General features: G+C 37.6%; 5 protein-coding genes across 8 annotated transcripts in view; 2 read left to right on the top strand and 3 right to left on the bottom strand.

Annotated features, from left to right (window-relative positions):
* Positions 1-818: 818 nt before the first annotated feature.
* On the bottom strand, positions 819-52,452 carry pak5 (p21 protein (Cdc42/Rac)-activated kinase 5). Of its 3 annotated transcripts, none has more exons than XM_060866477.1 (10): positions 52,149-52,452; positions 29,837-30,060; positions 28,128-28,172; positions 12,156-12,986; positions 8,557-9,042; positions 7,552-7,685; positions 4,352-4,478; positions 3,319-3,444; positions 3,003-3,137; positions 819-2,264 (listed from the first exon to the last, which is right to left on the bottom strand). In XM_060866477.1, exons 2-10 carry the CDS (start codon positions 30,038-30,040, stop codon positions 2,109-2,111), a joined length of 2,244 nt encoding a protein of 747 aa, XP_060722460.1. In that variant the 5' UTR covers positions 30,041-30,060; positions 52,149-52,452; the 3' UTR covers positions 819-2,108. The 3 variants fall into 3 exon arrangements, with proteins under 3 accessions (XP_060722460.1, XP_060722461.1, XP_060722462.1); XM_060866478.1 differs by lacking the exon at positions 52,149-52,452 and adding an exon at positions 38,013-38,103; XM_060866479.1 differs by lacking the exon at positions 28,128-28,172.
* A 6,616-nt stretch (positions 52,453-59,068) lies between these two features.
* Positions 59,069-61,430, top strand: LOC132842332 (galectin-3). Its single transcript, XM_060865018.1, has 5 exons — positions 59,069-59,110; positions 59,788-60,289; positions 60,462-60,550; positions 60,672-60,843; positions 61,046-61,430. Exons 2-5 carry the CDS (start codon positions 59,801-59,803, stop codon positions 61,202-61,204), a joined length of 909 nt encoding a protein of 302 aa, XP_060721001.1. The 5' UTR covers positions 59,069-59,110; positions 59,788-59,800; the 3' UTR covers positions 61,205-61,430.
* Positions 61,431-61,935: 505 nt separating this feature from the next.
* On the bottom strand, positions 61,936-78,247 carry LOC132842331 (mitogen-activated protein kinase-binding protein 1-like). The gene is made up of 29 exons (XM_060865017.1): positions 78,140-78,247; positions 76,437-76,528; positions 75,069-75,131; positions 74,901-74,958; positions 74,323-74,493; positions 74,089-74,226; positions 73,017-73,202; positions 72,373-72,533; positions 71,305-71,494; positions 70,285-70,425; positions 69,876-70,060; positions 69,559-69,650; positions 69,325-69,450; positions 68,940-69,010; positions 68,537-68,658; positions 68,340-68,415; positions 68,129-68,240; positions 67,693-67,756; positions 67,503-67,610; positions 67,273-67,427; positions 67,152-67,189; positions 66,678-66,908; positions 65,510-65,687; positions 64,612-64,755; positions 64,427-64,499; positions 64,071-64,342; positions 63,269-63,976; positions 62,431-62,516; positions 61,936-62,210 (listed from the first exon to the last, which is right to left on the bottom strand). Exons 1-29 carry the CDS (start codon positions 78,245-78,247, stop codon positions 61,983-61,985), a joined length of 4,377 nt encoding a protein of 1,458 aa, XP_060721000.1. The 3' UTR covers positions 61,936-61,982.
* A 1,962-nt stretch (positions 78,248-80,209) lies between these two features.
* On the bottom strand, positions 80,210-96,544 carry magl (MAX dimerization protein MGA-like). 2 transcript variants are annotated; one of them, XM_060866475.1, is made up of 23 exons: positions 96,181-96,544; positions 94,645-95,626; positions 93,823-94,429; positions 93,593-93,692; positions 93,264-93,371; positions 93,048-93,182; positions 92,727-92,834; positions 92,057-92,634; positions 91,710-91,953; positions 91,298-91,470; positions 90,941-91,084; positions 90,781-90,829; positions 89,795-90,163; positions 89,541-89,692; positions 89,133-89,445; positions 88,472-88,726; positions 86,002-88,070; positions 85,777-85,877; positions 85,542-85,575; positions 83,862-84,047; positions 83,621-83,732; positions 83,140-83,361; positions 80,210-81,294 (listed from the first exon to the last, which is right to left on the bottom strand). In XM_060866475.1, the coding sequence occupies exons 2-23, from the start codon at positions 95,565-95,567 to the stop codon at positions 80,813-80,815; spliced, it is 7,464 nt and encodes a 2,487-aa protein (XP_060722458.1). In that variant the 5' UTR covers positions 95,568-95,626; positions 96,181-96,544; the 3' UTR covers positions 80,210-80,812. The 2 variants fall into 2 exon arrangements, with proteins under 2 accessions (XP_060722458.1, XP_060722459.1); XM_060866476.1 differs by having other exon boundaries at positions 96,231-96,544.
* Positions 96,545-115,392: 18,848 nt separating this feature from the next.
* LOC132843278 (bromo adjacent homology domain-containing 1 protein) overlaps positions 115,393-121,896 on the top strand; it is an 11,401-nt gene continuing 4,897 nt past the window's right edge. The window contains exons 1-2 of the mRNA XM_060866474.1: positions 115,393-115,547; positions 120,140-121,840. Of these exons, the coding sequence (XP_060722457.1) occupies positions 120,160-121,840 (1,681 nt within the window). The 5' untranslated portion in view covers positions 115,393-115,547; positions 120,140-120,159. The remainder of the gene's footprint in view (positions 115,548-120,139; positions 121,841-121,896) is intronic.

The following is a 121,896-nucleotide window of genomic DNA, read 5'->3' as shown; positions in this document are numbered from 1 at the left end:
AAAAAAGTAGGGCGGAATGAAAGGAGGGAGCAGTGCTGGCTAGCAGAAATGGAGTATTGATCTAACTCTTTTAGATCCTCCAGCTTGTATTAGAAATGTCATATGAAGAAAATTAAAGAAAATAGATGGATGATCACACCTGTGTTTGCCTCTAGAACTACAACACTATCGTTCATCTTAACTCCGCCTCATGTATTACAAGCTTCATTATCCACTAAAAAATCAAACCTGAATTGTAGTGTTTACTGTAAATAAACAAATCTCTTTTCATAGTTCATTCCTTTCAGTAGTTTCTTATGTTAAGTACTGTTGAGTACAAAAGAGACTAAATTGAAGATGTATCCTTTCATTTATCATGAAGAGTTTCCTGTGTTCATCCTAGAACTCCTAATCACAATATGCTCATACAAAATATCCTTACAACATGTGTAGCGCAGGATTTTACTCTTCTACTGTATACAGTGATGATTTATAATCCCACTAGAAGAGGATGGGTACTGTATTCTCTTCTACTCGAATACTGTCATCATTTACAATCATTTACAATCAGCACAAATAAAATTGTATAGAATTCACACTCTCTAATCTCCACGTTTATATTATTTTATGGCTATTTAAAGCTCATTTTAATTACGTCTCTTACATTTTTAATTGGCTCACTGTGTATAATAGGTTGACATGCTAGACCCAATTTTAAATAAACATGTCGCTTAAATTGTGCACTAAAGAACGCTGCAGATATTTCTGTTTTTCTTTTTTTATTGAAACCAGCTTTACTTTTGACACACATGCAAGATCACTGTACAAAGCGACACGACAGTTAGATATACTCATTCATATCTGACCATTCATCAGGTTTTGCCAGAAGCAGACACACTGTTCATATTTACAGATCACAGTGAGTAATGGGAATAGAAACAGGATCGCAGGCTGAGTCACAGACACCGTGTGCCACTTACAGGAAAGATCAGCACTGAAATGTAAATAAGTCAAGCATGTAAGTATTGCTAGGATTTTATGTGACTGCTTCCTGGATGAGCATAAATTCTTAAAGGTAGTAGAATTTTGTCAGTGCTTTAAAAAAAAAAAAAGAATAAGAATGATCTTAATGTGTTGTTTTTGAACTAAGAAACAGATGCGAATGTAACTGTGGTTCTTATTGCTTGTCTGATTCAGCCTGCTTGCATGATATAACCAACATCGCTCTTTATATGTATTCAAAATGAGAACAAAAAAACGCAAAAAAGGCCACACTACTGAAAAATAAAGCTTCAGTTCAAAAATAAATAATACTTTAAAACAGCATACAAAATTCTGGCAACACCTCTCTCCACACTCACTGCAATTTCTGTCTATAAATGTAGGATAAATAAATATATTCAGGTTTCTTTGACAGCTAAGGATGTGTTTAGTGAGGATATCTTAGTCAAAAATGGATTATAAACAGTAGGAAAGATCTTTTGCAGAAACTCTTTAATTCTATTCAATACTGCCCATATCACAATGGTTACATCACCACAAAATACTGAAGATTATCAAAACTGTACAGAGAAATCTTACAAGTCCTCTAAAATACATTTTCATTGTTAGTGTGAAGAGATGTGAAAAAGGAGATGCTCTTCCCTCAGTAGTGTAACAGTCCTATTTGTTTTCTACTAATCTGCCGTATAGCCCCTCTTATCTCCTGAAAAACCATCATTAGTTAATTTTGCATTCAGGGCCAGAGCCCGTGGATCGGCTGTCGCTCATCAGTTGCGCAGCTTTACTGAGCTTTATCAGGATTACTGAGGCTTCCCACTGCCTGAACTCAAGACTGCAGCTACTACAGTACAATTCTCACCAGGGAGTCAGAACACACGGCACACACATAACTCCCACAGCCTGGTCACTAGCTGTCTAATAAAGATCCAGACACCAGCGGTGAAACCAGCGGCACTACTAATGGCCATGGAATTCACTGCAGTGTGGTGTTTCGTTTATTTATTTTGTATTAATAGATAGCTTTATCATTTGTGTTATCTAAACTACGTATGGTTACAAGTGTCAGTGTGGGTTTTTTCCACAGGTTACATATGACTGGGTAAGTAGTAGTGTACTGCATGTATTGGTCAGCGATGGCGATAGTGCCTCATAAGAGGAACGATGCACGAGGGAGGGCCTGAGAGCTTGAGGAAGGGGTGCTGTAAGAGCTCCTGTGCTGTGGCCCGCTGTGAAGGTTCCCTCACCAGCATCAGGTCCAAAAATGCTCTAAGCACCGATGACACCTGAGGAACAGGGACAGACATCATAATCTTCTTATATGTGTTATATTTGTAAATTTCATACCTGTTGCCTTAAGGTCTTTATTAAAAAGCTGCACATACAATACATTTAAATCAAATATGCATAAAAATATGATTATGTTCTGGCTATGTCTAAGATTGACATTGTAAAATAAAGGTGTTATGAAATGAGAAACACCAACACTATTTCCTGTCACATTTTCCAAAATCATTTACTTACACACGGGTGCATATTAAAAAAAATCCCCAAACATAGAAATGACACACTGTTTTTTAAAATACACCACAACATGCCATTTTATACCACTAAAATAATCTAGTGGTATAAAAAATAATTTACTAATGTTTTTCTAAATGTCCAAGAAAATATATCTAAATCCTTGACGCTCATTCAAAATAGCAGGATATATTATATAGGAATATATTCAAACATGCATGTCTTTGGACCGGGGGAGGAAACCGGAGTACCCGGAGGAAACCCCCGAGGCACAGGGAGAACATGCAAACTCCACACACAAGGCGGAGGCAGGAATCGAACCCCCAACCCTGGAGGTGTGAGGCGAACGTGCTAACCACTAAGCCACCGTGCCCCCTTATATTCATTTTCAAAAAAATAAAAACCACATAATTCTCTCCAACTTTTAGACTGTATATACTGGGAAAGCACCTTTAGTGTTTTCCTTATTATGATATCCGGTATTAAGGGTGCCATGTGCTCACCTTGTGTGTTTCCTTTAGCCGAGGGGGAAGGTTGTCTCGGATTCTCCTCATGGCCTGCAGCGGAGGTTCATTGAAATATGGTGGTTCCCCGTCCACCATCTCAATCACCATGATCCCTAGAGACCAAATATCAACCTAGAACACCAAAGCAAATATTAGTTTGTGAACCTTTTTTTTCCCGTTTGTTCTGGACATGTACTCTCATTATGAACCAGTCTATTATACACAGCTATTGTAGCTTTGTACATTAATGGGAAGTAGAAATGTAGCACAGAATTTTAAGAAACAGACTGTAAAATTTTTCATTATTAATTACCTCAGTGCCATATGGCAGCCTGGAGATGACCTCGGGTGCCATCCAGTACGGTGTTCCAACCAAGGACTTTCGCTTTGGCACATCTTTTGAGACTTGAGCACAAAAGCCAAAGTCAGAGAGCTTTATCTATAAAGTGGTAAGGAGAGAAACCGGCTTTAACTGACGCTAATAACTGATAACTGAATTTTAAATAATAAAATTTGTGTTAGGAATATAACTGAATGCAAACACATACAAATAGCATTTGTTTTTTTTGTTTGTTTGTTTTTTTGTTGTTTTTTTCCCCAGAAAGCTACAAAGGCTCATAGGGCATCATGGGACAAAAAAGCAGCACCAAAAATTCACAAGAGTGGAAGAATTCTGCACATTAACACTCATTAATTTGCATCCTTTCACCTAATTAGGAGCTACAGTAGGTGACAAGATTTAATTACTCAGTTACATAAGTTGGTAATTAGTCTTGATTACTTTCCCTGTCTCAAAAAGCAGGGTGTAAGTTTAGAGTGTATATTTACTTGTTTGACAATGAGTCTCCCTTAAAATATGTAATACTACACTCTTGTAGGGGTTGTATAAGAGGTCTTATAGGGTTCTATATGTCCATGATCTATAAGCCCTCTTGGGGAAACCTTAAGGTTCTGTGTAGGTCCCTACAACAAAAGCATGCTGTTCCAAAGGGTGCCGTTGCCCTAATGCCATCATCTTCCCACATAACCCACAGTTAGTGTAGGGATGGTTAGTTAGTTAGATAGATAGATAGATAGATAGATAGATAGATAGATAGATAGATAGATAGATAGATGGATAGATGGATAGATAGATTCTTGAATTGATTATTTAAGCCTTCAATTAACTGATTGATTATTTCTATACATTTTTTGTTTCATTATAAAACTAATAATAATAATAGTAATAATAATAATAAACAACAGTTTTATTAGTAGCAGTAGTAGTATTTGTATTATTATCAGCAGTATGAAACTGAAGATCACAGTGCTCACTATGAGAGGTGCTGCTGAAAACATGAACTCACCCTGCCATCACTAGTGAGGAGGATGGAGTCACTCTTTATGTCTCTGTGGATGACACCTTGCGTGTGGAGATATGAGAGGGCTTTCAACACTGACAGACACACTGTGGCAATCTGCTCCTCATTCATCCTGTCAGGAAAATACAGTAAACACCATGAGATTCCATTTAATACACATTTTTACAGCAGCCAAAAAAAAAAACCAAGCCGATAAGAGTCGGAATGACAGTGTATGAAATTCAGTATATATATATATATATATATATTATATATATATATATATATATATATATATATATATATATATATATATATATATATATATATGCAAATACATAATAAAAATGCTCATGAATATTATAGTGTCAATAACTACACATTATGACAACTGACAAGTACGGAAAATATAATATAGAATTTTTTTACAGAAATACATTTGATATGGGTGGTAATGATATGATGTAAATGTTCAGGTGGCTGATAGCTACTGCTAAAACTGTACTGCTAAACTCCTTTGGTGTTCTGTATTAAATCCTAAAAGTTTATTGTTGTTGTGTGTTGTTGAAAATGCAGTTAAAACATAGTTAAATCATAACCACAAATCACTGCAGATTGGCTTGCTAACTAGCATCAAGCTCACTAGAATAGCATTCCGCTAAGCATACCTAGCATCCAGCTTACTCACTGGTGAAATGTCTGATGAATAATAAAGGCCATTACCATTTTTTAAACATCAAATATCCAGCATCAGAAATAAAAACGAGTTAATAATCTTGATATTATTTCCATTTAAAACCCAGGCATTAGAAAGCTTCATGAACGGTTCACAAACAGAAGCTTTTGCTAAGAATTTGAATGCTACAGAGAATTTAAATCTTAGAGCCACTTTGAAATCTGTCATTCAACATAAAACACAATGTCTGAAAAAATATTGTGCACAAAAGCCTTTTATACAAAATACCTGCTTATTAAACCTACAACAATGAAAAAAACCTACTTTGTAATTTTAATACACGTATCAGAAATACTGCCCAGTCCTGAACACACAAACACGCACATACACACACACACACACACACACACCCCTGCAGAAAGCAGTGTGATTTCAAACCTTATCATTAACAGCACATGTACAGTAATGCAAAGACAATAGCAGTGCTGTTGAGGCAGCAGTTGTTCAGAGGCAGCACGTCTGATTGAGCAGCACATCGGCTGTAAGAGCACGAACATGAGGGCCAGCTGTCGGGGCGGCTCCCTTGTTCCCTTCTTCTCCCTGCCTGCAGCCTTCACAATGCACTCAAGGGGAACCCTTTGTTGTACCATTTGTTTATTGACGCCCCCACACTTTGAAAAAACCTGCTCCCCCTTACAGACAAGAGGTTTAATGATCTACACACGCAGTGTATATGCCCATAATTACATTTCTTGCACGGACGATGGTCATGCAGATGTATCTGTAGGCAAACCTCTTGTCAAGAACAAACCATAATCATTACTTTGTAAATGTGCAAAAGAAACAAAAGATTAAAAAAAAAAACTCCAATTCTCCGTTCTCTGGCTCAGACACACATACAAATGCATTACAATCTATCGCCCACCTGTGTAAAATCTACTGCTGTCACGAGTTTCATTTCAGCCTGGGTTTAATTGGTATCTGGGTGCTGTTTGAACATCCTACACAGTCACGCCGTTTGGCAATGTGCACTCTGTCTTGGCAGCTCCAGTAAATTGAGTAGAAAACAGCTGGAAAGAGCAACACACCTCCAGACATGAGGAAAAACTCAGCACGCTTCCCTGTTGTCATAGCCATCACATGTAAAATGTGCTTCCATTTCCATTTAAATGCCACTTTTTCCTATAAACCCATAATGTAATGTAATAGCACTGTGAACCCTGAATGCAACCAGCATAAGTGTAAAAAGCTCACTTCTTTTCTTAAAAAGCACAGAACTAAGCCTGTATGCCATGGAACTGCCAATGTAAAGAGCTTGATGTGTTCCACGCTGCTCATTGTAATAATGATTTAATCCCTGTCTATTGTTCACCTACTCTGAATGCTCGTATCTCTTTCTCTGTAGTCGCTTTGTTAACACAGCCTCTATCACTCAGAGTGTGTAGGAGTACATATTAACATTACACTCGCAGCAACAACAGGCTTTTTTCTACACAGCTTTCCATTACCAAGTCAAACAGAACATGATACATCGAAAACAAAGAGAATTTAAAGTGAAAGCAGCTGAGCTCACACCTCCTCTATGACTAATGAAGAGTCTGCTAGTGATCTCAGGACTTCACACAGACGAGGCTGCCCACCCTTCTGAAAGCATGCAATTAGATCCAACACCGTGCCACATGAGGCTGATGTACACTGCCAATGACTGTAATTATAAATACACTCTAAGTGGGCGTAAACACACAAGCTGTTTAAAACCCAAACTCAGCAAAAGCAGATTTTGGAGATATTCAGCTTACATGTGAAAATGAACACATTACATTCACAAACTAAGTGCTATACTTGTGTGTCTCCATGACTTGGGGTAATTTAACAAAGCCAAGCCACCTTCTGGCATGTTTTGGGAAGGTAGGAAGAAAGTGGAGAACATGTGTGGAGGAACCCAACATGGACATGGGGAGAACCTGCACACAGGCAGGAACCAGAGGTTAGGATTGATCCTTGGAGCTGTGAGACATTAACACTTCCTGATACTCCACTCTGTCACCCAGCTTCATTTAAGCAAAAATACAATGAAACTATTGTTATACCTTTATCATTTAAATAACAATCTGCTGTCAATTAAGCATGTGAACGCAATCAAGTGGGACAAGATCTTGTATGATTCCTCACGTGTAAACAAAAGCCAATACATTTCCTTGTGAGATGGTTGATGATAAAGTGTAAGTACATGAAATGTCAGGAAATTGAAGCAACTGAGAAACAAACGTTTGGTTTGGTCAAACGTTGGTCAAACGTGCTGAACATGAAATTATTTGACAGATAAATTACGCAGCCTGGCATAAATAATTTGAGTCAATCAGCAGCAGGCTCTTAGAATACAGTGTGTACAGAAGAAATAACTTGTGTAAACAACTCGAAGTACTTGAATTGAAATACATTGATTTTAATGATGGTACTTTCCTAGCAAGTGTGAACACGTGCTTGTCCACTTTTGTTAGACCACGGCTTAACCATCATGCACCTTTACCTTGTGTGTGTGACAATATCTGTTAAAGCCCCTCCTTCCAGGAACTCCATCACCACCCAGAGCTCATCTCCAACCAGATAGCTGTTATACATGTCCACCACGTTTTCATGATGGTAGTCCCTCATAATCACCACCTAAAGCAAACAGACAAGTTAGAAAATTCAAGAAAAAGAAGCTCAACCAGAAAGTACTGTTCAAAACAAGACGTGGCTTTGTCTACACAGTTCAATAATACACATTCTACAAAGAAGTGATTGAAGTATTGGTATTAACAGGACGGTTTCAAAATATATTGCTGTAGGACTGATTATTGCTTCTATCTGATATAACTATAGCGATGAAAGTAAAGATCTCTCTCTGTTGTGCTCTCTGAAACACAGGGTTTTCACTACAATCATATTTATTCAATAATAACAGTGGAGTAATTAAGATTAGCAAAAAACTTTAAGAACATCGGAAACATGTTCTCAAATGAAACCACCAGATCTTAGTGCCACTTCCTAGGAAGCGTGTAAGTGGGGACAAATGAAGCATTTCTGAATTTTCACTAGAGGCTCATAAAATAGAAAAGGAACACAAGCACATATACTTTGTAAAGCGTTTTTATAATGGTTTAATCATTTTCATTCTGATTAAGAAGGAGTATATACTGTAGTAGAAGAGGAAAACTTGAGAGACCATTCACTAAGATTACAAAGATATACAGTTTATGCATTTAATAAATATTTTCACTTATATTCCCTTAATGCGGAATCTTTTTATCTAATTCTTGGTGTATAGAGAGGCAGAAATTTTAGCCCCAGATGAATGTTTTTGCAGTTGTTTGGGCTTGCTCTTGTTTTCTAACTTTCATTATTAGTTAGCTAAAGTCTGCCTTGTATAAAATATTAACTGTTTTGTTTACTAGCATAGCCATCAGCTTAATGCCAAACAGGTCCAGATTCCCAGATGAACCAATAATCAATGAATCAATAATAACAGCCATTTTTGTTCACTCTCCCTCACCTCATTAAAGAGCAGCTCACGCCGCTGTTGTTTTCTCAGGTCCATCTTTTTGACAGCCACCTGCTTACCGCTGTGCTTCTCTGTAGCTATGCACACAATGCCTGTGGAGCCCTCGCCAATCTTCAGGAAGTTGTCCAGATATTCACGTGGGTCGCCTGGGTTCACTACAAGCTGCAGTGCAGCACGGAACTGCTCATGAGAGACACGTGAGGGTGGTGGAGGCTCACAGGAGGAGCCCCAGTATCCAGGGGGGATGTAGGGTGAGGAGGGCTGGGAGTGGGCACCCTGAGGGGTGTATGGAGGACTAGGCTGAGATGGAGGGTGGTGGTATGGTGATGGCTTGTAGTGGAAAGGAGGTGGGTACTGAAAGCTCGGTGGATAGCCCATCTTGGCATGGCTCTGAGGTAGTTTGAAGGGGCCACGTGGATACGTCTCAGCTCCTGGCACCTGCGGGCTCCCGTCCCGTGACATTCTGTCATATTCACCCTGTTCATGAGAGCACAGACAAAATTTTTAATACTACAACAAAGAAAACAACCATATTTAGGCAATATGACAGACCTAATGCTTTGTTGATATTTAGCACATAACTGAAAATTAAGTACTTACATAATCATTAAAAGTTATAATTTTAATATTGCAAAGACAAATGCAACAATAATGCAATGCAATACATCACGAAACAGTAAGTTGGTTTGAAGACCAGAGAAAGCAAAAACAACTTTAATACAGTGTTACTGTTCTGTCCTCTACCTACAGTATATGCAGTTAGATTTTAAATAATCGGCGTGTTAATAAAAATCTTGAATAAAAAAATGTCCTGAGACTTTCTGATGAAATTTTAATATAATATATATCAATATAATCAGAATCATAAATTGTTCCCAGAACCTTGTGTGAAACTACTTCAGATTTTATGCAGGAGCACAGTGATTATATCATTTATCACACACGCACGAGTCTCAGCAGGGTCAGGATGGGCGAGAAATTAAATTACATTAAATGTGTTAAGCCTGTTCCTCAAAAGATATTCAGTCGACATGACGGGGAGACTCCTTTAAGATGCCTGACGAGAATCCTGTTACGATGTGTAATTATGGCCATTTAGCCAATCACATTCTGCTGATGGAGGAATCGCACTCATGGGATGGAGGAGCCCCGAGACCCCCTCATGCTGCAATCATTCCCTGACTGGCTGTCAGCCGGGGCTCTCCTCACCCATGTTCGTTAAACGCACATTAATCTGAATTTGGCAGTATAATCAACAGCCCAACTGGACTGTGAAATTGAATTCTGTAGTGGAACATCGCGCGGGCCGTTTTTATGCAAAGCCTGCAGAAAACGACTGTGCCACAACGTCAGTCTGTCACATTGAGCCCCCCAGTGTGTGCATTTGTGTGCATGTGTGTGTGCGTATGAGTGCATTTCCCCAAGCACTCTACACTTAAACAGTGGTCCACAACAGCAGGAAAAAACTGCATTGCCTGAAATTTCTATGCTGAGTGAGAAGAACAAAGTAGCTTTTTCCTTAGCATCTGATTAAATCAGAAAAAGGCTCTGTTACAAACAATGAAATGCAGTGTGGTGAATCCTTTTAATACTAATAACAAATCCTTTATAGCACTTATAGTTCATTCATCATAAATAACTACTTTATCTGGTCAGGGTTATGATGGATCTAAAGCATTTGACTGAAACACTATGCATAAGACAGTAATACACGCTGAATGTATATACACCAGTGGATATGTGAGGTAGCAACACTACCTGCTGGACCACCGTACCACCTCACAGTGCCATGGTCATTTACAACAAAGTTGGCACAGTTCAAAGTCAAAGTATTGGTCTGTTATCTAGATTCAAAAACATATATAAATATCTAAATATTCTTAATCTCTTAGTGTATTTTGAAACATTATTCTGGAGTCTAGAACCACAATAGATAAATCTCTACCACAAACTGTATTTCAGCCTCTGCAGAGGAAACTGGGTGGCCTGTAATGTTTTAGGAGCTCAGCAAGATGAGGTCAAAAATATGCAGCTTATTCTTCTGTAAGAGACAAAGCAATTACAGAGATTCACTAAAGCAAGCACAGTTATATGTGTATAAAGCCTACCGAGCTTTGTGTAGCCTTTCCTCCAGTGTCCTAGATGAATTGCTGTTATCTGTAAAGCTACCTGTGTTCCATTAATTGATTTCTGCACCACTCTCCTAAAAGTAATTGTGTGTCTATGGCAAGTAGATTAAGTGGTGACATGAAATCCATCACCAGGCCAGCATGATAAAGTACATGGGCATCATGGACATGATTTGGCTATCTACAGTGTTTGGGTACAAGTGAGAATGAAAGCCTCATGTTTAGTGTTTCATGTAATTAGAATCATACTTAACAAATACCAATAGATTCAATACTGGATTTTTTCATCACAAAATACTGTGAAAATGTCAACACTGGGTGGAGAAGAAGAAACTTGAAACTTCCAAAAACGCCACACTCCTGTGACACACAGTATTAATACCATGGTGTTTAAACATTAAAGTCAGAAGAGAATAAACACTTGTTTGATATTTTTCCACAGAAGCTTTATGGACTTTCCTGATGCTCTACTTCGATGCGGAACATTCTGCACTTTCTACTGCTGTGATTGGTCCATTAAATATAACAAAGTTTAAACTTTCCCCTAAATTCAACCTAATTTCAGATCAGTTCTCACATAAATAGTACAGATGTGTAACTTCTACAAACTGCTGCAGCAAAAATAAACTGCTGTTCTCATGCCAGGATATACTGCCCCTTATTTTCAATATGATGGATTCACTTCCGAGTCCTCTTAAGGGTTCCTCCTGAATTTTCAGGTAGTTTTTCTGTTCGACTATCACCCAGCCCCATTCAAAACCCTATCCCTTACTCTTTAAGAATCTAAATCTACATCCAGCCTTCTTTACAGATGCTTTGTAAAAAAAAAAAAAAAAAAACGTGCAATGAGTTACTTCAAGTAATATTTAATACCACATGGATTTCCACAAGATTCGGTATTATCATTTGTAACAATTATCCATTGTTATTAGTTTATATCCAGCTATTTTCATGTGTCCTCCACAAACATAATGATTTTTTTTATCAGTGCTTATGATGTATAATTAAACTTAGTAGCTTATAAGCCTCAAAAACACACCTACTGTATGCACAATAAAAGACAGTAACCTACAAGCTTAAATGAATAGAATCGTGATTCTTTTCATTTCTATGAAAACTGAAATGTAAACGTTGGCCACTTTGTCCGTCTGCCAAGAGTTTGCTGATGTAATCTGATTGTAATTCTATAAAACCATAGGCTACAGTTAATACCAAGCCTGTAATCTTTAACTTATTAATTTACATTTGAGTCCCATTTAAGTAACATCTATGGAAATAACACATGCTAATTCCACATGAAGCTAAGCCCTTTTGTCTTGTTAAATAAGCCTCAGTTCGTCCTGTGTCTTTAATTATTATTTATACTTATCTTGATCAAGATGATTGAATTTGAATGGCAAAACCTGTACTTGTACAATCTGAGATATATAAGGATGACATAGAGATGACTGAACGGATTACCTTGCCAATGATCTGGGAGGCAGAAGTGTTTTCAGAAAGACGAGGGTAGGTGTAAGAGCTGTATGGCCCATGTGGTGCAGCCTTGAAGGTAGTGATGCCGTAGGGCAGACTGGGCTCCTGTAAGCCAGAGCCTGATCTGGAGCGCTGCCGTATGGCTGGCTGGGGGCTTGTCTGACAAATGTATGATGACTTTGGCCTCTTTTCGTAGTCATCCCTTAATGCTGCAGGATAGATTCCTCCACCCCAGTCACCATCCGGGTAATTGATCTGCTCGCTGTGTAAGGAGGCCCGTGATGGCGTTCCCAATGGCTGCTCACGGTAATCCTGACTGGATCCTCCCAGAGAGGCCCTGTAATAGTTCCTAGTGACACCTGCCGCCATCTCATCTGTGGACAGACGCACCTTGCTCTCTAAGTAGGCGTGGTAATCTGGTGGCATCTTGGCATACTCTGAGGACTTCTGTGGCATGGCATCTGGGTAGAAATGGCTGCGAATGGTGTGGCCATTCTGTTTGAAGGAGAAGCGGTAATGGCGCCCCACCGCCCACTCTCCATCGTATGCACCTTTGTCCCGCTCCAGTGGGAAGTCTCTGCTACTGTCCAGATCACAGGAGTATCGGGCAAAGTAGTGACTAAAGCCGTTCTCCTCTGGTCCGCTGCTGCTGGCGTTTGCCGAAGCTATGGACAACTGCTTGACTGAACTGGCCTGGTGGGCTCCTGGTGGGCTCTCTTTGCGCAGAGAATTGGAGCGTGTCACTGATATGTTGTCAAACTCTTCAAGTAATCCATTGATGGACGCATCCTTGGGTGGTTTGCTGCCCCGAACAATGGTCTAAAGAAAGAAAGTTACAAAGAGTAAGTGACCTGCTTGATTAAGCCCTGGGCTTAGATGATGCAATGACCACTACCAGAAGAACATATGCTTCTGTTTTGAAACAGTGAAAAATATTTCACCAAACAAGCAATACAAGGTGCTTGTTGCAATTTGACCCAGAAAATGATTACCATAAATATCAGTGGGAGTCTGACAAGAACACGCTATAGTAATCTTGAAATTTGGCACACTGTGGCTTTGAGCAGAACAGCTTTCATCCTAAACAAACAGAGCCTCGGCACATCCCATTCCACCCCTACCTAAGAGCATTTCACAGCTATGCTATGACTCATACTAAGCTCTTTTACTCACAAGTGTAGTAAAATAAAGAGGTGGAATATTTATTATTTTACCCTCTCTCGAGCCAAATGTGCTCCTCAAATGCTAAAGACACAGGACAGATATAAGAGATTTTATGTGTGTGTGTGTGTCCCTTTGTAAAATGTGAAAATGTGTAACAACACTGCAAGCTTGAGATCACATAATGATGTTAGCACATGAGTCAACAAAGATGTTGTGGAAACCAATCAGCTCTATGCTGCACCCTTCCTCTGTTTAAGTGATATTATTTAGACACTTTTTTTTTAAATAGTACTAACCAGCTGTCCATGAACCTGTCATCAGGTCCAGATGTGCATTTCTCACCTTTATAACGACAGCATTATGTACTTTTGATATTAAAAATGTCTTGAAAATACATTTTTCATTTAGGTATAACATACTGCAAAAAGCAACAAAGCTCTTCTGTGCTGCAAGCCGCAGGGCTTTAAGAACACTGGTGTCAGTCGTTGGTCAAGTGGAACCGATGGTGTATCAACCCACCGAACACACATAATTTAAGTTCAGGAGGAAATGCCATTGAGACCAGCAAAGTTAAACTGCCTTCAGGAATCATATTCAACAATATCACCACGCTGACAAATAGTGTAAGGTGTGTTTTTAATTTACAATATAAAAGATAAAATTGTATGCAACACAACATATCTGATGCTGTTCACAGAAGTTCACAAAGCACTGTAATAACAATCCATACTTTAGAAACGTTCAGACAGCCAAATCATTGAAACAGGGGATCCATTAAATGTTTATTGACAGCTGTAACTCAACCTGCATGGCTGATATGCTTCAAGTGTTAAGTTTAAGGCAGGAGTTTATAAATCTCCAGGACAGGCCAGTCACATCACAGCAGTGTCATTAAACCAAGTCCTATCCATCTCTATAATGTAGTTGTCACTAAAAGATGGGGTCACACACCAACCTGAGCCTAAGGCTTCTGATCAACACACAGCTCACATTATAAGAACGCTGTCAGTGGACTACTGCAACAAAGCACAACAGAATGTCTCGAACAGACCAGACCTATCAGCTTATCAGCATATCTATCTAATCTGCCTGCATCCATCACTGACTTTATATGAATTTCTATACTAATAACATCGATAGGAGGATTTGTTCTTGCAAGTATGTCACACTTAGAAATTTACTATTAAATGTGAATTTAATAGTACAGAAAAATCGCTGACTTAAATTTGTCAAAACATGTTTTGTTTGTTGTTGTTAAGTGTTCTCCCGTGCCTCGGGGGTTTCCTCCGGGTACTCCGGTTTCCTCCCCCGGTCCAAAGACATGCATGGTAGGTTGATTGGCATCTCTGGAAAAATTGTCCGTAGTGTATGATTGCATGAGTGAATGAGAGTGTGTGTGTGTGCCCTGCGATGGGTTGGCACTCCGTCCAGGGTGTATCCTGCCTTGATGCCCGATGACGCCTGAGGCTCCCCGTGACCCGAGGTAGTTCGGATAAGTGGTAGAAAATGAATGCATGAATGAATGTTTTGTTAAGCAATTTAAGAGTCTTCTTGATAGAATAATTGATAAACTATAGCCATCTTTTGTAAGGCAGCAATATACTGTGCTTTTTCCCCTCGAGAAAGCCCAGCAGGTTCTATAAAAGCCATTAAGAATTATGTCAAACAAGTATGAACATGAATTGCACATTTTCTGCTTAATTCATCTGATGCCAAGCAGGAGATGGAGTGTTTATTACTGGAGAGAAAAGAAACTAGGTCTAGAGTGAAAATCAATAAGCACGGAGAAGCACAAAAGGGGAGAAAAAAGAGGGAGAGAGAGAGGAAGGCAAAGGGAGGAGGTGAAGTGAGGTTAATTGTGTGCCAAATCAATGTCAAGCTCCAGAATCCAACTCAGTTTTGGAAAACTGCCCATTGGTTTGAATTAGGTGTCTGATAATGCCGGAGTGCCAAGTACTACTTCCACATTCTCTCTCTCTCTCTCTCTCTCTCTCTCTCACTCCTTGTTTTGTGAGAGTGGTAAATTCAGCACTGTACTCTCCTCCTCTCTGCTGGCTTCTGTGACAGGAGCCATATTTCACCTGGGCTCTGTCTCTGGCCTGTCCTGCTGTGATAAGGTGTAATAGATCCACTCACGGCCCCGACAACGCTGTCGTCTGAAGGTAAGTGAGGAAACGAAATGAGGGAACATGAGAGTAGTGAACAGGAGGAGGAGGAGTGTGGGAAAGAATGGGCTCACCAGAAGATAAGCAAGGGATTAACCTTGAATGTAATGAAGTGTGTGTGTGTGTTGGGGGGGGTAATTAATGACCCTGCCTCTAGCCGAGCTCAACACCACTACCTTTCCTCAAAACACTCGGATGAGGCTCATAGATGACGACGGTGTGTAGGTCAAAAGCGGTGCATGCTAACAATGTCATGCTATTTAAATGAGGGGATTCACACTGGGGTTCACAAAAATAATCTTCGCAGAATGCTGTTTCGAAATAAATTGCCAACTACTGATGAGGAGCCCAGTCCCAATAAACTTGTTAACTCCAGAAAAGTTAGTGAGATGATAAAAGAACAAACTAAATGTGTATAATTAAAGGCAAATGTCATATAAACATCATGTAATAGCAGTGAGACTAGGGTCACTATATTGACACCTCATACACTTATGTCATCAAATGGTACTGTGAATTACAAATTCCTAAAGAAAATTTAAATAACTAGGGGGCACGGTGGCTTAGTGGTTAGCACGTTCGCCTCACACCTCCAGGGTTGGGGGTTCGATTCCTGCCTCCGCCTTGTGTGTGTGGAGTTTGCATGTTCTCCCCGTGCCTCGGGGGTTTCCTCCGGGTACTCAGGTTTTCTCCCTCTGTCCAAAGACATGCATGGTAGGTTGATTGGCATCTCTGGAAAATTGTCCGTAGTGTGTGAGTGAATAAGAGTGTATGTGTGCCCTGCGATGGGTTGACACTCCGTCCAGGGTTTGAATGAATTTAAATAACCAGCTGTGCATCACAGGTAAATAACAGATCTTCTGTAATCTTCCAGAACATCCTATTACCATGGTATATTTGTATCATTATCTGCCTGGGACATGCAGAACACAAAAGGAGGGCAAACTACACACAGATCTAATCTCACAGATTATATACTTATAAATTTGGCTCATGTTCTCTCTCTGACACCATAAATTACAAAGGCAAGCGTCAGGAAAATTGACTTTGCTAACCTTGAAGTCGTTGTCTGTTGTACTCAATAATTAACAAATTGAGACCAGGGTTGCCAGGTCTGTGCCACGTCTTTGCCAGTCCAATGGACAAACAAAATCGTCCCGGAAATAAGCCTGACTCAAAACCTAAACACTCAGAAAGCAGGATTAAAAACATCACTCACTTCAAAAGCTCTTTCATTGAGGTTCTGAAATGCTCTTTTATTATTACTAAAACATACTAGCATACATTCACATAGAAACATATAACGCTAATATGAACGATAGGAAGAAGCATTACATCTATCACAAAACACATTTGGTATCTGCCATAAATGTAGACACCAACTGACATGGTCACTAGTGTATGCTGAGAAGTTACACTGAGGTATAGGTATAGGATTTGGCCACAATGTTGATTTTTACAATATTTACACATACACACACACACACACACACATATATATATATATATGTGTGTGTGTAAATATATATAAAAAAAAATGTGTGTGTAAATATTGCAAAAATCAACATATATATATATATATATATATATATATATATATATATATATATATATATATATATATAAAATATTAACCTCCAAACTAACCTCCAACCCGGTTAATAAAGAATTCCCAGAAAATATTTTTGACCTATATTTACTCTGACTCTGGCTACACTGAAGTATTTACTCAGAACTCTGGCGCCACCTTCTGGTGAAAAACTCTCATTGCTTGATGATTAAGAGATTTTTCCATTTCTCAGAAGAATTAGCCGAGCTAATTCTTTTAAATAAATTCCACACACTTATGAATTGGGTGAATCAAGCTTTGACATTTGCATGATGAGTTTATTAGATTTAACCTTAATGATGTGTTTAAATAACCTTTAAAGGTCAGTCACAATGGCCTTAACAAACCGCTGAAGTGTGACGTGTGAGATGGCACAAGATCTTCTGAGCAATACTTCAAAAGCTCGTCTTGGCAAGCGCTGAATTGCAGTACAAGAGGAGAAGAATTACTCATGCAGCACATATGCACTTTGGAGTTTATGGCATACAACAAATGCTATAGCTCCAGAAGCACAGTGATGTTTCTGACCCATACAGCAGTGGGAGGACTGGTTGACGCTTACACAGCAGTAATGATAACAGAACCAATGGCTTATTGTCAGGTTTTAGGGTGCAGTGTCACCAATATTGAAGATTGAAATAAGGGCACATTATTTTTTATTTTTTTAACTGTTTCAGTTAAGATTTAGTGAGCCTGATCCTACAATGTCCTCAGATTAATGTTGTTATATGACAGAAGTGGAAGTTAATGTGGTTTCCTGCTACTGAAAAGTTATTTGAATTACTCCAGCCTTTCTGTCAGTACCAGTCTGGCCATTCTCCTCTGACTGCTCTTATCAACACTGTATTTCCAAGCACAGAATGCTTGAGGGTGTTTATTCCTTCAGCATAAATGCTAGAATGTTGTGTGATAATTCAAGCTCATCACCAACACCCATGCCATGGACAAAGTCAGTAAGATGACATTTTTCTCTTTCATGATTTTAGCAACTTTCCACTGCCACAAGCTTGGCTGATTGTGTCGGTGCTCACGTCTCCTCATTCACCTTCCAGCTCCTTTGTATGCATGCAATTCACAGCATCTTACAGCCCTTACACTTAGATCAGATACCAGTTGAAGTGATAAGATGATCTTAAGGTTATCTGTATTTGAGGAAGATTCTGTAGTTCCTCCTCCTGTAGTTCCACCTCTTGCTGTACTGACACAGAGCACAGTATGCTGTCTACTTTATTTAGATAATTAATCATGAAGTACATCTAGATAGATGTCTTCTGTTCATTAGTACAGCAGCACAGTGCTGTCACACAGCATCATGTGTTATCAGATCACTAATACAAGAAAAAGTACAATAAATGAGCACAGCACAGAACCCATCTGACCAGTACTGCATGTGGTAGCCTAGTGGTTAAGGTGTTGGGCTACCAATTGGAAGGTTGTGAGTTCGATCCCAAGTCCACCAAGCTGCCACTGTTGGGCCCCTGAGAAAGGCCCTTAAGGCTCGATTGCTCAGCTGTTTTTAAAAAAAATGAGATAATGTAAGTCGCTCTGGATAAGGGCGTCTCCCAAATGCTGTAAATGTAAATGTATTGTTGTGATGCAACAAGAACAATCAGGACTTTTATGACAGTAGGTGTGTGTGTAGACGGAAAAGTGGGTGTATAATTAAGACTAAGAGTAATAAAGAGAAATTAAGAATAAGAGTAATTAAAAGTACAGCCACCTTATCACCCTCAGTTCATGTTCAGTTCAGGAATTTATTCACGCAAATGAAATCTTCTGAAAAAAGTAAAATCAGCTATCTGGATGATGCCTAAACTGGTAGAAATACAGTGAGGAAAATAAGTATTTGAACACCCTGCTATTTTGCAAGTTCTCCCACTTGGAAATCATGGAGGGGTCTGAAATTGTCATCGTAGGTGCATGTCCACTGTGAGAGACATAATCTAAAAAAAAAAATCCAGAAATCACAATATATGATTTTTTAACTATTTATTTGTATGATACAGCTGCAAATAAGTATTTGAACACCTGTCTATCAGCTAGAATTCTGACCCTCAAAGACCTGTTAGTCTGCCTTTAAAATGTCCACCTCCACTCCATTTATTATCCTAAATTAGATGCACCTGTTTGAGGTCGTTAGCTGCATAAAGACACCTGTCCACACCATACAATCAGTAAGAATCCAACTACTAACATGGCCAAGACCAAAGAGCTGTCCAAAGACACTAGAGACAAAATTGTACACCTCCACAAGGCTGGAAAGGGCTACGGGGAAATTGCCAAGCAGCTTGGTGAAAAAAGGTCCACTGTTGGAGCAATCATTAGAAAATGGAAGAAGCTAAACATGACTGTCAATCTCCCTCAGACTGGGGCTCCATGCAAGATCTCACCTCGTGGGGTCTCAATGATCCTAAGAAAGGTGAGAAATCAGCCCAGAACTACACGGGAGGAGCTGGTCAATGACCTGAAAAGAGCTGGGACCACCGTTTCTAAGGTTACTGTTGGTAATACACTAAGACGTCATGGTTTGAAATCATGCATGGCACGGAAGGTTCCCCTGCTTAAACCAGCACATGTCCAGGCCCGTCTTAAGTTTGCCCATGACCATTTGGATGATCCAGAGGAGTCATGGGAGAAAGTCATGTGGTCAGATGAGACCAAAATAGAACCTTTTGGTCATAATTCCACTAAACGTGTTTGGAGGAAGAAGGATGATGAGTACCATCCCAAGAACACCATCCCTACTGTGAAGCATGGGGGTGGTAGCATCATGCATTCATCATAGCCAAAATCCAGCATAGCCAGCATCATCATAGCCAAAATCCCTCCTGCAGTGTGTGCAAACCTGGTGAAAAACTACAGGAAACGTTTGACCTCTGTAATTGCAAACAAAGGCTACTGTACCAAATATTAACATTGATTTTCTCAGGGGTTCAAATACTTATTTGCAGCTGTATCATACAAATAAATAGTTAAAAAAAATCATACATTGTGATTTATGGATTTTTTTTTTTTTTTTAGATTATGTCTCTCACAGTGGACATGCACCTATGATGATAATTTCAGACCCCTCCATGATTTCTAAGTGGGAGAACTTGCAAAATAGCAGGGTGTTCAAGTACTTATTTTCCTCACTGTAACTCCAATTACATGCTAAGTATTGTGTTGTTAAGATAGTGTCAGCATATCATCATATCAACCACCAAGTATATCTCTTTTATTTATAGCATTGCCTTTATGTATCTTCTTTCAGTAAAACAGACAAACATATCATTTCTGGAGAGAAATGTATGACAGGCCTCATGGACAATTTGCTTTTTGTGTTCTCTGCTCTGTTAATTCAAACAGAATTAACCCACAAACAGACCATGAGGTAAGTATGTCAGCAACATGGCAATGGGCTTTTGCCAGCATAAACAATTATTATCTATACAATACCAAATAGAAACACCAAATAGAAGGACTACAGTGAATCATATACTGGCCAGTAGATGGCATCTTTCTACTAATCAGATTTTATCATACAAATATATATATATAAAATCAGAAAATAATAACAATGAAGACAAACATGCTTTTAATACAAGGCAATGTAGCTATATACATATGGTGATGTTATTTCCATGTGCATTTAATTCATCTTATTTATCATTGATATAGCAATTTAATAGAAACAGTAATGTTAAACAGTAAAATGTGAGAGCTGTACATGCTTTGTAGTAAATATATTGGTATAATTCTGGGAACATACTGCAAAGTTAGCACTGTAATAGTCTGTTCGGTTTAAACAGAAGCAGTATTACAAATTTGTCTGAACATAGGCTATCGTTTTCTGCTTTGAACTAATCCACTGCACTAACTAATTGCACTGGAGTAGAGTGGCAGCACAAAGGGTTGTGACTTTCACATAATGTGATTTTCAAGCACACCTTTGGCCTTACGTTGCCGTCTTAACAGACCCAATCTTTAACACAGATGAAAGGCCAAGACATTACATTACTGCCTTGAAGAATGTAGGCGTAACAGTCCTGTCCGTTGTGTCACTCCCCAGCTTTGTGGATTTTAATATTATGTCAGTATAAATAAGAAGTACAAAAACTTCATCCCAACATGACAGATACTGACTGAATGATTTCATCAGATAATCAAAGTGATTTCATTATGTGACTTGAGGAACATAATACACTGCTGATTGATGGTTGCATGAATGACACATAAATGTACCCATCTGTCCTGGCTTTTATTGCTATTGAATCATAAGCAAGCTAGATTTTATTGAGCATTTGCAGGTATTTAGTTAGAAGGATACTACATAGGTTAGACCCATAACACTACTCCTGCTCAGCACTTGGGGATGCTCAAGTCCCATTAATGATGTAATGAGTAGCTTGAACGTGAATTGTTGTTTTCTCCTGAGTCATGGTGCTTGTGTTGCTGCGTGTATGCATGCACACACACACACACACACACACACACACACACACACACGCACACGCACACACACACACACACACTGCACAGATTTCAAAGACACCAGCATATCAATCAAGTGCAGCACAAGGCTGAATGATTCCACAAAGGTTATGTGATGCAAGAGAGGATATGATGAATGTATGTGATTCTATTTATCATGCCACTTGAATGAAAATGTTATGCCTTATCTGGCTGTCTTTGGAAGATCTGTTCCAATCAGAGATAGCTGAGAGACAGTTATTTGGAGATTTAGAGCCAGTACCCTGAGGCACAAAAATAGATGACAAGGGGTGAGAGAGAGAGAGAGAGAGAGAGAGAGAGAGAGAGAGAGAGAGAGAGAGAGAGAGAGAGCTGACTTAAATTGCAGTCTCTAATGACCTTGACTCCAGCAGGCACCATTTATTCCTTAAACTCAAACATAGGGTAATATTTCAAGTATGTGTCTGTGTGAAGTGTTTTTGTGTGAGTGACAAGTAGCACGAATGTGAATGGAAATTTAAACCAATGTTTAATTTTTTAACAAATAAAGCTAAGTTGACTGGAAAAAAGGCTCAGAAAAGTAAGGCTCAGAATCGTGGATCATGTGTCTGAGACACTCTTAAAACAGCACAAGTACAAACTGGATTTTAAATAATTGCAATTTTTTTATTCATTAAAGGACATTTTAAAAATCAATTTATAGCTATGTTGAATGTCGCAGGGTATCCATGAAAGAAGTTAGGTTCTGTTTAATCTAACAGCGATTAACAGTACTTCTATCACTTCGTCTTGTAGTTATTAAGACAAAGAAATGCAGTTTGTTAGTGGAGAAAACACCCATAAAACATCTCTTTAAAGAAAGCTTTATCATATCAACAATCAGATGCTGCACTGTCTGCTAATCAAGTCACTGTCAATCAGCTGTTGCTATAGAAACCATAACAGACATATCAGTCACATTGAAATAAATGCTGAGAATTCTGAATTCTGTTGTGGTTTAAATAGTAGGAACATTGCAAGTGTGGTAATGACTAGGTATAATTCAGTGTTTAAGTGGCACTTAACAGTTAAATGTAAATGCTGCTATATAAGGCAAGATATACACTCTGTGCCAGTCAGCAAAGCCAAGGAACACTAACCCAGTGACCAGAAGATGAATGTCACACTCTGCTTCCAGAATTGAGCTCTCTCTCTCTCTCTCTCTCTCTCTCTCTCGTACGTGCTCTCTCTCTTGCACACACATAGACACACAGACCGACTAAAATAAGCCTATCCTCTATGGAGACAGAGCTCAAACATTGCCACTGGTGGAACCTGCAACTTGAGCATTTAACAGCTACAGCCTTCACAATAATATCACTGTAATTACATGCAAACTTGAACAAGAACAAGCCACATGATCACCTGTAAACTCTGCACTTGCTCTAATTGTGAGTGTGTGAGTGTGTGTGTATATGTGTGAGTAATGTGTGAGGAAACACTGATCTCTGTGAATAACACACCTGTGTGGCTTTGGCTTCCCTTCCCCGTCCCCTGGATTCAGCCTCAGCTGGATCAAGTAAATAGGCTTGCTCCGTCTGCTGGCCCAGGCCAAGAGACTCTGCACCTGCTTCTTTTCACCACCCCTCTCTCTCTCTCTCTCTCTTTGGCCCTCCTTCTTGCGCCTGCATTAGCTCCATCTGCTCACATCATATGTAACCTCATGCAGCTGCCATCCCGTCCATACTGTGCTAGCAACAGAGGCCTACTATCAGATTTCCCTCCACTCACGTGACATGTGCTTTGGCTCAGCTATTACTGAATCACTGACTGTGAGTGCTCATCTGTCAACAGTGTAGTACAAAGAGGCTAGCCTTGATGTAAGGCTAATCATGCTGGCTACTCTAAATTACTACCATGAGCTGCAATGGACCGTTGTCCCATTTAAAGTGTGTTCCTGCCTCACATCCGGTGTTCCTGAAAGATGCATCCACCGTGAGGATAAAGTGCTTTCTGAAAATGAATAAATATTCTAGTTTTAAGTTTGAAGTTTAGTAATTTAAGTTCTCTATAGTAGAAGGTAAAGAATCAAGATAGTGCAATTTTCCCTACTTATAATAGCACCATGTTATTATTAAAATACAGTGCTGGTACAGTATGTATAAACCCGCTATACCCTTGGGCATAAGTTGTAAAGCTACTCTATTTTTAGGTTTAATAATTGGAGCAATGTATAAAATCTCTTCAGCATAAATGGATCAGTATTTAGGAGGCAAAAAAATTATGATCATAAAAATTTACTGGATTTGACTGATCATACAGAGCTCATGAAGATGTTCTACTTATTTAGCTACACTAATAACACAATTCTAGCATGATGATGCACAGCCATTATCCACATGCAGAATGCAGCATGTGGAAATCTGAGTGCTCTGTTCATTTGATCTCAGAAGTAAAACAGAAAAGTGCAATGGACCATGTTCATAGTGGAGCTGCACACAGAATGAAGATTTAATACTAAAATTGTGCACAATAGTCTACAGACCTCAGAATTAACTACACATATAAGCTCCACTCATATGAGAGGTGGTGGCAGCATATACATTCGAGACACTGCTTATTTCATCTCAAACAGTTAAGGCTATGGATTGCTGAAAGGAAGGTTGTGGTTTAAGCCCCAGCACTGACTAGCTGCCACTGCTGGGCCTGTGAGCAAGGCCCTTACCCCTCTCTGCTCCAGGGATGTTGTATAATGGCTGGCCCTGTACTCTGTCTCCAAACTTCATAACAAGCTGGGATATGTGAAAAAATAGATATACAAATAAACAAAGGCTTCTTCTTCTATAACGTTATGAGCCATAAATGTAACTGATAATGGTTTGGTCAGCTTATCCTTCTACATTCACAAAGCATTATCACCTTTACATACCATCACTGTTTTTACACTGACTTGTCAGCTTGAACCCAACTGTTCTCTTTATGTTGTCTTTTCTTTAACCATCTCAGCTGTAGTTGGGTTTGTGTTTAAAAAAAAAACAAAAGCTAAATCTCAAACACATCCCTTTATAAATATGTATTTTCTTTTCTAAAATATGAGATTTGAGCATATGCCATGAAGCATGACTAGTCTGCATACATCTATCTCTCTCTCATTCATATATATGACGGTATGGCCTACTTTTCACTTATGTAAGATGATAGTACAAGATAAGGTTTACTTCTAGGATGAACGTACTCCTTACTAAGGAAATCTCATTTTTCCTCCCAACATTAAACTAATATATTTAGATAGTCTTATAGTTAACTTTTTAGACTTTTTATTCAGAGCAGTTCTCTTAAGCGTTAAAGCATAGTTTTCTTACCTTGCTTGTGAAGATGGGCAGCAAACAGTCAAATCAAATCAGTATGTAAACTTCTCCAGATTTCAGGTACAAATGATCCAAATGTTACTCAATTCGTGAAAGTAGCCCCAAGCAGAACCTACATTTCTTTATCTATACTTATCAATAATCCTGTTCAAAACAGATATAGAGGTTAAACATAGTTAACACAGTAAACTGGTGAACTGGTGCATGTTGCCTGAGATGGCAGTTAAACACACTGCATTCACTCTTCCTGCAAGCCACCCTTTCAAAACAATAAACTAGAATTAAAAAGAAAACTTTATACCATACTTTATATGAGGAGCATCACCGTTAGTTCGACAAGAGGAGGTACAGTGTAGAATCTCACAACACATAATAGCAAGGCAACTAAAATGCAGGGTATCTCTCGATTAATTACGTTCCTGAAACTGTTTTAAAAAGCTGACACCGCATATCCTGTATGAAGGTAGTGATCTAGCAATAATCTGGTTTAGAATGAGTTAGAGAGCCTCAGAATGTCTGCTGAGTGCATACACTGACGCACACTCACCTTAGCACTCACGTGACATGGAAAAATGACTTATGCACTATATCATCTGTTGCACAAAAAAAGGAAAACATATGCAACTAAACAAGTTGTTCTGACAAAGTTGAAACCAAAAGGCCACGTGCGTTGTTTTTTAGATAAGGTGAACAAAAACCAGTCATTGCGTAAGTCAGCGGCGATACGCAGGTAGGATTTAACTTTCCAAGGGAACAGGATGAACTCTCACGAGATAGACATTGTTTTCGTTCTCATTCTCTGTACTCCCTTATTACCGCAGGAACGGTGCACAGACAAGTCTGCCAACTGCAGGAATGAGCACATCATTCATGTGTCACAGCAGTGAGTGGAAAAAGATGGGCGGGGGTGGAGGGTTAGCTGAGCCTTTCTAATATTATACCCAGCTTAAACCCAGAGACTTACTCCATGCTCCTGATAAGTGCTACATAATTATGGCATTAATGTTGATGTATGCCATGTATGCTCTTTCTTCCTGAAAGGTAGAATTTAAAAATATGTCATGCAGAGCCATTCTAATGTCATGTGTTAAAAGCTACAACAGCAGGTTTCTGTTTTAGAAATAAAGCTCCCAGATAAAACAAACAAACATAACTAAAGGAACACTTTTAAGAACATATAGTTGACACCATAGATCAATTATTCCTTTGAAAAATTTAAACACGTGCAAAGCTTTTGAGGTAATATTTAGGGGCTTATGTCAATGGGCTTGAGGGTTTCAGCCCTCCCTCTTTTTTTAAAGATAAAAAATTAATCAATATGCCATTACATTTTTTATATTATGGCTAACAAACATTACACATAGGATTATTTTGGACTTTTGTGAAACCAAGAGCAGCAGCACTGCGTCAACTCTGGTCATAATAAAAACGCACAGAATGGCATGAAGCAATGATGTGAGCTAGACTAATGAGCCCAGCGCTGTATATTCACACCACCGATCAGTGATAGTCATATCATGTGATTACACAGAGAGACACAACCCCATTACATTTAGCATCATTTGGTCTAATGTCCCTTTTGGTGATGTTTATGTCATTAGAAGTTGTATTATGGACTTCTAAGGGTGTTCTAAACATAAAGGTGAAGTAGATTATTTAAGTTTCTGTCCGTGTGCTTGGAGAAGAATCTAAAAGCTGACAGACTAAGCACACTTTGGCTAATTCAATTACAAATTACACAAAAGATGATAAAATGGTTACAGCTTTTCTGGGTCTATGTTTACCATCCAGATCTTTTTTAAGTGTGTGTGTGTGTGTGTGTGTGTGTGTGTGTGTGTGTGTTTGCAGTAATTTGCTCCATTATTAATATTTACATTTACATTTACAGCATTTGGCAGACGCCCTTATCTAGAGTGACGTACATAAGTGCTTAAATCTCTAACATATTTACAGAATATTTAACAAATACCCTACTCCTGAGCTGAGATATTATTATTATTATTATTATTATTATTATTATTATTATTATTATTACTACCTTGTACCAGGTCACAAATTCCACAGAGAGTGATTGATGTATCATGTATTTGGATGTTTTCAAGAAAATAAGCATGAATGTCTTAATTACAAACCCATGTAAGCTTGTAATTCCCGATTTCAAGCCACATACAAATGACCTTCTTCTCATTCTTCCAGTGTTAGTAGTGTTCACAAAGGCAAATGAGGTTAGACATACTAGTAAAACACTGATATTGTACTAAAATCACAAAACAGACACTGTTACACTGTTGATGATTCAGTAGAGTGGCAGATTGCTTCAGCTAGCAGAAGTAGAGGAACGTGTCTTGCTAATGTACAGAGAAAGAAAGCAATAAAGTTTAAACTAGGCATGGGGATTCAAACCATTGGATGTTCCTCTGAAAGCTGTTCTGGAAGGGGTAATGACATCATATGCATACGCTTTCATTTCCATGTATTAAAACAGTAGGGTACTATTTAAAACATTACTAACTTACACAAATCAAATTCTACATTCTAAATAACATGGTGTATAGTCTATAGGTCATGGTACACCATTTGAGAGAGCGGTGGTCCTGGAGTGACCCTGTCCTGCATATTTGCTTGCTTTTCTCCAGTTCTAACACTTCAGTGTACAAGCAGGGGATCTCCAGGACCAGGGTTACTCTAGGTAACCATTTTGATTTTTAAAATCTTTCATTTTAAAGTCCATTCTTCTAAGTAATACGGCTTGCTATAGCAAAGCATGCACAATAAAACAAGCTTCAAAACTTAAAATAGTAACGGCTCATGCCACAAGATGAACTTTTGCATGTCGTGATGTTTAACATCATCAAATGACAATGTTTCATCATGTGACATGCTTATAGCAAGCCATATAATACCATGAAGCATTCATATAAAGGTTTTTATAGTTACATAATAAGATACAATACATAAAATGTTGCTAGACATTTCATGACTTTGAATATGCGACTATGTAAACAGAAGAGCATGCAGTTTAGGTTCCGCTAGTGTATGAAGTTGTTTCCTCAGGCCTGTCTGGTTACATATATTTTAACAGTTCATCACAATTATTTAGAAACTAGAACTACCCAAAATGCAAGTGGCCAAGCAGTGAAAAATAACAAAGGTTAAAATAATTGGAGGAATAGTGTAGCCAAAGGAGAAAAAAGGATCAAAAAGGGTAGGAAAAAGGGCATACTTTTCGCAACGGTGATTCAGATGACCGGACATTCTTGGGAGATGTCTGTGAAGAGATCAAGAGAATTAATGTCTTGTTGACCGCTCTTCAGAGATATCTCCTATCGTACTGTACTCGACTACAAGTGTCAATTCATTCTCATTAAATTTTTTCCCCAGTCTATAATCTCCTGGGTTCCTGACAGCCTCAAAGCCATGTGTAGCCATCCTCATCCTCACGCTTTGCCTTACATCCTGTGACCTAATTAGCACACATTTAGCCACTTTAAAATGCAACACTTTCAACTTATAGGCTATGATGAAAGTTCACCTGCTTCTTGCTTCTAATCTGGCTTCTAATTTTACATGAAATTGTGGTGTACCACATTGATTGCTAAGAATATGGCACAACTGTAATTCTGTCCACAAAACAGGCAGTAACAGGGTTACAACAAAGAGGCTATGATCATGGCTAATGTTGCTACCACCACCATGCATCATTGTGGAGATGATGATCTCAGCATTGGGTTTTTCCTTAAATATATCACACTATCTCAGAGGCCAAGGCAAGAGAAATACATTTAGGACTAATTCAAACAGCTCACAACTTTTCCATAAGGTCCAGCTATGGTTGTCTTGTTAACAGCTTTTCCTATCTGAGCTGTGGCTCTATCTATCTCCGTCAGTTAACATATGCTTTATGGTTGCTTCTCTGACTGATGCATCCCTGACCTAGTAATTCAATTTTGGCAGACAGTCTACTCAAAACAGAGCTGCAGTTGTGTCATATTCAATAAATTATATCAAGTGAATTAAAAGAATACTCTTCGTGCTGATTTTTAGAGACAATCCTTGATTAATACTTTTTTCTAGAACTTTGTCCTTGGTCTTCATGTATGTTCTCTATCATGTGTCACTTTAAATGCACACAGGAGATTTCCAAGCAACTGATGGCAACCACTTGGACCAGAAGTAATTATTTAGGGTTTTCAGAACAATGGGGCTGAATACTAAATGGGTAATAATTTTTCCCTCCATCTACACTTACTTCAATATCCAGAGTTGTTCTGTTTAAATTCATGACATATAATCCTGATTAAAATCCTTTAATCCGGGTTTTCTATAACTACTATATGTGGAAATATTAAAGAGGGTCAATATTTATGGTACACTAAACAGCCTTATTTAATATTCTATATAAAATGTAGTAAATGTATAGATAATACAGAGTTCATAAAAATGCGTGTTACTTTTGCTATCTGAACATTGACAGTAAAACAAAAAAATGTGTACAGGCACAGGACAAAAGGCAAAGCTACAGGACAGACTACATAGACAGACATTAGAGACAGAGGAAAGGAGGCAGTAGACGATGGCTACACTGACACTGTTTATGAAAACATAGTAACAGTGACAATATGTATGTAATGTAATTCTATACACCCCTTTGCAAAAATTCAGGACAAGCATAAACCCCGACATTTAATATACAAGAGAAGAAGGAAGGAAGACATTAGAAGGGAGAGAAATTCTCCCTGTGGAAATTCACACAAGCCCATTCTGAACTTCATATTATCTGATCATTTCAAATATTACAATTCTTTTTGTTCTCTAGCCCAGAATGATTCCTTCTGCAAGAAAAAAATGTTATAATAAAGCATGTGCACATACAGGAGATAAAGAGAACAGGGAAAAAAAACAATAAAGACTTGACAAAGAGTTGTTGTGTACCTTCATCGGGGCCAGCTGAATAGGCGTGATGTAGGACGGGTCTACCATGGGTTTGGGCCGGTTGGCCGTGTCTGCTAGGAGACTCTGCCATTGCTGAGGCAGCCCGGTGAACTTCTGCTCGCGGGGGTCAAACCCTGTGTGCACACGATGCTCAAAGTTCGAGGGGGCCGAGATTTCCAGCCTTTTCTTCTTCTTTCCAAACATGTTGGAAAAGGTGGATAGACCTAGAAGCACAGAAAGCAGAACAGTTAAATATAAAATGCATTACCTGCTTTAAGGCTTTGAAGTGCAATCAGTATAACTAACATTTACAGCATTTGGCAGACACCCTTATCCAGAGTGACTTACATTATTTCATTTTTATACAATCGATGGTTAAGGTACAACAGCAGCAGCTTGGTGGACCTGGGATCAAACTCACAACCTTCCGATTGGTAGCCCTACACCTTAACCACTAGGCTACCACATGCCCACATAAATTCAAACAAAAAAGTAAAAGGTCCTCATGGAATAAGGATCATTGTCTTTCAAATGCAGCCTCAAACCATATAAACACAATTAAAATATTCGTATAAAGCTTTATATGTTCATGTTATAAGCATTCTGTTTGTTCATACCATGGGTGTAACATTAAGCTGTTAAAACTAATCGCAACGACAAGAAATGAACTATAATTAAATCAAAGATCTTGTATCTCTGAAAAGACATGCACTATAAATAAACAGCACAGGAAAAGCTAAGTTCTATCGTATCTCTGAATATCTAACATGATTCCTAACAACCTGAATGTAAACTGTAACACAAATCACTCAGTTTATGGGGATATATGTATGGGATAAATATAGGCAGGATTTCACGCCTGTGTCTATTCATAATTATTTCTCAAGAAAGAAGTGTACTTTATGTTTCTTTAATTAACATTAAATAGAATGGAAATCTATTAATTCGTATGAAAATAAATTTGTAAACGAGATGTTGCTCATAGACCTTTGAAACAGAAGAGAGTGCGCAGGCCACTTATCAATCCCTTTTGTGCTAAACAAATCTCAGTTTTTCACCATTATGCCTCACTTTTGTTGGTCGCTGTCATTCAGGAAAACAATGGTGTCCTTCAGCTGTGAGCCATACACCGTGCCTGGCTGACCTACACACTGCCAGTTGGGCTGCCAACATGTGCACACGGACAAAGGGACAGCCGGCGTGTGTGTGTGTCTCTGAATGAGTGTGAAAAAGAAGGACAGAAAGAGTGTTGTGAATAAAACAGGCTAGGTGTTTAGCAGTACATTGTACATAAATCCGGCATGGACAGAGCTGTTCTCGTTAAATAGCTTAATGTGTAAAGAAAAATCAGTTTGCACAGGCTTCTAAATCTGGACTGATCTGAGAAGCGGCAGAGATTCGGATGATGTACTTAAACCAACAGTGTTATTTGCATGAATGAAGAGCTCTGTCTCCTGGCAACACCCAAGAGCATGCATCGAATGAAAAATAACATGGAAGATCATAGCACTGATTAATGGGATCAGTCTCACTGAAGTTCCTTATTTTAGCTCCAGAAGAGAGAGAGGGCTAGTAAGAGGGATGGGCTTACTAAAGAGTAACAAGCTATAATCCAGAGACAGGACAACAGAATGATCAAGCACAGCATGTTCATTCTTACACAATCAACATTAGAATTAATGGCAATGAAACAAAATAAATATAATATACTGCAGTAGTACAGAGTACCAACAGTGTTTAGAGGAGGTTCCTCCACAAACAAGTTTAGTCCTTTCAGATACTTGCCTGTGCAGTGACCTTGAAGCTCTTTGGATCAATTCTTAAATCGGATCAAATCAACTAATTACATATTATTTACATATTTACACACATATTTAGAGATATCAAGCTCACAAGAATCTTGGACAATCCAAAATACCTCTTCCACCTAGTGGCCTTCTGGATAATGATAATTGGATGTCAATAAAGACTTTGTAACAAAAACATTTGCCCTCACACCTTCATCTGAATCTAACGCATTGTTACAACAACAGAAAAGAAGAAATGATGCAGTCTGAAAGACGGCATGGAGACCCTGCTGGCATTAGACCCCATATGTAGAAAGTGGAAAAACAGAGAGAACAGTTCAAACACACCAGTGTATTTAAACCTCTCAGAGGTTTTAACCAGCTCTAGCCAAATGACCACGAGCCATGAATCTGTGTATTAGAGCGCCATTTTGGTGCCTTGCCCCATGAGGCAGAGCCTCCATCCCTGAGAAAAGATAGATAGAGGCGTTGGCGTATATTAGAAAGGCCATATACGGTGGTGTGAAAAAGTGTTGGCCCCCTTCCTGATTTTTTTTTTTTTGCATGTTTGTCATACTTTACTGTTTCAGATCATCAAACAAAATTTAAATATTAGTCAAAGACAACACAAGTAAACACAACATGCAGTTTTTAAATGAAGGTTTATCACACCTGAGTTCAATTTCTCTAGCCACACCCAGGCCTGATTACTCCACACCTGTAAATAAGGCCTGTCTGGCAAAGTGAAGTAGACCAAAAGATCCTAAAAAGTTACACATCATGCCGATATCCAAAGAAATTCAGGAACAAACAAGAAAGAAAGTAATTGATTAGTAATCTATTAGTCTGGAAAAGGTTATAATGCCATTTCTAAAGCTTTGGGACTCCAGCGAACCACAGTTAGAGCCATTATCCACAAATGGCGAAAACATGGAACAGTGGTGAACCTTCCCAGGAGTGACCAGCTGACCAAAATTACCCCAAGAGTGCAGTGACGACTTATCCAAGATGTCACAAAAGACCCCACAACAACATCCAAAGAACTGCAGGACTCACTTGCCTCAGTTAAGGTCAGTGTTCATAAGAACCATAAGAAAGAGACTGGGCAATAATGGCCTGCATGGCAGAGTTCCAAGACAAAAACTGCTGCTGAGCAAAAAGAACATAAAGGCTCGTCTCAGATTTGCCAGAAAACATTTTGATGATCCCCAAGACTTTTGGAAAAATACTCTGTGGACTGACTAGACAAAAGTTGAACATTTTTGGAGATGTGTGTCTCATTATATCTGCCGTAAAAGTAACACTGCATTTCAGAACAAGAACATCATACCAACAGTAAAATATGGTGGTGGTAGGTTCATGGTCTGGGGCTGTTTTGCTGTGATAAATGGAAACATGAATTCTGCTTTCTACCAAAAAATCCTGAAGGACAATGTGCGGCCATCTGTTCGTGACCTCAAGCTGAAGTGAACTTGGGTTCTGCAGCAGGACAATGATCCAAAACACACCAGCAAGTCCACCTCTGAACAGCTGAAGCAAAACAAAATGAAGACTTTGGAGTGGCCTAGACATAGTCCTGACCTGAATCCTATTCAGATGCTTGACCTGGCATGACCTTAAAAAGTGCTCGAAAACCCTCCAATGTGGCTGAATTACAACAATTCTGCAAAGATGAGTGGACCAAAATTCCTCCCCAGCTCTGTAACAGACTCATTGCAAGTTATCGCAAACGATTTCCCTTAATAATACAAACCTTTATTTAAAAACTGCATGTTGTGTTTACTTGTGTTATCTTTGACTAATATTTAAATTTGTTTGATGATCTGAAACATTAAAGTGTGACAAACGTGCAAAAAAATAAAAAATCAGAAAGGGGACCAACACTTTTTCACAACACTGTATATACTGTAGACTACGAGGGACATAAGGCAAGTATAAATATCCCTTTCCCCTTGGTTCCCTACAACCCATTTGTGCCCCTATAATAATGTCAAAGCACAACAAATATCTAGTGATGTTTTATCGATTGTTCGACAGCCTTTTTGTTGCCCAGGTTTTTGCTAGTAACACACTTTCCAAACATTCCTGAAATGTTCTGTTGTATTTTATATTGTATGTACTCATCGTTTCAGCCACAAGAACACATTAAACATGTTCATCAAGTTTGGCTCTATGCTCCTTAAGATCAAATTCAATGTCAAACTGGAAAAATGTTCAAGCAGCCTTCTATAGCCTTACTGGGACACATTCTGTATCATTAGGGACTTAAGATGAATGACACCAAGCTTAAGGCAGTTGCAGAATGCCCACAATCCTGCTTCAAAGATTTCAACAATGGCAGGCTGTACAGTTTGAAGCCACGCTAAAACCTTCCCTTCTTTATGAGCGATTAGGTAAAGTGACCAGCAGTGTGATTATGAACATGGGTGTGACGTATCATAACTGTTTAAGAGTATGAGCTGCTGAATCTCTTGCTTCTTTATGGACATCCTTTAAAGTATGCATACATATTTTTGATCCCTTTGTTCAAGTACCGTCTGCTCAAAATAATCTGTCTGTGCACAACACTGCATTCCTACATCTATATCATCTTACTTATTCCTTTTCTGCTGACTTGTCAATGAGCTCATAATATCACCTACGCAATGCAGGCATGCCAACACTCCTTCTCAATCCTGGCTTCATGCCCACTATCACTGGTTTATTGGCTGAATGTGTCGATGTGTGTCGCTGTTGCTATTGGGAGATGTAGCCAAACACAAAATAGCACAACACAAAACACAAAAGACAAACAAAACGAAGAATGTGAATAAATGTCTACTTGATTGTCAGCGATTTTGACGTTGTAAACAGTATTCTGTGAAGGTGCACTCTTCAGAGGCTTGAAATTCTCTTTAATCCAAGGTTATAAAGTAGATTATCAGACATGACTATCCCTCTCCTGCTGTAATTTCGTTAATGGACAGATGAAAGAGTGAATGGGCACTGGATGAGTGGTCTATTAGCTGATCTGTCAGGACAGGAACAAGCTATTTTTGATTTATTATTATCGAACAGAGCTTAATAATATAATCTCTGTAATATACAATAGGCAGGCAGACTTTTAGTTCTCCTCCCATTCAGGACTCTATCAATAAAATGTCTTCACTAAAGGTTGTGGACGATGTTGTGGTTTGAAGAGATGTGTGTGTTTGAGGGTTTGCATTTATCTCTTCCTTGTCAAGCACTAAACAATCACATGTGCCCATGTGTTTATGCATACAGGAGAGGACATTAGCATTCGAGTACAATGAGCTCAGCTGTAATGTTTTATGAGCAGCAGATTGAAGTGAGACAAGGCAGAGCTGCAGATGTTTTGGACGAAGCACACCTCCCATACTGGTAGCTGATACGTTATGGGGGAAAGTAGCTATTAAGTGGGGAATATGGGAAGAAAATTGAGTAATACGTCCACTAACATCCAACCAATCTGGACAAGAAGCCCTGTGATCTCTCCTGTCAATCACGCCTACCACCACCCCCAATGGATTTATCTCAACAACGACAAATATCTACACAGTACAGACTGCACTCGAATATCATGGTTTAATTTTTGGCCTTGCACTGTTCTACCTGTGCCTCTTAAACATCTCACAACTGAGCAATTGGGCTGGATAACAGGCAGTCAGTGAAGGGGCTGCTGGCAGTCATGCTCCAGTTGAAACCTTTGACCTAGATGAGTGGAGATATCAGTTAAATAAGATTACGTAGACTGCTGAGAGCTTAAAGGCATTCTTGGCAAAGATGAAAAAAGTCAATGTGGGCACAGAGAGAGTGCAGCTGTGGCCTTTTCATGACATCACCAAAAAACATACAGAGAATATAATTACTTGTGAGCAATCTGTAGTGACGTAAAATGAAAAAGTTTGGGAAGGTTTTGCATGAAAGCCCTGGACAATAAACATGTGGAGATTTTATGGACGCTACATTGAAGTCAAAAAAGTAAGCAATGTTGAGAAAATTCCTGAAAAGTTAACAATTCATTCATATTAGAATTGTATCATTAAGGTCTTAAAATGAAACTATATTAAGATCACAAAGGTAGCTGTAGGTGAAAAAAGATTTACACAGCTTGCATAGTGGGTATTAAATGTGCTTATCTCTAAACCCAGGACAAAAATCTGTACTTGTCATGGATAATTTATAATGCCAGTTTACATATGCAGTGTACACCAGTTTGTGCCAACACTCGAGACCACAGATTTGTACTTGCAATTCACACTTCAAGTTACGCAAACAGATTTCATGTAATAATGTGAAAAATTCAGTTCCACTTATGACATGCATAATCAGAGAAATGATTAAATGCATACATTAAAAGCCCCAGGGACTGAGGCACTCAGGGGCCATGGCAGTGAAAGGAGAAGACTTGCACTCGACCTGAAGCTCTGTTTGTCCCTGAACCATCTGTCACCATCTGAGGGACGGCAGGCATTTCCCGCCCGGAGCAGTGCAGAGGCATCATGGGGCAGAGCATGGCCTGGCCTTTCCCCAGAAGCCCTGCTAACAAAACAGAGCCCAGTGCTATTTTAGGCCCTTGTACACATGTGCTGTTAAGTTACTCTTTGCAAGGCCAACTGGCTGCAGACCCCCTGCTGCCTATGGCTTATGGGGCATTTGGTACACATATCACAATTAACTGATTTAGGACAAGCATGTTGTACACGCAGGTTGTTCTTCACATTAGTAAAACTGTAAGAAAGAGAATAAGGAGAAACAGTATGTTTTCTATATTTCTGGAGCAGAATTCTTAGTTCTTTCTCACTACAGCAATGCTGACTGTATATCACATGTTTTTAGACAACTGGACAAACTGGGCTTTGTATGGTCACTTATTGTTAGTTCGCATTCACTAAGAGACAGAAAATAATGACCCAGACAAGTATCCATCTAAATGGTCTCCAGAGGTGTACAGACATATGGACATACTCATTCAAGTAAAATAAAAGTTTAACCTAAAGCCTAAATCCAAACCCTTAAATTACCCCTTTTGGAAAACTGGCTTGCTTGGATTGCTTTAACATATCAAGTATTTAGTCCTGTTCTTCTTCTCTTGGAGCGATTCTTAAAGGCAGGTGAGAAGACAGAAATTTTACCCAAGCACAGGCTAAAACAACCAAACATGGATATCTGGACCAAAGGAATGCAATGTAAGGGACAAGCAGAAAGGGGAAGGCAAAACAAAACAAGGAAAGACAATCAAAGGAAAGGAAAAAAAATAAGAAGAGGATTTTGGCCTAATGAACCAAAGATTCCCTTTTATAAGTGATTCCAAACCAAACCAATTAAAAGAGTAAAAACCATTAACTATACAAATATCCAGCAGCTTTCCTGGTTGGGAATTTCCCATAATGAACATATAATGAACATTCTAACTGAGCAAGTTACTCTAATCTGAATCAAAATAATGCTCTGACTTTCCAGAAAATTAGGAAAAAGAAAAAAGAAACTTGATAAACAAAAATCTTTGAAATTTTATTTTATATATATATATATATATATATATATATATATATATATATATATATATATATATATATTCTACAACAAACAAACAACACACAAATAAATAAACCATTTTATGGTTTCATTCTGAAAAAACCCCATTGAAACAGTAATAATTTAAATTGTTTTGCTCCATGTAAACATTAAATATAAATCAATAAAAGCACTCTGGAAAAATTATGCCACCTTACCTGGTATCAGATTCATTCGTCCTCTTTCATTATACAAAATTTCAAGAATTTCATATTATTTATATACACAAAAATGTCCATAAGGGTATGTAATGTTGGAAACACATTCCCCGGCTCTTCAACTGTGGGTGTAGTAGAGGCCTCGCCTTGGGCTCACCCATTCACGCTCCTGTAATGACCAAAGAAACACTGTGCCAAAAAAAAATGCCAACGACAGCAGCCTAATGCAGACAAGCTAAGCCTAGGGCATTGGGATGCAGGACAGCAGAGACTGTCCCAGGCTGACACCATCCTCCTGTGTGTCCTGAATTCCTACTCCAGCACTTCCTCTCATCTCCATGGACACTGTGTCACCTTCTGTAGTCTCTCAAACATGCAGAACGGCACGCATAACATCCGGAGTGACCACTGACTGCCACCGTCTATCACATTATGTGAGTGAGAGTGAGAGTATGAGCCACCCCATAGAAAAGAAAAAATGAGAGAGATAGAGATAAAGAGAGAAAGACAGCTGCTACAAACAGTGAGCATATAATGTCACACACACACACGCACGCACACACACACACACAAACACACACACACACACACACACACACACACACACACACACACACACACACACACACACTAGACAGCACTAAAAGAGGATACCTAGTTTGGAGGTTATTTATTTCATCCCACTCATCCCCCCAAGGGTCAGAAGTATTTCTCAATGAAAGAAGACGCATATACTGTAGCGCACTACAAACTCGTAGACTTTCAGGAGGAAGTAGAGAAACTGCCAAAGCTTCTAAAGCTGAGTGTGAAGCCTACAGCAGCACCACACCCCTTTCCCTCCACACGCTATTTTTACCCAGGTCCCCACAGCCCGACTGTGGCATGCTTATTAGGGTGAGGGCTGCAGGGGCATCTGGTCTACCGGTGCAGATAACACTGTGCTTCACAGCTCCAACATAGAAACATGCCAGATCAGCCAGGAACATGAGAAAAGCCATCTTAAACATCCAAAGATTTTTCAATAGGCATGTTTCACTTGTTCCACAGCTAATGCTTCACTCTGTAGGGTTTCTGCCTTTAATCACCATTATACTTTGATTTTTAGTTTCAATGTCAAACATAGCATGCACAAAGATTTCATTTATATTTTATTTTTTATTATTATTCATTACTTGGGATCTTAGTAAACTGAGCCTGAATTAGATGTAGACATAAAGACCTTTTAATAATGAGAACATACTTTCAGACTCTCAGATCCAAACACATCCACACAGCACAGCCAGCAGTGGTAGAAAGCTATCTTTATAGAAACTCTAAAAAAGCTTTCACATTTCTTTTGTCAAAGCCCATATGGAGTGTGTTAGTGTGCCTAGAGCGAGGCATCTGTACACTGTCACTGAGACTGACGGATAGAAAAGCAGGACTTTGCTCTGAATCAGCATATTCTTTTCAAGAATAAGAACTGAACATCTCTGGCCGTGTCTGACCTCTGAACAGCTGAGTCATGGCCCAAGGATACAGCCATGCTGTAATGCTGCACGTGACATCGGATAGAATTTCCGGTACGTGAAGGCTGATAATGACAACACGTGCAGGACAATCAATCTAAAAAAAACCCACAAGAAATAAATATATATGATTCTGAGAGGTCAATTCCTTTTGTCTCAAGCCAATCCTTGTAGGCTGACATTTTTACTACTAGACCATGTCAGTGAGTTACAGCACTAAATCAGCAAATGTACCAATCAAACACACTGGTTTCAGTGCAGGGTCTCAAGGAAAAGTCAATAAAGCCGGTCTGTAGTTCAGGTACAAGGTTAGGAACAGTGAAAAAACCATCAACAGGGTCAATCATCACAACCATTTTCTATACCATCACACATATTATTCTGAGACCTGCAACACCTTTCACCATTTCAATCATCACACACTGCACCTTTAATAGAAGAACAATATTTTATGGAACAAGGACATCTAGCACCTCATCATGCCATGTAGGCACACACATGCAATATAAAAGATCACTGAGCACTAATCATGAGCTACAGAGCTGTAGTTTAAGGTTTAATCATAGCCTGTCAGTCCATTATTAAGCTTTCAGCATGAGACAGAGGTGTTCTGGGCAGTGAAGTTAAATTACAGTCTATCAGACTGCTGAGCAGCAGTGCACACTTGCGTACACATACACACACACACACCTCCAATACCCAGATAGGTTATTCACTCAAATATGTAGACATTTCCGAGCACACATCTTACACATACACACACACAGCAGCAGCACAAACAGCATAGATTAACATACTGCAGTAGCTTTCTAGTTTAAAAGTGCACTCCTGCATCTCTCCTCTGTGACCCTGTTTAAATTGTCTTGTGAGAGAGAGCACTTTGCTGAATCCCGTGAGATTCTTGACAAAATCACTCTACATGAATCATTTAGCAGACACAACACACTGCACAGGTATGCTGCATGCACGAATTAGCCGAACATGCGTATATACGACTGCGTGTGTGAACGAGACTTTCTTTTAATTACGCTGAATGTGACAACCCTATGCAATAAAATTCACTGGAACTTAAAATTTTGCACAATATAATAGAGCTAGTTTTATTTCATTTGGATTTGCTCTCACCAAAAACATCAACACTCGCCGGCAACTTTATTGGGAACAGTTCAACAGCTTCAGTTCATGTTCACATCAACCTTCAGGAAAATGGATGGGAGGAAATGGGATCTTGGTGATTCTGACTGCGACATGTTTGTTAAAGCAACGTGGCTGGTTTGAGTATTTCAGATACTTTAAAAGAAATATTAAAGTATTGTTAATTCTTAAAAATTGTTTTCACTCTTTGTATCTGAGACCATTTATAAAAACAAAAACGATGTTTCAAAGTTGCTGAGTTCTAGGAACATCTACTGTATGCTCAAACTAGCTGATCTGACATATAATGATCTTATTATAAATAAATAAATGTTTTATGTCTTTTAATAAATACAGACCACCTAGAAGCTGCTAATTAGTTTTTAAAACTGTCTACAAATTCTAAGAATGTTTGTAGAATAAAAATTGTATTCGTATAAATAATGTCTGAGCTTCTGCATACTGTATATGTGAGTTTATACTTTGCATGTGTGTTTTTTTCAACAAATATATTTGCAGTCTCTGCCTCTGCATTTCTGACAGGGACCGGATCTTAATGACAGCTTCCCAAAGGCATTATGCAACTTAAAAACAAGGTTCAGTATAGCAGCAGGTCAGCAGCCTACACACAACAGACAGAGAGAGAGAGACTGCTGAGGTGCAGAGATGACACACTGACATCATCCTCTGCAGACTGGAAAGTACATGATTTGACTGGTGATAATTAGAGGTGTCCAAGTCCATGAGCTCAGCTTTGGAGGATGTAAACTGATCTAACTGGTAAGCAAAAGAAAAGCTGTGAATGTCCAAACAGTGAAATAAGAAGTAAGTAAACAGACTGAGGTGAAAGTTAAACAGTGGTACAGCGGGCAGCGTTGTCGCCTCACACTCTTGAGCTGTCTGTGTGTGACCGTTGCATATTCCCTGGTTATGATAAACTGCCTCAAGTTATGAATGAGTTTGTGAATGTGATTAACTGGGTGTATCCTGCATCAAGCCAAGACCAGCATAAAACATTTACCAATGAATGAATGAATAAATAAATGAAGAATAAGATTGACTACAGTTCTGCTTTTATTCCCTCACTGTGACATTTGCACTGACATTTCCATCTGCACTGTTAGATCACTGAGATATGATGCTTTGGTATCGAAGTCCATGAGCCAACATCAGAAAGATGGACAAATATATCCATACATTTAATCAACATTCATGTAATAATTTACTACAGACTAGAAAGAGTAAATGTGCTACACACAGGCTAAAAGCAATTTGCAAAGAAGACGACAACAGAGGAGTGATCTATGCACGAGATAAAGGTTTACGACATGGTTTTAAAGATCGTGCTGAACAAGAACAAAGCAACTGTTAACTTTTGTGGTCTGTAGTCATACAATAGTGAAAAAAAAACCTTACTATTATTCAAAATCCTAGTGTTTCTTATCTGTACTTAATATTAACACAGAAACATATTAGCCATATGGTCGGATCTTAATCAGAGATCATTTAAAGACTTTGACAGGAAGGAATTAGTGTTGGGTCTGTGGTGAAGGTAGAGTTTGCGATGACCCATGAATTCATCAGGAGCTCTTGGTTGCTTGACTACAAACTGTTGTAGAAATTACATTATTTAATTTACATTATTTACTGTCCAGTGTCACCCAAATGATGATGGGTTCCCTTCTGAGCCTGGTTCCTTTCAAGGTTTCTTCCTCATATCATCTCAGGGTGTTTTTCCTTGCCGCCATCGTCTCCGGCATGCACATTAGGGATAGATTTTAGAGATAATATAGTAACTTAATTTTAAACTTAAAAATTTTTATTCTGTTTCTGTACTTCTGTAAAACTGCTTTGAGACAATGTGAATTGTTAAAAGTACTATACAAATAAACTGAATTAAAATTAAAAGTGAATTAAATGGTGGGGCATGGTGGCTTAGTGGTTAGCATGTTCGCCTCACACCTCAAGGGTTGAGGGTTCGATTCCCGCCTCCGCCTTGTGTGTGTGGAGTTTGCATGTTCTCCCCGTGCCTCTGGGGTTTCCTCCGGGTACTCCGGTTTCCTCCCCCAGTCCAAAGACATGCATGGTAGGTTGATTTGCATCTCTGGAAAATTGTCCATTGTGTGTGATTGCGTGAGTGAATGAGAGTGTGTGTGCCCTGCGATGGGTTGGCACTCCTGCCTTGATGCCCAATGACGCCTGAGATAAGCACAGGCTCCCCGTGACCCGAGGTAGTTCGGATAAGCGGTAGAAGGTGAGTGAGTGAGTGAGTGAATTAAATGCAAACAACAAAAATTCCAAAAACACAGTGCTTCTGGGAAAAATAAGTTTTATTTTCATACAGAAATTATTGAAAAAATTTTTGCAAAAGATTTTGACTGTGTATTAGCTAAATATGTTTTAAAACAAGTGTATTTCCCAGACAAGACAATTTTTTATTGGATCAAACCAGCGACCCCGGAGCTGTAGGGCAGCAACTCAACCCATTCTATTCCTTTAATTTTACAGAACCAAAAATGATTACAATACTGCTCTAAAGCACCTTTTTGGCACTAGCTCAAATTTCAACAGACATCCTCTATAAAACATTCACGATTTTGAGTCCAACAAAGTTATACATATTTCAATTACACCTAAGAGCCAAAAAGTCACTTTCTTCCCAGAAGATGTTGAAAATGTTCTGATAGTCTGTTGTCCTACTTTTCTGTGTTCTGTGTTGTTACATGATCTGCTGTTTGCACCAAATTGTAACGCAACCCTGAGTTTGAAAATGTCCTCTACATGAATGAAATCTACAAGTAGCTCAGTTACATTTAATCAAACCTGTTCACCACACACCACTGGGTAGAAACAGACAACAAAAAAAGACAAATATACGTGAGGTTATTATTATTATGATGATGATGATGTCAGGATCATAGAGCATACATGCTAACACACTAACACTTATTCATGAAGAACAGCAGTTTATAACTAAACCTCTCACTGAGATGCAAAATATTATCAGTGAAAAGTCATACAGAGGCTTTGTGTAGTATGCAGATAATTCATCTTCTCTCCTATTTTTCCAATACAATGATATGTCTGAGCTTGATACAGAATATTTCACAGCAACTCCCTAAACCACTGCTGACATTAAATTTAGCCTTCACTGATTATGTGTGTTTTAAAAGGAATAAAACACGACAGGCATGCTGTTATAGCTGAGTTACTGTTTCTGTCCCTACAGAGAGCATCTTTTACCGCTGCTTCTTCTCTCTCTCTCTCTCTCTCTCTCTCTCTCTGTCTCTCTCTCTCTCTCTGTCTCTCTCTGTGTCTCTGTCTGTCTGTCTGTCTCTCTCTCTCTCTCTCTCTCTGTCTCTCTCTCTTTGTCTCTCTCTCTCTCTCTCTGTCTCTCTCTCTCTGTCTGTCTCTCTCTCTCTCTCTCTCTCTCTCTCTGTCTCTCTCGCTTTGTCTCTCTCTCTCTCTCTCTCTCTCTCTCTCTCTCTCTCTCTCTCTCTCCCCCTCTCTGTATCTTACACGCTCTCTTTCTCTAAGTTACAGAAAAAAACACAAAATACAAACACCTTCTGTTCTGAAGACTTTCCTGTGAAGGAAAACTTAAAGGAACAGTTTTACCTCTATCACTATTACAAGTGCTGCCTTTTGAGATTCTTTACATATATTAAATAACCAAAGTATATCTTTTTCTTTGATAAATAACATGTTTTTAATCTGTTTATTATTAGCTATAATTTATGTGTCACATCTCCTACATAAGTCCATGTGAATATCTATTCTATAGAATAGAGTATTCTATATCTAGAAATTGCTTTGCAGCCTAACTGTCTGGGCTACTCTTATATAAAAAATGAAAAGCTTTTGACTAATTAAATTCAAGATACCTTTAAACTGCATTATTCAGGTGTGAATGCATTCGATGGTCAGCTTTTAAGCTTTTTCATCCTAGTCTCCTGTATAGCCTTACAAAGCTTCCAGCTGTAGAGTGTCTGAAGCGTGAATCCATGTATTTACTTTTCAGAATGAATTCATGCACTTTCATGCCTCGTTTCTCCATCACAGACCCCTAGATTACAGACTCGCATGAATCCAGGCCTGACTGACAACCTGACAGGAAACACACTAATACTATGCCAACACTACAGTTATGTTATGGTTGGAGCACAGTGCAGTGATGATGGTAATGACCCTCCTCCATGCACGTCTATGCTTTCTGCTCTAACGCATCACTCATCAGAAGGACTAATCTAGCTGATGGTAAAGTATGAAGAATGTTACTGAATTAGGCCAGTGGTGTTTTTTTTATCCGAGATATCTAGCCAAGCATTAAATAGACCACCTCAGAGCAGAATGTGGATGTTCCAATAACTTGTACTGTATATAGAGCTTAACAGTGTGCTCGGAATTACAGGTGTTTGAAAATGAATAAAACCACTGGGTCTGTGTCCAAAAGCTAGGGTAAAATACAAAAAGATTGCTTTAAATACTGTCCTTTTACATGATATTTTTGCTGCATAAATCATGATTATTATTAAAGATAGACTTGGGCAATATGATAGACACTATGTCATAAATGTCATAGACATGTCATATAGACACGTCATAGATATGACCTAGATATGTCATACAGCTACATCATAGATATATGGCACGTATATAGATATGTCACAAGTCACACTATGTCATAGACTTGTGACATATCTATGACATATATCTATGAAATAAATTCAATTCAATTCAAGTTTATTTGTATAGCGCTTTTTACAATGGACATTGTCTTAAAGCAGCTTTACAGAACAGAAGATAAACATAAGGATAAAATAAATAAAATAAACCTTTCTGAAAAATAATCTGCTGTCTATGACAAATGTTTGGCCAAAATTGTATGCTGAAATTACAGTATATGTAAACTCGGTCTGGGAATGTAATATAATGTAATATAATGTAATGTAATGTAATATAATGTAATATAATCAGAGTGAACATCATGTGGTTTTGTAGTAATGTGTAGGGATGAGCACAAGCCTAATTATGAGATTAGTGAATAAACCTGAGACAGTGTAAGGTCTGCAGAGATGAATAAGTTGCACCTGTAGTGATTAAAGCTCAGGGTTGGTGACGGGGAGGCTGGGGTTCAAGCTCCAGCACCATTGCAACTACCCTCTCTGTTCTAGGGGTGCTGTATCATACTGTAGCTGTGCTTCTCTCTGAGATGTAAGAAAAGATATGTTTCATATTCTGAATACAGCCAAATCCCTGTGAAATACTGACCAGCTGCTGGACAGCGCTGCTATATAACATATATATATAGGCTATAGAGATGTTCGATCAGCGATGCATTAATTAGAACTATACTGGTAAAGCTGTAAAATCTAACATTAATCCCAGGCCTTGTCCTTGAATCACAACAGGAGCACAACTATACTGATGAACAGCAAAAATATAAAATATATATCTTTAAATGTTATAAATCTTTAAAGACAGAGTTTGGTCATAGTTAAGTTACAAACTGCAAAAAAAACCACAAATCATAATACATGTTTCTACAGCAGTGTGACATTTTTCCAAATGAAGCAGGCTCAGCTCTTTCCCTCAGGATAGCTGGGAAGAGGGGGAGGTAAAACATGACATGATATTATTGGTATTATTTCTCCTTGGCAGTCTCTTATGTCTCATCTTTGTTTTAACCTTTACAACTTTTAAAGTTTAAACATTGTTAATGTTTGTACTTTTTGTACTAATTTACTAAGGTTGTAAATGCTTGTCTCTATTATGAAGACATTTTATGAAATACCTTTACTTACAAATGTGGCATATGTCATATTTTCAATGGATATTTGTTAAATAAACCTTATACAGTATATGTTCATATTACTACAGCCTTCTCTACTGCATATGATCAAAGGCTTCTATAACGACAACGTTCATAAGATATGATCGGCTTAAATAGCTGTGACAGGACTGGCATTATACATGACTGTAAGAAGTTATCTTTAGATTTAAATCACATAAATGTTTATTAATGTCTACATATTTTGTCTTTGCCTCATCTTTAATGAGTAGCCTTTAATTTTTTTAGAAATGACATTTTTGCTGTACCATATAATCAGTGATGGTAGGTAACAATAAAATCTAGTGCGAATCAATATCATGACAGAGGAACTATTACGGTTGAGTAACGCGTTATATAACAAGAAGACACTGATGATATAATAAGAATGATTTGGAGCAAAATCACACACACACACATTCTTCTCTTCTCTCTCTTTCTCTCTCTCTTTTAAAGGCAGATAGGCAGCTGCATTTATAATTTACATTTTATGACTGTGTACTTTTGTGTGGTCCTTAATGAACTGACTAATTTTCCTCTGAAACCCAAGCAAAAGTTGTGACCATTCATTCAAAATAAAAAATCAATAAACCTATAGTTCTGTCTAGTTCTTGTAATGTGATTAAACATTATTCTGCTTTTTTTCCAAAGGCATTTTTTAAAGAAAAGATGATGGAGTAAATGATCCACTGCATTCACATTCATTACCCCATAACTGTACTCCATGTGCTATTTGTCTTGTCCTGATTGCATGATACAGACATATCAGCAAAGCACAGTGAAAATATTAGCTCAAATTGAGGGGGCTTTTCACACTGTGTAGTCTCCTGGCACAATTATCAACACATGAAACTGTTGCTTCTTCATACCATTTTGTTTAATTTATTCACCATTTGTATTGCTGTTAATTATTGCAGCTGTCCTTCTTACAGTATAACCACACTGGTACACCTTCCTAGTAGGAAGGAAGTAGGAAGGTCTATCTTCCTACATCCCAGATGTTAATATACACAGGCAATGATAACATTCAACATACAAAACACAATTACAAGTAGTGAAAAATAAGATAGGCAGGGTACATTACACAGTGACACGAAACAACGTTCCTCCAGATTCCTCCACAGTGCTACATAAAACAACACAAAACCAAATAAGTCTATGCAGACCTAAACAGGACTATATATATAGTGTACATGTGCAAGACAGTACCATAATTACTAAAAATGAGACAACAGAGACAGTGAATCTGTACGGTATTTAGTTTACTGTGTTTTATCAGCAATTTTAGAAAGAACTGTGTGAAAATTGCAAAGGGAAATGGATGGCAGAATGGTGTTCAGTTGAGAAGAACATCAGTTCATGAGCACCAGGTTCAATCTGTCACCTATGGCAGTGCATTAGTTATTAGGAAAAATCTGTTGGTGTGATGGAGAGCTTTCTTACACACTCCATTCCCCTCACTGGTGCTGGAGAAAGATTACCAAAGCATGATGAGTGGCATGGCCCTGATGCTATGGCTGACTCATAGCTTCTAGGGCTTTTATTGGATAAAGATGAGCAGGAAAATTTAATGAAATAGGGCAGAAGGGCTAAACAAGATTTGGAAGACCAAGTGGTGCAAGATGTTTCCCCAAGATGAATATCCATGCCAAACACTGATTCAGTTACTCTTTGCAAACCTAATTTTTCTTAACAGTATATTTCGGACAACCAGCTTCAAAATGAGACACGTTATCAAATTTAACCTTTTGTTTATAGTGTGCTTGAGGTGCCAGACCCTGAAGCATATGAGGAGAGACAGCTAGGATCAGGGAATTTAGGTCTCTAAGATCTAAATCTGTCCTTTGAGTAGGAATGTTAGCGACACGTGCACAACCTTCTGAAAAAAAACTTTAAAACAAATTTCAAAATTGAGGGTCCAACGACCCTAATGTGCAACCTGTCATAGCAATTGTCTTCATAGTTTACACCTTTAGTTTCATATTGGGAAAAAATGTGGGATTTGCATTACAGCAAATAATAAAACTATCTTGACCATACTGAGGAAAATGGCTGTAATTTTACAGGCGTTTTAATAGTAAAGAACTAACAGTTAATAATAGCCAACAGCATTCAACATGTGCAACACTCCCAAGCTGAACTAAACATAACTGACAGAAACCTAGAGATGCAAAGCTTCACTCATGCACAAAATACTTATGAGCAAAGACTGTAATGTGAGCTAATCCACTGCTGCTGCTGGATTAAAAAATAACCACTACTGTAGAGCAAGTCCAGCCCTGGAGATAGAATATACACATTTCTAGAGAAAATTTAATTGAACCAACAAAAGGATTTGCATAAATATACATGATCAAAAAAACAATTTTCCTTGAAGTGATGAACTATAAAAATTCAAACCAGAACATTTCCAAGACTACTTTTGGACTTTCTTTTTGTTGTTGTATTTATGATATTTTATTGCTTAAGGTACAAAAGTACAAAAAAGCTCTAAAACACCCATAAATCACACATTCAAACAATGGGCTTTCAGAGAACATTTGTAGTAAATTACTGGAAAATGCACTGCATCTGATAATTAGCTGCAAAGATCTGCAAAGATCTTAAGTATCTTGTGTTATTGTAAATATTGTAAGTATCACTTTTTTTTATCTTTGCTTTAATAATTAAAAATTAGCTGATATCTTGTAAAAAAAAAGTCTTAGAAAATGTGAAAGTTGAAAAAATGATTAAATATTTTGATTTCTTCTCATACCATTTCTCGTACCATTTCATTTCAACTAGAATGAGTTGAATCATGTAAATGTTGTGTACATTCAAAAGGTTTTGTCATTAAGCAAACTGTTTAAACTAACTGGCTGTTTCAACATGCTGTTAATAGAAGTGAATGTTATTTCCACAATAGCAAAAGAAATGGATAGAGGAGCTAATATTTTGTTGCATTATTTAGCTCAGCTCTCGGGTTGCTGTTAGGAAGCTAGTTAGATAAACGGAAGCTTGAAGGTCCTGTTAGTTCACTCTTGCATAAAAACCTTTTGAGTAAACACTAGCTCTCAAATACTCTGTGTACATTTTTACCAAAACAGTGAGTTTCAACTTCTATTTAAGTAAAGAAAAAACAGATGAAAAGTGCATGAGCCCTTTACTGAGCTTTTGCTTTTCTGTTGAAAATATACAGTTCAATAAATTTAATATTGACAAAGTCAGTTAATTCATAAATTGCCATTTCTGAGAATTTGTGATTGTAAATTACAATTGAAAAATGTAATGTAAATTGCACAGTAAATGGCAATATACATTTGGATTCAGCTGCCATTAAAGTGCTCAATATTAACAACAGCACAGTAAAAAATCATATTTAAACACTTGCAGTAAATTACTGTTATTTCACCATACAGCAAGCACCACCTGCAATTTACTGTGAGATTTACAGGTAATATATTTAGTGCTTGCTTAAGTACTGAATTAGTGAAAACAGAGAAAACCAAGGATTCCACTACATGAGTTTATTAGTAGCATGGAACTCATTTTATTTATAAGTTTGTTCATCTTCAGTAAGAATTTATCCTGGTCAAGGTCACAAAGGATCTGAAGCGGTGCTGAGTAATATGACAGTATTAAATCAATATCATCAGAAATTGTGTTATTTAAATATTGTAAGTATCACTTTTTTTTAATATTTGCTTTAATAATTAAAAATTAGCTGATATGTTGTAAAAAAAAGTCTTAGAAAATGTGAAAGTTGAAAAAATGATTAAATATTTTGATTTCTTCTCATAAATAGAACCGAATTATAAAATGAACATTTTAGCTAATTAATTGCTGCCCATTTAAAGACAAACCAAGAAGTTACATATCATGTATCACAGAAATGTCCTTAAAAATTGTAATGTGATATTAATGTCACATTGCCCTACCATAATATGGAGCCTTATCCAGGTAACATCTAGGGACAATTCAGAATCATTAATTCATATATCATAATATGAAAGTAAACAGGAGAAACCAGAGCAAACCCACATGCAAACTCGACACAATATTATTATGCAATATTAGGTTTCAGTTTATGCTATATGTAATAGTAAGAGTGCAGTAATATTCAGATATAAATGCATATGTTTATCCTCAAACTTTTACTAACATTTAGGATTTACTAAAACTTCAGAAACACTCAGTAATTATTAACCACCTGCATGAACAGGTCAACATGAGTGCAGGCTGTAACTGTTACACAGAAATCACACACTCTGAACATGTGTGATGCTAAACTGATGCATAATCTGCTTTGTTTTCAACATCGTCACATCAGCAGCTGGAGTTGGTAAGGAGTTGGTATTTATTACAGAAATGCACTACAAATATCTAAATTAGCTTAGGTCCTGAGCAAGTTCTAATTAAATAGTGTCTTTGTAAGGAATTTATTTGTACCCTAAACACAGCACCTCGATGGAATCCTCTTCACCATCATACTGTGGTCTGCACCCTCTTGATATTTACAAACCTCCACCACCACCAGCACCACCACAAGCACCCCTTTTATGCATATTATTCAGTGAGCTCGCAATTTTAATCACAAAATAAACACACCACAGTCAGTGGCCGGAAACAAATCACTGACCAACCAAGCCTGTCTATCCCTGCTGTTATTCTAAAGCATCCTTCATTTGTACTGATGCACCACCATAGTTCATAATGAATCTGCCTACTTGCTTTTTGCTCTTTCTAACACTCCCAGGCTCCTGGTGGATTCCCCCCCTCATTAATATGTGTTTGTTGGCTTATCCAAGGGTCACCCTGATCGATTTTTCAGAGTCTGGTGTACTTAAAGTGCTGGGTTCAATATGCAACAAATTTTAAGCATAGTTCAGTCGCTGTTGAAATATTCGTAAAATAATTGCATGTATTAAAATGTTTGCAATTCTAGCATTTGACACTATCTTGACGAAGCTAGAATTCATACATGTCTATGCAGATATGGGCTTTTGAAAAACATTTCATTTGTAACATTAGTAGAAAAATGTCATTACAAGACGAAAAAGCTTAAACACTATCGACCCTGAAGCATTTTAAACTATTACATTATAATATCATCCTCTTTTCATCTCTCTCTCTCTCTCTCTCTCTCTCTTCTGATTGGTTGCTGGCTCTTGCCTGGCACAGTGAAGTCAGACAGTGTATTTCATTCCAGCATGTCAAGACATGAGGACTTTCACTGTTTAAGAGACGGTGTACAACGAATAGATAGAAATTTCCAACCAACTCCAAACCAATAGATTTGAAATAGTTCAGACTGTGGTTTACTATTAGACTGCATGATTGTCAGGATTAATAAAAAAAGCTAAGGAGCGTCATAATAAAAACGCCTTGTCTCTGCTTACAACAATTTTCCACACTGTACCAAATAGATCTTTCTTTTTTTCTTTTTACAAGAGTTTATAATTCGGTTTATATATGCACATATTTCTCACTGCATGTCAGCTGTAGTTTTGCTCCTATTGCACTGCATGTATTTTCCAGAAGTGACATTAATATAAAAATTGGAGACAGAAGTCCTGCCACAGAAATCTAGTTATTCAGTCATGTCCTTCCACAGTGCCCAGCTAACATGACACCAGAACGTCATCATGTGAGGTGAAAACGCTTCCAACTCAAAGTCATCCAGACAGACTAACAATGATAGTAAGTTATTAGTAACATTCTCATGACTGATATTATTAAGATGTTATCGATGCTATTCCTTTGCCTTATTGCACTTGAACAATAAAACTGCAGACTACAGCTACAAACCATGATGCATGGGCCAATGACATGCCTAAGTGCATGCAAGGAAACAGTGTTTACTTCCCATGAAAGGCAACAGTGCTTCTCTTCGGTCGATACTGACTGCCAGCCAGCCATGATGACACTCTATTTCTCTTCTTAACGCTTTGTAATCATGCAGGTTTCACTACAAGCACTCGGGACAACCTGCAGCAGCACCAAATCAGAGAAGAATCCATCTAAATGTATGTAATATAACGGCTGTGACATCCTCGGCCTTGTCGGTGATGATCTTTCTCTTAATTGATCCGTTCAGCTCGCGCTCACGCTACTGTTACAGCATCCTGCCCTGACAACGTCTAGGATGATAGACAATAAAGACACATATCCGAGGTCAGAAACACGGGTTCATTGTGCATTGTGTCATGTGTGCAGTTTTACGGATGAAGCTCTGTGAGAGAGGATGGTTTCTGGGTTACAGTGTAATTTCCGCACAAAACATCACGTCACGAGACGTCTGTCGCTAGGCAGAAACTACAATACACACATTTCTCTTACCTGCAGCCTTTCGACAGACTTCTCACATTTCTTGTGCTCCTGCGCTGTGATTGACCGGGATTGATGCACCGTTACGTTTTCGCCAGCGCCATATTCCCGCTCTCCGGTCCGGTCCTGATGCGAAGACGCTGAAGCTCACATCCGGGCTGTTGCTACGCAGCGCGAGCGCACGGGGAAAGCAGAGCACCTGAGACGGGCGGCGCGAGGCACGCCGGGATAAACGGCAAATCACGGCTCGTCACGACAACACGCGAGATCCAACCTATAGCGACTGGAAGGGATTTGGCTGCCTCACTTCTGCTAAGTCACGGTCACGGCCGGAACTAACGCGCGAGACACTGACAGCCGTAACCACGGCATCATGGATGGGCAGGTGTGGCTCTGTGACTAGGACACGCCCCTCGGTCGTTAAAGCCACGCCCAGAACCGTACACTATCGTAGCCTATAGAATCAGACTCAGAATAAGGTTTATTGACCGAATGTGTTTACACACACAAGGGATTTGGTTCCAGCTGTTTGTGACTGAAAAGTACAGACATAAATAACATTATACTATACATTTAGCTTGGACAAGACAATACAAGACAATACAGATTATACAAGACAATACAGACATAAATAGCACTATACTATACAAGACTAGACAATACAGACTATAAGATACAGTATAGACTATACAAGATAATACAGACTATACAAGACAATACAGACATAACACTATACCATACAAGACAAGACAATACAGACTATACAAGACAATACAGATTATACAAGACAATACAGACTATACAAGACAATACAGGTTATACAAGACAAAACAGACTGTACAAGACAATACAGACATAAATAACACTATACTGTACAAGTCAAGACAATACAGATGATAAGATACAATATAGACTACAAGATAATACAGACTATACAAGACAATACAGACATAAATAACACTATACAAGACAAGACAATACAGATTATACAAGACAAAACAGACTGTACAAGACAATACAGACATAAATAACACTATACTGTACAAGTCAAGACAATACAGACAATAAGATACAATATAGACTACAAGATAATACAGACTATACAAGACAATACAGATATACAGTAAATAACACTCTACTATGCAAGTCAAGATAATACAGACGATAAGATACAATATAGACTATACAAGATAATACAGACTATACAAGACAATACAGACATAAATAACACTATACTATACAAGACAAGACAATACAGATTATAAAAGACAATACAGACTATACAAGACAATACAGATTATACAAGACAATACAGACTATACAAGACAATACAGATTATACAAAACAAAACAGACTGTACAAGACAATACAGACATAAATAACACTATACTGTACAAGACAATACAGACTATACAAGGCAAGACAGACTATAAAAAGACAAGACAATACAGACGATGAGATACAATATAGACTATACAAGACAAGACAATACAGACGATGAGATACAATATAGACTATACAAGACAAGACAATACAGACGATGAGATACAATATAGACTATACAAGACAAGACAATACAGACGATGAGATACAATACAGAGTAGACAATACAGACAATGAGATACAATATAGACTATACAAGACAATACAGACTATACAAGACAATACAAACAATGTGATACAATATAGACAGTATGAGTATTACATTTGAATACAGAATATATGACAGATCAGTTATGTACATAAAGTGTGAGAGTGCATGGAAATGCAAATAATTTTTGTTGTATTGTGTAAAATGTATTGTGCAATATTATGCTTTTTGAACAATATACAGCAGCAGTAGTGTGTAATGTATACTGATGATGTGATAACTGACAGTTCTTATAATGCAGTAATTAGATATGAAGCAGAGAATATAATTATGGTCAGTTGTTAATCAGGGTGATTAGGGGCATGCGGAAAGAAACTGTTCCTGTGTCTGGAAAACAAAGCTCGGGAAAGAGGTGTCCAGCGTGCAAAGGGTCAGTAGTGATTTTTTCTGCTTGCTTTCTGCTAGTATGTCAATGAATAGTATATGAATCGTATTCTATATATCTACTAAGAATAGTAGTCTTTACTATGGTACTCTATTCTTTCAATTATTGTATGCAAATTGTAGCAAATACTTCAACATAGTATATGAAGTTTGAAATGTAGTTATACAATAGACCGGTGATTCTGGCTGGTCTATACTGTGAGTATCTAGTAGTAGCTCATATGTATTATTTAGTACAGTAGCATGTACAATTAACCTAATTACCAGCAGACTGACAGATAATGAGTACAACAAATAAGTAGCTAAGACTACTGCTTAATCCAAAAAATATTTTAAGACACTTCCTTTTTACATGGATGAAGTGAATGTAACCACTGTGGGGCAGTACACACAAATCTGTCAAAAGCAGATCTTAGTTGTGATCCTAAACCTTAAGAATACCTGCTCGTTTCTAAGAACTGGGCAGATGGGTAATAACGTTTATAAATAGCCTATGTATGTTAATTTAATGGAAAACAACCATTTTATTATAGTAATGTGTCCTTCAAGAGAATATATATATATGTGCATTATTAAAATAAATAATATACATATGAATTTACCAACTCTGCAGATCAGTGTAAGAAAAGTGATAAGAAAAGCGTAACATGGATGGACCTATTTTTGAAATGAAGCAGCACTTCAAATCTTTGCCACACTTTTTTCTTTCTACAGAAAGAGTGTGTTTTTTTTAGCATAAGACTAATGCAGAAGCTTTGTAGTTGACAGCCTAGTTGACAACCCCCACAATCCTCTCCATCCTATCGTCCTCCTTCTGTGCCTGACAGGCTCCCTTCCAATGCTGCTCTGTAAGGAGCTTAAATTGGCTAGACATGTTTTACTACTTTAATATTATTTAAAAAAGTGTCTAAGTGTTAAATATCTCTCATTTCATTCTTTACAATGTCATACACTACATGGCTATAAGAAGGTATTCAAGGTTTATATTTTTAAGTTTTTACACTTTATGTTGTAGTATTTCAAGTATTACTCACAAATAGGTCATGAACATTTGACAGGTTTAAAAAGGCTTCAGTCATACTTTACACTTAGAGGTGTTTTGTGAGATTTGCTTCTCTATAATGTAGATCTATTTTTTTCTCTGCAGGATAATTCCCACAGTGGCTGATTACTTAATATAGATATTTAGTGCATGTATTTTAAGTGTCAATGTACAGCCTAGAATTACTGTCTTAAAGGAATACCGTACCAATGTTACCAGTATATCAACTTAATTCCCAACTTAAATTCCAAATTAAATTCCAAACACCAATGTTTTTTCACTTTACTTGTGCTTTTCCTAAGCTATTCTGGTATCTATGTGCCATCAGGTTGAACTTTTACTGTGAGCTACATCAGTACATACTATAACATGGTTTGGAACCTATTAAAAGACAAAAGACAGATTTAAATTTAAATTTGTGAAACTGCAAAAACATGTTTCACATAAACATTTATGATGTGGGTTTATTGCTCACTACTAGAAAATGTACTAGAAATTGTACTGCCTATACACTGTTGATGTAACGGATAGAGATTAGTTCATTAGTTCAACGAGTATTCATTATTGTTTATTTGTTTGCAAATACCTGCGATGGGTTGGCACTCCGTCCAGGGTGTATCCTGCCTTAATGCCCGATGACGCCTGAGATAGACACAGGCTCCCCGTGACCCGAGGTAGTTCGGATAAGCGGTAGAAAATGGATGGATGGATGGATGGATGGATGGATGTTTGCAAATATCCATGCATTACTTATGCTATTACATTTTCCAAAATTGTTATAAATGCTGTCTGAAGTTGAAATATAAGAAAGAGGCATTAAATAAAATAACAACAACAACAACAACAACAACAACAACAACAATAATAATAATAATAATAATAATAATAATAATAATAATAATAATAATAATAATACTTTGTATGATGTTTCATGTATAAAGTCTATCGATCTGGTCTATTTTACCCCATGTGGTTTGTTTTTCAGGTTTCTTAAATGAGTGAAATGAAAAAAGGCTATATAACAGATATTAGATAGTGTTTAACAAAACTGTTTAATTCATAACAGATGTTCTTTCTGTTGGTCAAGATGAAACTCTGTGTAGTCTGGGCTCAGTTTCTGCCTCACCGCATGCCGTGTGGCTTTACTATTGCCAGCTGGGAATGCTGCAGGAGAGACACAAGGCCTGTCAAACCACCCAACATCAGCCGACACAGATAAGGCTCAAAATAGAAGCTCACCTTCTCACAGTTCCATACCACACAACACACATACCTCAGAGAATCGAATAGCTAGGATAGACATAACAGATAATATCAATTCCATGTTTGTTGAAGAGTATAAATCCAACATTTTAACATAAAAGTGATTTTTTTTTATTGAATTACCAAATAACCTTTTTATAATCATACATTTGAACTCATGAAAGTTAGTGCACAGAGAATTAGTAGTCATGAGCAGATGGGAGCAGATACAAATGCTTTTAAAGCTACTGTATAACCATAACTATATACAGTAACGATAATCCTATACAATTCTGTATAAATTCAAGAGACTCTTGTGCATGAAAACCCCTGGCAATCAATTTCTGATATACTTAAAACATCTGGCACCAACAGCCATGCAAACGAGATCTGCTTTCACATGATTGACTGGATATTTGTGAACAATAAAGTGAGTAAATACTTAGTAAGTTGTTAGACCACTACAAACTACCAGAACAGCCAGAACGATACACATTGACACAGATTCTACAAATCTCTAGACCTTTACTGGGAAAAGATCACCATTCTTCCAATCCTTCAGCTGGTGTTTTGATGATGGTGGTGGTTCATATCTGTTCATATCATATATGACTGAAGGCCATCACATTAGATTTTTATGATTTTCATAGTCAATTAAATGTAGATCAAACTAAATGGTTTACGTTTCATCTCTCACTTATCTCATTTTTCATTTATTACCACTATTGTTGCCTGGGTGGTGGAATTAACTCATTACTCTATTCAGTACTAGAAAAAATGAAAATGTTGTATATGAGGAAGACAGGAGTGTAGGAAAATGATTATGTAAATCACACTGATCAGTCATACTTAGAAATATAGTATTGCAATTCAATATAAAGTAGCAATAGTGTCAATATTCAAACTCTAATATTTTTGTTCAGTGATATCCAGTGTAGTAAATAACAGCTTTGATGGAGATGCCCAGATTTTACCCAGGTCTTATTGTGGTCACAGGAATTCAGACACACAAACAGTGACATACATACAGTCATACATTCTTAATAATAGCACAGATTGCCAGGTCACAGTTGGTGCTGTGTTCATGTACAGGGTGTCTTTGTTTGATAATAGAGCTGTGAGTGATACGCATCCACATTCTGCACTGTCCACTCACTGCAATTATCACTTTCTCAATTAGGTTGCATTTTTAAGTCTAAACTATTTGAAGGATTTTTTTCCTAAAAAAAGTCCCATTTTTGTTTATCCACATCATATTATGTAATAAACAATGCAGGAGAGTGGGTAGCATTGTCGCATTACAGCTCCAGGGTTCTCTGGACTTGCATCCTATACTGGGTGAATTCTGTCTCTCTCAATTTGCACCCAGTGCTCCCTGGATAGACTCCAGTCCACCATCATGACCTGGAAAAAAAGGAGTGAAAAAGAAAAACAAAGATGATATTATGCATGTTTAATTATATGCTATCATTTATGCATTCATTAATTTACTGCATACAGCGAAATTATATAATGCATTATGATCTTTTGTGTATTGTTCATAGCAAATGTATGTATGGTATGTCATTTGTGGCTACGATTCTTTCTTATTGCACCAAAATGAGCAAGAACATCAATATACTACGATTTAAAATATACCAACTTAAGAAAAGAATCAGTAAAAAGTAAAAGCAGGATTTTGTTCCATTTCAGGTTTAGCCACAAGTTTTCAAGGTCAACACCCAAAAACATACAAACTCCAGCTGCCACTAATCAGTGCATTGCTTATTGGTGAAGCTCAAACTTTCTAATCACTTATGAAAGCTGAAATAAATGTATAAAATATATGTCTACTTAATGAATATTCTCAGTATGTCTGGACATTTTCCAGGTATGTGGCCAAAACCAATGGACAAAATGATATTGACCCAGTAAGTGGCTGATTTTGTCCCAGTGATGGCAAGGTGGCTATTTAAAGGTGACTGAATGTCTGGAAAGCTATTCTTATAGTGCTCTTTATCCTATAATTAGCTTTCATCTAAATGATGCACATACCTTAGCTAATGTATTGCCTATAAGGTAAAGTTAATGCTTAAAGTACCAGCTAACCTGCTTGCTAGTGTTTTTGCTAGTTCATATTGTAAAATTGTACTGGTTTTGACTTGACCTGACTGCTATGTCAGAAGAAGAACATTAATTTAACCAACAAACTGCACTGCTTTTAATGTTATAGCATTGTGAGATTTGGTCTATGCTGTGTTTCTGTCCATTTCCAATCTAAACACTGGGGCTTTATCATTGGCCAGTGTTAAACAGCTAAGTTGTGTCACTGTTATTGCATTATTGCACTCCTGACTAGTCAAGTGAGTTTTCAGCAGTTAGCAGGAGTCTCATGACTGCTCACAATAATGCAGTATCATACACTCAGATACTCCAATGTATCACCCTGGATTATTCTGCCCAGATTTTTAACAAAGCCTTGTTTATTGTCTATAGAATAATGAAGTGGAATGTGACTTTACGTCACTGAGTGTGATTTTCCCTAAAGTTTGGCAAAGAGGGAGTGGCAAGAGCACAAAGTATATATATACATATGTTTATGTAGTTATGGCAGGTTTCTTTCAGTCTCCCAGAGATCTTTTGTATTTGTGTTTCCCAGTTTTTGCACTTTAACAGGTATGTTAATGATTTCTTTATTTATTGATTTTTGTGAGTGTTTATGGGATAAACCATCATTTTAAGTAAAATGCATTGTGTCTGCTCATATAATTATTTATTTTGGAATATGACATTTTCTTTTGTCCCTATATCCTGCCTACATTTTAATGATAGATAGATAGATAGATAGATAGATAGATAGATAGATAGATAGATAGATAGTAGCAATTGTGCAAATAGACAAGTGCAGATAAATGTGTGGCATATGTACAGTATGTAATATATAGATATATACATGTAAACATGTACAGTGAATAATAAAAAAGATAAATGCACAATAACAATACAGTTCAATTATATGCTTTAATTTCTCTGGTACAAAGCATTCACTTAAATCATATTTTCATTCATTCATTAATTTTTCTTACTATTCGATTTATCATAAACGATTATAACGACATGATTATAATATGCAGATAGTATTCTACCCTGTAGCATGTGGAATATTATATTGAACAAAACATCTTAAACTGAAAAGATGCATGGACTAAAATGAACATGTATAAGGGCTGCTTATAATTTAATGTCACAGCTTGCATTTCATGTGTAGATGTGTCTGTGTCAGTTTGTCCATGTCTATTTTCACTACAAACAAAACCAACAACCCATGTGTATTATTTGTTCCTGATCTGTAGCTTCCAGATAACGATGAACTGCCCATCATCTGGATCCCAGGGCAACTGTACATGGCCTTGCCAGAGCACTCAGCAACCTGGGGCACCAGTGTGGCCCAGTCAACCATACCAGCCTTTCTGGCCCTATCAGCCCAACCAGGCTAACTGGCCTGGAATGCAGCCTACTGTACCAAACTGGCCAGCTTACCAGCCAATACCACCCACCCAGGCAGTTTGGCCAAGTCCTCCACAAACTGGACCTAGCCAACCACTGCTACCAAGTCAACCAAGCCAACCCATCTCACCAAGCCAACCAATGCCACCAAGTCAACCGATCTCTCCAAGCCAACCAATGCCACCAAGTCAGCCAAGCCAGGCAATGCCACCAAGCTGGCCTTCACAACTCCCCAACCCCATTCCATCATCATGGAATGGAAACCCTGGTCAGCCCGGATGGCCTAATCAGGGCCCCACTGGAGTTCAACAGCATTCATGGCCACCTGCCCCACCCACGGGGCCTGTGGTAAGTTATAGGTGGTAGATATTTGGCAGTACAGCATATAGCAACTTGCTCCTTTACCTATACTTATGACTGACTGATAATTATGAAGATTGCAAATTGTCAAATGATAAAATTTTTGAGTGTTCTGTTAAACACAACTCAACCCTATGCTTTCAATTTGTTTTCATCTTAGTCTGTGCCTTTCAACATGAATTTTCCCCGAGGCATCTATGATAAGCTGATGCTTACAATCAAAGGACAAGTGAAGCCTGATGCAAAAATGTGAGTGGACATTCTATGGTTCAGATATTTTAAACAAAGCGTTTAAATAACATATGGTATATACTGCAGTAGTATTTGCCATCTTCATTACCACAGATTTAATTTGGTATTTGGGTACCAGGTTTACTGTTAATTTCGTGCGTGGTAATGACATCGCCTTGCATATCAACCCACGCTTCAATGAGGGTGGGAAGCAGGTCCTTGTTCGCAACCACAAGCTGGGAGATCAGTGGGGACATGAGGAGAGAACTCTCCAAGCACCATTTCCCTTTGCAGCAGGACAATACTTTGATGTAAGAGACAATGCAATCAGGAAAGACCACACATTTGCAAAAAGCTGTTAAAATTCAATACACAGTAGATTTTTATGACACTGTATAAAAATGATTAACCCTTGAGCACTGGTAATGTGAAACCATTTCAGATGTGAATTTATTATATTAAATGCAGACTTGAGCTCTGCATATATTTACAGGATCTCCTCTTCCTCTATAGATGAAGATCCTCTGTACAGTCAATGAATTCAAAGTGGCAGTCAATAACACACCTGTATTTGACTTCAAGCACCGCATCAAAGAGGTGAACCAGATTGATCGTATCAACATCCTGCATGATTTATATCTTACATCTGTCAATGTGGACACTCTTCCCTGAGACACTGATGCATAACTGCGACAGTTCCCTTACTCTATCAGCATTGCATATGAATAAGGTTCAGGAACGCCAGTGTTGATTCGTCTGTCTTTAACACAATGTTTGTGCATTTATTTTGGACACTATGCAAGTGTTTCCATTCACAGAATGTTTTGCAAAATAATGGCACAGACTCTTGCAATTCCTAATTTGATGACCGTCTTGTTGAAACAGACTTTTTCCTTAATATGGCACACAGTGATGTTAAGTCTTATAAAATAAATGATGTTATTCTATGATCATTAAGAAATTATGTACAAACCTGATGTGAATTGACTATGGTTGGTTAATAAAATCAGCAAAAAAGTATTTAACCACTCCTCATTTTATTTTAAGAATATTAGTAACAGCATGTGTAATGGAACTTATGGTACAGAAGTCCGAACCTTTTTAGGTTCTTCCTTTTGAACCTAATAGACTATGTACAGTGTGTAGGATATTTAAAACTTTATTCAAATAAAAATAAGACCAGCGTATATTTAAAAAAATAAATGGATATACTTAATATACTTATTAACAAACACACATACATTAAATTACATGCAAAAAACTTCATGTTAAAAGACAGTATAAAATGTAGTTGCTCATTGTTCTTTCCTAGTGGAAAGAATGAACACTAAAATCTAAAAAAGTATATTCTTGGTATAACTTGTTAGTTAAAATCTGTCAAATTTGTGTATAGATATCCATATTAATGAGGTCAGGTTAGTAATATTAGATATTAAATAGATTTTTTAGACTAGATTTTGTGTTCGAGTCTCTTCTCTACAGACTGCAGTAGAAGCTGAGAGTACTGCTCCAACAGAGCCATTGTCTTCTCTTCACCTTCACTGAGTACAGTCAGCCCTGACGCCGGATTGAGCCCCGGAACAGCTTCCAGCTCGGAACGTGCCATGAACAATGCCTCCATCAGCACATGCTCCATCTCCTTCTGATCCAAACCAACATTTCCACCACAGGAGCTCACCTAGTTCAGCACATACACACAAGCACACACACAGAGACAGACACATAAAAACACACAGATCCAAAGAGACACATTCATGGGTTTTGAAACAAATCATAATAAAACCACACACTAAACAACAATAATAACAGTAATGATGAAATTGTGTCATACACACTGTAAATGTAGTGGGATATATATATATATATATATATAAAAACAAATGGATCGCTGCACTCACCATGGTGTAAACTTGAATGGCCTTCTTCACACAATTGTACAGCTCTGCAGCAACTTGTCTGCAGGTCTCTAGGTTTATCAAGGGCTCTGTAGGAGAACAGCAAATTGAGAAATTGGACATGGGGAAGTGTAACTGAAGTAGAAAAGGCCTTTCGGGGCAGACCTCCATAATGGTGCAATTTAAAGCTGTGACATGGACAATATGGACAAAACACATGTGGCTACACGTTTTTTGACTTATGAGTCAAGTTTTGGGAGCAGCTGCTATTATTATTTAATACAAGTTAACTGCTGGCTTTAAATCATGCAATGCACAATTTTTCGAACCATGCAATTTTGCCACATTCGTGTTGGAAGTGTGAATAGCAAAAGTTATGAACAATATAATTTGTTGCTCTAGTAGGGCAGGGGGACATTGCAGTAAGGATATTGTGAGAAACAGTCACCAGATTTTCTCACAATATTTTCTCAGTATTGAAAAATAATTGTAAAAGTAGTTTTGTAATTGTTTTGAATATTGTAAAAGTAGCAACACAATTTTGCAAAACTGACTAGTTTTATTATTATGCATAGCCAATCAGAAATTATTAATGGACATTGGGTGGGTTTTTTTGGCTGGTGTGGCATGCATGTTCTAATCTTTATCACCCCATACTGTATACTGTATACAGTATGGGGTGATATTATTTATGTTGTAAAACAAGAAAAGAGAATAGCATATTAACCCTACAATAAGAAATGTAGCACAGAGTACATAAAAAAAAGACATTAAAAGAAGCACAGCATTATGATATGTTGAAACAGTGCAGATACCATAATAATATAGAAAAAACTCAAACCTTGTTCACACTGGCTCTTGCGTGTCTTATTGCATGCCTGGATATCCACTAGAGGGTGTTGCAAGTTGTGGGTTGACGTTTCAGGGCCCAGAGAGTCTGTTATAGACAAAGACTGAGAGACAGGAATAGGGAACACAGACTTTGTAGGTTGCACCTGACTCTTGGTATAGAATTTGTCACCATGACGAACTGCAGTGTTTGTGCCTGCAGCAGAGACTGTACTGGGAGCAGGTGTGGGCCTACTGGGACACTCCAATAACGGGCTACTCATTCTTGTTGAGACGCGGGACTTGATGACTTTAGCATTTGGATTTGGAGGACTTCCACCATGGCTCAATTTTGATTCGACTGGGTCGCACATACCCGTGAGAGGGGCAGATAGAGATGGCAAAATAGGTGAGCTGGCACGAGATGGACTAGTAAGGGATGACTGTGGGGATGGAGCTGTTTGACCAGTGAACAGGTCCAGATGAAGACCTTCTTTAAGGGACATGGAGCGGCTGACTTTGGCTCTGGAGCTGGTGGTGGGACTCATGTATGAGCGCACTTTGAGACGTCGGATAGTGTTTGGGCTTTCCAATGGCTGGGCAGATGGTGAGTCTGTGGAAGACGGGTGCTGGGATATTAAATCATTCCTGTCTGCATGTAGCTCGGATGAGGAAGTTCGCGATGCTTGCTTCAAAAGGGATGTGGTTACACACTTTCGACCTTCAAAGAAAAAGAAAAAAAAACATTTTATGACCTATAAATGAGCAAGTAAAGACAAACCTTTTTGATTTTAAAAACATCAGAATCAACATACTGTTTGCTGTAATGCTCAGTGCTGACATGGATTTAAAAAGTGGCTTGTCTACAGGGCTGACCACCCTGGACATTGTTGGGCTTGTCACATTCGTCACTCTACAAGTTTTTCTCCTTTTGGGGGATGAGTGTAACTGCTCTAAAATGCACGAGTCTGATCTCTGTTCCACTTTCGTCCCCTGACTGTTGTCCTTCTGTAAGGGACGTACTGGGGACACCAGCGGCTTCAATACAGACTTCTTGATAGAATTGCAGTGGAACTGGGAAAGTCTCCTACAAACAAACACACAAAATGAATATCACATATGTGCAAAATCATTAGGTAATCAGGTTAGCCAATTTATTAGCATGTCATACCTAGGGGTGAAGCCTTGGGCAAGGAAGCACGCTGATCTGCTTCTCTGAGGTTTGGCACCTTTACCAATTGGCTCTGTACATTGGACAAAGTACAATTCAGTTACTAAAAAAAAAAAAAAGTGTGAAAACTATGAAGATCAGGATTTACACATTTACTCAGCACATAGATTGTAGATCATCGCTACCCGAGATTCTAGCGTCAGCCAGTGTTTCAAAGTGATTTTTGAGGAAACTCTCTTGTTCAGGGCTCTCTGGTTTGTGAAACTGCCTTTTTCTTGCTGCTTTCTCATCTTCCTCATCAGTACTGAGTGACTCAGGATCATCTAAGCCTGAGATTGAGAGAGGAAAAAAAAACAACAACAAATCACTATAAACAGGACTACTGAGGTTGACTAATCTAGTCCTATGGATATCCTGATCAATATCACAATTCTGAAAGAAATGCTTGTTCCCCCAACCAACTGCCCCTGTACTGAACAAAAAAACAAACATACCCATGAACTCATTTATAATACAAATTTAAGGCAGTTGTAAGGACAATAGAAATACACTTTGCAGCATGGAAACCCAATTTTATGTTTAAACATTTTATAGCAAAGTATCAGATCCTTTTGAAGTCAATAACAGTTTTACTGGTGTGTTTAATAAACTGCCTTCGTACCCAGTGTGATATTTGCAGAGATGAGAATTTTAAATCAGAGCAAAAAAGGAACACAATTTGTTCTTTTGGTTAAAAAAAAAGGAAATATACTACAAACTTACACGATATTCTGGTGCAGAATGTACAAGCCTAAGCATGGGAATCAAAATATGGGTTTCTTTGACTAACCACTTCATATAAAATCAGAGAGAAAATTTGGATCGGATTATTCATTTAAAGCCATAATATTTATTTTGGTAAGCAAAGCTCTGGACATCTGTGAACCATGTACGAGGGCAGAATAAATGTCTATGGATGGCTTTTTGTGACATATGGTAGCTAATAACAGGGTGTCTAGCAGGTGGCTGTGTGAGTGATGCTTTAATCATGCATCTTTCTTTATGATTACTCCTTTGGTTTTTCTTTGTAGTTGGGATTCTGACCTTCATGGGCGTGCTCTGGGCTGGATCCTCCACTGGCGTAGCCCATGGAGCTGCCTCTGTCAGAGCTGTGGCTGCTCTGGCATAGTTCTGAGCTCAGCATTACACCCTCAGGTTCAGGAGATGAGGCAGGACCCACCCAGGAAGAGTAAAGATGAGCCTCCAGTTTCTTACTACACTTCTGAGTTAGTATGAGAAAATCTCATCATTAATAACATAAAATAGCACCTCTCTTTAGACAATCAACTCTATTGGATGGTGGCTAACAATGGAGTTAAGTGTTCTACAGGTCTTTATATCCCCTAGCCCTTGTGTGAGGTCTAATTTCTACTAAGCATTCGGTCATCTTTATTAACCTATATACTGTATACACTCACCATTTGCCTTATTAGGCACATCTGTACAAATGCAATCATCCAAACAGCCAATTATCCAAAACATAAAATCATGCAGATTGAGGTCAAAAGCTTCAATTAAAGTTCATACCAAGCAACAAAATGAGGATACTCTAAGAGACATAGATGTTGGTGCCAGCAGGTGTTGGTGTGAGTATATCAGAAAGTGATGACCTCCAGAGATTTTTACCACCAAAAGTTTAGAGTTAAGTTTAAAGTACCCACACAGAATGGTGTGAAAAAAGAAAACACATCCGGTGAGCAGAGGTTTTGTTAGTGGAAATGGCTTGTTTGAAAGAGAGGTCAGAAAGGAGGATAGATGGACTGTTTCAAGCTGATCAGAAGGCTAAAGTAACTGTCAACTTTACAACTGCGGTGAGCAGAAAAGCACCTCAGCTTGAAAAACATAATGACTACTGAAGGGAATAGGGTATAACGGATTTAACAAAACCACGTTGTCAGACAAAAACAGGAATCTAAGGCTATGGAGGGCTCAGGAACTGGATTATAATAAAAGGTCTAAATAATAAATAATATTTTTGGCCTGAATGTGCATGACTTGCATTGTGCTGCTACCACATGATTGAATGACTGGATAATTGCATGATTTATGTGTAGATGTCCTTAAATCAAGTGAAAAGTGAGAGTAGAGAAATATGTTTGTAAAGAATGCATAATCTATGAACTGGAAATATTAACAATAAGACCTGTCCTAAATAACAGCCCTACCACCCATCAATGAACTATTGATAATAACATCCTCGTACTGAACTCACAGTGTCTTTGTGATGGCTGGTAGTTCTGCCGTAGGCCTGGTGGCAGAGCTGACCAGTGGAGCTCCTTAGGGGAGATCCAGGCTTAGAAAATGAGTCAAACTGCCGAAGTTCCAGCATGGACTTCACCATCACCTCAAAAGAACCCATCCTACAGTTCCAGCGTTTTCGCCTGTGTGGAACCTCAGGCAAAGATGGCTCAGATGTGCTCGAACCTGAAGATGACTCCTGCAACTATATCATACCAAACATTTGGAACAGTACAATAGTGTTAGTGTCATGGAACTAATTTTCCAATAACAGCGCTAAGTACCTGCAAAGAAGTCATGTCACATTTAAAAATATTTTTTTTTATTTTTACATTGCCAAAAATGTGTCAAATGGATTGTGATTTATGGTCATAAATGGTCAGGCAACCAGATGCAAGCTTATGAAGCAGAAACAAATGTATGTGACCGAAATGTAAACACTTCTAACCTTAGAGGTGTCCCAGTCATTTGTGTCATCAGAAGCACCTGTGGCAGAGCAACATCAATAATAACATCTAAAATGACAGCATTTAAATATACAGTGTGGGTGAAAAGCATGAATGCGTTACCCTGATCCTCGTCTAACGATCTTTGTGGTACATTGCGGTCATCCGGTATATGGATATCCTCAAATTTTTCTTTGTAATCATCTTCCTCACTCTCAGATATACAGATTGGTAGAGACAGGGTGCTGTTCATCTCCAGACTGCTTGTAGAGGCCCGTCTGAAATTTTCCAATCCTCATCTATCTTATTTATGTAAAATTATAAAGCTGTATTGCAAAACTGTATTGGTGTACCTGCTCTCTGAATCTGTGAAAGCTGGGCCACTTTGACAGTGTAACTGTTCCATCCTCTCCCTCATGTTAATGGTCAACTCAGGAGCAAGGCGCCATATAAAGATACAGCTACAACACACCACAAACATCAGCATGGCACACACTGAGAAGTTTCCAACATAAAAGATAGATACCAAAACCACATTCCTACCTATCTCCTGAGGCGGAGATCAGATGTCTGCAGTCACGTGTGAATTTAATGCCTGTTACGCCTTCTGCAAGGACACAGGTAAAGAAAACATTACAAACTTTTCACTTTTATGTTCTTTTTAGACTCAAACTTTTTAAACTGTTTACACACTGTTACAAAGCAGCTTTACTGAAGTTCAGGGGTAAATGTATGTCTTTAACAAGCAAGACAGGGGTGACAGGAGCAAGGAAAAACTACCTGAGACATGAGAACAAAACCCCAAAAAGGAGGAAAACAATTTTTTTTAAACTCAGCCTAGATATTTACTATATCTATACTATAAACTGGGAAATTGAAATCGTATAAAATATGAAATTTCGACTAAACTATTACTTTTATCAGATCGATTTAAAACAGCAGATAACTCTAAATGTTAAACAGCCGAGACAGTGTTTACCCGAGTGGCTGTATATGGAAGCCAGACACTCTCCGGTTCGGAAATCAAACAGGCTGAGATTCTTATCTGAGCAGCTGGTAGCCACATACAGGCCAGAAGGGTCAATCTGAACCTGCAAAAACATATACATATATGAGGTGAAATCTACAATGTTTAAAGCCTTCAGTCATTCATTAAATAAACTGTGTGTTGTGCTGAAGACTTGCCGTACCCTGAGAAGGCTGCCATCTTCAGCCTGAGAGCCTTTAAAGGATTTTTTCTGTTTCCCACTGCTTATGTTAAACACTCTGCCAGACAAAATCACATTAAGATTGTGCAGTTTACAGATAGAGATAAAATGTAACAGCATGCTATAAAATGACCTCGGGAGCAGAAATTTCAAGCGAGAGTATGTGTGAATAAATTCACCTGACGTTTCTGTCCTGACAGCCTACAGCTGCATACTTGCAAGAGGGATCCACATCCATGTCATGAAGTGTGCTCTTTCTCACCACATGGTGTGTACGTTTAAATTTTACTCCTTTAAAAGTCTGGTTTGTGGAAAAAAAAAACAAATAGGTGGAAAAGGAATGTGAGATATTTTACAATTAACGGTTTAAAGGTGCAGGTTGTAATTGTGTTACATATAAACATTAATCCTAGAATCCTTACTGGAATCTCTAACAATCCTTATGAAATGCCCTGCTAGGAACACACAACTAACCAGGAGGACTTTTAGATCTGGAACAAAAACTAAAAATCTGTAACCACTCATGGTTTAAATACATTTCTTAGCAGTCTACAATCTGTTGGTAAGCCAAAGTTCACTCACCCTGTGGGCAGTGCGGAAGTACAGACTCTTATCAGCTCCACAGCTGACCATCCTCACCTTTCCCTCGCTGGCTGCAGAGGTCATAACAAGCACAGGGAAAACAAATTAAAAAAATTAAGGCTGTATGTGAGAGGGCAAACATTCCAAAGGTTGATTTACAAATTTTTATTTCCATGAATGAAATTGAGCCTCATAATGATAATGATACTTGATGGTTGAACATCATTTCAATTGACCACTTCTGTGACAGAGTCAAGCAGGACACACAATAGCATCTCTTACAGACAAATCTGTATTTATGAGAAAATCCAAAACACTGACCAAATATTACTGCTTATTTACATTCCACACATACACATGTCAAATATGAAACTAAATGTCTCACTGGCGAATCGAACAGCTGTGATGAAGGAGGAGTGTTCGTCCAAGGTCTGCAGTAGACTGTAGTCTTCCTCAACATCCAGTACATGAATCATGCGATCTCTACCTGCCGTCGCCAACAGTTTCATTCCTAACAGATTCCAAACACACAGGAAAATCCTAGTGAGACTATGCCAAATCCCTTAACGTTGCATTGTAATGCACACACAAACTCAAACAGGATCACACACATACAGACCTGTCTCAGGTTTGGAGTACTGCAGGCACAGGATCTCAGAGTCGTGCACCTCTACCTTAAGGATCTCCTCCATGGTGTTAAGTTCATGAATTCTACAAGTTATAAAATGGAGTTTAAAGCTAATTATAAATATTTCAGGGGAATAAAGCATATGTAATATTTCATCTGCTTTTTCTTTTCTTTTTATAAATCAGGGCACAAAATGTGATTTTTACAAAGACTTGTTAATAGGCAACATTTCTGACGATTTTTTTCCCATTTCATACCATCCAGTGCAAAGCTGATGGCTAGAATTAAAGTGATGGCAAGGTCACTACCTTAGTGTGCCATTCCGGTCTCCTGAAGCCAGATGTTTGCCATCTGGACTCACACAGATGGTCCTGATGCCCGTTTGGCCTTCTGCAGACTGCTCCTCTGGTTTCTCTGTGCAGCCGGTGCCTATTCCTTCTATGTCCAGCAGGCACGCACTGTTACTGGCTGTATAAATCACCTTCCGTAGATCCTATTTGTGGCAGCATAATGTTCAACATGAAAATCTGTCAGTCAATGATCTTTACAGGACAACAGAAAATAATTTGTGTACGCCAGAATTTTTTAAGTGATTTTCAGCAAAACTATTTAAAAGATTCCCTCGTGTACTGTTTTTATGCAACAGCGCCACCTTCTGGGCAAAATGCTGTGGGCAAACATTTTCAGACCTACACAAGACCTAAACAGCAGACTTACATTGCTCAGAAGATTGCTACTGGTTGGGTTGGTGTGTGGCTCTGTGCTCCACATGCGGACCGTGCTGTCTGCAGAGCAGCTGATGAACAGCCCTGAAGAATTGAGCCCTGTCAGTGGCTCCTCTTTAGCTCCAGGGCATATCTGGGTGGGGGGTGGGGGGTGGGGGGGGGGGGGGAAGAGGCATTGCCACATCATTCACACCGCATACAATGCTGAGTAACTGCACATCAAGAGTTCTAAAGCAGAAATGAGCCAGTCATATTTGTTGTTTGCATTTGTATGATCTCTAATGCAGCTTGTTGTGTGTTATTTATGAATTTAGATTGTAATGTATATACTGTTGGATTCTGATATCTGTTTAATCAGAAGGTAATTCATTTTCTAGAACAATGCAACAATGACAATAGTGCTGGCTTTAAGTCAAAATACAGGTTTTAATTAATGCACTTGTTCAAATACATTATTGCTTCCATAGCAAAGATTTACACAGATTTCATTTAGGAATCTTCTAAGGAGTCACCAGTGTCAGCACTTTATGTTTTCTGACACAGGAAAAAGGAGCTTTGCAAGTTCAGTGTCATATGCCAAGCTGCCTTTTTTCTTTTCTTAATAATTTCAAGGGATGGGGAAAAAATGAGGATAACTCATTACAGCTGGTACTACATAACAGATAACAGAAGCTAGTTTGTTCACAGACATCCCCTAATGTTAAATTAAAACTAAATATATGGACAGAAATATGATTTTGTCATTCTTGAAAAAAATAAATGTGCTGTTAATTTGCTGTGGTATAAGAGATTCCTTACATAGCCAAAAAAAATTGATCGTGGTAATTATATGGTTACAGTGTTTTGGAAGACACATAAAACCAACCTGAAAGTCAATTCTGAACCTGCTCTGAGGGAATAATTGCCAAATCTAATCTACCGAATCTAATCTAATCTATCAAAGAGTAGATCGGTAAAGCTAAAGCATTAATGACTTATGTATTACAGGTTTAGCCCCATGTTCAAAACATACCTGCACATCCCACACACAAGCAGAGTGGTAAAGACCAGAGTACACTTTTCCTACGTGCTGCAAATCTTGAACGTCCCACACATACAGGCTGTGGTCATTATATACACATGACAGCCAGAGGTTAACAGGGTCATAAGTCACTGCTACTGAGTCAGGATAACGCACATCTGGTTTGTTGCAGAACAGGTGACTGAAAAATTAAGAGAAACAAGACATTTATCTGGGTTCATCTACAGAAAGCACTTTACTGGTCATAGTCAAGGTGCATCCAGAGCCTAACAGCAAAGTTTTAGATTTAATAATAAATGCAATATAGATGATGCGCCTATGGGTTATGCACTTTAATATCTAAGAAATGTTTCAGATTTCCACGGTTTTGATGCAACTGCAAAAGCCATGAGAATGAAAAAAATACCAAAAAATGTGGTGTCAAAGAATATGATCAAGTATATATATATATTTTTTTATTTTTTTTTTCTTCTCAAAACCAATTCATCTTGAAAAAACCAAAGCCCTTTCACAAATAATTTAAGTAATTTTTTATAATTATTCATTATAATCATAATCATATGTATAAATTCCATGTTGATAGACAAATCTTCTCTGTTAAAAGTATTCTTTAAAAATATATTTCACATTATTGCAAAATGTGTATATTAAGTTGCAGCAAAACTAATTGTTGGAAGCTAATTGTGCTGTCATGTTTGCTTGTTCACCATCATTTTGAAGGATTCATTACTTTAATTACTTTAAAGTAATTACTTTACATTACTTTAAAAAAACACTTTAATTCACTGTTTGTTCATTCACTGGTCTTTGCTATTTGGGGTCACCAAATAACAAGTGCTCAGTTTTCTTCTTACATGTCCCAATGTGTGCATTTAAGCTGCTGTACACAACCGATTTGTGCAATACATAATGTTTATACATGAGGCACCAGATGCTTTGCTCCTCTCAGAAATAAAATCTGTGTTTTTTTTCCCCTCTCATGACAGCAGAGAAAGGCAAAGAAAGCCTAGTCGTTCATATACAGTTAGGGGTCTCACAGATGAGACTGCGTGATCCCACCTGGCCTGGGTGACAGACGATATGTCGACTCCCAGGTGATGAGGCCGAGGCAGGGTGCAGATGAAGTGCAGGTCAGACGGACTAAACACTCGCACAGTTCCTTCAGCACAAGCACAGAAGATCAGCTCCTCCGTGACAAAAAGAGAACTCGCTGTACTGGTCTAGAGAGTTAAATAAATAAATAAAAAAAAGGATCACGGTGGAGTAATTAGACATTTGAATGAAGAACAGCATTTAATCATTTTCCTTTGAAACTATATGTATACTACATATACACTGTACCTGCTGCTGATTTCCTGTCATTGAGAACTCTTTTATAATTAAATAACTCAGGGTCTAACCATAGGCTCGTGTGCACTGCATACAGAACACTAAAAGCAATTACACTACCGCTGAAGATCATACTTATAGGCACACATTAGTACCCCTTTCTGATAGCCAAAGTAACCCTGTAAATAAGCATTAAACTGCAATTCCTATGCTAAAAAAACAAACATCATTAACGAAAATCAGAGAGAAAGCATGTTATATAAAATAATATTTAAAATATTTAGAAATGCTAGAAAGGACTGAAATAACCCTAATGCATTATCTATACAGAGCACTGTAGTGAAAATGCAACAGGTTCTCCAACACACACTCACCCGCAGGTCCACCCACTTATCCAGCATCCTCTTCTCATTGAACTCACACAGCAGCCCTGAAGACGTGATGCAGAAGGTGCTCTCAGATTTCCTACCACGGCCACAGGCTACATCGCAGAAGTTGTTGTTCTGCAAGTCCCCCAACAAGCCCGAACGGCCAAGCAGTGGAACAGGGGCTGTGAGCTGCTGTGCATAATTGAGTATTAAGCACAGAGGAGTGAGGAAATACACAGTGATAGTACAATGAAGAAAATGATCAATGAAATGTATAGTTCTGTCTTCTAAATTTAAAAATAGTACTGTCTGATCTGTAAATCTGGAGTAATGGCAAAGTGTGTACATTTGGTAGTAAGGGATAAAGTGTGTAAATCTGGAGTAAGAACTGTATAAATAGATAGATACAACTTTATTGTCATTGCATTGTACAGCTACACAGCAACAAAATGCAGTTTGGCATCTACCAGAAGTGCAAAATGTAGCAGTCGTGCAAAAGTGCAGATAAATATCTAGCATATTTACAGCAAGTGGTATATATGAAAGCATATACAGTGAATAAATATAAAGGCTATAACAGTGCAGAGATGTCTGTAGTAAAAGGACATTTCTTGTAGTAAGGGGAAAACATGTAAATTCATCAAGTAAAAGGAGTTTATATGCGGATTCATTAAGTAAATCTGGAGTAAATGGGTTAACTATAAATCTTGGGTAACTGGAAAACCTGAATAAAACTGGAATAATTGAGATAACTGTATACATTTAGAATAAGGGGGCATTTCAATGCAAGGGCAACATTGCAAGTAATGGAGAAAATTGCAAGTAATGGACAAAAGTGTGTAAATTTTAAAAGTAATGTGAATACTGTGAGAATCGAGAATAAAGGGTAAAAGTATTTCTCTTGATGTCAAACTGCCACATTAACATAGGAGCTTAAAACTTTGTAGTTTTTTAACCATATGCTTCACACCAACCATTTCACAGAAAAAGTTCAAAAGCACATTTCATACCATAATAGCAGAGGATTACAGATCACAAACACTATCCAGATTCCCTCCAGCTCATCAGTAAAGTATACCTTGGTGGAGCTGCAGGGTTCTAGGTACCAGTATCTGACATGTCTGTTCCCAGCTGTCACAAAGTAGGAGCTGTCCTCAGAAAAAGACACAGCTGTCACCTTACTGGACACCTTGTTAGCAGCCACCAACATATTTTTCTGTAAGAGTAATGCATCAAGAAGAGCCTGCTATTATCTGAGGTATTCTTGTCTGTTTTGCAGAGGTTGAATGCATGGCTAGTGATGTGTGTTTACCTTCCATGCCCACACATTGACACTCATGTCATGCTGGTAGCCAATGCTAACAATGTATTTGTTGTTTGGAGAGAAGGCCACAGAGGCCACTCCATACTTGTGCTCCTGTAGCTCTGCCACCTGAGAGCCATCAGCCACATCCCAAACCCGCACTGCAGGCAGGTGACCATACTGAGAGAGAATGAAAAAGAAAGAGAGAGAAAGAGCACGAATAAGAGAATAAGAATCAGTTCACCAACATATATTGGCATCAGTTAAAATGTTGGTTCGGTGATTTGCTATTCCCATAACTCTCAAAATATGATAGCTTTCTGAAGTGTTCTTACATACACAAAGTGTTCTACTTAAAGGAGCATTTTGCCTTGTTTGTTTTTAGACCAGTAATTTTATGTAATTTCAAAGAAGCCTTATAAAACCTCGGACTCAACTCTGCCATGCAGGCGCTCCATCCAGGAGGATTACATTAAAGTGCTTCTGCAATAAGCACACTAAAACATTTCTCTACAGAATTATCCAAATGCACAACGTCACATCTATGAAACCATTATTCTTTTCTACTTTGTTAGAAGATACATTACCTCTCCTGTAACAAGATATTTGCCATCTGACGAAAAGGCTAAAGCGGTTATAGTTTTTCTGTGAAAAATAGAAGAAGAAAAAAAAAAGTGTTCTTCATGCCTGGGAAATTATTCAATAAACACAACACTTGATCATGTCATCATTCAAACATTATGTCAGCTAATTACCTGGACATGTTGATTATGTGCTGCTGTCGGTTCTTTGTTGGGTTAAGTAGCACTACTACACACCTACAGAGACCACACACACATACACACACATACAACACAGAGACAGCTATATTTTTAATGTGTACACATATGATGCCTGAAAAAAAAAAAAGTTAATAAAATCATGATAGCCTTTGAAAACTCATTCACTAATTAAAAATTAACAAACACAAAATGTTTTCCTGCTTCAGCAAAAGAATAAATACACTTCCTCAAAATGATTTACAAATCTTGTGTTGCCATTCTGCAAATCTTAATAAACCCAGCTGCAAAATGGTCTGTAGGCTATGATTAAAGGTTTTCCTTTAATATTTATACAAATATATTTATAGGTTATTGATGTGTTCAATTTAACTCTGTTTAAATGAATACGTGCCTTAAACAATGTACTAGTAACTGTCAGTCAGTACAATGCTCTCATTTCTCACTTTCAATGGTAGCCAGATTTATTTTCTTGTGACTGAGATATAAGACCAGGAGAAAGATTTGATTTTCAAAAGTAGAAGAAGTTACAAAGTTAACAAAGCAAAGAGTTCTCTCAGGCCACATAAGTAACCACTAAGATCAAGAGATAGACAAAAGAGCATCACAGTGGCAGTTCACCATATCAGCACATCAAACACGGTAAAAAGTTGATATGATATGGAGACACATGCATCAGCTTCCTGTTAAGATATGATTTATATTTGAAAGTTTGATGCCACCATTTGTTCACAGGCCCTCTACAATTTCCAATAAATTTGGTTTCTAGAAGTACTGAATTATATAAAATCATTTTGATAATAATGATAACTTTACCATACTGCCCACCACTCAAACCTTCAAGATAAAGATAACCAATTTTCAAAAAAGCTGGTTCTTTCTTACAAATCCTGCTATATTGTGTCTTCCTGTTATAAAAAAAATATATAACAGAGACAGATTCAGTCCCAGACACTTGTTTTCTGTCTAAAAGCAGATTTTAGTTGATAATATGCTTAAGCTGGATGCTTGAAAGGAATGCAGTGTCTTGATTACACAACACAAAGCTAAAAACAAAGCAGACTCACAGTTTCATCATGGCAATAATGGGTGCTCTGTGGTGTTAAAACTAATTGGCCTTATTCACAAAGCTTTTCCATTTTTAGCTAATAGACTTTCATCAATGGACTTACTAAAAAAAAAAAAACTGTAGGCATATTGTGGCAAAGCTGTGTGTTTAGGGTAAGACTAAAGTCTGTGCGTGTGAGGGATTGCCTTGCAACATACCTGACCTGCTACTTTTGGGGATTTTAGATTGTTAGGAATTAAAAATAATTTGCTTTCGATATAAAGCTTCATACTCACCCAGCCGGATAGGCAACAGTCCCAGAACAAGGATCACATGTTAGTCCACTACTTCCAGATGTAGTTATACCAAGCACTCTTTCCAGAGTTAACTGTAACATCACAAAGACAAACTGAAACTACTGTCAGGATCAAAACGCCACGGAAATCAAGGAAACTAATATTTAACTTTGAATGAACTTTTTTTTTTCACATGTGAAGCGTAAACACCTTTTAATTAGGATTTCTTACTTTTTAAACATTTTGAAAAAATGAATCAAACTTTTTAATAGGAAAACTGAATTAATCAGAGCCAATTTGTGTTAACTTTTGTAGCAATCACTTTTAATCACACAAGAAAGCGTGCTACAGATCACTGATGGTCTTTTTTGTGTGTTTCTCATCAAGGCATTATTCTTGACTGGTTAAAGAAAAGCCTTAAGCACTGAGAGCATTTATCAGCAGCCAGCAATCAATGCTATTGATCAAATACTCAGTGACCATTTTTCACAGAGCTACTTTGTCTGTCTGTTTACATGAAAACGGACACATATACGTATATATCATTACAGATATAAACATATATACACACACACAAACATTTTATGTGCAAAAAAATTTGTTTAGTTATTGTATTAAATCTAGATTTCATACGATTTGTAAATCGTATAATCCAAAACACTTATTACACAACTGTAAGATGATTAGGCAAGTGTTACTTCAGTTATGAAGCTAAGCACTAAAACACAGTCAACAATCTTATACTACTGCACTAAAGTAGTACTGACAGAATAATGTGCCAAACATTTAAATCTGGTAACAAGTTGTTTTATATGTTATGGTGGATTCAGTAACAGAGGTGCAATGGTGTCCTTACACAACTTAAATTTATCTTTATTTGTCATTCCATTTCAACATTAAATCTTACAAATTAAAACAAGTAAATAAGGAAATAAATAAGAAAATAGGAAAAAATTCTTTCAAAAGAAGTACCAACTCTGGTAATATAATTTCAATGTTTTGTTGCTAACAGCAAGATTGTACTTTTACCTCACAAACAATATCATAAATTATTCAAAATGAAGAAAAAAAGCAGAGAGAATCTAATTTTCATCTTCCTATGATCTACAGGAAATATAAATGTAGATGATGCAACTTCCTGTTAGACATCTGACCATGTCCAAATGTTTTCAAAGGGTGAATGTTGTTTAGGTGACAATGTTGTAGGACACAATTATAATATACAACTCATTTTAAAGCATTAGATGTTAAATGGATATTAACATATATATAAAAAAAGAAATTAAAAAGTAATTTAATGCTTATATTTAGGTAGAGTGTATTGCATATGTTGTTGTAAATTACATATACACATATATACACACACACACACACACACACACACACACTACATACATACATACATACATATATATATATATATATATATATATATATATAAAAATAATTTTATTTTTTTTTACACTCACTTTATATTAATATTTACAAATGTAATATTAGTGGGATATAAATACCAGCCACATAAGACTTGACCTGACTGAAAAAAAAACGTTTTCATGAATATAAAGTAAAAAATGATTAAAAACAGCTGAACAATTGAACAGTCTAGGTTTCATTGTGAACCGTCTGCATTTTGTTTGCACACTGATTAATCACTAATGATGGCATTTCTATTTAAATGAAGATACTGTGCACAAATATACCTTGTTAGTCATGTTTTCTTTGGCCAGCCCTCGGTTTTTCTTCAGCTTTACAGACGGCGACCGCAGCAGCAGATTTTTAATTCTGTTTTTAATTGTTGAAGCCTCCATGTGCGTCTGATCACAAACTCCACTCAGTATCAACTATGGGTTACCGCATTAACTCTCCGCGTCCAATACACAAGCGCATGTGTAGTAAAATGTTTTGTAACTTTCAGAAGTTCGCAGCCCATCAGCGCAATAAAGAGCACTCAGTAATGTATATTGATTGGTAGCGATGTGAACCACGTGACTTCGTGACTTAGCTGTAGCGTTTTCATGCAACTTTTCCGACTGGAACGTACCTTGAACGGGGGGGGGGGGATTTGGAGATGGGCGAATCTGATTGGGTGTCACTTTTCTCACGTTTAGCATACAGAATGGTCGTGCTGATACGTGCAAAAACGCATAGTCGGGTAATAACCGTCAGGTAAAAGATTAACGACAACAGGATTAAATTGATGTAAATAATTAGAAAAATTATGTGATTGGAAAAAAAAATGCCCTTAAAACACCTGTCATAATTAATCATATAATGTATCGGATTTGTTTACATCAGTGTTCATACCCATATATATATACATTATATAAATATATATTACACACAATATATATTTCTCAGAGGAATATTGGAATATATATACCTATACCCATAGATATTTATCAGTATATATATATATATATCAAGGACATCTTCATGAAGCGATGCCTCAGCAGGGCCAACAGCATCTCTCAGCTCCTACCATCAGGAAGAAGGTACAGGAGCATCAGAGCATGCTCTGCTAGACTGTGGAACAGTTTCTTCTCCCGAGCTGTGAGAGCCCTGAACTCAAACCACCACTGCCACCCCTGAAAACACACAGGCCTCCTGTGACATGACCCACCTGAGCGCCACCAGCCGCACTCACCACAGCATTAGCACACTGGCACATCAAAAACTAAACGGTGTACAAAAACCCAGAGTCAATACACATGTTTACATGCTCGTGTTTCACATTGTACAGTATCTTGCACTAGCCCGCTATCAGCTGCTTGACATTGAATACCTCCTGTTGCACATGTACAATGTATAGTCCACACATACAAAATATATACATTTAAAAATACATTTTTCTCTTTCTTTATATTAGTGCCAGAACCAGGGTTAATGGAGGTGGTCGTGGGTATCTTTTAGAGCCCCAACCCACTTAAAAATCAGTGGACCAAGAATCAAGGCATGTGAATCAAAAGTAATTTTTGAATTTGATTCTCATTAATTCTATCTGCAATTTTTTTTTTTTTTACAATTATTATGGATTTGTTTCAATCCTAAATCAAGAAACATGACATTTTTTGGCAACAGTTGACAATGTCCATCTAATAATACTGTATCCGATTACTAGAATATAATTATCAGGAGCTTATTTTTAGATTATTAAAATCTAATGGTTAGGACTCACTTCCTTTTAATGCAATTCTAAAGACACTGAAGAATGACAAAAAAAGTGCATGAGCAAAACTCATGAGCAATATGTAGCAAAATCTTGTTTTTTTTTTCTTTTGGATAAAAATAAGATATGAACATAATTCTATTTTTGAGATTACTAAGGCCATGCTTAAACTAAATAACTAAACAGTGCATCTCCTATGCAGATGTATCTGCCCTTTCTGTGCCCATTTTTAGCTAGTCTTTTTGTGTGGTTTTCAAATATAAGTTACAGCCTGAATTTTGCTGAAACTTGGCAACCTCCCCATGACCTTCAGTAAGCTTTTTTTTTTTTTTTTGCTCAACATTACAGCAAGCTTTCTTTTTATATATACATACATACACTATAGATAGATAAATAGATAATTTAATAAAAAATAATAATTGTTTTTCATGTTGCACATCCACCAAGGGCCAGTATAGTTGCATGCTTTAATTATATTTTATATTATCACATTAGGAGGCACACTTGATAGTTAATTGGGGACCAAAATTAAAGAAGAGGAATCAGGTGGGAAAAAAATAATCCAAAAAGCTTTCTTTAAAAATGCCATATTTAATGAGTCACTTTTATACATTGATATTCCTGCACTTTAGATACTGCCTCACAATTTGTCGACCATGAGGTATTTATACTGCCAAATGTATTTTGCAACAATTAGTCTGACCCAAAAGGATAATCAGTAAAAATCATGATTAAAAAAGTATATCATACAATGAGTTAATCCATTCCTTGCTTACATGTGAAACCCTTATTAGCAAAATCTGAACTTATGAACAGACACGTAACATGATAAACCAAAATAAAAAGCATTTTAGTAAGTTTATCCCAATATGGGTTTCTCATGAAACAATTACAGTTAATATGCATACATTAATTTAATGTTTTATTCAAATGCTAATCTATTCTTAACAATCCTCAGTTTGGGCACAAGTGTATTTGCAGTAACCTGAAAATCAAACAGACGGTCAGTCCTAACAGTCTGGATGCAACCACCAAAATAAAAAGTACTGCAGTCTTTATTCTTTTTTTTGCAGAGAAATACAGAGAACTACATTTTTTACCCAAAATCCTCTGTAGTCTCAAAAAAACTAAAATTAAAAAATATAAATATTATTAACAGACAAAACTGAGAAGCTAGCGTGTGAGCCAGTTCACAAGTCTAAAACTTCTAAATAATCCTCCTCCTTTTATTTGTTGTTCTTCCCCTTGTGGCCCCTCCAGTAACTGCAGGGGGTCTTTGCCTTAGCTTCCTGGGTCCTAAGACATCAGGACTGGATAAAGTCTCTTCTATTACCACTACATTTTTTCCAATTTTTTTCCTCACTTTTACCACAGCCTGTTCATTCTCCAACTTGGACAATGTTTTAATCTGGACATCATTCCCAGTGACTTCGGAGGATGGAGCTGGGCTCTCTTTGTTTGAGTTCTCTGTCACTAGAGTTTTCTCCATTACACATGAGGTTCTTGTTGCACTGCATTTTTCGATTTCTTTGGTTTGGACATTCAAATCCAAATTACCATCCATTAACTGTTTAGCAGACTTGGAGACTTCAGTAGAACTTGCTTGAGATGTTCTTGTTTTATATGTGTGCTGTACAGCGTCAGTCTTGCCGAAGGACTGCAACGCAATCTTTGGCAATGATTGTTCTTCTGCAAAGGCAGACAATTTATATAGTCAGTATGCTGTGACTCATCATTGACTCAATGTCATTCAAAGGCAGATATGTTCAAAATTACCTTTTAGAAATAGAAACTTTCGATTATTACTCCAAAGTGCATTAAGAGAAAAATAAATCTAATGATTAAAAAAGTAAACTAAAAAAGAAATAGTAATGTTAAATCAGCAAATACTGTAAACGACCCTGATTAGTAACAGATCATTTTATGTTCCAATTATGGGACTTCACCTTATTCACACAGTCATATACATTCTCGTACTATACACTTTGGACAGTCTGTTAATTTAACCTAATTCCATGTTTTTTTTAATATTTCAAAAAGGACAGTAGATTTCGCTTTAGATTTTAGTATTGGCATGCGTTATGTTATTTCATAAAACCTTACACTCTTACTTTAGCAAGAATATTATTTAGCAAATAAGACTAAATTATACTCTGTATTGAGCAGTTTCAACTGAAGGTCCACTCACAGTGTGAGCTAGTGAATCAGGATTTAAATGCGAGTTTAAACTACTGCCACTGTACATTTCCCATGGGCACAATGAGGGTCACCGAATACATCATAAGTATAATTAAATAGTTTTAACTGTGGTAATTTTATCTTAGCAAAGACTCAAATAATAGCTACAATGATTATTCATTCCCGAAATTTAAAATGGTGCAGTAACTGAAATAAGCAGTTTTATTGCATTTTATTTTATTTACACCAGAAAATAATGGTCAGCTGCAGGACTATTCACACATTTGGTTAAGATGGGTTAAAGAGGATCTATTTTTGTCTTATCTGACCATAGAACCCGGTGACAGTCAAAGTGCTTATTTCTGTTGGTAGATGAAAGCATTGGCCAGCCTGCAGGTGACAGCTAATTGTAAATTTGGCAACCCTAAAATGCATGCCATGTTTGCCAAAACTACAGCCGTGAACCCTGTAGAAAATCTTTGCCCTTTTTAACCTTCCTCCTCAGTGGGTGGCGGCAAAATTCACTCATGTCCGCTTCCTGACAGGTTAACTACAGTTCTGGGTATTTTAAACTTCTTAATTATTGCCCAGTACATATGGACATTTTCAGGCATGTAGCTATATTTATAGCCATTGTCTGATTTCTAAGGGTCAACACATCTTCGTCACATTGCTTTAAGAAGTCCCTTATGTTCTGTTAAGACTGCAGAGCCTCTTTAACAGCTTAATGTTTTTAATGAACTTGCTATAATAGAGACTTTTCCTAGTTTTGTGCTATTTGCTAATAAATATTCTTTATTTTCCACATTCAATAAGACCTGACATTATGCTGATGTTTAATACACAAACAGAACTCATTTACAAATATATAGGACGTGTCTGTAACATGAGTCAACTACCTGTGACCCCAATGTTTTTAAATGTGACCCAAATGTTTTTAAATGTGTACTATGTTGAAAAAAATAAATCTGACATTTTACAACGTTAATGCAACTGAAACTTACGAAAAATGCTTTGTACCTTTAGTACTCTAATAAACCACTCACTGCCCTAAAATAGTAGACAGTTAACTGAGAGAACAGTACAGCTTAACAAGTAAAACTATTTTATTAAGATTTATATGGAGATGGATGAATGTCTCAGTCAGTGAATGGAGTAAATCATGTGCTGGAGCTCCGGTGTTTATACTGTTTCCGAAACTAAACAAGAAGTAAATAAATCAATAGAAACTAATCTGTTGCAGAGAGGACACGCTATAACATTTTATGCACAAAATGTTTTTTTCCCCCACTGCTGTGGCCAGCTCTGGATGCCAACCCCAGAAATGATAAAGGCAATGAAGTGTATAATACTAACCTGTGGTAGTAATAGGAGGCTGCCTTAAGGCCTTTTTGTGTATATAATTAGGTGCTTTCCCACATCCAAGACTGGGTGGAAGTCTGTTGCCATCACTATCTAACCGTTGAGGGTTTACTAAAGGACCTGAAACTGAGGTCTGCAGTGTGTTTTGGGAGCCAATCTGCTTTTGCTGTTCACATTGTTCCTGAACCCACGTGTTGACACCATCCTCTGTCTTTTCTGTTCAAATCAAAAAGAAGAGACATTAACAATAGACATGTACAAATGTCTCCTAAAAATTCATGACATTTTATAATACTTTAATATGAACTTGGAAAAGTGTAATTCGTCTTGTGTGTCACAAAGGAAGGGCAACAAAGCTGAAATGCTAAAGGAACTGTGTGATCCCAAAACTTAATAGTGCTATATGGCAAACAGGTGATACACATCAAGAAAAGACTGCTGATATCTTAAGAAATGACACTTCTACATATCTTACCAGACAGTTCTACAATCTTGTGAAGATAGGCAGACTGTCTCTGAAGTAGAGCTTTTTTCCTTTCCTCTAAACACTGACTCCGGTCCTTAAGAGCCCAAATCGTAAGTCGAGCCTGCATCCAAGCCAGGAAAACACCTAGTTAAATTCATTCGTTTTCAGGAGTCTAGTAATGATGTCACCTTAAAATAGGGGTTCTCAGTATATTACTAATCCCCCTTACATCTTTATGCATGTTACTAACCTGATTTAGAATGTCATGGTTGCACATTTTGACTCGTTCCTCAACATTCAGTGCTTTTTTCAGTGCAACAAAGGATTGACGCATTTCATCTCTGCGAATGCGCTCTTTTTCAGTGTGATTGAGCCGTTTTTCTAGCTCATGCACTGGCAGATATCTTGATGTCTTAAGGTTTGTGAGATACTTAATCTGTTTTTTTTAAAAAAAGAAAAGAAAAAGGAAAAAAATGGAAAAAAAATAAATAAAAATAAAAAAGAGATTCATGCAAATTCTATTACATTTATTCTATTGTAATACACTCCTGAACAAAATCTTAAGAAAGGGGAAACATTCCAAATATTTGCATTTCATGCTTGTGGATCATAACCAGGTGGTAAGAACTGGAAAAAAGGACTCGGTAGTGAGTAGCCCCAATGTTCTTGTTGATAACTTCAAAACACTGGTTTTGGCATGCTTGATGCAACTGTTTCCAGGAGGCTGGTGGGAACGTTGCTCCATGTGCTGAAGACAGCTTCATGAAGCTTCCACAATCTGGAACTGACGTCCAATTTTGTAAACTTCCCTTGCCATCCATCCCCAAAGTTTCTCAAGGGGATTTAGATCAGGGGAACACGCAGGATGGTCCAAGTGCAACGTTATTGTCCTGGAAGAAGTCCTTCATCAGGCGGGCGCTGTGAATTGCAACATTGTCCTGTTTGAAAGACCCAGTCATTACCGCACAGACGAGAGCCCTAAGTGAAGAGGGATGCCTGCTGCAACATGTTCACATAGCCAGCCGCCATTTGCTGCCCCTGCACAACCTGAAGCTCCGTATTCCCATTGAAGGAAAATGCACCCCAAATCATGATGAAGCCTCCTCCATTGTGCCAGGTAGAAAACATCTCCAGTGGGATTTCCTTGTCATGCCAGTATCGTTGGAAGCCATCATGACCATACAAGGTACATTTTTTCTCGTTCGAGAATAAAACTTTCTTCCATCTTTCAATGTCCCCTGTTTGGTGATCCCTTACAAATCCCAAATCTCCTCCCTTACAAGTTTGTGGTGGGAGGAGACATGGCTTTCAAAGAGGTTTTTGGTGTTCTTTAAGCCCTTCTCTCACAGATGCTGTCTTATGGTTATTAGGCTGCAGTCAGCATCAGTAATGGCCTTAATTTGGGTCAAGTATTGGTCTTATCCTCCGGCTCATGGCGGCCCAATTTTTTTGGGTCTACCACTTTATATTTTTTGTCCCATAACTATCAGGATCTTTTAAGAAATTTAAAATGACTTTCTTAATGAGTCCAACCTAGCAATGGCACATGCAAGAGCCCATGTTTGTGCAGCTCAACAATCCTGCCACGTTCAAAAACAGAAAGTCTTTTTGATTTTGCCATCAGGAGATCATGACAGTGTGACTGTCTGGAGACAATGACATTAAAGCCATAGTTTTGCAAATTTTGCTCCTTTGCACCTTTGTCTCTTGCCCCTTTTTCTTATTTTGACATTTTGAAGCAGTTCTTACAACCTGGCTATGATCCACCAGCACGAAATTCAAATACCCAAGATTTTGTTCAGGAGTGTATGTGATTTTTCCAGCAAAGGTATTAAAAAGTGTAAATCTGAGAAACATTGTTTAGATTGACAACAAAAATCTAGACAATTTAAGTAATTTTTCATGGGTTCTTTTGTAAAGGTAATCTTACCTTTTTTTTCAATTTAACTGCTTTCCTTGATTTGCTGTGTGAACAATGTACATTGATCAATAAATAATCACCACAAAGTATTTGAATAATAATGAAAATAATATTTCACTCCACTACTGACATTGTTTTGGCCTAAAGATTTCTGTTATTGTTTGGCCATAGTATTCGTAAATCACAAAGACAAAATTTCAAAATGAACAACCAGCTGCCAGAGAAAATCCTACTGAGGTCTTACTGTTTATGTCTGGTTTGAACATTTATCATGTTTATAAGTCTCTTTCCATCATTGTCCTCAAATGATTCAGCATCAACATCATCTTCACTCGATAAGTCCATCTAGGGTTCCAAAACAATTTCAGCAAAAATGTTTTTTTATTTTTAAAGTTGCATGCATGGGCAAAGCATCATGGCATCTGGTAGATTATTGGTCATTTTTAAATATTAAAACTGGGCCACTTACAGTGTCATCTGTTGTTGTTTCACTGTCACTAGTGGAGATATTACTGGAATCCTCGTCATCACTAGAGGTCTCACCAGAGGCTATTGAATCGGGTTCATCTCTGTCAAACTCGTCTTCGACTTCATCTTCACTCAAGTTCATCACATCCACAGCAATCTCATAATCACTGCACAGCTCTCCGACTGCAGTATTGTTCCTATCCAATGCTTCATCTTTTCCCTCATTTGATTCTGATATTTTAGAACTCTTAGTGCAGTTGTCTGACAGGTTAGCAAAACCATCCGATAGCTCAGGGGATAATTTCTGCTTATTATGAGGAACAGGCGACACACATTGTAAGCCAGTTTTCTCAACCAAAGAGGCTGTGTTTAGTGGATGTGCTGTGGGTGTGGAGGTCACAAGTGTCTGACTATCGAGTAAACGGCATTGAGCATTACCAGCAGCGTCAGCATTCTCATGAATGTCTTTGGCATGCAGTGAAGCTGTGGTGTTGAGTTTGGATGGATTGTTATAAAACTCCATATGAGTGAGAATTTGGGAACTGTTTTTAGAGCCCAAACCTTGCTTATTTGGGTCTTGTGGAAATTCTGTCACTGATTGATTCATACTGGGTTCTTCTTTATTCATAAGTAGTAAAATATCCTCTGAGACAATATGCTGTTTAGCAACATCGCACATGGTGCTGGTGTGTGTTCTAGGTGAGTCACTGCATGATTCTATGTTAGTAGAAACACCGTAATTATTAGCAGAGTCAAGTCTTTCGTTCATGAGCTGAACATGTTTGAGAAATGTATTCTCCCCTGTTTGATGGTTAGTTTCTATTCTACTGATAGCCAAAGTGCTATGTTCAGCTAGAAGCCCTTGGTCCTTGATGCCAGGCTCATTCCCAGCCTTGTCCATATCGGTTGTGTTATATGGCTCATTTTTAATGTCAACTGAAGGACAATCTTCTTGAAACTGAACACTGATATTATGGGAGCCAGAAAGTATCTGTGATGGATTATTATTGGCAACCTTTTTAATGGGAACTGAGAAAGATGGCTCTTGCTTGCTAATATTTGCAGTGTAGGAGTTATTTGCATTTATGCATGAATCACAGTCTTTTTCATTGCCATTACTGGATATGCTAGATTTCAGATGTTTTTGTTCATCAACAGGAGAGCTTTTAGAACATGCATCTTGAAGATTATCTACAAGCCTTTCATCACAGCTACTAAAGTTAGCTCCTATTGTAGTCTTTGGCTCACTGGCTTCCTCCGAAGGTGGGATTTCATTCTCCTCTTCATCAGCAGAGTCAATCCACAAAATTCGCTCTGCTCCATTGGGTGGCCAGTCATCCAGATCCTCAGTTTCCAATTCACTAACATCACTTGAGTGTACCATCACAGCACCATCAGGTACCCAGTTAAACTTGCCTGGAGACAATGTATTTACTGAACCAGAGACGTGTTCCACAGGCTCATCTTTATTAACATCTTCTGAGGGAAGGCTAATGCTACTCTGGCTTAAGCCAGCAGGAGCCCCATGTTCAGGGTTTGATGTTTCAGCAAGAAGTGGATTGGAAATGTTTTCTGAGACTTGATGATTTTGTTCAACGCTGGGGGAGCAACTCTGTACGATAGATTTCCTCATATTTTCATCATTCTGTGGGATTTCAGCTTGAAGAAAATCAGCTGAGGTGACATTTGCAGGAACAGCTGGCACAGCAGGCTGAAGGAGTTTAATCAAGGTGAAACCTCCAGGAAGTAACACAGCAGAAGGACTGTCAGCAGAGGGTTCAGGAGGCTTACCACCATGCTCTGATCTTACAGTCTTCCCTTGGCCAGTAGGGGGACAGATTCGAAAAGAGAATGTACCAGTTTTACCTGGAAAACTCGACTGCAAGTTAAAAGCTGACATGCCACTGGCAACGTTCATGCCACTCTTTGCTGACAGAGAGAGCGCAATGGGTGAAATGTCTGGCAAAGGCTTGAGTAACGCTTTTGAATGAGGAGTAGAGATCAAAGGCATCTGAAGAAATCTGGTGTCTTTTTGCAGGCATGGTGCTTCCATAACCTGTGAAGTGTTTTCTATATAGCCATTGCAGGAGAAGAGAAACAAGCATATTTTAAAAAATTGAAAAAATGTTTGTAAAAAGCACCAAGAACATATTTATAGACATGTATGTAACATATTTGTTACACCTTAGAAACAACACTTCTGCCAATCAAAGTGAAACTATGGGTTCCATAAAATATATGATGAATCTTAATCAACTATGCTCTTTAGTTAAAATATCAAATATGGAAATATATGTATTGACATTTCCACAGATCTGCTAGAGACAAATACTTAAAATGCAGTAAGATTCTATACAGGTTATGTAGCAAGTAACAGTTCAAGTTAAATCATTATATCCACTTTGTAATTTTGGATGTCTTAAACAAAGTTTAAAAATACCATAAAAGCAAAAAAAGGAAAGAACACTGACCTTCACTGGCAGAACTAGGTTGTGGCTGAACAAGAGGCCCAGTGCTGATGGGCTTTAGTTGGATCATTTGGCCATTGTACTGGCATAAAAAGTTTGACCCTGGAGCAGGCTGCAGAACCACTTGCTGACCAGGTGGGAGGGTGGAACTATTAACAGTTTCTGCTGACGGAGCAGCTGCAGAGTTGGGAAATGTTACTGGCACAAGAACAAATCTGGTGCCATCAGGTACAATGGTGGTTGTGCCAGGGGGTGAGCCTAGGGAGATAACGGAAATAGCTTCCCTTAAAAATGCTATCTTCAAGACAAGAAAAATGGATTCATGAAGAACACAAATACTTAATATTGCAAGCAATTAATTAATTAATCACAAACATTATATTTCACAGTACAGAAAGATTTACAGAGTAATTATGATGAGAAAAGGTCAACTATGTAACATGGACCAGCCATGCATCAAAGCATACTAAGTAAATATTCATAAATGAAAAGACAAGTAAACATACATAGTACAAGTCAGTTTGTGTCCTTCTAATAACAATTTTTCTGCACTGTTCAAATGATGTCAAATGTATGAAAGGAAGCAGGATCTGTTTGGCATTATAATATGTAGAGAAACATCATTTCAGATTTTATTTGCATTGTTAGATAAAACATTGCTTACCCACAAGTTGAGAAAGGGCATTCATCGGACTACTGTTTGAACTTCTGTTCTTAGGTTCAGGTTCACTGGCTGAAGGTGGTCTGGCTACAGCATGATTTGTTTGCCTTGAAACGTTTGTCACTTTGGTTTTAGAACTAGGCTTGAGAGATGCTTTGGGAAGACATGTTTTAGTGACATCACCCACACATTTAGTCTGATCTCGATGTACATGCTGTAGCCTGCCAGTGACAAAAGCTGCAATGCGATTCACTCGATGTAATGCACCAATGTGGCCCAAAAGGAATTTAGCTTTAGAGTATGTTTTGCCATTTACCTGCAATTGAGACCCAGAAGACATCAGCACAATGAAAAGGGGGAAAAAACGTGCAATTATTTATCAAGTGTCTCAATTTTGTTTAGACAATTTACCTTAATTAGACTTTGAGTAGAGCTTCCGGGTTTCTTTTTATCTGCCTTGAGGCAACCAACATGAGCAGCATGGGTGCGGTAGGGCAAAGCCCTGAACACTCTCTTAGAGAAAAACCTTTTTTGCTGCGTTAGAGAATCAGAGCCCTCTGTTGCTGTGCAAGAGATAAACAGCATTAATATCACACATATAAAGTCACATAAGTGTAAAATTTTATTATTATACAATGAAGGCTCACTAATTGCCCATATGTTACCTTTCCGAGCTCGTATTTCACACTTCTTTGATACTTTGGTTTTAACACCTTTTACACTTTTTCTTTTCATTCCCTTCTTCACTGGTGGCTGCAAGTCTTCAGTCATCTCTTTTTCATTCGCCCGGGAGATGCACACCTTGTAAGTAATTGTAGAAGACCTGTCTACTCCTTTGATGGTAGTAGAAAGGAGCTGTATTTTGTACATGCCAAAGCAGAAAGGCTCAGAGAGTAGGTCACTGTTCATGCGCCGAAACAGCGTGCTCAAAACCAAATTCCGATGAGGCTCCCAGTTACACTCAGACAGGATTTCCAGCAGTTTAGTGGGCTTGGGCTCCGGTGTCTTTATTGGAATTTCTGTCGAATTTGTTTCTAAGAAAAAAAATGAACGAAAATAAATTAACATATCACTTACTACAACAGTGGATCAACAATTCACAATGACTTGTTTAGGTACAATGGGAACACACAACAAGAAATGCACTATGAGCTTCACTTTAAAGCCTGGCAACTCATTTTTCTGTTTTATTTTTATATATAGGACAAAGGACAAAAAAAGTGTAGCATAATCTAAATACATTTCACGGTATTTACATTCCATAAAATTCTCACAATAAAAACTATGATGAGTATGAAAAATATGATCGGAGCTTGCTGAGTTTCACCAGTAAACCCATGATCCTTAATAGACTTAGTTTAACATCTGCTGTAAAGTTGAAAATCTAAAGATTATTTTAATATATTTCATTATACGATATTCAACGAACTCCTTAGACTTAGCATACCATTCTCAATAAAAGTGGCCTGTGAGGATATATTTGTGTCTACCATTAAGTAAACCTATCATTGATTGGTTATTTATCTTCCATCACAATTCTATTAACATTTGGAAACAAAATAATTAGGATTTCTATTTCATAAGTAATTTATATCAGGCTAATTCTGTATAAGGGCACAATGTGATGAAATTCAAGATCACAGATGCCAACCTCTCGCTTTTTGAGAGGAAGTTGGTTCGCCTGCTTCTGCAATTTCATTCTAGAAAGGAAAAGGCACGCTGTCACTTTAAGTGTTGCAGTAAAACATCAAGGTAAGAAAATGAGCATCTAAAAGCACATTTGCTCATTTTCTATACGTCATAATACTTACAAGCTCTTCAGGTTCTGCCATTTCTTTTTTGGTAGGGAACATGTGTATCTGAGGTGGTGGATTACTGTTGTACTCTCTCACACGAGCACATGTCATCATACTCTCAAAATATAGATACACAGGATCTTTATCTTCCTCCCGCACCTAAAACGAAAGCAGGATGAACCATGTTAAAGAGGGAAAAAAATCATGCTAAAAAAAATAGAATACAGACTAGATTTCAACTACAGGCCCGCTAGAGTTCTTTAAGGACAATCATTTTAAAGTAGCCAAAGCAATTAAAGTGTGGATTCCATAACATCTTCACTGGGACAAATAAACTGGGAACTGCAATTATTAACCAGATTTATTATTCACCTGATTAAAGGAGTAGTTAAGACTGGTACGTAAATAAGGCACTTTTTTAGAAGAAAGTGAAGGCTCTGGAATAAATATTGGCTCAGGGTCATATTCCCCTGTGTTCCTTTTCCATAAGGTGGTGATACTGGGTGCAGGTGGTGGTCTGGTTTCCGACTCTGGGTCTGAAATAGCTTTTGGGAATAAAGTGATTCATGTTATTCATTTTCAGTTGGGAGAATAAGGATAACAATTTTAGGTAAAGGTTGTTAGTCAGGAAGCTACTTTCAGGTAACAGTAAGTAAGTGGTAGTAGATGGGTTACAGTGTGGTTTGCTGTGCTTATGCTCTTTTCCAAACACAGATAGCTAGTAAAAGCATAAACTCTGTGTCACTTCCTCCTTACTAAACTAGGTAATTACAAGAGGACTTACAAAAAGCCAGTACTGAACTCTTCCTTCCCTGTTGAACATTTGCTGTCTCTTTTGGAGGACGGCGCAGAAGAACCTTGTGCTTGAAACATTTGCAGTCAAACATGCACTCAACTCTCCGACAGTGTGTAGGCCCTCGGATTTCCCTGCCCAGGCTATCACATACACAGCCCAAACGACAGAAATCCTCAGGACATTCTTTCTCATTTTTTCTGTGCATGTAGTACTTAGGCCTTTTGCGTGATTTCTGAAGAGATTAACAACGACAGTTCAGGACGGAATTCATTTACTTTACTGATAAGTATAGATTTAGTAACAATTTTTGCAACATATGGTTATATATAATTTACCTTGAAATTAATCAGAGAAGAAAGAGCAAATTTTGCTCTTTCAGCAGTGATGTGTGTACAAACTTTACCAAGATCCATTGCCTTTTTCTCCATCTCTTGAAGTAACATCTTGTTTCTGGCTTTTACAGAGACACTGACGTTCCATTTGCCAGGTTGTTTCTCTATTTCACCTCTAGAAACAGATATCAAGGATTTGCTGGCTTGAAGTGTAGACAATGCATCTTGCTGTGCCTGAAGCGAACATGCAAAATTTCTCCCTTTCTTTCGGTTTCCTTGTAATCCATGTTGAAATCCTGCTGAAGACAAAGGTATAGCAGTGTTTGGAGATCCTCTAAGTGGAGATCTGAGTAGAATTTCTTCCGTCGGTTTGGTGTAGTCCTTCTTTGATGAAACAGATCGACTCTTAAGAAGACTGTCCAGAGTAACCACATAACTGCTGCTCTTTGAAGGTAGCTGGTAAGATACTGGTGATGCAGAGCATTTAGAAAACACAGCAACACGATCGCTGATTTGCTGGGCCTCATTTTCTAGATACGCATCCAGCATTTCACTGCAGAATGCCGAACTGTTTTTCAGGCCTATTTAAAACCAGAAAATTTTAAAAATCAAATCTGTTCACCCAAACAAACATACTGTTGCTGAAGTAGTTATTCACAAAGCAAGTCCTTACCTTCAGTTGTGGACCGTACAGTGTTCGTCTTAAATTTATCTTTCCAGCCTTTAATCTTTGTGGGATCATTTGTCTTCCCTGTCCGTGACACAAATAATCCAGCACCGTCTAAACAACAATAAGCATTGTAATTTTCCTCTGTATCTGTGAAAATAGCTAAATTATGACAGTTGTGACATAACTCGTTATGTATTATATAAAGCACATTCTGTTTCACAATCTCTTCTAAATTTTTATCTCCGGAGAGCCACTTATCCTGCAGGAAGATGCATTCAAAGGTTACAGTGCAAACTAGTATTTGTTTTTTCTTTTTTTACACACCAGGAGAAGGCGACAGGCTCATGGGATGCATTTTATCTGAACCCTTGTGAAGAGGTGGAAGAGGGGGCAATTGCACACCAAGGTACTGCAAGTCTATAGGTAACTTTGGATCCAGAAGGGTCAATTTCATGCCAACTGTAAACATAACAAATAAACAATCTTCACTTTTTAGCACAAATAGCAGCTCTTAATATTAGACACTTGTTCTCTACACACCGTCTTGTAGGCATGGGTGAATGACCTGTCTGTGTTTTTGCTGTTTTAGGTGAAGGAGTAAAATTTTCTCCAATTTGGCAATTCTTTCCGGCACAGAAAGATTGACATCTATAATAATACAAAAGAAATATAGAAACAGAAACATGCTTTGTAGATAAGATTTTAAGCCTTCCTAAAAATAATAATTTCACCAGACTACTAACATAGATGTAATGAAGATTTTATATAAAAACGCAATATTAAAAACAAACAAACAAACAAAAAAAAACCCTCAAATAAATAAATAAATAAATAAATAAATAAATAAAAGCCAGTGAATGTCTTCATACCTTCAGCTTCATGATTATCTGACTGGTCATGTGTTGGAGATTGTGAAAGCATTGACGTTTCACTTTCCTTTGTGTTTTCAGCAGGAGTTTTTAAGGCTTCCTTTGGAATAAGAAACAAAGGAACAAACTCTCGCCTCAATATATTATAGTGAAAACAATTACAATTACATTCAAAATAAGTCACAAATCAATTCATTGAAATATCAGAAAACAATGTTTAAAAATCTTACCTTTGCAACAAAAGATACAAACAACATTCCCTCCACATCTTCAAGGTCTGGGTGCAAAGGAGCGTTAAGTGGCACAACTGTAGGAGGGGGTTTCTTATACTTTGCCCTAGACCACAGTTTAGATTTAGCTTTTTTGCCCCTCCGACGTTTAAGCGGGTGGCCTGATTTTCGCTCATGTACTTGACTAGCATTAAGTGGTGGTCTGGGCAGGGAAGCAGCAACAGACTTTATTTCCCTCTCAGTCTGAGAACTCCGAGCAGACATTAATGTTTTTGTCGGTGAGCCACTGTCTTGGCAGCCTAAGTAGGAACTAACAGCATGTTCAAAACTCTCAGAAGATTTCGAATTTTCAGTGCTGCTTATGTGAGGAAATGGTTCATCAGCAATTGGCAAGGGTTCTTCTAAAGGATCACTTTGTTCAAATTCCAAAGGTGCCATATACTCATCCAGCACGGGTTCTGCTGTACAATTATACACAGAATCATTTCCTCTGTCATTTTCACTGTAATCAGTATTATTTGGACAACTTAAAATGCCATTTTTCATTTTACTAAAGATGCCCTCTCCCTCTTTAAGAGATTCTGTTTCTGCAGAAAGACCTCTTTCTCTGGAAAATAAAAAATAAAAAATTCAAACGTTTGAAGGCAACTGTTTAATCCAAACTTATATGTAAACACTAATTAAATTAGATTCAGGCAAAGATCTACATTTTCCCCAAAACAAAGAAATTAATGAATAGGGTTTCAAAATCAATTTTTGAAACAATTTCCCAAATTAAAAATGTGCCAGATTATCAACAATCATCTAAAAAAATTTCAGTACCTGTTGTCTTGAATACGGGTTGAGGCGCTGTTCTTTACTGCAACCTCTTTCCATTTTCCACTGAAATTCCGTGCCAAACTTAAAAGAGGAGCTCGAAAGCGTGTACCAACAGAAGAGCAGGGCCTGAGTTTGTCTTGCAGCAGGCAAATGCTTTGACTGTCTTCTCTGAAGGCCATTGCAAAAGGGTTACAGTCAATTTTAAGCTGAGTGATTTGAGGGTTCTGGTAGCTGGTGACGGCATAAAACGCTGTTTGAGGGAAGCTAAATATCTTAACCTTTGGACTATCAAGTGCAATAGTCCCTCCTAAATCTGGATCAAAAGGAACAATACGAAGTCGTGGTAGGTAGCGGTGCATTGGATGCAAACGCACACAGCCCTCTTGGTCCATGGAATCATTGGATAGCTTCACCTTGTAAAAAGACACAGTGCTATCCATCCACTGTTGGCCCAAGGCTGGGGACTCTGGGTGAACACATATCTGTCCCAGCACATGAGACTCGTCCAATCCAACAGGCTCCCAGGTCTTTCCATTCCATTTGTAGGTAAAGTCATCTAAAGCCATGATATCCATGACCAGAAAGTACTTCCTTTGTGGATCCAATCCACTTAGTTTAAATCGACAGCAGGGGAACATACGCCGGCCTTGCTTTGTGAGGATCATCTCTGTGCCTAAGTCGTGAAACCGACTCCAAACCGATTCGTTCTCCAGAGTGACTTTAATGTCGCCGTTCATGCGACTTTCTTGAGTTGAACTCTGAGTAAGTGTAACAGAAGACAAGGTAACTTGGTTTGTCTGATTTCTTCCACACTCATCAATTTTGCTTGGCTTCAAAACCACAGACACCGAGTGTGAAGTATGGAGACATGCATCTTCTGTCAATCGCTTCTTTTCCAGTGTAAGATCACTTTCAGCACCTTCCATGGTGCAAGCACTATTATGCCACAGTCAGTGGTGTAAAAATCAGTCTGATACTGGACAATCTACACACGTAAAAATTAAACAGAATGATGTGACAAATCAGACTAAATCCTTGAAAAATAGTAACATTTCTTAGCCTCTATACATTAACACTCTATACAGTTTTACGTTAGTTTGTTTACGCAGAGATATAATACCAGGATCTCGCTAAATACATAATGAAACCAACATGAACAAGAAAACACACAAAAATAAACAAAAACACAACACATCAGAACGATCCTTGTATTAGAAATGAAAAAGGGCAAACGAAGAATCGGTGAAAACTCGGAATATGACGTCATTGTTGCTAAACGTGTAAATTCTACATGTTAGTTTGTTTGTTTGTTTTTAAACACGACGGTACACGGTGGTTAGAGACGGTTAGCTGTTTCGTGAGTTAGTTAGCAAAGCAAATAAACAGCTAGCTGAAGCTAATTAGCGCTGTTGCCTAGCGACTCGAACCAAAATGCAGTTTCACGTTAATAATAAATGTACTAATACTATAAGATTCGGTCGAAATGTAGAATATTTATACGTTCTGTTGCTAAATGGAGCAAACAGAGCATTGTGTTACCGTGTAAGATGCGCAAAGCTGAACAACTTCGACGAAGAACCCAAACTCACCAATGGTGGCTTGTTTGCAGCTGAAGCACACGGGTACTGAAAAGACCTAATGCGCATGCGTACCAACTACATGGCGCGTAATTCCCGCACGTGTCCGACTGGAAGCGGGAATACGTCTGTTCCGGTTTATAAAAAAAACAACAACAAAAAACATATTTTCCTAAGCGCACGTGTTTTACAGACAGCCCACTTGCCTTTCACCGTCAGCTCTGCATGCGTGTTGAAAAAGTGCTCCACGTTTTGCTTTCGTTGTCTCTCAGAACCGAACTGTACCGTGCATCATTGTGTCAAACTGTAGCGCGTGCACACACGTACAAGTGCGCGAGCTGCCTACATGTGTGACGTCAGCGCACTTGGCAACCATGGCGGCTCTCTGAGGTGAAGAATCTTCCACACAATCGACCTGATAAAGCTAACCGTCTTAACACTTAGAAGTTGAAGTACATTTCAGAGAGCTGCTCAACAGTTTGTGTATTATTACTACAATCACGGGGAATTGTATACAATAGCAAACCCGACCTTCTGTATACACAGCATGAAGTAAACATGCATTATTTTCTAAGTTATTGACCTGTAATTACATTGGATGAAAATGTTTCATTTATTAAAAAGATTGCAATGATTCAATTACTAAAGAATGATTGTAATTACTAAAAAAGATTTACATGTACATTTCTGGCACTTATCAGATGGTTGAAATGAAAATAAAAGCTTCTTGACTTGACTTGACCTGACTTGGCACCCTTATATCCAGTAAGACAATTTATTCCAATTTATACAACTGAGTAATCTAGGGTTATTAAGATCAAGGGACTCGAACCCATGACTCATGAAAAGATGTCGTGCTCAGTCCTAATGCATGCTTAAAATAAATCGAGCTTATTTTATAATGCTACATTTAGTAAAATGATTGTTTTGTAGCTAGTGGTGCTTTATTTCCCCCCAGAGTTTATGAGTGTGATTATTAGAGGTCATGCATTCATGAAGTATGAATTCTGGAAGCGGGAATACGTCTGTTCCGGTTTATAAAAACACCTTTTTCCTAAGCGCACGTGTTTTACAGACAGCCCACATGCATTCATGACCTCTAGACTGGACTATTACAAACTGCGACTACTTACCAACAAGTCTCTTTGTGGTTTGGCTCTCAAGTATCTAACTAGTCTTCTAACACCTTACAATCCTTTACACTCTCTGAGATCACAAAACTGGTAGTTCCCAGAATATCTGTCTACTAAAGGTGGTAGAGCATTTTCATATTTAGCTCCCAAACTTTGGAATAGTCTTCCTGATAGTGTTTGGGGCTCAGACACACTTTCCCAGTTTAAATGTAGATTAAAAACTTATCTCTTTGGTCAGGCGTACACATAGTACTTCAGATAATCTTGCGCTCTAATACAACACTGATCACATGCACATTATCATCTAGTGTTTGCTAATATTATGAACAGCAGCTATGCTAATTCCTCTCCACTGCTTATCTCTTTCTACCCATCCCGAGGCATCCAGAAGTTGTACCAGCTCCGATTGTCTTCCGTGCCATGAAGATTTTGGACCTACACTGAGATGAGGCCAACCATGTCAGGATCCTGAGGCATCTACAGAGATGTACCAGCTCCAGTTAGACTCTGCTATACTAAGAGGAGATGCCAACTAAATGTGGTCTTTGAGGACAAAAATCTACTCATCAATACAACATTTATCAGACTGTATTTATCAGACTGTATGTGATTTATAATCACACCCTACACTGTAAGAAATGATTCTGTGGTCATGTAGATTTGAATTAATGTTTTTAGTTAAAATGTATTCAATATAATTGTGTTTTTGATTTTGAGGCAAATATTTAATTAAATTTCAAATAAAAATGTTTGGAATAAAATCTACCCATTGCAGTTAAATAAAACTTAAGCATTATATTTATCTAATCCCAAATGGAGAGAATATTGAGTGAATTCAAATTAATGTAACCAGGCAAATTTTAATTGAAAAGCACTTCCTGTCAAAATGCCTTTAAAAAAAGAAAAGAAAAATGCACCAGGCCTACAAGACATTTGGAGAGAGTAGGCTACAGACAGTGAATATTCATTTTCTTCCACATTGCTCATCTTGCAAAATTTAACTGGTTGACTTAGGTAAGAAAACTTCTTTTGTTATCACTGGGCTAGTAAGAAGAACATATGTACTGTAGTGGCATATTACAATATAAAATGAGTTATCACAGAAAAAGAGACTCAGCAGCAACACAAAGTTAGCTTGTGTTGGAAGACTATAGTGTGATGTTACGCTATAATATGAACACAGCATCATACATTTTGGAAGAGTTCTTATGTATCGAAGTCAAACTTTTATTTTGAAGGATGTGGGTTAGCATTTTCTCTATCATGGTTCCTAGGTCTTTTGCGTGTTAATATCATATCCTCAGTATGTTTTTATGAAATTGCGTAAATGAGTACATTGGGTTTTATTTTAAGGTTCCATAAAGAACAATATTTGGTGTTATCGCTGGAAAAGCATCTTATATTTCAGACCGCACTTGACGCACTTCCGTTGGCTTTACTTCTCGTGTGTGGAGATCGTCTTCCCGAGGCAGGTAACGTAACTTCTCTCTGTTATTTCACTGTTTTATTGCAGCTTGCAAATGTGAAGTTAACTTAGCTAAATCCACGTGAAGTCAGTCTATTTGCAGCTAGCACTTAAGTTAGTTAGCTAATTAGGTAACTTAAGTTAACTTTAGCAGGAGGGGAGGAATTCAAATTCAAATGGCACAAACACACTCATTTTACAGCTAAACCGTACACTAAAAGTATCTGAAAACATTTTAGTATTTAGTACCATATTTCCTTAATTCCTCAAGTAGGTGCTTGATCTAGATATGTGACCTTTATCTGTAAATTAAATTAATGATGATTTTTTTCAGAATTTCTTATATATCTGAATATTTTTTGGTAATGCATCGTGTAGGTCTTAAATTTAAAATGTCTTAAAAAGGTCTTAAATTTGACTTATTGTAACCTGCATGAACCCTGTACAAAAACATCAAAATAGAGAAGAAAACAAAACAAAGAACAATTTGACACCAAGGCCTGCGAGAAAATAAAATCTAATAAAATAGATTGATAAGCTACGAAAACAATAATAAATGTATTTTCTAGTAATGTGATATGCTTGCAATATATTTCTGACAGTTTTATACTAAGACAATAACAATTTCATGTTGCAGGACACTGGGAACTTGGAGGACCTTGAACAAGACATAATGGCCATTACTGTGACCCCAAAGCCTGGAGCTTCTACAAGCAACGGCCCAAAGAACATTGGGATCGTCATAGAGGGTGTGAAAGTCATCACAGGACTTGGAGATATTGCAAGGGCTTGCTCTGTCCTCCTTGGCTTGACCTATGCGCTGAATCTTGATTATCCAAAGTACACCTTTGAGGTGTTCCAAAAACCTTTCTTGGAACTGGATGATTCAAAGCTTTCAAACAAAGTCCAGTCCCTCAAGAGCAAACTTCAGGCTTGAAATGAGACTGTATTGCAGTGCAGACTTTTGTGCTACACAATGTTCACCTTCTACAGAGCGTGAGAATTGCACATTTGAAAGTGCTATGTTTGTAAGTTGGCACTGTTTTGTCCTACGAATGTCGTGACATTTCAATTGTTGTACGTTCAAAGTATAAAATGTATTTTACTCTGTTCAATTTGCACTTTTATTATCTATGATTTGGCACATGCCATTATGGAGTATCAGCATTTTGTCCTTTTCAAAGTTATGGTTTGAAATGCGTGAGCAAACTTCTGGCTTGAAAATGAGACTGTAGTTGCAGTGTACATGTTTTGCTACACAATGTTTAGCTTCTACAGAGCTTGGGAATTGCACATCTGAAAGTGCTATGTTTGTAAGTTAGCACTGATTTGGACTCTTATCCCACGAATGTCAGTGAGATTTCTAGTTCAAAGTACGAAATGTTTTTTACTCCGTACAAATTACACTTTTCTGCTTTTGTTTTGGTACATGCACCTCTGGAGGATTTTTCTTTAATATCATTATTGACCCAATTTAGTGGCTAAGTGAGGTGAGAAAGCATGGAATCAGGTTTATGGACACCACCATTCTGTATGTCATTTATTTTTGTTTTTACAAAATAGTTTAAAAATAGTTTAAAGTCAGCATTCTGTCATTTTCAAATGTCTGGTTTGAAATGCAAGATCCAACTTCTGGCTTGAAATGAGACTGTGGTTGCAGTGTACAATGATGTGCTACAATGTGTCTAAAGCACAAAAGTGAATAAAATTGTTAATAAAATTCTTATTTGAGTATTTAAGTTCTGTACTTTCTGGGCTATATTATTCATAAGAAAGGAATATTTAGATTTAATTAATTGCATTGATTAAATTCAAATCAATGTGCAGATTAATGTAGATGATGATTACTCAATTATGATATGTAGAATTAAATTAATTTTTATTAGTACTATTTACACATTAGGGAGTTTATCTTTTTCAAATCTACTCAATATTTTTGTTTAGTTTATAATTAATTCTGTACTGTTTTCTATTCAAATCTACTCATATTAAATGGATAACTATTAAGGGTCTCATTTAATTAATATTTACTCAATACCAAACCTTGTGAAATATAATTAATAATATTGCTTGTAATCTGTTGCCTCATTTTTATTGAGTAGATATGGTGTATCTTTTCTTACAGTGCAGTGTCACCCATATGAGGATGGGTTCCCCTTTGAGTCTGGTTCCTCTCAAGGTTTCTTCCTTTACCATTCAAGGGAGTTTTTCCTTATTGGATTAATATATCCAATATATTAATCTTTATATTATTCTTTATAATAACCTTTTGTTCTATGTTTATGTTCTGTAAAGCTGCTTTGAGACAATGTCAATTGTAAAAAGTGCTATACAAATAAATTTGAATTTATTTTGAAATTATTAAGGTATCACAGTGGCTTAAACCAGATCCTAATTTGTAAAAAAAAAAAAAACACTATGATTACAGCATACCCATGTAGTTAACTGTTTTATGACAAATTACTCCAACTCTTTTGAAATGAATGTACCAACTTATAAGAAATATATATTGGGCTGGTCTTCTGTTGACCTCATGAAATAAATTGGTATAAATGCAAATATGAAATCTCTGCCTAAATATACACTTAAAGGGTTCATTATATACTATTATATATATATTTTAGATTTTAGACAGAGATATTTAGGTATTTATTGTATACTATAATATATATATTATAGTTATATTATAAAACATATATTATACTTTTTGTGTTTTATATATATATATATATATATATATATATATATATATATATATATATATATATATATATATATACACACACACACACACACACACACACACACACACACAAAGTATATATACTAATGGGTAGAAAAAATTAGGAAAGTAATGTTCACTTAAAATCCCTAAGATTTTAAGACTTTTTTAAATACACTGTCCCCCTTTAATACTATAATTACACTAGACCTAGGAAGGTAGCTGTGCTTCTCTCCTTCTGCATTAACAGAGGAAGGTGAGTAGTGTATCCATTTTGTTGAGAGGAGATTGTAGAATGTAAGAGGATCATGGATCAATTTGCTGTTTAAATGGCTGTTTTTTGACAGTTAAGAAGTGTAGGTCTTTCCACAGCATCTTGGTGTCATGTAGCCTGCTGTTGAAGCAGTGACATTGTCAACACTTTTGATGGCATCTGGTGTCAAGTAAATAAACTGTAATTACCACATCAGTAGTCAGCTAGATCCTGAATGTTGAATGAATACTTACAGTGATAATTTGCATCTAGCTGGAGTTAAATGAAAAGAGACTGAATTTTTAATATCAACATTTTGCGGTGTAATAAACTTACTACCTACTCAATGTTGAATATAGACCAGTAAGCCTCACAAGGACAAGGACGTCAAGTGCCATGATCATTTCATGTTAGGATGACAAAGCTCTAAGGCATCAATTATATGACTCCCAGTACTTCAGCTTTTCCTCAAGTCCCAATTAACCAGTGAGCAGCCAGTAAGTTTCTGTAAGTCTCCTGACATCAAGCTCTCTGATTCACTGAGGCAGAAAAAACAAGTAGAGGAGGAAAAAGAAATAATTGTGCAGCATCATTCTGTAGTTACGGACTACAGACTGGCAGGGATTTGTCAGCACAGCTATCTAGCACACTAACCTGATGGAGAAGATTGTTTTTTACCTTTTTTTGCTAAAGATAATTATTTCTGTTATTGGCATAATAGGAAATGGGGTCTTGATCATATCAGTCCTCCACTTGACGCAAGTGAAGACATTCGAAATTTTCCTGCTTGGACTGTCTATCACAAACTTTGGGGAGATTATGCTTGTGGACATCTATGACACCATTGTCCAATCTTTGAATTCCCGACAAATCCAGTACTGTGTTGTGCTAAACTTTCTAAACATCTGCGGAGAAAATGCCAGCATTTTTTTCACTGTGCTTATCAGCATCTACCGTTATCAGAAGATACACAATGCTGCCATGAGGATAATCGCACCTATCTTCATGGATAACCACAAAGCTGCATTTGGTCTCAGTATGGCATGCGTTTTGCTAGCTGTGCTTTCAGGTTTGCCTTTGTACTTCATAAACCATGATACTTGGCATATGGAAAATTCCACTACAGGAGACTGTCTAGCAGATGTTTTCCAGTGTTCAGAAGGTCACTGCCCTACTGGAAATAGCATTTACAAATACTTTTTTATCATCATCTGTCATGTTCTGCCTCTCATAATTGTCACATGGACAAGTGTGTTAATTGTCAGGATATTGTTTGTTCAGCAAAAAGCAGTGGATGCACATCATGAGTCAGATCCAGGTGCTACAGCTAGTCATCATCATCATCATCATCATCACGAACATCATGTGTTTCATCGGAGCAGCATCGGTATCCTGGCTGCAATGGCACTCTTCCAGGTGTACTGCATTTTGTATCTGATTCTTCACTTAGTGTTTAGCCCATATGATTTTCCTGCTTGGTCAGAGATGGAGCTCTTCATTACAACAATTTATGTAGCCATCATCCCCTACGTTTATGGTACAGGACATAACTTTTTCAGCGTGAAGCATTTTATAAAAGGATAACTCTCCCTGCAGATCTCAAAATAGAAATAAGTAAATGTGACAATTTCCTTAATATTTCCTATGAAATATTAATTTCATATTCACTGTTATTGCACTAACATTGCAAATTGATTTGAAGCTGTTTTTAAAAAACTGTGTTTTTAGGTATTTTAGTCCATCAATAACTAGAATTTAGATAGCACACATTGTTATGTGAACAGAACAGATAGATAGGTTTATTTAAAGTGATTGTTTGGAACACATCTTAATTAGTGCTGAAAAAAGGGATAGGTTATTTGAGATCAATTCCTTTATCACTTTACCATTAGACAGTGTAGAGCATTCCATGCTTTCTACTGCTTTTAATTTTTTTTTAATTCTCATCCATAATCACATTTTTCTTAGCTTCTTTTATTTATTTGTTTGTTTGTTTGTTTGTTTGATTGATTCTTGTTATTTTTTAATCATTATTAGTATTTTCATGTTTTTTATTAAGATCTATAATTATAGACTTTTATTTTACTACACTACATTACTGTTATTATTATTAGTAGTAGCAGTGTTATTATTACTTCATAATAATATAACAGCGTGTCGGAGTGGTGCAGAAGATATAGGATCACCACATCACAGCGCCCAAGTTGATCCTGAGCTTATGTCCATCTGCTTGTAGTTTTGCCCGTGTTATTTTATTTTACCTGCTGCAAAGGTTTATGTGACTGTCTTTGAGTTTGTGTGTGTGTGTCTGTGTGTGTGTCTGTGTGTGAGTGTGTGTGTGTTTGTTTACATAGTGCCCTGTGATGATCAGATGGGTTCCATTCCTGTCTGAAGACTGACTTTAGGTTCTGACTAGGATAAAGCACTTACTAAAGATGCATGCATACATGCACGAATAAATAAATAAATTAATAATTGAATGAATGAATGACATTACAAGGACACTGTCATTTTAAACACACCCCAGTCTTATAAAAAATATCGATATTTATAGTGATGTCAGTGCTGCTAGACTATTTCACCCTCTGCCTCAGCTCTCTCATGCTTTTTATGTATAACTTGGACTTTACCACAGAAACATATGTACCTATCACACAGAGTGTTTCAGTGGGTGCAGAAAAATAAAATAAATTAATTACTTGTATACGTTGTGTGTGTTTCATGTTTAAAAGGTAAACATTTTAAACTTTATTAATAAAATGTTTTTCAAAATGTATAATAAGCTTAAATAGTACATTACATAAAAGATATAGTAAATGGTGGAGCATTCTTACTGTTCCAAGTAATGCTGGTTAAAGATAAACCTATTTAGCTGTAAAATGCTTGGTTATTGTGACCCAGCTGCTAGCTTATGGTTTCTGAATTTTGAAGCTTATCATCCACAGGGCTTTCATTAACTGGTTCTCTACACAAGTGGAGGCTCTATTTTAGAGCTTTCACTGATGGCCTACACAAAAATATAAAATAGAGGTTCTGATGCCTGCATTATGCAATCTTTAAATAAAATGTTGTCATAAAAAATAATTCACATTTTATTTTTTTGGGTTAGGATAGGTGGCAGATACAATAATTACTTGTTTGCTCAAGAGTTTAATGACAGGCTTACTGGGTAGCTTTTCAATAAACAATGTAATGTTTATGGTTTGGAAAATTCAGAGGGGGAAAACACAAATCGGTTTTCATAGCTGCAGTAATTTTGCATTAGAAGAGGCTGAGCGTCTCACTGTCTCACTGTCTCACTGACGTACAATCAATTATCACTTTATTAAGCACTTTATTCACAGTACAGCAGTGACACTGACGTGTGAACATGGTAGTGTGCTGTTTGCAGTGCAGGGTTAAGCGTATACTGCCAAACATCCAACAATAGCTCTATGGTCTGAACCTGGCTAATTAACATAAACTATATAGGTTACATTGTATACTACTATATTACTGTCTGTATAGTGTTGCACATGTGTTCTTCGTGTATTACATGTATTATATGTTTATATTAACTAATAAGGCCAAACTTGAGGACAGTTGCTGAAAGGTAGGAACCGTTCATTATACAACAAACCACTAGAGAACCCTTCATTTTTAAGAAAGTAGAGCAGCTTTGTGATGTTCTACACAGATCTGATAGCAGGAAAATTGCATGAAGACAGTTAGAGATTATCACATAAATGTAAGTAAACAGATATTCACATGCTTTCTTAAAAAATAAAATTTTAACTTAATATAGTGTTTCATCATATGATAAAAAAAAGTCTAGAAGCCAAACAAAAAAATAACTGCTGAATAAAGCATTGATCTCTATATCAGAATGGATATAATGCCTTTATGAACCCTAGTCCATGTTTGACCATTATATCTGACAGGCTGACAATTGTGGGCATTGTGACAGATGAGCTGCACTCAGTAACTGCACCTGCCAGGTGCATTGTCACCACACAATAATGGTCCAACTATAAGAAATGTTCTTAGACTGGTTAAGTTAAATGTTATGGACCTATGAATATGAAGCATGGTGTGAAGGGGTGATGGTGTGATGGGCTTCACACTGGAACCACGTGGTCACGAGTGTCTGGGTGCTTCATAGAGGAACACCCACACAGTGTGGTCGCTTCAGGGCTATGCAAGTCGTATACAGTACATCCATTTAATCCTCGAATGCACTTTTCTACTTTATTGATTGCGCTTTAAAATTAAAAACCTTGTTGGTTTCCCTCTCTGTTTAATTTCTTTTTTTCTTTGAAACGCAGTCATGTCCCTTTAAGGAACATGTGATCGGACATCGACATGGAGATGGTGCGGTTATGAAAAATAGTATATATGTATTGAACAAGGCATTGGGCTCCAGAGACAGGAGAGATATCTGAAGGTACGTCTGCTGATCGCAGGGTAAATTCAGATCAGTGTTATTCCTGTAAGGATAGTGTGGATTGCTGCGCTTCTCCAAGTCTTCAGCCTTGGCTGGGAGGTAAGAGAAAGGAGCTCAAAGGTGTGCAACGGGTTTGATCTGTTACTGATCTCGACTTCTTCTAATCATTATCCTTACCATTATGCTTAGCTTATATATCATGACCATTATGGTTCATTTATATGCATGCATCTGTTGAGCGCATGGGCACGGATGGGGTTTGGAATACGTCAGTGTTGTCGACTTTGTAGTTTTCCTCGTTTGCTGAATTATTTTGAGGTTTCAACCGGGGTGAAGCGGAAGCCGTCTGAAAACATACAACACACAACACACCAATGCAGTAATTGCATGCATCCAGGAACTGGATAGAAAACAGTGCAATATTAAAGGCGCATTAGCAAAGACGCATTTTTTTTTTCAACCAAAGTATTTAAAGGTTTCGTTCAATCCAATCGGATACAATTTGTCGTCACATCTGTTAGATAAGTTGTTGCACGAATTTAAACAAGTTGCATTAGACTTGGACTTGAAGCATAACTAGTTGCAACAGTATTCTGACGGATTATTTTTGGCTCGTGACATATTTACCATGTGTCAGTGTGTGTGTGAGAAAGTGGGAATATGACAGCTGGAAAAGGGCTTTGCAATCTATTCCGTATCATTTCCAGGCAATTTTGTGAATGTTTGTGGTTTTATTGTTTATAATGGCCGTGTAAATGTTTTCATTCGCCCCTTAAATACGTGCCACACGTTTCAGGTTTACACACGTATGTGCACACGGCACGTGCAGAGTGGGAGGGGGCTCGTGGGAAAAAAAGGCAAGTCACCATAACCATGGGACAGGTTTTGTGCAGTGTAATAATGATGCATGTGAAAATGCATTAACCCTGTGTATGAGCTCTCAGGAGACGTCATGGCTGGTAAGATATTAGTGGGGTTAACAGGGAGCTGAATGTTCAGATGGCTTGATGAAAGTCTTGTTACCCGTCAGTTTGGGTTATGTGTAAAACAGAAGATTTTTCATGCTTGATGTCTCATTAATTAAATTCTTACCTTTTGCACAGTGGGAACCCACAATATGCCACGCCACCCAATGCAGGGAGCCGTTGAGTACACAACCCAATTCCCAGACAAATCCCACACACATACAAAAGGTGGCAACATATATGGAAATATATATTATATGGAAACCTGATCCTGGCACCCATATACAGGCCTGCCTCAAAGTACCACAAAGGTTAGAAGCCTACAGTTGTACAGAATGTCTTTGTGTGCTGTGGCATTAAGGTTCACTAAATTTAAGAGGTCTATTACAAACCTGCTCCAGCATTGTACTGCTCCTGTGCACAAATTGTGGTCCATAAAGATGTGGTTTGCCAAGGTTAGTGTGGAAATTTCAATGGACCTGCAAAGAACCCTGCTGAACACCATTGAAATGAATTGGAGTGCATACTGTGTGCCAGGCCTTCTCGCCTGAAATCAGTGCCTGACCTCATTAATGATCTTGTGGCCAAATGGGAAAACCCCCACAGCCTCTAAGATATGGTGGAAAGCCTTCCCAGAATAGTGGAAGCTGTTACAGTAGCAAAGACGAGCACATATGGGCATTAATATGAGCATTAATACCCCATTTTAAAAGTCCATATTTTTGAAAAGGGATATAGTATACATGACCTCTATCATTACACATTGATTTTGAGTTTTTAATTAGCCTGTGTGCTATACAGAAAGCAGTCTCGTCTTAGGTGACTGACATCTTTCTTGTTTGTCACCTTGCAAACTCATCCACCAAACTGGCACAAGCTCCAGCTCAATAGTCAGAGGTGACACAATGTTGAATCTACTTTGGCCCATTTTAGTTCAAAGTTAATTTTTATTGTGAAGCAATACAATAGGGAAAAGTGTATAGGGAAAAGTGAAATTAAGTTTTGCTTCCATTAACTTTTTAGATGTTATTTTCATCTGCCTACGTAGTCTGGCTTTATGGTTATGTTTTTCATTTGTTTATATCTTTAGCTGGCATGACCTTTGTGGTGAATTCTCCCACCTTGTAGCCAGTGATTCTGGGGCAGGCTCTGGATGTAATGTGCCTATATTTGCAGAAGTAATTTGTATTTATTAATTTTTAATCATATGCAGTGCAAATATAATTGAAAGTGAATCTTAGCACGGAAATGAATGAGTTATTTAGCACGAACAAATGAGATTCAGTTCTAGTGGGAATGGTAATGTGTTTGTCTCACCTCTTTAGGTGTCTTGGGCAGCAGAGGGTCTGACTACACAGCTGCTTTCTATAATAATGGATGTATAATATAGTTCACTGGGGACTGTTGTTAGGATAACAGCTGGACAAAAATCTTCTTCAAATTTCCATTAGCTGTAATCGATTTTTATAAATAACACAATGCAATATATAGTGTTAATGTTCTAGTCAGAAGGTTGAGTGAAATTTCATTCAAATTTATGCAATAAATAAGCAAAAACAAACAACTTTGCTCTTTAAAAAAGTCCACGTGAGCTGAGTTGTTTGCTTTGACTGCTTTAAAGAGAGAAGAAATTCTAATCTCTGTACTGGCAATGATTTCTAGCTTCACATCATCAAAGTCACGTTATGCTTGCCATTAGTGTGTATTTCTAACCTGAATTACTGCTGATTGCCATGTGTTTTTGGTGGGTGATGGATGTTAATGCCTCAGAATGCCTTCAGTATGGCTGACAAACAACATAGCTACACATTTGATCTTAAATCAAATGCTTTTGTTAAAAAAAGAGGGTGAAGACCTCAAATTAAAATTGTATTCACTGGTTCTATTAAACCGTATCTGTTTAGTGTATTATTGATTACATCTCTTATATTAAGATACTTTTTTTTCCAAAAAACAAAAAAAAGACTGTTCAAACAAGCCTGTATCCTGCATGGCCAGTATAACTGGCTTGCTTAGGGTAAAACATGTATAATGCTTTGCTGAGGGAACCATGCCCATTATTCCTAATAGTAACAGATGTATTTTTCATTCTAAAATCTCATTTGAATATAGTTAATATTGCCTACTTCATTTTGCCACTTCGCCTCCTTTTGTGTCCCCACCAATTCTAACACTGTAAATGTGTTAACTCTAGTTGGAAATAAGTGACATCCTGTCCAAGGATGGCTTGTGGCCATAGATTTGGGTGGTGCAGGATAACATTAATAATGACATAGCCTCAGACTAATTAAATTAAGTCGCTAACATGGTTTGCTTAAGTTATAGGCTAATATATAGTGAATTTTTGAACATCTCTGACATAACACTACCACTTGACTGTTTAATTAGTTTCATTTGTAAATAACACATTGTGACTATGTATGTATAACAGTTACAGATATAGCAACATTGATTAAACTTGCTTATGATATTCTTTCTAATCACAGAAAGGACTGAAATCTATGGCTTAAATAATGTTCATTTTGATAAAAAAAAAAAGGGGCAGAATGAATATTGCCCTGAGTATTGTGGCAAAGTGATTTTTGCCCTGACAGGCTTATAGATTTATGATTTTGTTGAAGTTGGTTAAAAAGTATTTTCTCTGATGTAAAATACAGTATACACTCAGATACAGTATGCACATCATGAAAATATTGACTTATTGCAGTGATTCTATTCTCTGCATAGCATTTCTGATTTTTGTTATAATTCCAATACTTTAAGTACATGCACATTTTCTGTATTAATTAATTAATTCTTCTTCTGTCCTTCTGAATCCATAGAACTGATACACAGTCATTCATTCATTAATTCATTCATTCATCAATTCATTCATCCATTCACTGGTTCAGGCACTCATGGACGACTCACTCAGAAGAAGGTGGCTCTATTGAGAGGTTTGTTAATATAAATGAAATATTTGACTAACTAACATTAGAGTAGTGTTAATTTCGTCAGACGAGACGAGACGAAATATGTTCGTCAACAACCTTTTTTTTCCTGACTAAGACGAGACGATGACAAGACGGCACCACTGTCCAAAAACGCTGACTAAGACTAAATTAACATGCATTATTGTTAACGAAAAAAGACTAGACGAAAATGTTTTGTATAAAATAAAAACTAAGATAAAATCTCTCTTCATTTTCGTCTACAATTGTCTCTGCTTTTTCATCAGCTGTTACGCCTTTAAAATATTCAGCACGAGTTCGCGGCTTCGCTGTTGCTCAAGTTACAGGTCCGCGAAGCGGATCCCGCTTATTATATTGCTACCTACCAAATAAATCAATAATTTGACACAAAATGATGATTTAAAAAGGAGTTTATTGATTTAAAAACAATTGTATTGCTTCCTCTAAAGAAAATAGTGCACTCCGTCTCTACGGTTAGAATCCTGTGTGTCCATGGCAACGCTCTGTTTTTCATGGCAACAGTGTGTTATAGTTCGCAGCGGTCTGTTATCAAGAAATAAAATAGTGTGTGTGTAGAAAGAATTCGTCCACACGCCACTCAAATAAAATAAATAAATAAATAAATAAATAAAAACTCCTGAGCGCAAGTCCACCCCTGGTCTAGTCAGGCTTTTTGTGTTAAATTATATTTCCTGTCGCTGCACAGGCACTTTTATTGTACATGACAGCTTATGTCCCGATGACCGGTCTTTGCATTACGATTAAAAGCAGTATCGATAAAGTAAAAAATGTGATGTACAGTCAAGTTCGAGTGTATGCACTGTTTAAACGAGTGATCTCAACTTCTCACTGATACTTTTGTGATTCGCGGAGTTTTGACAAGTTTTATAGCCTTGATATTGTTTCTTATTCAAAAGTGGTGACAGAAAAAACTCAGCACCCCCAACCTGAAACCTCTTCCCACGCCTCTGTTACAATTACATCATAATCAAAATTAATAATTAGGCTTAAAAGCAAATGTATATGTAAGAGAATCAAGTTTAACAATTACATGTAATATTGCTCCAAATATCATCAATAATGGTGTGTGCAATACCATGTATAACGTGCATTAAGTTGGTAATTTATATATATATATATATATATATATATATATATATATATATATATATATATATATATATATATATATACAGTATATATATACACACCTAGAGTTTTGATCTTAGGCTTTTCATTAAGTTATTTATTTCCACTATAACACTTGTGTTCCTGATATTATTGCATTTAATGAGGCCTCGTTGTATTTATTCTTACAATAGATTCCAGATGTGGTCAAGCTACAATTTTTTGACTAAATATGACTAAAACTAACAAGGACATTTGGCACAAGACTAAGACTAAGACTAAATTAAAAATAGGTGACGAAATTAACACTACATTAGAGAAGTATTATTTTTAATCAATTGCCATTTATTGATGCCATTTAAAAAGTCAACTTTTTGCTGTTTTAGGCAAGAGGACACAAAAAGACTAAAAAAAAAAAAGGCGTACAAGAAAGTGTTTAAAAGTGAAACATTTTTTTTTAAGTGTCAACACATTAGAAGTCTGTTAATAATAATTCACATAATATAAATAATCCACATTGGTGTGTTGTGGCATGGCTTGGCCTGATTTGAAGCAAGAGCTTGGTTTATACATGATACATGCAAAAGCAGCGACAACAGGAGCAGCATTATTCACACACTCCCCTGTGAATCTTATGTTCATCTGGAGGATTAAATGTGACAATTACTAGATGGTACATCAGAGCCAAAATATCTCTGTCTGTTAGGTAACTATTGTCATGAATGGAGTCTCATATTAAAATTATAATAAAAAGTATTTAGTAACTTAGAAAATGCACAAGATCACTAAACAGACATTTTCGATAGGTTTAAAGGTTTTTACAATTCAAACTTCACTTCAATAGAAAAAACGAATCAGAATGATTAAATAGATTATTATCAAATTTTAGAATGGACAATAACAGTATTTGGGGAACTCTTAAGTGCCACCTGTAAATCCAAGGGAAACACAATAGTACACAAGGCTTGTACATTGTAAGTTTGCATGTAAAAACTATAAATTATTAATTAACAATGATCAACTATAAACAATTGAATTTGTAATCTGTAAATTGAACATAATCATCAAATGTCTTCAGCTGTTTTGGTTTTTACAGCAAGCAAACCTTGTATATTAACAGTTAATCAAAATAGAGCGAACTGTATATAGAAAGTGAGGGATGAAATCTGAATTAGTCCAAACTCTGCAACAGTCCACCCCATGTGTAGCACCGGATATGTCAGACTTGTGGATATTTCTCCATGTTCATTTGCAAAACATTTGCCTCAGAGAAGCAACCTGAGTTATAATCTACAGCAGATATTAGCAGCAGTGTACAATAGATATTAGATGGCTTCTTCATTTTTATTTTCAAATTTGATTTGCAGCTGATGATGCTAGTGAATAACTTGTACTTGAACGAACCAGAACCACGTTGTAATGAGTCTGTCTGTGTTCTGCCCTGTTTCTGTCTGCTGGTCTGCCTTGCTGTTAATTGTTTGCTCCACCCACTCATTGGTTACCATGGACACTAATTGAACTCCATCTCTCCCTCAGGTGTGCTGTCTTAAGCCCTATTCGGACGGGATTAATTTTACGTGGGGGTAAAGTAATTATTACCAGAGCTTCTCAGTGATTTTAGTCCCGTCCGAATGTGCCATCTCGATAATCATTACGGACAATGTCAGTAAAGATTACGGCGACTTTTACCTTCTATAAAAAGGTCCGGAAAAATTACCTCAGGTAATACTAATCCCGTCCGAATAGACCCGCTGTAAATATGTACGGTAAAATTCCGTCATTTCCTGTTTAAAAAAGTTTTTGGCGTGTTTTGCAAGCATGGAGGCACCATGTCTGTTTGCGCACGTGATAACAGGAAGCAACGTCATACGCACATGACGACAAGGAGGGTACTGTGGTGCGTAAAGCGAGTTACCCCTCCCACTTCTGCTAGTTTTACTGAGATGTCTTGTCCTGTGCGAATTGGCCAATTAATATTACAGACGTCCTGAGGTAAAATTGCATTACTCCACGTCCCCATGTAAAACTAATCCCGACCGAATAGGGCTTTAGTGACTTATTGTCTCTGCTTGGTGATTGGTTCCTGTTTGTTATATCTACTATGTTTGTTCACTTCCCTGGTGCTGGTCGTTGTTGAATGTTTGTGTCTATGTTCTGCCCTGTTTTGAGTCTGTCGCACGTCGCGGTGAGGCAAAGGCAAGGGAGGATCCAAATGCAGTTCAGTCTTTTATTAATCCAAAACAAGAAACAGGCAAACAGACGGGCAGGCAAACCAGGGCAGAACACGGAGCAAACAGGAACATAGACACAAACATTCAACAACGACCAGCACCAGGGAAGCGAACAAACAAAGTAGATATAACAAACAGGAACCAATCACCAAGCAGAGACAATCAGTGACTAAGACAGCACACCTGAGGGAGAGATGGAGTTCAATTAGTGTCCATGGTAACCAATGAGTGGGCGGAGCAAACAATTAACAGCAAGGCAGACCAGCAGACAGAAACAGGGCAGAACACAGACAGACTCATTACACACGTGCTATTCAAATTTATTTTCGAGTTTGGCTAGCATTATTGATTTCAAAAATTGAAATTTCTGTCTGCTCTTACATTCACATGCAAACGTACAAAATAGCATTTTTCTAATTACCTACAGATGCACTGCACTACACTGAACAACCATTTCCAAAATACTCTCCTCAAAACCAGTGAGCCTGTTACAAATGTTTTACTGGTTAATACTGGCTAGGGAGAACTTGTGCAAACATCTGCCTTTGCCAAACATGAATTCATTTAACTCTGGGTGTTTTCTTAATGCACTCCTAAGAACCACATTTGCTCTTCTCAGACTGAAAAGAGAGTATATGATGATGCAGTGTAAAGTTTCAAAAATCCAGCTGTGTCTTTATTGTGAATGTGCCTGAATTTCACAAAATGTATATTAAACCAGTACGTTGGTTTACACTGCCACGTGTTAACATTTTGCTCAATTGCAGAAATTTTTATCTTCAGCAACTTGAAATTGAGACGTACGAATGAAGATCTCAGGCCCCCAACAGTGGCAGCTAATTTGTAGTCAGTTGGCTGTATGTTAAGTGCCTTATAATATTAATATTGTGTTTTATCTTCAACTTCACAGCAGCTAGGTGTTACACAGTTACACAGCTTATTTTAAGGGAATGAATGTGTGTGTGTATATAGCCCTTGGACAAGTAGCAATTCAAACATCACTAGTCAGATTCAGAAAATCTTTCATTTTAAAAAAGGAATGTTTTCACTACCTAAGTTTTTTTTTCTTAGGCATACATGACCTAGAATTACATGGACTGAAACTCTATAGAGAGACAGACATATTGTGTGTGTGTGTGTGTGTGTGTGTGTGTGCATAAACATATAAATATATTGTAAGTCTATATAAGCCCATTGAAGGCATAAGAAATGCCTTAGCAAATGATTATTCTCACAAAAGGTTAATGCTGTACAAACAAGCAAGACAACTGATGTGTAGATTGCCATAAGAAAAGTGAAAGCATAGCCTGTCTGATAAACACTGGTGTCCTATGTTGCTGTTTTATTATTTCATACTGTTGAAACAGTGACATACAGTGACACTCTTATGTAATGTGATATATAAGTAATGTGAGATTCCCAACTCAAAATATCTAAAGGTGTGACTGTATTGATACTACTATGATAGAACAGTGTACTATCCTAAAGTTTATACTATCTTATTATCCTAAAGATTATATTACTTTGTCTTCTACTACTTTTACTAAAAATCAGACATTATAAAACAGATTAAACCAGTGCACACACACACACACACACACACACACACACAATTATGAATAAAAATTTACATTTAAAATTTTAAGTTATTTTGAAGACTACAGTCCTGCGTGAAGTATTTTTTTTTCTTGTCTTTTCTTGTGAGTGCTTAAAGACCGGAAAGTGGATCTGTGATCATTTGGATCGAACCGTCCCCAGGATGAACAGCTAAACTTAGCTTCTATGTTCTGCATTATTTACAAATAGTTATAGCTTGGAAACAACAGCTGGCGCCGCTCCTGATTGGACGGTGAGAGTGTCAGGCTGCGCGTGCCTCCGCTGTCATTGGTGCGGCTGAAGTTGAGAGCAGCTTTAGCTCGTGCCGAAGCAGGAAGAGAACAAGCGAGCAGTCAGCTATAGCGTCCGCACCACACATCAGCCCTCTGCTTGGCCTTTTAAACGTGACTCATAAGAAAAAGAACACCTCCTTCGACGTTCAGCAGGATTGTAGCTTTAACTGTAAGTACGGTGCTTTCTATTTTCGAAAACTCGATTTGAAACGACAGACATCTTTTTCGTGAAGTGTGCGCGAGACCCTGCTCGGGACGTGTGGTTTTCTGTTCGGGGCGGATTTTGTCTGCGTGCTGCTGTTATTGTGCTTCCTACGATACGATAGGCGAAGCTGCACTCGGTTTAAGGCGTGCAAATATTTCTTCGTGGTCCACCTCGAAGTGTTCTTTGAGCTTCTGTTGCACCGACGAACATCGCGGGCGTTCATTTATTTCTCCTCCTGATGGAGGCTGACGTCAAGCGAAACCGTGTCAGCGCGCGTGCGCGCGCAGCAAAACGTCGTCCTCACCCGTTTGGCACTTAACTTTTAGTTGTAAACATTTTAACGCATGATTTTTTTAATTTAAGGACGCTCGGGCAGGATTGGGGAAAAAAGACGATAGAAAAAAAAACTGTGTGGACTTCGGGTTTTTGTCGCTCCGAAGTTCACGAGCGTTCAGTTTTGTCGGAAGCTCGCGGGCGGGTGCGCGTGCGTTCGGCCTCATTAACGGAGAGCACGAGCTTGCACGGGTCAGGTGCAATAGAGCTGCTCTTATTGATCTAATGATGTTAGGATTATAACACAGTGACCTCAGAGCTTCTGGATGAAAAATTATTTAAAAAATGTTTGAGAAAATCAGACACGTTGCAATTTAAGGGCATTTTTGCAGCCCATAATCTGGTAAGTGCATGAAGGAGTTTACATGCAACCTGTTTTTAACCTTAAACTGATAGTTTAAATAGTAATAGCAGCTAGTTATCTGTTCACACTACTTCTCAAAGTACTTTTATAGTTAAATACAGAACAGATTTAGTAACTGATTTGTGCTGCATCATTCTTCTTTTAAATAGAAAAAAACAGTCTATTGTCTCTAAAGCTTCTGTGTCACTATAAGAACAGCCGAGGAGCAAATATCAGGGCTGCAAAACCTGAAACTAAACATAAACTGAACTATATATTTCTTTGTCTGGACTCTTTCTCGTCACTTTTCATTGTACACGTCCTCTACTTTTTGTATTTAGTTCCAATTATTTTTATAGAAAAGTTTTTTCTAGCGTACCTTTAAAGCTTTAATTGCACACATGGGACGGGGAACAGAAAGCATGCCTAAGTTTAATTCTGGATTTTTTTTCATTCGTCCGGGTTTGAATATCAGTCGAATGGTTCTCACAAACTTCTGTAAACAAACTAAACACCTCGAACGGCAAAATAAACAACGGTTGTTAGAAAGTGGACATGCAGAATTCCCTTCAACAATTTTGTCTCACTTTTCTTTACAACATTGATTCAGTATCCTGGTTTGAGGACTTGTCCATTGTCAGAATTGTCCATTCTGAACTTTGATTTTTTTCTTCTTTAGCCAGTCACATAACTAAAACATAGAATTGAAGGAGGGAGTGATTTATTTGTCCCTTCTATGTCCCTGTTAATTTTTTTAAAGGTACACTACATCCATGTTTACAGGTGAAAGATTCATGTAATGGTACAGAAGATAACCATACCACCACAATAATGTGGAAAGGTACAGTTTAGCTTTGTATGAGATTGTGTGGCAATAGTGAGTTTTTGATGGAGCCTTTGTAATTACATAATTTTACTATTTACTATTATTATTATTATTATTATTATTATTATTATTATTATTGTAGGACCTTGAGGTTTAGATCTAACTTGGATCTGAATGAATTATTTTTTATTATTATTTCAACATTTCTATGTAATGTATCTATTATATTTTAATACTTTATACTATATATATATATATATATATATATATATATATATATATATATATATATATATATATATATATTACTATACATTAATTACTAGTTTGTTATTTAGTTATGTAGTTTCCTGCCACTGGTCTTTTTTTCTTGGTCTTTTTGGTGATAAATATAAAATGAATACCTTTTCAATTTATGTACAGAAGAGAATTTGATGTTTATTTACTTCTTCTGCTGAAAACCTCTACCTGTTATGACGTGACCTGAATATCAGAGTAGTGCATTCTTATGAAACGTTCACATGTACAGCAACGTGCAGTGACCCGAGATCATTCATTCTTCAATGAGAGCTGGTGATATAAGTGACAGCGACCATTGTTGTTGACTGGATGTCCTTGTGTCCAGTGATATGACAATGTTGAGAAAGGTTTAACTTTATGCAAATATTTAGTGACTTGTGCAGCAACTACCATTTAGAGCGAACACAATATAGCGCATACAATCCGTGGCAAAGAGCACACACTGCTTCTCCTTCATAACTTATAATATTTTAAAGAACCTTATCAAGGTGTCTAATGACATAAAACAGTCAACACAGGTTCATTTGAAACTCATGCTTTAAATCAAGCTTAATGATGAGGCCAATTCAAAGCTTCAGTGGGATCAGAAAACAGCTCACAAAATACAAAATCCTGCATTGTTGCTCTTCTAATGTCCATGTAATAAAACAGATTTAGCAAAGCAATAACACTGTACGAGTGGGATTTCTCTATGGTTGATGTCATTAATTTTCCTCTTAATCATGTTCTCATGTTTAACAGTCAAGTGGCTTACTTAGGGATGTAGTAGCTCAGTGGTTAAGGTGCTGGCTGACTGTTCGAATCCCAGGTCCACCAAGCTGCCACTGCTGGGCCCCTGAGCAAGGCCCTTAACCCTCAGCTGTATAAATTGAAATAAATTTTAAGTCACTCCGGATAAGGATGACTGCTAAACGGCAGAGATTTGAGCGTAAATGTTTATAAACTCATAAAATTTGAAACAAAATCTCATGCGGTTTTAATGTTTAACATTTATATTTTCTGCTTATATTAAACTCGATCCTGTAGTTTTATATGTTGATGAATTGCAGACCAACCAGTAAATTAGATGTTTTGGGGAAGTAGATCAATGTCACTCGAGAGCACAATTATCTGGAAACCCCAGAAATGTGTTCAATAAGCTTTTCTGTTTCTGACACACAAAGTGACTGTCTGCTGCATCTATATTGCTACTAAGTGAATTGATCTGGTTTTACGTTTTAATGCACTGCTGCCTTCTTTCATTTGAACTTCAATATGTCTTTTGTCCGCTGAGTGTATACAGTATGTCTTGTGCAGAAAGTTGAGATTTGCGCTGCTGTCAGACAACACTGCTGAACAACACACACATTTAAGCATCTATCATTTATTATTATCCAGTCAGCTACTTGCTGGAGTAACTGCCTGCAGTCCAAGGGTGCCACAATTATTCCTTTGAATAGGGAACGCCTATGAAATGCTATGAAAACAGTCTGGCCTTGGTTTATATAAAGAGCAGAGTAAAGCCTGAATGGTTACAAACCATCCAAATGTGCAGTGGGATGAGCAAACTAACTGTCTAAATGTAGTATTTAGCAGATGTATTTAGAAATAGAATTTTAGGAAAATTGCTTTAAATGGTGAATAATTTCAACAAGCTATAATATATCAGTACCATTATCATTAGGCTTTTTCGTATGACCAAAATAAACCTGTGATTAAGAAGCATTTGATGTTTTTACCAGCTTTTTAATGACTTTAATGAGTTTTAATATTTATAACTGTTCCATGATTGATTTTGTTTGGTTAGTTTTGTTTCATTTTTAAAGAATGAAATTGGGGCATAGAAGCTTTTATTATCGCCACATTACAGCACAGTGGAATTCTTTCTTTACATACCCGAACTGGGGACGATGAGGTCGGATGGCAGGGGCAGGAATAATACAGTGCCCTGCAGCAGCCAGGGTTAAGGGCTTTGCTCAGTTGCCCAACTGCAGTTTGTCAGTGTTGAGGCTTGAACCCTGACCTTCAAATCAACAACCCAGAGCCTTAATCACTAAGCTGGGTCAGGCATGTTGCTGTTGAAGTGAACTGCGAGAAAAAGAAGCAATCTCCTTGGCATATAATTCTTATCCTTTGCTTTCATCTTAATATATTTGACTTAATTTACTTAATTCTTACACAGATGCTATATAAATAAAATGAGTGTGAATGAGTTAAGTTAAGTTTGTTTGTTATCATAATCAAATGAGAACATTACGATATTCACTCTGGCACAATAGTTCCTTTGTGTGAACTAGCGGTGCTTGTTTTTTTTTTATTTTTTTTTTTTATCGTACTTAGGCCCACTCACTAGTCCACAAACACTTTTGACCTGCTTGTCCTATTCACATCCCTATCCCTGCCTGCAATATTTTAGTGACTTAGTTGGCTGTTTTTCCCCCAAATCTAAACAAATATATCATTTTAAATACACCCTTCCTAAGAAAATGCAGTGTCTGTAAATGAATAAAAACGAAAAAGATATTACATTGTGCTACTCAGTTAACCCAGCTCATCCAGCACCAAAGCTACTCAGTGTGACCTTTCATTGTTCCACATCTTTCCTATCTGAGTGGCTGCATGAGTCTACATAAGTCCTGAGTGATCCCAGTCAAATACACACCTCTAGTGTGAACATATTTCTAGGCACAATTGGCAAAACCCTGAATACTTTAAGTGGCCTGTTACAGCTTGATATATTTTTTAAATAAATCTTTATGTTTCTGACCCATCTAGATTCTCTTCGAAAGCATGTGATGAGCCAAGCTCAGAAAAAAGTCTCCCTCAGCCAGGGCTGTGGCAAGGGCTGTAACCATGTAGATGGTTGTCCCCATGGTAAAACCATGGGTAGAGCTTGGCCTGGGCATTGTTTGAAGGAGGCCAAATCACTAAAGCACACAGCCAGTAGAGACAAGCAAAAGAAACGACAGCCCATGGAAGGATGCCTCCATGACGGAGGTAAGACAGAAGCCAAGTTAAAAAAGAGCAGGACTCTGAAGGTTGTGGACAAAAAAGTAAAGGCAAAAGTGTCCAAGAAATTGAGGGAAGAGCGGAATAGGAAGCTTTACCCACTACGACGAAGAAGTAACCAATCAAAAGACGAGGCCTTAAGTTGCCAGGTCCTGCTTACCCGCCTGGAGGAGAATGCCTTTGAACAGGACAGTGAATTAAAGGAGGAAGAGTCAAATGCAATTTCAAAAAGAGGTCGGCAAAAAAAGAGAAGAAAAAACAACCCAAATGCCAATAAAACTTTATGTACCCAATCTAAAACTAAAAATGAAGCAAGTACTAATACAATTCTTGCTCAAGAGCCCCGTAAACGCCGGCTTGCAGCTCTTAATGCCGAAGCAGTCAACAGCCTGCTGCTGGAGAAAACAGATGTACCACTAAGCAAACTCCCTAAGAAACAGCACCATGAGACAGCACTTGTTTTTAATGAAACAGATGATGCAAAAATTTGCTCCCTGTCAAAAACTGCTGCTCAATCCCTCAAGACTGAAACGTGCCAAAACCGTAAAAAGGCTAAGAAGCGCAAGTCAGAGAAAAAAGACATGAACGATCTAAATCTAGATCTGTACACTCCTACTCCTAGACGCCTTGCCGGACTCAATGCTGCCGCTCTGCTGAAGCTCACAAGCTCCACTACTGGAAGTAAGCAGCGAGTGAAAACGGACAGTAAAGGTGTTTGCACTACAGGGAAGCAGACCACATGCTGTACATCCCGCGTGCAACAGCCCAAAAAGCAAGGACTCAAACAGGCTTTACCTCAGGGTGGTGGTGCAGCATGTAAGACCAAGGGGAGTGAGTCTAAAGTGAAGTGGGAAGGACCTTCTGACTGTCACTGCTTAGCCAAATCAGGGTATTATTCTCATGGCATGATGGGATATCCCATTAATGTGGTAAAAGAAGAGCAGGTGGAAACTGAGCTTGGTTCTTGTTACTGCTGTTCTGAAGAAGGCTCAGTGGAATACTGTCACAGGTTGGCATTGTACCTGAGCCAGAAGGCCTGTAGTGAGACAGACGAGCACCCTGTGGCCTCAGTGAAGCACAAATGCCTGGTTGCCCCGTCTTCACTGGCCCACCCAGCGCTCACCCTCAGTGCCCACCCATGCCTATGTGCAGACCCATGCTACTCTAGTTACTATGTTCACTTTGCAAATCACGGGCCTCGTTCAGTTTGTCTAAGTACGCAGCCACTACCTTGTGCACATAGCTCCATGTGTCCCAGCAGGGTCCCTGCATCAAAGCTGCTGTCCTCCTCTGTCTCCCACGCCTCAGGAATCTCACACCCTGCCTTCTGTAGTCCCGTTCGCTCTCCATGCTGCAGCGAGGGCTGTAGAGTTGGCAGCTACACTTTCAGCGCTATGCAGCCTGTCACCAGCAGGGCGTGTTCTTATGCCACAGGCTGCTCCAACTGTAGCCATCAAATCAAAACAGGTAAAATGTAATAAGGGAACTGTCAAAAAAATATCTGTCATATTTTGACACTGTGG

The sequence above is a fragment of the Tachysurus vachellii genome, chromosome 3, assembly GCF_030014155.1.
Source record: "Tachysurus vachellii isolate PV-2020 chromosome 3, HZAU_Pvac_v1, whole genome shotgun sequence".
In the NCBI taxonomy this organism is placed as follows: domain Eukaryota; kingdom Metazoa; phylum Chordata; class Actinopteri; order Siluriformes; family Bagridae; genus Tachysurus; species Tachysurus vachellii.
Note: the sequence above shows the minus strand (reverse complement) of the source record. Positions and strands in the feature narration are given on the sequence as shown.

Bases quoted from the DNA above. Each gene is read 5' to 3' on its own strand.
- magl (XM_060866475.1), bottom strand. From the start codon at position 95,567: ATGGAAGGTGCTGAAAGTGATCTTACACTGGAAAAGAAGCGATTGACA. The intron at 88,727-89,132 runs GTAAGCAATGTT...TTATCTCCCTAG, and splicing joins TGCCCTTTCTCAACTTGTGG to GCTCACCCCCTGGCACAACC. The intron at 85,878-86,001 runs GTAAGTGGCCCA...TTGGAACCCTAG, and splicing joins AAACAACAACAGATGACACT to ATGGACTTATCGAGTGAAGA.
- pak5 (XM_060866477.1), bottom strand. From the start codon at position 30,040: ATGTTTGGAAAGAAGAAGAAAAGGCTGGAAATCTCGGCCCCCTCGAAC. The intron at 28,173-29,836 runs GTACACAACAAC...ATCTCTTCACAG, and splicing joins TTCAGCTGGCCCCGATGAAG to ACATCTCCCAAGAATGTCCG. The intron at 9,043-12,155 runs GTAATCCGTTCA...TCTCATGAACAG, and splicing joins CCTCCCAGATCATTGGCAAG to GGTGAATATGACAGAATGTC.
- LOC132842332 (XM_060865018.1), top strand. From the start codon at position 59,801: ATGAACTGCCCATCATCTGGATCCCAGGGCAACTGTACATGGCCTTGC. The intron at 60,551-60,671 runs GTGAGTGGACAT...TTTGGGTACCAG, and splicing joins GTGAAGCCTGATGCAAAAAT to GTTTACTGTTAATTTCGTGC. The intron at 60,844-61,045 runs GTAAGAGACAAT...CTTCCTCTATAG, and splicing joins CAGCAGGACAATACTTTGAT to ATGAAGATCCTCTGTACAGT.
- LOC132842331 (XM_060865017.1), bottom strand. From the start codon at position 78,247: ATGGAGGCTTCAACAATTAAAAACAGAATTAAAAATCTGCTGCTGCGG. The intron at 74,494-74,900 runs GTAATGTATCTT...ATTCTCTCTCAG, and splicing joins AATATCTTGTTACAGGAGAG to TATGGTCACCTGCCTGCAGT. The intron at 62,517-63,268 runs GTTTGAGTTTTT...GTTCTCCTACAG, and splicing joins CAAGAGCCAGTGTGAACAAG to AGCCCTTGATAAACCTAGAG.